This window comes from Ictalurus furcatus, chromosome 13 (genome assembly GCF_023375685.1).
Source record: "Ictalurus furcatus strain D&B chromosome 13, Billie_1.0, whole genome shotgun sequence".
Taxonomy (NCBI): Eukaryota; Metazoa; Chordata; class Actinopteri; order Siluriformes; family Ictaluridae; genus Ictalurus; species Ictalurus furcatus.
In genome coordinates, this window is record NC_071267.1 from 10,482,217 (window position 1) to 10,602,504 (window position 120,288).

Below are 120,288 nucleotides of genomic sequence, written 5' to 3' on the forward strand. Positions count from 1 at the left end.
AAGAAACTGGAGAACCCAGAGGAAACCCCCACGGAAACCGAACCCAGATCCTAACCCAAGGTTAGGATCACACCTGAAACCCTTGAGCTGTGAGGCAGCACCACCGCACCACCCAAAAGCAACATCAAGCTAACTGGTAGAAAGAGATTGATCAATGTGATGCTTTGTCCTTCGTCCTTTAATGGTTTTGGGAAACTCATTTTTTAGTATGTGTAAAAAATACATACATTCGTGTTGAATCAAATTCCTTTTGGAAAGCAGCTCCAGTTAGGAACAAAATGGTACAGCCTTGGTCTTGTTAGCAAGTATGCAATATATTTCATATAAAAAGAAAAGGCTCTAAATCAAGCTTTTCTTCATGATTCTGTCCATCACACAGCTTTAAATAGTCTTCCATTTCTTTCTAAAAAAAAAAAAAATTCAGCTCCTCTCCACTAGTTATTCCCAAGCTTACCAACATTTTAGTTGCACTCCTTCACCACTTATTATAGTGCCATTTATTTTATGCACCATGACTGCCATTCAAGTTTTTTTATAAAGCCACATTCAGACGGACAATTAATTTTTCATATTGCATGGGGCATGTTTGCGCTGCAGGGAGCATACACTGGGGGAGAAGTGTCAGTCCTTGTAGAGAAAGGTACTAAGGCTTGTGGCTCAGAATGAGAAAGAAGGTGGCTTTAATCATTTTCTGCGGGAAATGGCAGTTGCTAGGTTACAGGTCAGTGTTGAGAAATGGCTAATGTAAAAAGCCAGTGAGAGCACACTATGTGTAATTATGGCTGTGCTCCAGCATATTGGGATTCTAACTAGAATGCTTATATTATGTATAGATTCCCATGCCTATGTGTCCTAAAGTGTTGTTATTTGACACCAGGTATACTTTCATTTGAAGTCATAGCTAGGATGGAAATGGCCCATGATGTTGCAATTAAAGTTATATATTTCTACACAAATTCTATTTTTTGCACTATTCTGTTATTCCATTCGGTTGCATGCTGTACCAGAAGACCAGAATGTCTGAATTACATTGTGGAATTACTGTGTACTGTTTCTATCCATTTTTTTCCACCATGATTATGTCACCTGACTAAGTAACTGCTTACAAATTATAACTCACTGTGTCTTTTATGTCTCTGGTACAGCTCCTAATTCTATCAGATAGAATTATAAAAAATAATTCTATAAAATTTCTGTGACATTTAGAGGTTTTAGAGACACTTTCTATGAAGAATATAACATGTATAAACAAAAATATTTCATTTGTTAGAAATTTTTCATTTAGATTAAGTCTTTAAACATGGCCTTACAGTATGTTTGCACTGATTCTAACAATGATAACAAGGAAGGCTTGTTGACACGTCCCTCAGGTTAGTTTCCACCCTGTTACACCTGGTCCCTGGATACATCTCTGTTTTGTGCAATGGCATTATATCCTGAAACTGACATAATTATTTTTTAGTGAAACAGCCAAGTCTGGAAGTTGAGTGAGTTGTTCTACTTGCTACTGTCTTGTTACTGTCTTACTCGTCTAGCCCATGCACTTTGTAAGAGCTAACAGAATGTCCGCCCTCTTGTTCAGAGTGGACATAGTGAACCCAGAGTGGACATAGACTAGACTAGTATAAAAGTGAAATTGGTAATTAAATGTAACAATTTTTAATATGGGGATTTTACGACAATGAATTCTTGTTTGTCATTTAGGTCTTGTATTTCTCATAATGTTAATAGGTTAACTCCTATAGAACTTAGAATTTGTGACAAGTTTGCGTGCAATACTCTTTATCCCACATTAGGAATTATAAAATAAAATAATAGTTTACATTATATTTATCAGAAATATTTAAATATGTATTAGAAAAGTCCACATAATGTACTGTATGTTCAGTCATTTTGTTTGTATATGTCCAGAGTCAGGACAGCTAAGTAACTAAGTTTTCTTTGTAAGTAAAGTTTGTAGACTTTTTCTGGCACAAAAATAGTTGATGGCCGCTTAAAAATTGGTAAAACAAGATGTGAATTTTCAAGGGACATCATTTTTTTATTTTATTTTTTTGTCGGCTAAAAGCTTTGCTAAATAGAAGTACATTTACATTGCAGTAGACTGACAAATGTTCACAATTCTGTAAAGGCACTTATAAGTCCTGTATTCTAAATTAAAAATTCAAATGCAAAGAGGATGTACTTTAACTGAACAAGACATTGCTTTCAAAGACAGCGCTAGTGAAAGCTTTTCATTATTTTATAGAGGCTCTGTCTTAGCCAGCAGCCATTTGCACAGTGTCGAAGCTCAGATATGACTCAACCCTGTTTCAGAAGCACATCTTTACTCGGTCTGCTTTGCAATCTCGATTTCATTTAAGTGTCATATTTTTATCTGCATGCTGATGGGATAGAACGGGCCTGAAATGCAATGTTTGCCGTCACACCTGAATGTGTGGAGAGCAGTACTGCAAATGTCTGAGCCTTTGTTAGGTGTGATAACTGGATTTGCGTCCTTGGAGTTCAATGAATTTAAAGAAGGCTTTTTGGTATTTGCTATGCAAGTGGTAGGTGTTAATTCCAATGTTAAAAAAAGTGTGTTTCTTAGCAGATGGTACACTCCGTCTATTTTCTTAGATTTTCCTACTGGATATCTCAGTGGCTTGCAACACAGCACTAATGTAGAATACCACAATTTTTTCCTGAGCAATTTTTGCATTGTGGCAGAGTGCATTATCCTGCTGAAAGAGGCCACTGCTATCATGGAATACTGTTGCAATGAAAGGGTGTACTTGGTCTGCAACAGTGTTTAGGTAGGTGGTGTATGTCAAAGTAACAGTCACCATGAATTCCAGGACTCAAGGTTTCCCAGCAGAACATTGCCCAGAGCATCACACTTCCTCCACCAGCTTGCCTTCTTCCCATAATGCATCCAGGTGCATGAAAGTGATGCAAATGCATCGGCATATGATGTAAAAGAAAATTTGATTCATCAGATCAGGCCACCTTCTTCCATTGCTCCATGATCCAGTTCTGATGCTCACGTGCCCACTGTTGGTGCTTTCAGTGCTGGACAGGGGTCAGCATGGGCACTGGTCTGACCAGACTGCAGCTACGCAGTCCCATATGCAGCAAGCATGTGTGTTCTGACATCTTTCTATCATAGCTAGCATGAACTTTTTCAGCAGTTTGTGCTGCAGTAGTTTTTCTGTGGGATCAGACCAGATGGGGCAGCCTTCGATCCCCATGCACTTCAGTGAGCCTGTGCACCTGTGACCCTGTCGCCGATCGACCGCATGTCCTTCCTTGGAACACTTTTGGTAGGTACTAACCACTGCATATCGAGAACACCCCACAAGTCCTGCTGTTTTGGAGATACTCTGACCCAGGCGTCTAGCCATCACAATTTGGCCCTTGTCAAAGTTGCTGAGATTCTTGTGCTAGCCCATTTTTCCTGCTTCTAACACATCAACTTCGAGAGCTGACTGTACACCTGCTTAATATATTCCACCCCTTAACGAGATAACAATGTTATTCACTTCACTTCACACAACTTCTCAGTGGTTTTAATGATATGGCTGGTCTGGGTATGTAACCATCTGCTTTACTTCTTTACATTCCAGTTCACCACAGCAGTTTCAGAACTAGTTCTTGCCATATATCAAATGTCACAATGGTTCATAACATGCTGTACTCTATTGAGGATGAGAATCATTCAAACTCACCATAGAGTACACGGGTTGCAACGAAACAACATTCAGTCTGTAAACCAGTGAAGGCAGATGGTGAGTTCCATGTTGCTGTGTCACAAATATCCATGACAATCCCATCATTGCAGTCCAGGACATAGCCATAGTATGTGTCAAATTGTATTTAACACAAGAAAGTGACGAGTTCAAGTAATCACTAATCACTTCTTTTACCTAAAGACCTAACCTGACTTCAAAGACAAAACATTTGGTTAGTCACATGACAGCTGCCAGTTATTTCCACATAGCATCCACATGGGCATATTCTCTTCTGCAGATATTTTTCTGAGCTCTACACTTGAATGTGTTAACTGTTAGCGCTTGTCAAAGATGATCCAGTCCCAAACAATCTGGAATTTCATTATGTCCATCATTCAACTCCATCAGGGCCTGCTTCAGGAAGCCAGTTGTTTAGTGGTAGTGATTTTTTAACCAACATTGGATGATTTATATACTGTACGCTGCCTTCTTCAGAAGCCTGTGATCTTGTTCTGTGAGTGGGTGTGTTCTTTCACTTTGGCGTTGAACTGCTGTTCCATGTTGTTCTACTCCCTTACATTCTGGACCACCAGGGCAGTTTCCTGAACTAAATGATTTTTCCCATTTGCTTGCCAAGTACTAATAGCAAAGTCATCACTTTGTGAGTATGACCTCAAGTGGGCAGCTTGCCATCAAATACAATGACATTTTATAGGCTGCCCACATGTGTTCATATAAATCATATGCGCACAGAAATCATCCAACGCTGGCTAAAAAAATCACTACCAATAACCAACCGGCTTCCTGAAGCAATATTATATTATAATTGTTTATAAGAACAAATCTTGGCAATTATCACACAGATGACTGTAATAAAATTTTTTTCCCACTGATTATATTTCACAATCTTGTGTTTATGTCACAAAAACAGAACAGAAAGTAATTGTGTTTTCATCAGTTGAGGATGTGATGCAATGCAATGCAGTTGTAAGCACTTGATCTGTCCTGGAGTACACACTGCATTATTTATACGACAAATGCAATTATTGCATCAACTAACATGAAGTGAAAGAAGCCATGTTCTAGACGATTTGCCATGTTTTAGCCATTTTCTAGAAGTTTTCATTTCATTTCAAAATCATTTCATATGCTATTACCCTTTAATAAGGTTTGTACTATAAAGTTGAAAGCACACAATTGTATAGCAAATGTATAGCTGTAGCATTATAATTTTCCTTCACTGTAACTACAGTAATAAGGCTAGCTCAAACACTGTTCGAACATGACAACACCCCTGTGCGCAAAGAAAGGTCCATGAAGACATCCTTTCGCCAAGCTTGGAGTGGAAAAAATTGAGTCCTGCTCAGTGCCCGACCTCACTAATGCTCTTGTGGCTGAATGGACAAATCCTCTCGACTATATTCCAAACTCTAGTGGAAAGCCTTCCAACAAGAGTGGAGGTGATTACAACAGAAAAGCAGGGAATACATCTAGAATGGGATGTTCAAAAAGCACATATGGGTGTAATGGTCTGGTGTCCACAAACTTTTGTCCATATAGTGTAATTATAATTATTTGTATGACATTTGATATTCAGCTACAATTTCCTGATTATGACAGATCGAGTCAGTAATGAACTGATTTGCATTGATTAGCATTGTATAAAGATAACCAATTTGGGACTCGAGATTTATTTGTTTTAATATCACACTTCACTGTCTGGTAGTTGAAGATGTCAGTGTGGTGTGGTGAAGGAGGACTTAATGGTAGTTAACACACCAACATTTTGCAATGAGCCTTAGTATGAATACAATTTCTCCTACCCCTGGCAAAAATGATGGAATCACCACACCCCACATATAGAGGATGTTCACCCAGCTTTTTTACTTTGTAGCAAATAAACAAAGCACAGATATGACACAAAACAATTTTTGTTTAATAGCTGAACATTCTGGCTTCGTAAAACATACCTCAAACAAATGAAATGAAATTATTTAAATTAATGTCATATTTTTTCCCCCCCAAAATCAGGTAGAGCATAAACTTACGGAATCACTCAAGGTTGAGGAACAAATTATGGAAACACCTTGTAAATTGCATTTCTAAAACAAATACCACATGCAAATTAGTCTTAACCTTGGACTTTTGTTGGGGCCATGTTTCCTTTCAAATAGAGTTGTCAATTGAAACAATTGAGGATTCGAAACAATTGTAAAGTAAATAAGTAAATGAGTAAATAAAACTTCTTCAAGAAGGAAATCTGACATAAGATGTGACAGAAGATGTTGGTTGTTCTCATTCAGCTATGTATAAAATTTGGTGCAAGTATAAACAAAATGGGAAGGTTATAAAAGGAAAACATACAGGTAGACAAAGTAAGACGCCAAAGCATCAGGAGAGAAAACAAAAGCAATATGCCATAAAAATAGAAAATGCACAGCAAAGCAAATGAAAAAGGAGTCAATGTTTGTGACACAACTGGAAGAAATCGCCTGAATGAAATGGGATTTACGTACAGAAAAGCCAAATGAAAACCAGCACTAATACCTAAACAGAATAAATCAGTGGGCTAAAAAGAAGCAGTCATGGAGTGTGGATGATTGGATGAAAGTGATATTCAGTGATGCTGTTCTAATGAAACATGTAAAGATGACTGCCTGAAGAAAACAACTTGATTTCCCCACTCATCTATGATATGTGGTTGCATGTCAGGTAAAAGACCAGGTAAAGGAGACCTCAACAGTCAGTGCACAGGTGTATACTGACATTTTAACACTTTTTTCTCATTCCATCGATAGAGAATAGGTTTGGTCGTGATGGACTTTTTTCAGGATGATAATGCTTCTTGCCACAGAGTAAAAAGTGTGAAAGCTTTTCTTCAGGAAAGGCAGATCAACTCATTGACATGGCCAGCAAACAGTCCGGATCTCAATCCCATTGAAAATTAATGGTAGAAATTAAAGAAGAATTCCTGCAAAGCTGATCTGTCACCCGCTATTCGAGAACATTGGAATCAGCTTGATGGAGAATATTATTTATCATTAGTGAAGTAAATGCCTTAAAGGAAAAAAAGCCAGAGGAAGAGCAACAAAGTACTAATTGTGATTTTTTTTTTTTTGGAAAAAATATGCCATTAAATAAAATCATTTCATTTCATTTATTTGAGGTATGTTTTACACAGCTAGAATGTACAGTTATTAAACAAAAATTGTTTTGTGTCATATCTGTGATTTGTTTAATTGCTACAAAGTAAAAAAAAAAAAAAAAAAAGCCAGGTGAACATCCTTAAGTGTGGTGATTCTGTTTTGTTTTGTTTTTGACAGGGGTTGTACTAAATCCACCAAATGCTGCATGTTAAATGAAGAGTAGGCTGTAATATCGAGAAGGGGATGCCCGTATACAGTATGGACTCAAAGACACTTAAACATCCTCTCAGGAATCTTGTCAAAATACCTTGTTAACCATTAGCACTAGCAGCGAAGCTTACAAACATTTATAAATCAAGGCAAGTTACGTCATGATAGCTAGCTGGTTAACAAAATACATGTCTGTGAATATAAATGCGTAAATGGTCATGACTTCTATATGGACTCTAAGGCTACACTCATAGCACCACAATGAAGTGATACAGATCTGATTTTCTTTCAGGACTGTATGGACACAAAAATCTGATCTTTTCAATCAGACCTGGGCCACTTTAGTAATGCGGCCCCAGATTGGATACATAGCCGATTTGTGGACGTGCAACATGAATGAGAATGGTACGTTTGGAATTTGTGTGGGTTTTCTCCAATGAGCATATACATACAACAGTCACTGTTATCATCTAGTGTTAGCAACATCTAATGGAGTAGAGAAACAACAGTGGGGAAAGTGAAGATTTTCCTGGTGTTTGAGGAATCGAATTCAAGCAAAATTGAAATATCGAAACCGAGTAGTGCACTGAAACAACTGCCCAAGGAACTGTTATGCACATTGGGGTAGTTTATGGGGGAAAGTGCATTCTTATTACAGGCAGATAAGAGTTACTTGCAGTTACAAATGTGAACTGTCAAGACAGACAGCTTTGATCAGAGCAATAAATAAATAAATAAATAAATAAAAATCAGAATTGTGAAAAAAGCTTGTAATGTGAACGTAGCCAAAGACATGCCCACATTTCCATTTCCATCACTGAGAGATACGTCTTCTGTTTTCTGCTACCTACTATATCTACACTGTTAATAATATTTGGAAATAGATGCACATTATGAAGCACACAATAGATTTACTCCAGGTGAGTATTTTGTTTAGAAAAATAAGGATGGTTTATTTGAAGCAACTACAACAAGCATATTATATTCTTCTTGTGAGTCACTCACTGGAGCACAGTCTACAGCCAGATATCAAGAGTGGTCATGTAGTTTCACCCAGTTCTCATTCTACAAACACGATTGCAATGACACGTACAATATTTGTATTCATTTAAAATGATCCGATACTGGGAGAGTGGGTCATATCTGTAATTGTTGAATTTCTAAAAGAAAACTATACAAATGCCAACCAGAACAGACTTCTCCAATTACTGAGGCTAAAACAGCTTATTTACAATCATCTACGCAAAGTAACTCGCCATTGTCAATCAAACGAATGAGCAAAACAAATCAGTCAAACAAAAAAAGCTAAACAAAACAACAACAACAAAAAAAAGAAAAAAATTGTTTTTAATCAAAAATCAAAAATTGCTTCTTCTTTTTTAAAAATTAATTGTGCTTTTTAACCCACAAAACCACTTCGTTGATGAAATGGAACAGTTTCATAGAGGCACCAATAGAAGTGCTAACATCAGTTTCATTTAAGAACTTCTAAAGCTATGACTAGGACTTTAAGTACAAACAGTATGTGTATTTATACATTTATAAAGTTATATAATTCCATTACACGTTCGCACCAACTAGCGCTTTCATTTACACCTTCTGTCGTTCTGGAAAAGTCTCTGCACATTCTTTTCTGCAAAGCCCTTATGAACTGCAGAACTGGAGGGATGGTTTCTAACAAGCTGCACAATCTTCTAGTCCATCCTTTATCAATGATCTACAAATACACAAAAAATAATGGGTATGCACACAGAAGGGTCTCTTGTCTGAGTACAGGGTATATGTGGAATAGAGTATAGTGTAGACGAGGACTGGTTGTCAGACCTTTCTGTGTGTGTGTGAGTTCCTGGTGGATGGCTGAGGTCCGATTGAAATCATTCGAGTTAAACAGTCACTTCGGTCTTACTACCTGTACGGTAGTGGTGATGATGCTGCTGCTGAGCCGCCTGCGGGACATAGTGCAGCTGTTCCACGGTCTGCGTGCGGCGTGAGGCAAACGCCTGTCTCTTGGAGGTGGTTTGGCTCTTGGTCAGCGTGTTGTGCACTGCAGCAGTGCCGCTGTTGTTCGAGGCACTGGGATGCGAGTGTATTTTGGTCATCTTGTAGTGGTCCAAGAGCGGCGTGGTGGGCATAAACACGTCCGTGTGTGATATGGCTCTGGACATGGACTTGTCACCGTGAAAGCTGCCACGTTTGGGTGGCATCGTCTTATCGGGAGAGAGCAGCGGGTCCTGCGAGCGTAGCCTGTCCTGCGAGTAGAGGCGCTCTTGCGAGTGCATGCGTTCGTGAGAGTGTAGACGCTCGTGCGAGTGGACACGCTCCTGCGAGTAGCGGCGGTCCTGCGAATGCAGCCGGTCCTGGGAGATGAGGCGCTCGTGTGAGCGGAGGCGTTCAGCTGATAGCAGCTGCTCGTCGGATAGGATGCGCTCACCGTATGGGGACGTGGGGTAAGCAGATACGGCATAGTCCTGAGCATAGCCACGCTCTGGGGACAGCACGCGGTCTTGAGACATGGCTCTCTGGACACGGTGAGGACGTTGGCGTGACGACTGCTGCTGCTGTTGTTGTTGCTGTTGAGCCTGTTGGCTACTCTGAGAATCCTGGCTCACCTTGATCATGTGTAGTGGCAGGGTGCCGCGTGCTGCCAGATCAGGAAGGTGCCTCTTACGGCTATAGTACTCGTCCACATCCTTGTCAGCTGTGGAAGAGCAGAGGCAGACTCAATCAAAACTCATCATACTTCCACCAACCATGTGTTTTATCAATATCATATGTAAAACTGTCGTAATTATAAACGCAAAAAAACCCCATAACAACTGCATAGTAGCCATGCAGTTTATAACTAGGTATATGCTAGAGGCTGTCTAGGAACAATCTTCATTCTGACCCATTTTTTTACCAGCATCATGAGTCCTTCTCAACAAAAGCAACCTAATAAATCTTATACCAGATAAGAGTGAAAGATGGCAGATATAAGTACTGTAAACTCCTGACTGAGAACTATGCTCTCAAATGCGTTATCTCTCTGTTTTTTAGCCAACATTATCTTTACTGTTTTTTAAACTTCATGCCAGGCAGTTTATGTACCTTGCTGACTAGGTTAAGTTTGCTTAAGTAGTGATCAGACCATGCACATTTAAATTAATGGTCTGAATATAAAGCCATATTAAAGGGAATAAAGTTTAACATCTAAGTGGCTTAAGTGATTAAGCAGGATAGCTTGCTTGAAAAGAAACAAATAAACAAATAAAACACTGTACTTACATTGGGTCTTCACAACACCTTCATAAGCTTTGCACAAAGCACAAAACAAGGAAATATTAGTGATTTAAGACTGTTGTATCTAACATGTTATTACTTTGTCCACAATAACTCATGAATTCATGAAGCTTTGAGATCTTCTGTTAAGTATGTAGTCATGTGGAACAAATAAGCATGCCCCATGGAAATGGTTTATTTACACACACACACACACACACACACACACACACACACACACACACACACACACATATATATTTGGACAACCAAACATTTTAAACAGTGCCTAAAGTTGATACACTCTATCAAATGACACATACAGTTGACATTTTGTAGTAATTTTCACAATTTAAATGAACAAAAAACAGATCAGTCACATGGAAAAAGTAAGCACACCCCTACATTTATGACACCTTCAAATCCATAAAATTAGAATCAGGTGTTCAAGATTGGGTTCCAGTGATTAGAATCTGCTTAGGGAGTGCAGGTGGAACCTGATTTATTTTTACCCCTCTCAGATCTAGTGTCTGGTGTTCTCTTTGCTATTGAGGTGTGTGGTGTCATCATGCCAAGATCTAAAGAGGTCTTTAGGCCTTCAGAAAAAAAGGCTGTGGATGCCTAGGAGTCTGGCAAAGGAATTTTAAAAAATGTCCAAATTATTTGAAATCCATCATTACACTGAAGGGAAAATCATCTACAAATGGCGCAGATTTCAAACGACTGCCAATTTGTCCAGGACTGGCCGTCCCAGCAAATTCAGCCCAAGAGCAGACCGTCTGATCCAAAAAGAAGACTCCAAGAGCCCCAAAATTTCATCACAGGATCTGCTAGTAAGTCTTGCAACTGTTGGTGTCAAAATGTGTGCTTCTACAATTAGAAAGAGAATGCACAAATTTGACCTGCATGGGAGGCGTGTCAGGAAAAAGCCTTTACAAGATTACAGTTTGTCAATGAGCATATAGGCAAAGACCAAGCCTTTTGGAATAATGTGCTCTGGACAGACGAATCAAAGAGAGAGTTGTTTGGCCACAGTAACAGCAGACATGTTTGCTGCAGACAAAGGACAGCTTTTCTGAAGCAGCACCTCATACCAACTGTGAAACACGTTGGTGAAAATGTTATGGTTTGGGGTTGCTTCACTGCCTCATGGTCTGGAAAACTTACATTCATTGATTCAACTCTGAATTCTGCATCATATCAAAGAGTGTTGAAGATAATGTGAGGCCATCTGTCCAAAAGTTGAAGTTGAACCGAACGTGGACCTTTCAACAGGATAATGATCCTAAGCACACTAGCAGATCCACCAAGGAATGGCTCAAAAATAAGAAATGGAGTGTTATGGAATGGCCTAGTGAAAGCCCGGATTTGAACCCCATTGAAATGTTGTGGGGGGATTTGAAACAGCCTGTACATGCAAGAAAACCCTGAAACATCTTGCAACTGAAAGAATATTGCATAGAAGGGTGGTCAAAAATTCCAGCAAGCCTGGTGGACAATTATGCAAAACACCTACAAGAAGTTATTTCTGCTAAAGAGGGCAATACTACCTTCTGAGGCCAAAGGTGTACTTAATTTTTTCCACAGAAGAATATCACATGTATTGATATTTCTGTTGAATAAATGATTGAAAAAACTAATTTTCCTTGTGGTTTTGTTCAAGTTTATCAACTTTATTAACAGGCGCTGTTTCAAAGATGATCAAATGTTTGCTTGTCCAACTATCTCAAAAAAAGCCAACAATTTCCATGGGGTGTACTTATATTTTCACACGACTGTAGACCTGTTACCTTGCTCTGTTTACTTCATATAGATTCCTCAGCTGACCTGATGATGGTCCATTTGGATTCAAAACTATTATGAAGCACCATCCTAATACAAATTTTCCTGTGGTCAAACTAAATTGGGCTTTTATAAGACTGTTACAAGACACTAGGTACACGTTCACTCAGTTACAATGTGATAAATATGCTGTTAACAAAAACACCAATATCTTTCAAGATAAGGATTACACAAGTATAGTTACAGTCATAAATAATCAACCCATAATGCTAACTGAAGATTCTCTCTTTTGTGAAAAGGTCAACGTAATATACACTGTATAATGTGACCTCAAGTTTTTACTTAAGACTTTCATAGACGTTCCATCATTGCCAAAATTTATGCAATGCATATGAATGTTATGAAGACCCAATGTAGGTACTCTTCAAGTAAAAACTAAACCAACTAAACACAAAACACAAAGAACAAAATGAGAAAATGGTATTTTTACATTTCTTTTCAATTCTAGCACTTCCTAAATCTAAGAATTTAATACTTAACACTCCCAGCTGAAACATAATATGCTTATACTATGATTACTGCATGTATTTCTGTATCTTGCTAATTTGTTTTTTTTTTTTGTTCCACCCCTTAGAGTAATATCAAAAATACCAGAATGTTAAATACAGATTGTTACATACATGTTACGTTATAGTTAGACATCAATATACAGTGAGTAATTTTCTTCACAACAGTACGATGGTCCTGATAGGATTCTTGTAATAGAGATAAAGCAAACCAAAACAGATTTCACTGGTTATCTAAACTGGAGCTCACACACAAGTGCACTGAGTGACTGCTGTATCTGTAACTGAATGATTAGGAAAGCAAATTAATTCAATTATGGCCTGCTCCAAGATGAAGAATGAAGCTGATGACCTTGAGATCTGTTACCCTCGAAGGATCGCTCTAGCTGAGACGCTGATAGTGCTTAACTTTGGGGAGGAATGAAGCTGTATTCAAGGAAATTAAAACCTCAAATCAAGGAAATGTCATTTCTGTAGTAAACCCAAGTTAGAGATTTCCAGATTTAAGGCTACTGCATTCAGAATGCAGTTCCCTGAGGTGGTGGTAGATTTTGAGACAATACGTAAGAAACTTACTGCATGGGAACTCGATCAAGCTTACTGCAAATTAAAAAGTAGGTTTCTCCATGTGTTAAACTGAGTACAACTTGGATATGTTGAACAAACTTAATAGATTATCAGTTCATCACCCAGACACCACAACTGTATGCAATTCCCTATATACTAAAGGGTATAAAAATAATAATAATAATTATAAATTCTCACTGCAAGGATATTATACTACCCGTACACAAAAACTCACAAGTCTACTAATCAGATGATGGAGATGCTATACATTTGAGACACAGGGGTGAGAATATGAGAATGTATTTATACAGCTGGCAGATACTGTATTTGTATGTAATCTCTGTGAATTCCAATTTTACCTGAATGGCCTTTGGCAAATTTCCAGACATTTTTCCATATTTCATAATTAATTATTATACATAACTCATTCTCCCATGCCGTTCTTAGCCTTCAAGGCATAATAAAGCAAGCTGACATACTTCTCTACAGCTACAAGGTTGTCAGTTATTGTAAGACAATGGAGGTTTTTGAAATTTAACACTATAAAAAATGTCTAAAAGCAATATCACCAAATTAAATTTTTCATATATAAACTAATTTAAACTCAAGGAGGAAACGAGAGTGACTTATTTATTACAAAGAGCTGAATGTAGAATGTTCAGCATTTGTGACTGTATGTATGTAGTTAATAAAGGTGGAAAGAAAGATCTACCAATTTCCTGTAGTTCACTTGAATTGAAGTCCAAAAGAGCCTGGGCTAATCCATATTAAATTACACATGCCATTTGAAATATTTACTCTTTACTTAGGGAACATTATGAAAGGAGATCTTATTACACGGAATAAATCTACTATCAGTCAGATCAATAGAATGGAGCAGCGAGGTCATGGGGAAGTCCTCTGCAGCGATTGAAGCAAACTGCAATATGTTAATCGCTTGCTTTGGTATTGAATGCCATGCCATAAAGAGGGCTTCTGAATGGGGGGGGGGTTAAATAAAGCTTGGGTGATCTGACAAGCACAATGGTTCAATCATGGATGTATTCTTCCAGGTGGTAAATCCTGCTCCTGGAGAATTATCCTCCAGCAAACTTTAGCTCCTGACAACTTCAATAAGCTGGATCAGACTTGCTAAATGCGATTGATCTCAAGGAGCAGGTTTGTGCACACTTGATATAGAATACAAATACAAAAGACCATTAAGTGCTTGCAGTGCAATGTGGAAAATGCAGGGTTGGGGTCAATTCCAGCTATTCAGAGCAATAAATTCAATTTACGCAGCAAAATTAAGTAATAGTTAATAATGAAATGAATCTGCACATTCAAAATACAAGATGAATTTCAGGTCGTCAACCGAACTGGCTAAGGCTGAAGCGAAAAACGGAATTGAAACGAAATTGATCCCAGCCTTGATAAAAACAACAAGCTCAGTAGAGTGTAGAATGAGAAAGTGGCTCTAACTCAGTCTTTTGAGCGAGGAGTACTTGTTGAGGTCAGCCTTCATGGCGGTTTCATAGGATGGAGGCAGGTGCGAGAGGCTCTGGAAGGAGCGGGAGAAGGACAGATCGTATGGCTCCGTCTGCGATGTGAGGATGCTGTTCATGCGCGTGCTCTCTGGAGGACGACAAGACAGTAGACCAAAAGATGTGTCAAAACAAAGTAACAACTATAAACAATTCTATCTATTTTCTGCTCGGGGGAGTTCGACGCTGCAGCAGAAGGACTGCAGGGAAATCAGTGGATGAACTGGAGCCTATGACTTAGAGGCTAATGAGCCATGGTGAGACAGTGATTTAGTCAAGCCCTTGTAAATAGTGTCGCGTTTCCAGCCTGCTAGTCAGCAGAGAACCCTTGTTTCCTTAGTGATATGATGTCAGTAAAAGCCAGGGAGGAGGAAGGAGGTTGTCACTGCAGCTCCTTCATCTCCCTGGGCTTTGTGGCCGTCACGCCAGCCTGGGCATGGTTTGGACATACAGGGATCGTGCTCTGATTAAAAGTATGGCAGAGACTAGTGCCACAGAATGGGCTCCGAGACAAACATGATGCGTCAGGGAGCCGGAGGGTGCTGCAGGAGGGGAGGATAGTGTTTACGCAACACCATGTGCTCTATTTTACACTGTTCAGCACATGCTGTGATCTTTGCTTTGCCTAGGTATGGCATGGCAAGACAGTTTAATCTTTTTATTTTTTAAGAGATTAGGAGGAAAAGGCTTTGGTAGGTGGCTTTGTAAGTCTCAGGACGTTTTCACACCTGGCTCATTTGGAGCGTTTCTTTTGGAACCTGGTGAGATTCCTCTCACGGTTCGGTCAGTCTAGACGTATATGAACACGGCAATCGTGCTCGGATCCGCACCAAAACAATCGGTCTGAGACCACCCGAACGAGGTGGTCTCGGCCCGATTGCAAATGAACTCTGGAGCAGTTCGCTTGTGGTGAGAAAGCAATCCGACCCAACGGACCGACAAACCGACCTGTATAGCAATGCATGATGGGAAATGTGTTACGTAAAAAGCGTGTTTTGCTAATGGCAATCTGAGAAACCGTGGAAAATGGAGAACTGGATAATGTTTGCAGTAAAAGCTTAAATGAAATATGAGATTAAATGAATCTACTGATGCTGTTATTTGAGCATATTGCAATGAAGGCATTCATATGATGTTCTTTTAGATATGCGGTCAGCTTTGCACGACATTAATGCAAATACTTGAAAACTAAAGCCTAAAGGAAGCTTGGGTTATATATTTGTGACAGTCATATGCCAAGTCCAAGAAGCAACAAGCATGTGATGGTCAATAAGGACTTACACTTTCCATTTTGAGTTAGTGGTGGTGTGTTTTGGTTTTGCTGTTGCGCTTCTGGTTTGGATCTCATGTATTTGGTATATAAAGTATAGTACGTAATCAGTGGCAAATTGCTGCGGTGTAAGAGGAATAAAACGCTTCACTGCGTAATTTTATTAGAAAATACTCATTGGCATTGGGACCGCAGTTCACCACCCTGTGCTGTTGTTGATTAGTTTCCTGTAACAGCTTGCTCCAACAGGTTTTATACCTTACATATCATAAAAGCTGATTTAATATAGGAGGAGGAAAAGGAGAATGGTGGTGGCGTTGGCAAGTTTTTTTTTTTTTTTTTTTTTAAAGTGTATCAACTGATACTGTGATCTGGGACATGTAAGAATGGTTATGCTTTAGCCAAAACACAAACAAATGCTATAATACAGTCTGTTCCTCTTTTCAGTATTAAACACAGTTATGAACATTGCATTTTTGCTTCTTAATTAAATCATAACATCTCAAAGTATACGGCAATAGTAATAAAAGTGTCTGGGAGGCTGCACTGCAGTGTTATTGAGAGGAAAGTTCCATTGCCATAAACAGAATTAACCTCTCTGAGAAAAAGCAATAACAGGCTTTGTCTTATAACAACCAATCTGCTGAAATAAATAAATAAATAAATAAATAAATCTTTGGAGCTTGTTAGGGAGTGCTATCCATCTTCTCACCCCACCCGCTTCCTCCCGGTCGAATTAAAGCGGCTCACCAAAAGGCGGTGATTTAATCCTTTCACTAACAAGATGAGCAGTTGCTGCTTGCTACTTTGAGCATTTTCTAGCCTCCGCATTTCGAGGACACCAGTCGAGAGCTCTTTATCCGAGGCGCACGTAGCACACATTCGGAGCTTTCCCTTCATCTTTTGATCAGTGTGTGTTCATTAAGCAAAAAAAAAAAAAACATTGATGAAGTATGAATACTCCGTGTCAGCTTGTTTTTATAGTTGTCGCCCCTGCTTGGCTTGTTCGTCTGCTCGAATTGATTCTTCAAGCGCACGTCATGTGTAGCGTGTGCACTGCGGCAGGCGTAAGTGAATTGGCTCGCGCTGAAATGGCCATGTTGGCTGCCTTCGACTTCATTTTGTGGAAAGGAATGAGATTATGAAGGCAAACGCTAAGTAAAAGGCATTGCAGGAGAAAGAGTGAAGGAGTGGCAGATGTAATCATTGTCTCGAACTTCAAATGTAGCTCATATTAATACTTTTTTTCCGAATTCTAACCTTATTTATATTTATGGCATGTATTACCGCTCTCACTACCAGCCCTCTGAACCTGATTGATATTTTTAGTGTTGTAAGGCACTCAGTTGTGGCTGTTTATCAAATTAGGTACATGGCTTCTCAGTTATGGAACACTTCTTTGCATTGTAGTCATTATTTTTAACAATGCACCACTAAATTCATAATAAATAAGACTCTATGCTTTTAGCACAAGATGTGTACGGGATAAAGCGTGAGGGGGTATTTTCTAATAACAGCATGTCGTAAAGTGTTTTATTCCTCTCATACCATGGCAATTGTTATTTATTAAAGAATGACATCATACTTTTTGTCATTTTATAGTTACATTTAATGTTATGGAATGTTACAGCCACGCATCTGCCTCTCTTTTTCTCTAAGTTTTCTTTCCCGGTTTTCCAGTTTAGTCTTGCCAATTCCAACTGCCAGTCATGCTGGGCAGAAGAAAGGGTTATCTGCCCTCTTCCACATACATGTGCTTACAGATGCCTGTGATTGGCTACTGTTGTTCTGATTAATAAAGTGGGGACAGTTCTGCCATTTCTCCCAACCAGAGAGCATGGCTAATTTTGCTCTCTTGACTTGGATAGGTGTTTTGAATTAAACTCGCAATCTGTCAACAATACGGTGAACACTTTTCTGTTGCGCCTCTTGGGAGACTCTCCTGTAGTTAATACCTTGACTTTTGCATGGCGGAAAACTTGCTGGCTGTTACAAAGTGCTGACGTTGAAGACACCTTCCATGAATGCTAAATAAACATCTCAAAGCATCACCATATCAATGATTATTCATTATACAGTCGAGGTCATATGTTTACATATCCTTGAACAGGATGTTCGGTGTAAATTGTTATTATTTTGTTTAAAGAGCTTATTTTTTTATTTAGTACTGCCCTTCAGAAGCGAAATAAGATATTTACATGTTTCCAAGAAGACGGAATAATAACAATTTACACCGATCATCCTGTTCAAAAGTTTACACACCCCTGGCTCTTCATGTATCGTGTTACCTTCTTGAGCATCAGTGAATGTTTGCACCTTTTGTAATAGTTGTGTACGAGTCCCTCAGTTGTCCTCAGTGTGAAATGGATGTTAAAATAATATAGGCACTGCAAAGGGGTAAAATATGCACAAGATGCTGAAAAAGCAAAGAATGTGCAGGATCTGGAGGATTTTTCTGAAGAACAGTGGGCAGTTTAACTGCTCAGGACAACACACAGGATTAAGAACCAAGCAGATGTAAATTTTGAACTGGTTCATTTGTGTACATTTATTTGTGTATTTCTGTTAAGTTATTATTGTGTCTTGTTGACTATATGTGAACATCTATTCTGTGAAATAGCTTATTCAGGGCAGTACTAAATAAACAAACAACATGTAATTTTTATGATCCCTCTAATTTTCCCCTGATTATTACTATTAGATTACATGGAATGTCCGCCACACAAATCCCTGCGCATTAGCTGCTGGATTGATCGTGCCAAACTGGCAGAAAGACCAAGCTGAGCTTTCGAAATTTTGAGCACCACTCATTCTGAACAGAGTGGACTGTGTCCACCAGAGAACAATAACTCAATGTGAACTGCATCCTCTTACTGGTGACAGTGTGGAAGATGTACAGTGGCACTAGCCAGTTCACAGAACCATCAGGCTTGGAGGCAGGTGGTGGTTAAATAGCACACATCTCCAGAAAAAAAAAAATGTCAGCGAAAGAAATAACAGTGTTTGTTTTTGTAGTACATGTGGTTGTTATCATGATAGACAGATAAACTTTATTTATCCCAAAAGAATGTGATGAGAAGTGAGGAGAAGAGTGATCCTTACCATTTTTAGGTGTTCGAGTAGGACTACTGAGACCCACATGGTTGTAGTTGTGTTGATGCGTGCCTGCAGAAGAAGCAATGACATGTCTGATTTGTTGGTTAAAAAAAAAAAAGGGAACCAAATCATGATACAAAACAAGCTCTTATCTAGAACATGGATGCCCAGATAAGAGAAATGGCCCATTAGGGGAAGACACAATCCTAATCATAATGAGCAAAATGGTCCAGCACACACAAATTACATGGACTAAAGAGCAACAACACGGCAATGGTGATGAAAATGTGAGTGCACTTTAAAATATTTAGAGCAATAACAGAGATTTATGTTCGACATGACAGAAGAGAGATGTCATGCAGAAACTGCTTCATGCACATCAAGTACTCATCTGCAGTACCACAAGCTGTATGGGTAAGAATGATACATTAGAAACATCATACATATTTATTACTCATATGTGTGCCATAATTAAAGCTAGCACATCTGCTCGCTTTTATGTTTGTACCTTTGGGGAACCTTTATTTTCTAGCTGTCACAATGTGTGTATGTGTGTGTCTTGGTGTGGTGTGTGTTTGTGTACACTGCAGAGAGCAGTATTTTGGAAGTGTTCAGGCTATGGTACCGCAGTGTGTGACTTTTGTGGAGGTTGGGGAGGGAGCGTGGTACGTTTAGTTCACTGTGATGTGAGCTGTGACGAATGGTAGCTATCCTGTGTTGCCAAGAGCGGACCAGTGAAATGCCTGTGATAAATGACTGCACTGTGGTATGGACCCCACACACCAATAATGGGGGTGTGTGGTGTTCTGCCTGTTTGAAATGAATTGCTGCACCATTCAGAAGTCAAAACAAGTTGGTTTATCCAAGAATTCTGGGTTAATTCTTTAACAGTTGTGAGAAATGTGGATATTTTTTACTGAACAAAAAGTATTGTTAATGCTATACAAGGATATATAATGTATAAAATACATTGGGAAGTGTTGGGAAGTAGCAAGCTACAAGTATTGACACTATTTTAAGTAGCTGAGCTATTTTCAAAATAATGTAGCTTTTCCAGTAACAAGCCACTTTTTCAACAAGTAGAGTGTAGCGTTTTACCTTCTCACACATTATTCATTTTTGAATCAAAGAAATCTCAATGTGTAAACTATTTTATAATACAGATTGTCCCAAAAGTCTCAATACAGTACACAGGAGAAACAGATATATATATATATATATATATATATATATATATATATATATATATATATACATAGATAGATAGATCGATAGATCGATACATCATTTATTTGTCCTCAAAGAGGAAATTTGTTTCCACCGTGGGTGCGTAGAAAAACAAACACAACAACACCATACATATAATACATATGATACATATATGTCCATTGTCCATAATACAAATGGATACTTTTGAGCTAAATGTCTTCCAAAGTTTTTCATACTTGGTTTATATATTATATATATTTTTTACAGAGGGCCTTTAAGAATGCCTTTGACAAAAGTATTGAAATCATTCTCGTGGCTGGATCGGGATGCTGCCGCAAGGTTGCAATGGACTTGAAAAGGAAACATGGCGAGCACATCACACACACACAATGCTGTCACCAAACTTATTAACCAATTCAAAAAGTCTGGAAGTGTTGCGGACCGACCGAGAAGTGGACGTCCACCAACATCCACCAACGAAGACACAACCGACATGGGGCTGGCAAACATACTCCCCTGTATGTATGGAGACTTCTGGGACACCCTGAATTTCTAATTTGTGTAGAATGCAGAAGGTGTTTGCCTCTTGTACTCTGGGAATAACAGCATCGTGCATCCAACTAGTGATTAAAACAAGACGATTGAACTCTACAATATCCATGGCCATATTTATCAAATGTATGGAAGATTCATACATACAGCAGATACACATTTGTTTGTAAACTATGCAAACTATACGGAAATGAAAAATCGACTTTTCACAAATTTAACCCCCAATTTAAAGTCCCATAAATCAGTCCATACAGGATTTCACTCAGTTGTTTAATAGCTAGCAACAGCCAATATGACATAACAAGCAATGATGGCAAGCATTTGCATTGTGGCAAACGGCCAAACACAGCTATTTAATTCAGTGTTATACAGATTACTATATACCCATTAATGTTAACTGGCCAGCTTAGTATTTCCAGAAACAAACTGAACTAAGAATGTGTATTAACTGTATCTCTTGCTTCGTTGATAAGTGTTGTTTTACAGATAAGAAATGTTAATGTATCTCACTAAGAGTGGTTTACAAAGATAAAAGTTAAATCCATGTTATAGCACTGTCTGCACAAAGCATGTACATTTTATCTGCAATTAAATTAGCTGCACAAATAAATATGTCACAGTTGTTTTTCCTCGGTTTGACAAAATAGATTCAGGGTGAAAAATGGAGCTAGCTACTTTTTTTTGTAATGTAGCTAGCTCCTTTATGTAAAGAGCAGTTCAGCTGTAGCTTAACTACTATAAATCATGAGTAGCTTGTAGATTGACAAAGTACAGTAGCTTCTTCAACACTGATGAGCTGAGTTAATAAATATATACCTTGCTAAGAGCGTGAGAAGCCTTATTCCTGAACAAATACACCATGGAAATACCTCAGCAGTGAGTCTGCTTCTACAACATCTGCTAAATGAAATCTGTTCAAGTTCAAGTGAAAAAGTTAAAGACGATTTAAGAGGCCAGTGCACTATCAAATTAAGTCACATATCGGACCAAGTGTGTGTGTGTGCTGCAGCACAGACAGACATAAACTAGATTCGTTGTAAGGCCTAATTAATACCAAGCACGGTCCAGTTGAGTGATCTCGCTTTAATCTGGGGACCAATTAGCCACTTTTCAGAGGGTAAAAGCGGAGCGCTAAAACCTAGCTACAGCCCAAGGTCCGTTACAGTGACCTGTCACTCTGTCATACTCTCGGCTCAAAAAAACAAAAATTCCAGGCAACAGGAGACAGTCGGCGAAGAGGGCAGAAAGTTATTAATAATAACTTAAACCACTCCAGAACCACTCCACTGCCATCTACAATTCTTTTCTTTTCCTGCACCTGGCAAGCTTGAGAATGTGAAAATTAATTGGAGGCACAGGGGCACACTGTTGTCTTTTGTTATGGAGATGCTTCCCATTTTGCCTTTAAGGCTATTCGGGTAAGTAGGCGGGCGGTAAAGTTTCAGCTTGTTTCATTCAGGCTCCTTGGAGAAAGGAGAAGTAAACTTTAGGTGTCATTAGGGCAGAAAGATTCACCCGTGCTGAATCCGGGAAAGTTTTGACCCACCGCCTTGAGTGCAAAGATTCCGAGAGATGTTGAATGCAGGATGGTTGAGTCGCAGAAGCCGTGCTGAACCCGCAGCATTATCGCTCCCTTGTTTCGCCACAAGGTCTACTTTGTTGTGAATCATGTACAGCCTACGTTGTTGATGGGTTTGGCCTTTCAAAACAAAAACAGTATAGGGAGCAGCAATCACTGATCCCAGCGCCTACGGGCGAATGAATCTTCACATCGCACGCATTCCTGCTTCACACCTAATACATCCTGACAACAACACTCCTGCCAGTCCGCATAATAATATCCAGATGGTACACCAGTGATTCAGTATTCTGACATTTCTGTTGCATATTCACATGAGGAAAATCTCTATCGGTATCACAAAGAGTGACAAATGTTGTATATGTAGGCTGTTTTACTGCGAAAATAGTGGTGTACAGGACTCTTTCACAAAGCAAATTTATGTTCATGTTATGAAAGTTCCTTGCTTTATACTTCTTTTATCCTTTCTGTCACCATTTCTGTCCAAGGATTTGTTTACAACAAATGCTGAGAGGCTTTTCGTCCAATATTGTTGCATAGACCTAAATTGAATCTAATTAAAATAAACAATACCCTCAAAAACATATATGAAGACATGTCTAGAATTTGCATTAGCAATGGCCTGAAAACTCATCAACAAAGACTCCTTTTATATGAAACCTTAGTAGTTGAAACAAAAACCTGAACTGAACCCTGTGATTCTTTTCTTGTCTGAATATTAAGCCTAAAAGGGATGACCTGGTTCAAAGAAGAAGAAAAAAATCCACAGAATTTAAGAGGAAGTAAATAAACAAGGTCATAAAAGAACATTTGCATGAACAGCTGTGTAGCCTCCAGTGTTGCAAAGTGCCCCCCTCTTTTCTCCCCAGATCACCCTCAGGCCAGGCCAGTGTTGTTTAGAAGCAACTGCAACACACAAATTGCCTCCTTAATAACCACAACATGCCAACCATCTGAAATTAGGAATTGTTCCTTTCCTACACTGTGTCTGATTAAAGATGACATTTTTTTTTCTTTCACTGAATGTAAAGATTAAGGTGCTCTGCATGGTTTAAAAAGACCATGAATAAAATAGCTGGTTGACCTTTAATGAAACATGAGTTTTAAAAAGTGGCTGGTGCTCAGGATATTGAGGTTTGGTGGTATGGATATCAGTGTGCCATGAGCAGGAGAGACCAGACCTAGAAGTCTTCATACATCCTTTTACAAACTTAACCTTTTTCATTTTTTTTCTCCCTTTCCACCATGCAAACAAAAAGCCTTTTAATTACCAACGCCGTGTGATATCCAGGGCAGGGCCAGGTGAGCTGCGGGCTCTGGCCACAGTGGGCATGTTGACAGGGCAAATGCAGTGGGCTTGCCCTTCTCCTGCTGCTCTGATGGACGGAAGAGCCAGGCAAACCGATGGGAGTTGGCATTTAGCGTCTGACAAAGAGAATTAACATTTACTTGCAAAATGTTAAATGCCATAATGGTCCGGCATGCAGATTTGGAGTAAAACTCAATGGTTTTCCAGGGATCATCAGGAATCAGAAAAAAGGAGGGTTCCTGAGTGGTGCAACCAAAAAAAAGTTCACCCTATCATCAGGAGGTTGGGAGTTTGAATACTGATGATGAGACAGCGATCCGTGGCTCAGGATCCAAGGAAGCATAATTAGCTCTGCTGTCTGGGTGGGAGGAGGGCATTAATCTGGATGGACAGTTCTGGGCTCATGTATATGGAAGAGGGGACAAAGGATGGCCTACACACATATATATATATATATATATATATACAGAACCCTCTAGAATTTTTGTTTTTAGCAGGGTTCAGATCCAGAGATTGTCATGGCAAAATATTGTTCTTGTGTTTCTTTAACCATATCTGTATTGATTTGAATTGCAATAATGCCACAGGAATTCCATCCATCCATCCATTTTCCATACCGCTTGTCCTATGCAGGGTCATGGGGGAGCCTGGAGCCTATCCCAGGGGACTCGGAGCACAAGACGGGGGACACCCTGGACGGGGTGCCAACCCATTGCAGGGCAGAATCACACACCCATTCACACACTATGGACAATTTGGAGATGTCAATCAGCCTATAACGAATGTTTTTGGACTTGATGAGGAAACCAGAATACCCGGAGGAAACCCCTGAAGCATGGGGAAAACAAGCAAGCTCCGCACACACAGGGCGGAGGCAGGATTCAAACCTCCAACCCTGGAGGTGCGAGGCAAACATGCTAACCACTAAGCCACCGTGCCCTCCCCTTTCCCCCCCCCAGCAAAATTGTCTGTGATCTCTGGCTGGGAGGGGCATAGTCTCGCTCCCCTGTGCATCACATTAATTCTAGATCATCGTGGGCTCCTGTAAGCTCCAGTAAATATGTAAATTACTCTGCCGAGTGATGCAATATGAGCAGCAGTTAAAAAAGATAGAGCTGGTTATCTTCACGTGTCTTGAATAAAGCAGGTGTTATGCTGGTTGATAGCTGTAGCATGTAGCTGTAGCTGGCTGGTGGGTGGGAGTTGGCAGATGACCAGAATCACAAATTGTTACAAACTGTCAAGGCTTTACAGCTTTTTTTTTTGGTTTTCAGATAGAGTAATAAACTGAAAATACTTCTGGTGTTTCTTGGGAAAGACAAAACTAGACTAAAATTTTGATTTATGAATGTTAACGCTTTCCTCCGAGGGTTCAGCTGTTCCGCTTACTTCTCATTCTATGTCACATAACATGAGAAGTAATTTGGTGGTTGGCTTCAAGTGTCTCATAAGCTGATTTGTGATAGGGAAGAGCTATGTAGGGGGTGGGAATTGGCAAAACTTCAGTCAAAAAGGGATTAAAAAAAAAAACAGAGTTAAGGCATTCCTCCAGTATCATGAAGGGCTAGGTTGTTGATGAAGCAGGTGAAAAATTAGCAATAATAAGCCACTGAAACATTTCCTAGCCATTTGCAATTGTATTCACTAATACTCTGGCAATCATGGTATACCTGAGGCAAGAGGCAGTAGATGTGAAAAAGCTTGATGTGTAAATAATAGCCTGGTCTTTCTTGTGAAGTGCTTGGTCCCACACTGACAAATGCATGCTGACAGCCTTTTCAAGTGACTATATAACCCATCTCCAGAGGTCACAGTGAGCAACACTTCCCTGCCTCATTTAGCAATATCACAGACCTGCAGTTATATGAAGAAGACTGACCCCATACAAACGCATGGGTGGACTTCCTGACTGGGAAGGCACATTATAGAGGAAAAGCTCACGGCACACCGTGTTTTCTTGTTTTTATTTCATTTCACTCAGGCTAAATGTGTTACATAACACCAGTAATGACATTATGAAACTTCAACATTTACATCAATCGAAAGATTTCTTTTCTTGTTGTAAATCACTGTTACACATACCAGGTTTCCTGTGGATCCCAGAGTCGCGGTCTTCTCTCGACGTCGAGTAGCGTTGAGTTGTTAACAAGGATAAGCACAGATTTATCTGATGTCTTCTTTTATTAACAAGAAGTAACATCATCAATAAAACTGTCTTTATCCTTGCACAGGTGTTTGCACTTCCTCGTTCTGAGGTGGCCAAAGCTTGTGTAAGAGACTTCAGGGAGACAGAAAACAGTCCAAAGGAACAGAGACACTATGGGGGAGTGAGTCAAGCAGAAGGGAGTGCTGGGCTTTTAATGAAAGAAATAAAGAGAATGAAAACAGGACAAATCTAATCGAGCGTCGGCACAGATCTACAAGGTGAGGGGTGAGAGTACACGGACGTACACAACCACCACAAACACAGACAGAGGCTAGCGTCAGGGGTCAAAGGGGAAAACACACTCAACCACACAGAATTGCCTTCCTACCATGGTGACTCTGAGACCGCATCGGCCACTGCCTTTCTCCTAGAAAACACAACCAAGCAGAGCGAGGCGGTGAGTGGGTGACCATCCAGCATACTGAGCACAAACACACACTGTAGAGAGAGCATTACATAACATCCAGCGTCTCCAAAAGAGGGCACTCCATTTGTTACATTTTCTGAGTGATCCTAGTTAAAATTCATCGGTAAATAAAACAATGTCAGCAAACAATGGCTTAATTAATTGAAAAGCATCAAATAAATCATGCAGTTAAATAGGAAGCAATGAAGACATGTCGAAGAAATATACCAAATTCTAATTAATGTTAATATTAATGTATCCAAAACAAAAAAATGCTGCCTACTAGGCTGGATTCTGAACAGGGGTTTAAGGCTACAGTGGGCACAGGCTCACCCAAACTGCACGGTTGAAGATTGGAAAAAGACCAGGTGATGTTTTTCCAATCTTCAGCTGAGCCTGCATCCACTGTAGCCTTAGATTCGAGGTCGTGGTTATGGCTAAAACGAATGGAACCTGACGTGGATTTCTGCTGTTGTGGCCCATCAACCTCAAGGTTCACCACGTTATGCAACATGTTAAGATGCTTTTCTGCTTATCATAGTTGTAAAGAGCGGTTATTTGAGTTACCATAGCCATCATGTCAGCTCAGACCAGTCTGACCATTCTCCTCCTCTCTCATCAACAAGGCGTTTCTGCCCGGAGAACTGTCGCTCACTGACTGTTTTTCATTTTTCGCACCATTTTGTGTAAACTCTAAACACTGTTGTGTGTTCAAAATCCAAGTAGATCAGCAGTTTCTGATTTGCCATCAGCAAGTCATTGAGATAATATTCTCCTCCATTCTGATCTGCATGATTTTATGCATTGCACTGCTGCCACATGATGGACTGATCTGATAAACACATGAATTCGCAAGTGTTCAAAGCTGACGGCGAGTGTATGTATATGTTGCTAATCTACGTATCCCACAGTCCTGTGCATCAGCCGGCCTGTAAAAAAATGGCTTGGAAAACAACAGCAAGAGAGGGAGCAGTTGTGGACAGAGAAGTAATTTGTAATTATTCTTGATGTAAGATTTCATTTCTAGTGAGAAATGGTTGGTATAGTCACAGAATATTAATTTTATTTTCCCTAATACTGGTTTTCATCACAGATATTTAGTTAAGTCAAGTAATGTGGCAACATAATCTGCCTTGGAAGCTTGTCTCAAAATATTTCCTCAAAAGGTACTTTATAAGACTGACTTATGACGTCATAGACACACATAATAAACACAATAAAATCCAGAATATCTGTCAATTTTACAAGTCCAAAAACTGTAACTGAATAACTGTAGTGCTTGGTCTATTAAAGGAATACTCCATTGTTCCAATACTTCAAGATAGAAAACACATTTACACAAAACGCGCTTATAGTGGAACTCTAAGAGGGGCATGTAATAAACATTTATGCAAAATATGTTTTTGTAGAGCACTTTCATGAATGTTTCAATCAAAGCTAGTCTAAATTAGGCTCTAAATCTGTGAGATTTTTTTTTTCTTCTTCCTGGGAGGAATGCATGATTATGCATTACAAACATAGACATACAGTCAAGGAAGTGCCTCAGTTTTGGCAAGATTGCTCATCAATACAACAAAACTTTAAATAAAAACAGAAATAACTTTTATTGTATTGCTCCAGTCCTTATATAAAAGTTTTCTCATTGTAAAACCTTTATTGTGTTAGAGTGTAATGACAGAATTCTGCAACTGCCCTTTGACTTCCATTAAAAGTGAGTTTTGAGGAAACAGTTTCAGTTCTTTTCTCAGTAAAAGGAAAATTATTCAAAAATACCTGTCTGTGGAAATAGCCCATGCAATACAGATGCAGCAGACAACGTCATTGGAAAAAATAGTGGAATGTTGCTTTAAATGAAAGCTCCAATTTGAAGGTCCGGGTTGGGTAAGCTATGGTTTCCATTTCTGCACTTTTTTTTTGTACATTTTACAAAGGGACATATATAATTATTACATTATATACTATAATAAGATATAATGTAATATTCAAAGCCGATCATTTGTCAGTCAGGATATTTAACAACCTGTAGCATATGGTAAAAATGTCATCATGCTCCCAAATGATTAATGGGATCCCATTAATCTCTTTCCAAAGGGTTTTTATTGTCTTCTTAAATAATGGGTGAGGAAAGGACAAGATAATAGCTAACTTCACTTTTCACTAGGAGACTCTTCAAACCTGAAGATTTCACAAGTAGCACCATGAACTTGCCCATATCTGATTTCACCAGGAAAACCCTAATTAACCCATAAGCCTGCCTCATTTTTCACATATCACTTTATTATAGTACCTCTGATTTTATATGAGGAGTAGGAGGCTGTTGAGTGGGAAAGTGCCAAATGACTACATCTCTCTAAAGATGGTTCATGGTCTTCAAATGTCAGTCCATGCCTGGCTGAAATCTGTACTCTCTCCTAATTAAAGTGCAAGACAGTTTAAAGAGACAGAAAGAGAAGGAATGACAAGAAGCGCCTACGTGGATGTTCTTCACCAAGTCGTGAAAGACATCAGGAGAGAAGATGAAATGTTGTGAAGATGCAACACTAACGTGATATTACTGCAGGCTAGCCAAAGCCCATCACTTTGATCCCTTACTATTAATTAAACATTTGCAGTGCATAGCCATCACTGCCTGAGAAACGGGGGCAACGATTTCTGCACAGGAGCCGGCTAATCAGAGTCACAATAGCATCCCAGAACAACAATCTAGCTGTATGACAGCGGCAGCATTACACCCAAGCAAAAGTCAGCTGAGCTTCTGCGCTACCGTTCAAACATGTCAGCTAATGTCAACTTCAAATCCGACTTTCCTCTAGGTTAAAAATGGACACTGCTCATAGCAGGGGATCCAATCTAGATGATTCATTGGCTGATTTGGATGCTATGATGTCACCAGGCTCCAGGCATCCCCAGAGAGCACTCCAGCCCTGATCTCAATCAATCCTAGCAAAGATTTTCATTTAGATTGCAGTCCAGAGTGAATGGTCTTATAAGGGCTCAGCTTCTGTGTCGTTCATACCAGCAATCCATGCTGAGGTGGTGCATTTTCATGAGATCACTAACATGGAGTTAAGCCAGAAAGGTATTATTGCTGGGTATAATCTGGAGGATTAAAGCAAAGAAATGGAGGGTGAGAAAACATTAGATTCACACTGGGAATCTATTAAAGCAGCTGTATCCTGTTCAGGTCCTGGAGTTTCGAGCTTTTATCGCTCAGAATGAACTCATTTGCTAATTGGCATGTCCTTCATGAAATTATTTGAGTCTGTCAGAGTAATCTGACACTATGCGCACTAATAGCATTGCCTTCCAAGGACACAACAATATTAGATTTGGATCACCATTCTGAGATCCAGCACTCGACTGTGAATCCGGTACTCTGTAAGGGTGTTACTATACACAAAATTCAACTTTGATTCAATACAATAAGGTGGTGTCTGGATATGATACATTTTCAATACAGCCAAAAAAAGCTAAGCCTGAATATGTGCCTCAGGTTTCCTTTTTAAATAGGTTAAAACGTTCAACGTTATAAAAGCACAATACTAATAATGACATAATTATCACACAATGTTTACGTGATCCATTCAAACTCATAGCAGTATATTCTAAACAAACGCTGTACATTAAAATGTAAGAAAATTAAACATAGCTAATTAAATATTAGCTCTCTGGACAAACTTTCACAGGTGTACAGGGTTGCCAGGTCTCATCAAACTTTCCACTCCAACTATATCTCAAAACCTGCATGAAAGTAGCTTAAAGGTATTGGATTTTTTTCTTTCTTTTTTTCTCAGTTTTGCACCTTTTTCCGCAACTCAGTCCTCAACCTCACCCCATAATTCCAAACTAGATCAATTGGGCAACACTGCTAGTGACTCTCAAGGACTGTGTCTGAAGTCACATAGCTCTCTGTAGCTTAAACATTATATTTGAATCCTGCGTTCTCCACTGTACTGAGTGGTTTCATATCTGCAGCTATGAACTTCCCAATCCCCACAAGGATTTTCTTTAACCCAGACTGAAGCAGACAGAGCGATAGAGAGCGAGAGACTCTTGATATTTCCACCTACATCATCTATGCAATGGTATTAGTGGTGACTAGTATGCTAGTACTCTTATGTGCTTGTATGCTAGTGTATTAGCTCATAAACAACAGCATGTTCAGGAGAAGCATGCTTTTTTTTTTTTTAAAACCCCCTCAAGCTTCTTCTGGTTCGACATAAAGATTAAGCTACTTTGTCAGAGGAAGTGGTGTGGCCTTGATTAAGTTTTAATGTTTATTACACCTCAAGCAATACAAGTCGTTTTTTTTTTACAACGAATAGCCTACTGTAAATGTATTATTCGATATGCTGATGTATCAAATTGAGAACCCATTATCAAACGATATGATACAATACAATACACTGTACTGTTACACCCCTAGTACGCTTTTCCTTTTCTCCAAGGTCAGGTTGAGTAAAACTGCGCCGAATCCTCATACAATCGTGTTTGATTGTGCTTTGCATGTATTTTGAGGACGGCGGGAAATGAGAAACCAGCTGAAAGCAGCATTTGCTTTCTGAGTTGGACTGAAGTTCAATGACAACTCTTATCTTACATCTGAAACAGCTACATCTCCATTTAAGCTACAAAGCCCCTTCAATCCATTTCTCTGATGGTTGGTGTAAGCATTCAGAGTCTATGACCGCTGCCTACTGTCTCAGAAGAAAAGGCCTGTCTGTTTTTTTTTCTAAGCTTCTTTTGTCTCTGCCATCAGAGTTTTAAGCATCTAAAATCAACATTTGCTGAGATAAGCACATGGGCGCAGTAATAACTCACATTAATTAAACATCCTGAGCAGTGGCAGGATCGATGGGAGCCCTTTTGTTCTGAAGTACTGAGACTCACTGTCATTAGCATATTAACAAATCAAATCAAGGAGCAATGCCAGACTGAGGCAGGTAGTGTCTGGAAAGAGAGAGAGAGTGAGAGAGAGAGAGAGAGAACTGAAGTATGTAGGACTGGCGTGACGTCCCACTGAGAGCGATAGGCTGCTAAGTGCCTGCTCCATCATCATGTCAGCATAATAAGTAACATGTGAGGATGCGTTTAAATGTCACCCTCCCCACACTCAGGTAACTAAGTAATATGCAGTAAAGTGAGAGTTGTGTGAACAAAAGCTCATTCCTGACTGCAGAGGAAGCCAAAGGTCTGATAGACTTTGGAAACTGAAATGCAACAGTGACTCACTGTGATTAGACAGAAGCACAGCTTGAGTCCTCTTCAATCTGTTTACTTGCTCTTTCACTCAAGCAACTTAACCGAATGTGTGTCTGTTTCAAAAAATCATTTAGGATCCATTAGACAGATCTGCCTAGTGGATATAAAAATATATCACTTGTGATAAATATGCAAGTGCAAATGCAAATGCAAAAAAAAAAAAAAAACCATGAACAGCAGTAATGCTGGTACACTGAACCTTTAGGTTTACTGTTTTAAATCCAGACACCACATGTAAAATATGTTCCATTATTAACTAAATACAATATATAAAAAGACAACATGCTACCTAAACTTACCATTAACTTTGTTGTATTTTGTGGATAGAATTTCAACAGGTGGATTTTTTTCATTCTCTCCAAATAGCAGAGAAAGCTTTTCCCCAAAACATTGTCATTTAGACCATTTATAGTCAATTAGATTAAAGTATCTTACAGAACCAGACAGTTTTTTTCTGGAGATTTTGACTATTGCACTTGCTTTTTATTTTTATTTTTGCAGCAAAACCCAGCAGCCTTCATTATGATTTTCAGACCACTCAAAAGTGGTCTCTTATGTAATATTCTGCTTTCTTTACTGACATACAAATGTTTTTCTTGAACATTTCATTTTGTGCTGGAAAACTAAAATGTTGGGAAATTTATAATGTTTTTGTACTGACTTGATAATGTAGAAGTCATAAAACAAAAATCTACAAAATCTATAAAGATTTCACACGCTAGATCGTAAGACTTAAAGCCAGAGTTTGACTTTGGCAGCTTTACTAATATCTTTAGTCTTGATTTATAAGGTCAATTGATTCAACTGTATTTGCAGAGCATTTTTAGCTAGAGTGATTGTCACAAACCAGATTTACAGAAATCTGTATAGCGATTATATATATATATATATATGTATATATATATATATATATATATATATATATATATATATATATATATATATATATATATATACAGCTTGTGTAACAGTGTAAATTTACTGTCCCCTCAAAATAACTCAACACTGTACTTTACAAACTGTACACTCACTACTTTACATTGTAGCAAAGTGTCATTTCTTCAGTGGTTTCACATGAAAAGTTATAATCAAATATTTACAAAAATGTGAGGGGTGTATTCACTTTTGTGAGATACTGTATATATATATATACATCCCTAATGAGAAACCAGAGGTGACAGTGAGATGTCATGAGGAAGAAACCTTGAGAGAAACCAGATCCAAAATCTGGCCCACCTTCATCTGGCTGTCACCCGATAGTGGATTACAAATCATTACTTTTGCATGACTGTATACTATAAAGTCAAATAGTACTAAGTTTGTAGAGAGAAAAAAAATATATATTATGAGCGTATTTGCAATGACAGAAGTTTTGTGACGTATTTATAAGTAAATAATTGACAAATAATTCAAATCCTACCAAATCATAATATGAAGATCCAAAGACTTGGTGTGATAACCCAATAAAACTAAAATTAATTCTCAGTGTAATAGCACTGGATGACATATTTAATGTTCTATTGCCATGTTTTTGTATTTTAAAAAATATAGTTTAATATAAACCATTCCTGATTACTTTCAACGGGTTACTGTATATTTCATTCTAATGTCAGTCTGAGTTTTTTTTTTTTTTGTGATTGTTGTGGCCAAAAATGCTTGATTTTCCTGCGGACTTTTAACAAAATTGTGAAAAATTGTGATGCGAAAATTGTGTGGAGTTTTTTGTGCTTTTTTTGCGGAAAACTACTTGAATTGGCGAAATTGCAATTGCATGAAATTGTTTTGCACGGTCGTTCACAGTGATGTTTGTTAGTAAATGAGACCTTTTAGCTGTACTGATGTTTGACGCATGTGAATAGAAGAAGTTTTTGGCTGAAAGCACGTTGTGATGGCGTCCCATGACACGTCTTGGCCCACATCTGAGGTCATCCAGAAACACTGCAAGCTCCTCCGAATATTGCAGAGCCTGCTTGATTTTGCGTTAGTTTCTGTTATCACAAAATCGTGAAATCCTGGAGGGACTATAATGTGAGTAGGAAAAGAAATACAGGTGTTTTATGTATTACACCTGGTCTTAAATCATTACACTCCAGACTTCTTGAGATTACGGTGAGTATCCACATTTCGGTGTGATTTGTAGGTGAAATTTTCACCTTACATTTGCGAACAGAAGCAAAATGACGAGACTGCAGAAATGCAAAGCACACCGTGTGAGAGCAAAGCACAAGTGCAAAGCAGAAATAGAGATTCTTAATGTGAGATGCCAGATTTTATTTCCACGCTGCACATAGGGCTCCAGGATCAAAGTGGAGAAGTCATTTTAATTCGGAGACTCATACCTCATCGCCAGTCGACAAGCTCATTACTGAGAGCTGCTGCAGTTAGGTGGCAGGAGAAAACGATGGAGGGTTTGATAAAAGACAATCTTACACATGCTTTTGGAATCATTGATTTGTGCCATTGTTCCACTTGTCTCCCAGCACCATGAGCTACGAGAGAGATTTATGGTCCCAAAGCCTTTATGATTAACTCTCTTTCAGAAAAAAAAGAGGTGAACACAAAACATGAAAAGGCTGAGAATATCACCATAAAGTATTGTCAACTGTAGCACTTAGAGCTCAGTTGGTTAAAAGACTGTTGATATTGTCCGATTTTTCACTCTTTATCACACCAAAAAGCTGAAACCCAAAAAGATCAGAGACGCTTATGTGTTATGTAACACAATTTTCACTCTAGAGTGGTAACAGTAGATTTCACTGTTGCTATTTCCAGTGCCCTTCCTCTACCCTTTAATTAGATAAAGAAGGAACTGCAGGTCTTGTAAATGTTGTTCATCGTTATATGATGCCATAATGGTGGGGCGACACAGAATCGTGTCACTAAACAGAGGATCGGTCTAACATGGCTTGTCAATGCTTATACACAAAACCATCTGGTACGCTCAACACAACAAGGATAAGCATGCTAAGTCATGTTCGCAGAGAAAAGAGCCCATTAATATGGAAGAAGTTGTTTCCACAAAGGGTGCATGGTGGATTAGTGGTTAGCATATTTGCCTCACACCTCCAGGGTTGGGGGTTCGATTCCCACCGGGGCTCTGTGTGTGTGGAGTTTGCATGTTTTCCCTGTGCTGTGGGGGTTTCCTCCCCCAGTCCAAAGGTAGGCTGATTTTGGATTTGCATGTCCAAAGTGTCTGTAGTGTGTGATTGTGCCCTGTGATGGATTGGCACCCTGTCCAGGGTGTACCCCACCTTGTGCCCGATGCTCCCTGGGATAGGCTCCAGGTTCCCTGTGACCCTGAAGGAAGGATAAGCAGCATAGAAGATGGATGGATGTTTCCACGAAAAAAGGGGAGGGGGCAATCAAATCTTGACATCTACACTGATAGGTGCAATTTTTCAATCTTCCCTTGCCTTCTCTTAAATGAAACGATATCTTAAACATCATGCTTAAAATTATAAACCCAGACCACATGTTTCTTATTGCACAATAAGAGGCACTGGCAAACATTTGAAAAATTTCACATAACATGAATTTTAGACTCAAATCTCTCTTACTGCATTGCGACTCAATAGCAAACTGAAAATGAGTATATCTTTTTTTTTTTTAAAGAAAGAAAGAAAGCACAGAGCATATAAACGTTCTTTCAATTCCTCTCCTGTGTGGTACGTTTGACTAAAGGCAGATAGTCGGGGAAAGTCGTAAAATGTCATGAGACGTTTGCCTTTGCAGATGAATTGCACAGAATAAAAGCCCAGATTACTAACCTAAGAGAAATGGAAAATAATAAAGTTAAAAAAAAAAAAAAATCATTTAGTTAATGACAGCAAAGGAAAATGAAGAGTGCAGAGCCACTGGAATAACTCAGCTATGGATAATTTAAAAACTGCATGAGCTCATGAATGGAATTACTGCTTCATCAAACAAGCAAATGAATTAAATTCCCCAACAAATGTTGGCCCGTTAGGAGACATGTGCAAGTCAGCTAGCAGGTAAGAGCTAGTATAGAAGTGCTCGAATAGGATAGTATACAAGTGCTCACATAGGCTAGTATAGAAGTGCTCGAATAGGATAGTATGCAAGTACTCAAGTAGGCTAGTATACAAGTGCTCAAGCAGTCTAGTATACAAGTGCTCAAGTAGGCTAGTATACAAGTGCTCAAGCAGTCTAGTATACAAGTGCTCAAGTAGGCTAGTATACAAGTGCTCAAGCAGGCTAGTATACAAGTGCTCAAGCAGGTTAGTATACAAGTGCTTGAATATGATAGTATACAAGTGCTCAAACAGGCTAGGCTAGGAAGCAAGTATGATAAGTATGATAGGTTAGTATGCAAGTAAGCAAGTATATGCAACTGCATAAGCAGGCTTGTGGGTAAGGTAGTATGTGACTAGGCTAGTATGCAAGTAGGTTAGTATGCCAGTGCATGGCTATGCACTGATGATCCCGTAAGGCAAATGATTCAGTAAGAAAGTAGGCTAGTAGACAAGTAAATTATGTAGTAGGCAAGAACTCAAATATGTACGCAGGCTAAGTATGTACATATGCTGGTATGAAAGTACACAAAATTGAAAAATGTGCAAGCAGGCAAGTGTGCAATAGACAAATAGGCACGTAGGCAAAAGGCTAGTATGCAAGTGCACAATAGGTTGGTGTAGCAATCATATACTGTTTAGATAAGTAGTTAGAAATTATTTCTATTTAAAAAATGCATTGGTGACTTGTGCTGTGTGCTGTCTGTCTATTAAGCCTTAACCAAAAGCTTTTTTTGTTCAAGCCACATTAAGACGTAAGCAAAGTCAGTCAAAACCAGTACAATCATTGTAGGTTTCAAATGGATTATCAAGAAATAAGATTGGATTTACTGTCATAATAGTAGCCAGATTACTGTTCACTTAATCAAATGCAGTTTACTAGGTAACTATTATCAAATGGCATTCACTGAAATGTTTAATGTAACATGAGAAAACTGAAGAATCTCATCATCTGTGCGCTTGGTATTGATTCATTTTACGATTGCAATATGATGCTATTATCTTTTCATCCCTGGTAATAGAGAGGAACCATGTCAATCAATACCTGCAATGCAAACGTCTACAAGAGCACCAAGGCAACCAACGACACAAATGACTGACCACAATTACAACTAGGCCAGTGCTGGCATAGCAAATGGCCAATTAGTGTTGTTGGATAGATGGGAAACAGCTTTTATCTTCACTAATGACACTGCAACGTTCATAGTTAAAAGGAATTCAGTAGTCCACGTCTACGCAAAAGCAAAAGAATGACATGAAGCCTGCAATAGCAAGGTGTCATCTGGTAGCAACCCTGCGAGCTGCTAATCATCTTAACCCTTACTTCTACTCATTACAGGTCCAACCATACAAAATTACTCATGTTGGTCAGAAGACATTGCAACTCACTATGAGAATCGAGAGGCAAAATAAATATGGCTATTTATTTTAAAACTAGATAACAATGGGAACATTGTTAGAGACTCAAATGGGAACATTCTTTAAAAATCATGAATTCTTAAGAAATTGTGACGTAAAAATAAAGACGCATGAGGGACAAGTATGTGGGAGGTTTAGCAAGCTGCAGACGAAAGCTGAAAATTCGCAGTATTTGGTCTGGGATGCTCTTTACAAATTGAACATTCACTAATACCTCAAAGATGGCTCATATCCATAGCCATAGTAAAGGCAGGGGGGAAAAACACAAACACACAAAGCTGATGCTTGCTGTTAGTTTTGTCTCTGTTTTCTGAACTGACTTGTGTTTTTCTAGTAACAAAATCATGACATAACTGAATGAATCCTGCTTTGTATACAAGAGAAGAGAGATTTAGCTTTGTTTATTTTATTCAGCCGAGCCTTTTAGTTTCTGGCCCAATCCAATATGGTGGCCACGTCAATCTATTGGTGTGTCTCAATGAGCTCCCTAGCTCTCTAGGTCGTGAATCAGTATATAGTGTACAAGGGTTCGGGCACTGGTGAAGACCCTGGCTCACTACACATTGGGACACTGATGACTCAATTTCTGCCAAAATGATTTTTTAAAATCATAAAAACGTAAGTCATTAGACTCACGCAAACCGTATAGAGAACGTGAAATAAAGTTAAAAATCACTAACGTAATAATCATTTGAGAGCTACAACAACGATAACAAGCTATTTTGTACACGAAGTTTGAGTTCGTCTGACATTTTTTTCAAGCTGAGAGGCTTCGGAAAAATGTAGTCATTTCCAGTAAGGGAGCATAGTGAGTATCGATGCTCCCTGGGATTTTTTTTATGGAGCGAACATTCCAGTACACTGGAAGGATTTCGCGATTGAGACAGCTCTTAAAAATGGCTGCCTTCTTGATCAGTGCCATGTCTACTGAACTACTGTAGGTAGCTGATTGAGACACAAGCTATATCGCAGTAGCTAGCAACATTGGCTAATCCTAACATAATAATGATTTGCTACATCTATGCTTCCACCAGCCTGTCTCATTCCAAGGTGGTCTAAAGCCATATTTATTTTAGTACTCCAATTGTTGCTAATATATCATTAATAAATTCATGCGTTTGCATGGATTTCCTGCAAGTTCTTCAGTTACCAACAACACGTCTCAAAATCAACCGTGACAGGATAAAGTAGTTACTGAATGAACGTGAATGAATGAATGAATGAATAACTTTTGGCTAATATTGCAAATTTTAATATGCATCAAGTGTCTATTCAGCACAGTTGTGTTGCCAGGGCCATATGATAATAATGAGTCTTTATTAGTCACAGCACAGTGAAATTCTTTTCTTCACATACTCCAGCATGCCAGGAAGTAGGGGTCAGACAGGATACAGCACCCCGGAGCAGAGAGGGTTAAGGGCCCAACAGTGGCAGCTTGGCAGTGCTGGGGCTTGAACCCCTGACCTTCCAATCAGTAACCCAGGGCCTTAACTGCCAAGCCGCCACTGCCCCATGTCTCCCTGCAGTTCTTGCTTGGTTTCCCACTGAGGCTAAGCAGCGTTAAGCCTGGCCAGTATATTGATGGGAGACCTCCGGGGGAAAGCTAAGGTTGCTGCTGGAAGTGGTGTTAGTGAGGCCAGCAGGGGGTGCTAACCTTGTGGTCTGTGTGGTGCCTGATGCCCCAGTATAGTGACGGGGACACTATACTGTAAAACAGCATTGCCTTTTGGACGAGACCTTAAACCAGAGTTCTGACTCCCTGTGGTCATTAAAAATCCCTTGGCGAAATTAATGGGCTCTTGGTGAAATTCCCTTCTCTATCATGGGCCCTAATAATCCCCATCTCTGAATTGTCTACATCACTCTCTCCTCTCCACTGATAGCTGGTGTGTGGTGGGCACCTGGTGCACTGTGGCTGCTGTCGCATCATCCAGGTGGATGCTACAAACTAGTGGTGGTTGAGGAGAACCCCCCCATACTATGTAAAGCACTTTGAGTCTCTAGAAGAAGCGCTATATAAATGTAACTGTAACAACTAACAACTCACTCATGAAGAACAATTCACGCAAAGGCACAGACATTCTAAATCAGTTAAAATATAAGAAACATTTAGTAATCGGCCAACATCAGGAAGAACAAAAGTAGAAATTGGTGAAATGATGCACTGAGAATGTCAACAACATTAACATTAGTACCATAGTTATTAACGTGTACCATCATGCTAACATGTATGAAAGATTTCACATGGTAAAAAGCATTGATTCCCATAGACAATACACATTTTCTTGTACTGAGAAAGTCACTTATAATGGGAGTCTAAGGGCAGTTGTAAAACTATTACATTTTTGTCATTCAGGTGACTTGAGTTTTCACTGAGACTTTGTGTTATCTATGTATCATCACATGCAAACTTTTGTGATCTCTGTGTGTTGATTATGTTTGTAATACATAACCACAAATTCTTCCCTCTGAAAAAGTAGTGTCTTAAAGGACAAATTAAACAGATTTCAAATTTGACATTTGACTAAACAACATATGAGGACTTTCTATAAAAAAACAAACAAACATATTACTCATAAACATTTATTGCCCTTCCTCTGGTGTTTTTAGACTTCCGTTATGAATGAGTTTCAAGTAAACATGTTTTCCATTCTCAGCACAAGGAAGTGTGTTGAATATTCTGGCACATGGTAATTATCCATACCCTACAGACACTGTAGATAGATGTTAGGGTGAAAAGCCTGGAGTATTACTTTGCAATGTGTTCAATATGACAAATAACGAATATATTTATAGTTATAAATAATGTCACATATGGTACAAGACTAAAGATAGACTTGTTAATTGGAGTTAGATATAAAGCTTTCTTATGTTTATTGATTTCAAAGTTTGTTTAATTTGAATGCTTCACTGTTCTGAAGTGGAGGAGGTTGATGTTTTGTTTGCAGAGGAACTGGCATTGTGAATGAAAATGCTCAGCCGTTTAAGATGCTGATTTAAATGCATGCCAGTTATTCACTGCTGTGGTCGTCCAAGCATGAAGTGCATGAGCAATGCATAACTGTTTAATATTTAATAGAAGAACAAAACCTGTCATTATTTCTCTTCGGAAGCTGTAGGCATCAATGCATGTTGCATTAGACCCTGGTTTGTAGAGAAACTCCTTTATGCTTGAAAGTATTGACTGATGAACCCGGACTGAAAATAATGTGATGATCATTTCCTATAACCCTGTAATTCTGATGCCAGGGCTATATGGGCAACTGAGTACTTTTTTGGTCAGATGATTTTTGTCCTGGACAATATTCAGTGGACAATCCTTCAGTCTTCAGAAGATACATATATACACTGATATATCTCTATACACTGGAGAGAGAGAGAGAGAGAGAGAGAGAGAGAGAGAGAGAGCGAGAGAGAGAGAGTTAATTTTGTGTGCTGAGGGTTAAAAAATATTTGAAGAGATTCAGAGACACCTTGATTCATTAAGATTTAATGACTGGTAACGTTTCAAATGGAATTTAATTTCAGTCCCATTTTTTTTTTTAGATTTGTTCATCTGGTGGAGACAAGCATTTACACTGAATGAATGTGAGTCACTAAGAGCAAAGTGAGATTTATGGAGATCATTCCATCAAAAGACGGCTTTGTTCATTCATACAGTGCTTCTCGTTTCTTTAATTGCACCTCCTCGTTTCGTTTCCTAGCTTCCCTTCCTCGCTTCTTCGCACCTCCCACCCAGGAAGCGAAGAAAGGAGACAAGGACAGGAGCAATCAAGAACAAACATATTCCGCAAATGAGGCGTCCTTGTTCACTGAAGCTTCACTTGTTATTTGTACCCATTGTTTATTTAGCCTAATCAAGATGATTCATTTTGTATCTGTGGTTCTTGTTATTGAATCATGTATTTGAATGAGGTTTTTTGTTTTAAAAGATTTTCATTTATAGGCTTGCATAGGTTTATGTCAAACACTAGAATGAAAAAAAAAAGACTTCCATGGAAGATCTAGAATCGTGCTTTCTCCTTGTTCCTTGATTCCTCCGAGTGAATTTTAAGTACTGCTACGGCCGTAAAGATGGTGACTTCAATTGATTTCCTGGTCATGCCCTGAAAGATGTATGATTGAGGAACAAAGGCATCAATTAGAGTTTTGGGATGCACCCGTATTCACTCTTAATCATTCTGAAATGTGTGAAGGAGTCAAACATAACACTATGCACACCTACAAATCCATGAAATATATCTGCATCGTAGCCAGTCTTTTGGTAAACAACGCATCATTCGTGGCATATCTTTGCACTCGATTTTTTAAAATGTGCCATGTAATCAATCAAAATAAAAGCTAGACGCTGACGGCTGGGGCTTTGTGGAGATGATGCATTTCTTATGTGCTTGCCTTTCAGGCTGTTTTCAAAGGGTCTGGTCATCGCTTACACAGCTTTAGACTGGGTCTGTGAGCAACACTGATAAGAAATGGGAATACAGTCGAGCATGCCATAATCAATATCAAACAGCAGAATACAAATTAGAAATCTCTATTTATATCAAAGCCTCCAAGTACACAGTAAAATCCCCAGCGTTGACTGAACACCTACAGAGTGTAACTAAAACCTAAACCCATGTGAATTTACACAGACACACACAACAGGCACAGAAAATAAGCTATACAAATCCATTAAACAACTTTTAGAAAGCCAGTAAAAATGTTATCAAGAGAGGAAATATGAATATGTTCATCATCACAAGATCCTGGTGGTAAAGCACCAGCCTTTGCTGCTTTACTATGATCTGATATTTATGATCTTTCACATATCATCAATTAAAAAATCATCAAAAATCCATTAAAACTTTAAGTACTCTGACTTAAAGCGCACCTATTATGGTTTTGAAACGTGCCTAATTTTGTTTTAGAGGTCTCATACAATAGATTTATATGCATCCAAGGTCAAAAACACTTTTATGTGCTCATAATTTAAATGCAATGATCCGTTCTAAAGGATTAGTTCTAAACTCCTCCTCTCAGAGAGCATACTCTGCTGTGACTGGTCAGATGTCCCAGTCTGTTGTGATTGGTCTACCGCTATCAGCATGTGTCAAAAAGGAAACGCCTACTACCATAACGAGTTTCAGCGCCGTCTGTTTGCGAGCATCAGATGAAGACCAGAGGCTTGTTTTTTTTTTTTTTTTTTTTTACAAACCTACATAGGTTAGTACAGGAAGTAAGTCTGGAATTACTAACGACTCGTTTCAGCTGTTCAGAATCGCTTCCTTCTTTTGAGCGTCAATAACTCCGTTTGTCGTGTGCTTTGATTTTTGAAACTTTGCAGACTTTTTACATTTCCAAACAGCTCTATAACACACTACAACTGCCAGATATTTTTTTGATGAACCTGTGTGTTGTTTGCAATTGTTTGATATCCATGAGAGCAGAGTATTTTTGCAAAAATTTTTAAACAAAAGATCAAAAAGTTAAACAATAAGAGACAATAAGACAATTTAGACACACCCTTCTTTGTTCATATTTACCAAGGGTGCCAATATTAGTGGATATTGTACATATTATATACAATCATATTAGCATAAAACTTTGTGTTAGACTTAGACTTCTACATTATCGAGTCAGTCTAAAATGAATTGTTAAAGAGAAATGTTTGTATGTACGTAAAGAAAGAGCATATTATGTAAGAGACACTTTTCAGAGAAAAACACAATGGAGGCTGCTGGGTTTTGCTGCAAAAAATAAGAATCGAGTGTGACAGTCAAAGTCTCCAGAAGAACCGTGTCTGGTTCAAGATGCTCAGTAAAATTACAGCTCATTTCCTTATAAAACTGCAACAATTGTACCTAAGACTTTTTTTTTTCTTTAAAGCAAAGGGTCGTCACACCAAATACTGACTTTGTTTAATTTATTACTGCTTACTGCTCTTTGTAGTACTTTTTTAAATGTAAAATGACGTAGTTAAATGGCAGCATTTCTAAGTTTCTGCCTAAGACTTTTGCACAATACCACTGAAGTTAATAGGACAGAAAAATCCTTAGACTGTTCCATGGTGGAAAAATGAAAGGAACAGCTTTACCCCTGATTGTTACAAAGTGCTCACATTTGAGACTCTTCCCAAAGATATAGAAAGCTTTGCCATGAGAATGATTAGACATTTTTCTGTGTTAAATATCAACACATTTTTTATCAGTTTGTTATTAGGCTAAGATTAAGTGGAGCATCTGCCATACAAGTCCCTGTGTAAGTAGTTACTATAGAAACGCTAACATAGTAGAATGAGCACATTAATATAAATTTGTGATTTGTCTTGCAGCTAGAACTACTGTCAGAGCTGCTGTTGTAGAAAATGAATCAAGTCCTTCTGACCAATAAGATTTGAGAATTCAAAAGCACTGTGGTATAAAAAAAAAAAAAAAAACTAAAACAAATTATCTTACCCTGACGCTTCATATCTGCTTTTTTACAGTAAAAAAAAGAGAAAAGTAAAGAAACACAACAGTATGCACATCAATATTCTGATATTAATTGGAATTAGACATTATTCTGATTCCTCTAATTCCGATTCCCACCCCTGGAATATGCCTGTTTTAATCGGAAATGTGTTGTATGTAAACACCTTATTCAGAAAATCCACTGAAAGGAGATATATGCACATACTCAGTCTGCGAGGAATTGTGGGTGCTAACAGATGCTTAGCTGTAGGCTAGGTATTTAGGAATGGCAACTTGTACGCAAGTTGTTTGCGTATTCGGAATACATCGTAATTCGGAAACATCGTATTCGGAATATGGCTACAACCCGAATGTAGACTTTAAACAGAATTTGATGTGCATGTAAACGTCTTCAATTACACACTAAAAAGTACTCCGGAATCTTATAGTAATGTATTATTAAAATGATAGTAAATATAGTTCAAGAAACAAGCACTCAAGTTGGAAATATAAGTTGCAGTTGGAGTTTACAGCAAACTGACAAATCTCTGCTTATACCACAAATATAGCTGAAGTAAGGAGAGCTATACACATCTGATGTGATAATAACCACTAAATCATATATTCTCTCATATCACAGCTCTCACATACCTACAGCAACATACTGCAGCAACAAGCAATTTTAAAAATCTTCGCAGACATTGACAAGAAAGCTGACGCTCAATTTGTCAGTCACTGATTGATTATTCTAGCTGAGAGGTGGGATAAAAGGGAGCCTGGACTTCACAGATGCTGTGCTTTTTAAATGAGATATGAGGCTAGTGGGGCTAAGCGAGGTGCACTAGTTTAGCATCGTGCCAACTGCAGATTTAAATGATCACACACTCGCTTCAAATCATAGAAGGATGTTAACCAGGCTTACATTCCTCATTTTCACAACTACAAACCTATTAGTTACAATTGATTTACGAAATAATTCATAATATGCTTTAATATTTGATATATATTTGCTAACGTAGGGGTTACATCATCTTGAATGTACTCGCTTATGGCACTCTACAACATGCTGTTATCTGTAGAAAGCACACTGCACAGTCAACAACAGTAGCAACAGCCATCTTGAAGCTGAATTTCTTTCTTCCTCGCAACGTAGTTTGCTGTAACTCTATGTAAAAGTAACGTCGGATGATAGTTTCAGTTTGGCTAACGTTGATAACGACATAAACAAAATTAAACAGAACATTTGGAAATTTGGAAATGAGAGACAAATTTTTCTCAGCTTTTGTGTGGAAAACAAGGTCACTGTGGTACACATGCATATATCCCTTTCCATTTTCCATCCCTTTCCCTTTGCAATATATCCAGGCCTGGGGAGTAACGGAATACATGTAACGGGAATACTATCAGGATTAAATTTTTCTTTCATTTAAAACCAAAGAAATTAATCTTTTGACGTAACACAATATAGACAGCTGCTTGATAATAGTTCTGGTTCTCTCTTGCTGGTCATGACTCACATGAGCAACCTCCTGGTGCATGCGCAAATAAATTTTGAGTAAAAGTTAATTTGCTAGAAATGAACACAAATTGTTCTCTGAAATGCTTTTGTGATGTAATGTTACCCGAATCAGGGACATGGTTCGTTTATTTATTTATTTATTTATGTTTGTTTGTTTGAAACAAATCCAAACACTGACCATTCTAAAATAAGCTCTACATAGTCCAAAAAGAATCAGATTGCATTACTTTCATATTGTGATACTTGGATTACATCACTGATGACATTTTTTATGAAGTCATTTCTAACTGTAACGGAATACATTTTGAAAGTAACCCTCCCAACCCTGAATATATCTTACAATAAGAGCAGTTCATATTTTTGATCACTATGTGCAAAAAAAGTGGAACCTAATGGAGCATTTTGCGTGATCTAGAAAGGCGAGCATCTCGGTGGAATACTGTATATCTGTCAAATAGCAATATTTTTAAATTATTGGTCAGTCAAATGAGGTATTTAGGATTTCAACAGAATTTTAAATATATGGAATATAATGGCATTGTCAATGAGGACTTGACAAAGATGAACTTTTGTTGATATAAGTGCCCCTGTGGAAGAGTCGCCACCCTTATTTGTTAGCTACCTTATCCAGGTAGCTCCAGTGCACAACTAAAGAAGCAAATTCGTGCCACTGAACACATCTTGGCTGAAAGTCTACATTTGGTATGAGGGGGAAATTATACAGATTTCATTTTGGCAACAATCTTTAGCATAAGGAAGCAGTTTTTATATTTGTAGGGTGAAGTGCAGCACGATGTTTAATTGAACCTGCATTTCTGTACACTTTCTAATGCGCAATATAGCTTAAAGCAGTTCAGTCCCATCACAATCTTTTCCAAGGTCTCCCTCACCTCATATCTGATGCATGACTGCCTTCGTGACTTCCTAAAGTTTAATTAATTGTTTTCACGCTTGCCCAGACTGCTGAATCTCTTACAGGAATCGAGCAACACTGCAGATAGGATTTCTATTGCATAGCTGACAAAGCAGTCGGCATGCACCAGCAAGATCTTACACTCCGAGTGACTCGTCAGAAGGTTAATACCGTTCTCATTGCATCCGAACGTAACTGCACTTGTCGCATTCTGTCTAAAGCAGGTAACTCTGATGGGCGTGGTTAGTGCTCTCGGAGCGTGAGCGATTCAAACCTGACATGAGAAACACGATGCAGTCGAACATTATGCAGATTTACCACTTTATGCTCCATGTCCTGATGATGAATAGAATGAAGTTAAATTACGCTGCACAGCTCTGTGTCATTACACACCCTTTAACTCGGTGGATGCAAATTATACAGCGGCTTCGGTACACCTTCTATCATAGGATAAATGGAAATGAGTTGACGATACTGGTGCATTGGAATAACAGCTTGCTGCACGCAAGGACGATTCAGCTGTGGGCTCCGACAGCAATGGGGGTTTGTTGCTGGTTACAAAGTTGTTTAAACAAGCTAGACGGGGTATTAATAGAGCAGGGACGGCCGACAATGCTCTCACAGGAAATAAATCAATATGGTGCCTTTGAGATGCGGCACATTGGAGAGGCACTCAAAAAGCCCTGCTCGCATGGTACCAGGTTGCGACAATGCAGACATGCAGAGTGCCTCAAAAGCTCAAAACGCAAAGTCATTCCTTTGCTGTGAGTATGACAGCAAGAGATAATAAAAAAAATGGTCTCTTTCTGCTGACAAGAACAGACTATCTATTACGATTGCTACAAGAAAAAAATAAATCACAATACAAGCTCACGGTTGTGAATCAGTGGTCTGAATACATCCATGCTGGTCATTGTGCAAAGGCTGGAACCGAGTTTAAGCAGCAGATGTGGAACAGAGAGTGAAAGTGTCAGTGTGGCAGAGACAATCTTTCTTCCCTGTGCCTCGGCTGATCTCGGCCTCCAGGGTCATTGCTTTTAAGAGAAAAGCTGAGTGTGTCTTCCCATCGGCAGGACAAGTTTTTGCAACAGCCTCCATTTTGCAGATGAAAAAAGTTCAGTTCAAAAGATCAGAACACAAGTAAGAGAAAACCTTACTTTTACTATATTCATGTCTTCCCGGAGGCCTTATTTCACACAAGGGGTGTGCACTTAGCAATGGAAAGTCTGAACAATGCTGAGAATCATATTCCTCACTGACACAAACAAAAAAAAAAAACAAAACCACAGACTCTTATTCACAGTCGTCCACATTCCCCTTCGGACTTGATACAATAACAAATTGCTACCTTTGAGATGTGCGTTTAAGCCTCAACACAAAGCTTTTTCAGCTCTACACGGTGACCAGTGGGGTTTCTCTCTCAGAGTCTCTCTCTCTCCTCTTTCTTCCATTACCCGTCCATAGAGATCTTCCCAACACAGCGTGTCATCTCAGATATGCCTTCTGACAGCTTTTATGTTAACATCTACCTACCTCTTACTGTCAACATGAAAAGTCTGGGTTTCTTAAGAAAAGTGCACTTGTCACTCTATGCACCCCACCAAGAGAATACAATTATGACTAAAACTTATGTCTTATTACTGTTTTCTAATCTTTTCAACGTTCATATATATTCCAGAAATCCATTAAACACACCCCGTTGCTTTGAATATGTCTGCAATTATCCATCTTTATCCATAAGATAAAAGCAACATTTGGAAAACCCATACATTCGAGTGATTTGCCCATCTGCATCTCCAGCTTATCATACAAAATAACATGATAGCAATATGAAGTGAGATTACATCAGAAGCATTGCTGTCTCTTCCTCTTCTTGTTCACTTTTGTCAATCTGTGGGCTGTTTTGTTTGTCAAATCAATAGCGCAAACATTAAAACTGCCTATTAATTTCCTTTATTTTATTAACACACAAACATATCCTTCCATTATCGTGCATAAAAGTAACAGGCTCCCAGCAGGAGTCAGATCAGCAGTCTCGCTCTATCCACAGCCCCCTCCTCGGCGTACACACTAATTGGATCTCGGAGCATTTATTACCAGTGAAAAAGGCTGTCAATTATGTAACAAGTGCATCAAATCAATGTGACACAGGAAGAAAAACACCTGTAGCCTCCAAGGGCATTTGGCAAGTTAGTCAGAGCTGCGAGGGCTGCATGAGGCCTATTAGTCTGGAGATGCATCTAATGGGATATGTTGTATCATGTCTGTACCGCATATCAAATTTCTAATTTGTCACAGTTAAAAAATTTTATTTATATATTTTAAAGATTTTTTTTTTTACCCAAGGGTGCATATGTCCTTCCTGGATATTTTAAAGATTTGGTGTAATTCCAAAAAAACTGTAATGAGGCAATTACTCAGAGCCTGCTTCAGTCTTGTGTAACAGAAACTAAGTGCCCCAGAAATACTGTTCCCCATCACCAAATTTCCTGCTTTTCACAGAAAGTTTATGCAATCGCAGAACAAACAAAACAAACCATACAGTGTGTCATACATAAGCCCTATTCGAATTGGATAAGTTTATCAGAGGGACATTGGGAATACATTTTTCACACTTCTCCTCAGTGATAAAACTCTCGCATCATGGTGAGCAATAAAAAATTAGCACAGGAAGAACGAGTTTCTAGCAGGTTGTGTTTTCCACAAACCCGGATGTTTGCACCATATGATCACGTTAACATTCACATCATAGCATCCAAGCAGTTGAAGAGTCACTGGAGTAGAGAAAAGCCGCTGGCTTCCAGCAACAATTGTAAATACAATAAACAAATGAAAATACAATGAAACAATAATCACAAAGTATACGAGAAGCAACCATTGTTCTTTTTATGGCTTGCGAAGTGTTTATTGTCTGAAGTAGGATCAGTGATACATGCTATGAGACTAAATATTAAGTAGCGGCAGTCTTTTTTTTTTTTTTCCCAGGCAGCATCTGCGTAGAAATTCACGAACATGTGTATCCAGATAGGACTAAAATAATCTGCTGAGTTTGGTAAGAAAAAACAAAAACAAAAAAAGAGTAGGTAATTCAGTCTGTAATTTTCACAGAGGAGGCCTTGAGAAAAACACCGGCATGACCGATCCGACCAGGATTCAAGTCACAAATTAACGCCTGTAAAATAGGAAATTACCCCAGGACCACATGAACATTTAATCCCATCCAGATAGGGCTATAGTGAGTCTTATCATTCGAGCATTTACTCCTTTAATGGTCATAGCTTGGGAACGGTAAACTGATTAGTGCCTGCATGCACAGTGAAGCCATATGTAGCACTGCTCTGCTGAAGCGAAGACGGAAAGCATTACAGACACGATTGCGTGCAGCCCTGGTATTCAGGAGGCGTGCTACTAAGTCAGGTTCGCATTAAAAGCTATTGGAATACAAAGTGTCCTGGAAAATTAAAATAAACACTAAATGCAAAAGCAGAGATGCTCTCTTTAGCTCCCAGTTCACTATCACCTTTTAATCTTTGCAGAATGGATTTGCATTTACTTGACGCTGTTGTGTGGATGGCTGGTATACTTCTTATATTTTTTAAAGAAGTAAAAATAGGAATAATTTTTTGCCATCCACATCGTCGTATTTGCAGTTAAATGGCTTGAGGCATTTGCAATGGCTCGATGCAACTTGCAGATTTTTTGTGTGCTTTTTTGCGGAAAACTACTTGAATTGGCGAAATTGCAATCGCACATAATAGTTGTGCACGGTCTTTCACAGTGATGTTTGATGGTAAATGAGACTTTTTAGCTGCACTCATGTTCGATGTATATGAAGACCGCTTTGGCTGAATGCCTGTTGTGATGACTTGTCTTGGCCTAAATCTGCGGTAATTTGTGGTATAAAAAAAAAAAACCAACTAATTATCGCAAAATCCTAGAGGGACTGGGTTGAGAGAAAAAAAAACCCACTCGTATTAAGTAAAGGCTGGGCTTCCTAGCTCAAACTGCAGATTCACACCTGCTATTATGACTGTTGTGTTTACACTTGGTGAACCCCCCCCCTAGATTTACAGTCCATTGGGGAGAGTAATGGAGCTGTCACACCCATCACAGTCATCAGCAGTGAATGAGAAGATGCACATGAAACAGGTGGATTACTTTCTAGATAATTAATTAATCTTTTTTTTTTTCTCCAAAATGCCTTTGGAGTAGATACTGGAATTAAATAGAATAAGTCCATTCAAAGTACAAATTAATGTCTGAACTGTACATTTTCTTTGCCTTGTTTTGAATGAAAGAGCTAGTTAACATTAAGCACAACTTTTCTGTTGACCATGCTTACAACTAGAAAGAGACAGGGCATGAATATGGACTTGAAACACAACATTAAGCCGCAGGAACTGTGCTGAATATCTGACTTTCATTGAGTGTGTGTAGCTGTTTTATGCTTATATCTATACAATCGGTCCATGTTATATGGTTCAATCTTAATGGTTTCACAGTAGTAATGGTGGTTCAACACTACCGTTCAATACCTTGACCAGCCGTCACTGAGCTTTTACATTCTAATTTGATACCTGCACAATCTCTCTTGTACAAAAACATCAGCTGACTCTGAGAAGGTTTTGCCTGAAATGACATGTCTAGTTTCCATTCTAGACAGAATGGCAAATTTCACACAAGGCAAAGCAATTGTTCCATTTGTGCACCCATACAATAGTGCCTGACAGTGAAATAGGGGAGAAGAGAAGAGACTGAGGGATAACAGTGATCTGCCTTCTGTCTTCTTTCCTGCCGCTTCCATATGAATAATAGATCACAAATGAAAACTAGAGATTGGCTCACATGTGGTGAACATCACATAAGGTCAAGGAAATACCCTTGGGAATTCGGATGATTCAGATATGCCTTCTTCAATTTCTCAGGTCCATGGTTATTATTCCATGGTTATTCTTTCATGATCAGGCCACACTGGGTTCATTAAATCATGGCTTTGTTACACAGAATACCATCAGGAAGAGGAATTCACTTCAATCCAATTTAATAAAAATGGATCTATTACAGTAATACTGGCCTGAGCGCCATTAAAAAGCACACACAAATGAAAGAAATGTAGCTTATAACAAAAAGCAAATTCCAGGCTTCCTGCATCGTTTTCATATTCAGATGCATTTATCAAGGAGTCAAAAAGAATGTTTGTAAAGAGTTCACAAGTTCATTTCCCTTCCCAGTCTAAGCTGTTCTGGCTTTATTCAGCACCCGCTTTCTCTTCGCTACACCTAGCCTTAACTGTTAATTAAACTGCTAATTACAGAAATCACACTGAAAGTGAGAGGTGAGTACCTGAGACTTCTCAAGCTCCACTATAATCGTAGGTACAGTGCTACAAACCTCAGGGGGGCAACAGTGGGAGCGAAGTCACACTAATTTCAAAGGAAATACGCAAAACATTCAATAAACAAATTAGGCATATTGTGTCAGAATTTTAGTAATAAATACATATAATTATGAAATGTATAAAAGACAAACCAGTTGAGGTGGGAAAATCATGAGAAAATAATTTTCCCTCTGAGGTGGTTCAGAGCACTGCTGCTCATTATTTGTATAAAGTCTTTTATCTACTCGCATATTGAATAATAATCCGACGAGAAAACTCATTCATGTGAATGTTACACATTTATGTAACACTATAGAATGTGTCTTTTTATGTATGCATTTTTTTTTGGCTGAATAATTACATTAAATTTATCTATGCCAATTAAGCCAACTGTGCATGTGAATAGTACCTCATAGAAAAGTGGCAATAATGAAAATAATAAAAGTCTTCATGAGGGTTCCAATGGTGCGCTTACTCAGTTACAAGCATACATGATCTTCAGAGATGTCATAATGACAATAAATAACATAGTGTACATGAGGGAAATTAGCATGAAAAGCTCTTTATGTTTCAACTGCTGCATAACATTTACCCATGTACGCACTTACTCTAATGGACTCTGATAAAACGTTGCCTCCCCATTTGGGAGAAAATGCCCTGATTAATGGCGCACATTAACCAGTGCAGACATGTTAAGGTTCTCAAATTTTTTTGTCCTCAAATACACTTCACTCTTTTTCAGAAAAAAAAAAAAAAAACTTTTTCAAGTGTGTAGTTGTGAACTTTGGATGTTGGGTTCAAAACTGAAAGAAAAAAAAAATAGTCTCAAAATTACTCACACATTAATAGTATACAAACTCAATTTCAATGTTAAACAGAGCATAAAATCACTGTTGCTATTCTTCCACAGGCACGTCCGTGCTTGTGGACTGCAAACCACTTTATATCCACAAGAATACAAGAAACCCAACATCATAAAGAAGGCGAGAAAAATCCAGTCAAGCAAATCAAAGTAAGAACATGAACCTGGAGTGAAAAGCGTGTCTGCCCATTTCCTTTAAGACTCGTTATTGGCTTCGAACAATTTGCACTCATCATACTGTAAGTGGGCAGTGAGGTCATTTTTACTTGCTGTCTCGACCAGAAATGAGCAGGAAATCCTTCCACATGTAATAAAAGGAGCTGGAATGAATGGAAGTCAATTTTCAGCCATGTGAGACTCTAGTGTCTCCTCTTTGTCCACTCGTATTGGCCTATACCGAGCTTATTATTGGGATTTTTCCCCCCCTTTTTCCACACCCGTTCTACAACATATTACCACTAGCTTTTGGGGATTTCAAGGCTCAGCAAGCAGTTCAGCAAATTGCACCTCTAAAGTGGTCTTATGGTCAAACTCGGTGGACAGCAGGAAAAAAAAAACCTAGAACTGATCAAGTCCAAGTCACAATACAGAGAAATGCACTGTAACTCGGAAGAACCTGTTTTTATCTGTGACACTACAGAGCACTACAAAACTGATGTAAATATTAGTAGTGCAAATGCAGACTATTTAGCAGCTCTTTCTTAATGACTATATGCATTAGCATATACTGTATATCATCTAGCATGAGCTTTCAGGGAGGCTGTGCCCTGTAAGAGCTGAAAACAATAGCAGTGTGGCAACGTTATGTACAGTAGATATTGGAAGTGACTTCACTAGCATTTTCTTCCAAGGTTTGAAGACAGGGCTCTCAGCACACGGGGGGTATTGAGTGAGACAGCTGGACCAGAGGAGCCAGAGGACGACTGAGCTGACATTTAGAGATTTGTCTGTTTATGGGCACAGCAGGAGGCATTTCCTGTTAGCTGTCAGCATAATGAATTTTCTGGTAAGGATTCTGACGGCCTAGCCAAGTCACCTGCCCACAGATGATAATCACCAGCTCCAGTCTCGTTGCCAACCAAGACACACACACACACACACACACACACACACACACACACACACACACCGGCCACTTTATTAGGAACAACCGTATACCTGCTTATTCATGCTGTTATCTAATCAGTTATATCAATCATGTGGCAGCAGCAGAATGCATAAAATCATGAAAATACAGGTCAAGAGCTTCAGTTAATGTTCACATCAAACATCAGAATGGGGAATAAGTGTGATCTCTGTGATTTTAACCGTGGCATGGTTGTTGCTGCCAGATGCGCTGGTTTGAGTATTTCAGAAACTGCTGATCTCCTGGGATTTTCACATACAACAGTCTCTAGACATTACACAGACTGGTGCAAAAAAAACAACAACAAAAAAAAAACATAGAGTGAGCGACATTTCTGTTTGTGGAAACACCTTGTTGATAAGAAAGGTGAGAGGAAATTGGACAGATTGGTCTGAGCTGCCAGGAAGGATAAAGTAACTCAACTCAAATAATCACTCTTTACAACCATGGTGAGCAAAAAAGCATCTCAGCATGCACAAAACATTGAACCTTGGCTACAACAGCAGAAGACTTCATTGGGTTCCACTCCTGTAACCCAACAACAGGAATCTGAGGCTATCATCGGCACAGGCTCACGGTCAGAAAAATCACTTTTTTTTCCCAGTCTTCAACTGTCTAGTTTGGGTGAGTCTGTGCCCATGATAGCCTCAGATTCCTGCTCTTGACAGACAAGAGTGGAAACTGATATGATCTGCTGTTTTAGCTCATCCATCTCAAGGTTTGATGTATTGTGTGTTACGAGATGTCTTTCAGCTCACCACGGTTGTAAAAAGTGCTTATTTGAGTTGCTGTAGACTTCCTGGCAGCTCAAACCAGTCTGATCATTCTCCTCTGATCTCTCTCATCAACAAGGTGTTTCAGCCTATAGACCCTCCACTTACAGGATGTTTTTTTTGTTCTTTCACATCCTTTCTATGTAAACTCTAGAGACTTGTGAGTGAAATTCCCAGGAGATAAGCAGTTTCTGAAACTGTGCACTGTGTTGCTGCCACATGATTGGCTGATTGGATAACTGCATGAATGAGCAGGTGTTCCTAATAAAGTGGATGGTGAGTGCATGTCTGTGTGGAGGAATATGTGAGTGATGAAGATAAAACCAGTCATAGTTTTATCAAATCAGACTGAACGAATAAGGAACAAGAGAACTATTAAACTCTTGTGAATCCTGTGTGCGCACTTCACTTGTACACTTTGAAGAGTAAATTATGAAATCCACTCCAACAAACCAACATCCTAGCCAATAGCAAACAGCCATCTATTTTCAAGTGCGGACAGGTAATCCACTCATCTACTCCTCTTGAATAAAAATAAGCTTATTGAATGGTAACAGATCCCACTGGGATACCAATAAGTCACACACCATTATGGCTGTGAAATTGAATGGCGTCACATATTTCCATAAGATAAACTCCAATCCTGCGTCAACCCACTTTCTACCCTCCTATGTGGGTTGATGGCTGTGTTCCTATGTGTTAATGGCTTCCCAGTCATGCATAAATCACCTAAATTCATTAAACACCTCAAGCTACCACTTATGCTCAGTGCCACTCATGTCTTTCAAGGCAATGCATGAAATCAAATACTGTCCACTGTTATTAAAAACAAATAAAAACGTACAACTATTCAAGTCCCAGTAGGCTGTGTGCATGTCAGTCCAGAAGTGAAGCATTTTCTAAAGCATCTACTCAATGTCTCAGTGTATAAGCTTTCATTGTACCCACTAATAAATAAATAGCAGGTATCTATTATAATGATACGGGTCATCAATAGATATCTTTGATATTTAAGCAAATGTGCATGCTTTTTTCAAGCAAAGGCTGTAGTAGACTTGTTTCTACAGAGAAAATGTCAAAGATCAAATACTCCAAACTTTTTTAAAGGCATATAAACAGCAATTCTCAGCTCTTCTCACACAACCCACTTTATCTACCTCAGCTGAGGTTCCTTTTCATTACCAGAGCAGATATTTCACAAGATTTTGTTTTCTCGAACCGTGGAGGAAAGCGACAGCGATGGCGGTGCATGTGGACATTTATGGATGGCTAAAATGTGGCGCTTCACTACTTTCGCGAAAGTGGAATTAGGAAGCGCTGGAGCAAGTTTCCTCTAAAAGCATACTGAACAGATGGCTGCTCCTCATTAAATTCTAGCAGTGTGTGCACAGCTTAGGGGAATTCTGTTCAGGATGGTGAGTGATTCTCCAGGCCTAGTATCCCCTGGACCACTTCTTCAGGCCAGCACAAGACAAAGGAGATCCCATAAGAACGTGCTGCTGCAGCCTCATCCCTCGCCTTGCCGCATGAGCTGATGGAAGCGTTTGATTGCGTGAGCTGACGGATGGGCTCGGAGTCTATTGAAAGTGTGACTGAATAAGCAACTGAATGTTGATAAGAGTATCTTGAAAAGAATGAACAGCTTTCTTCAGGGAGCTATTCTATATTCACAAAGCCGAAGCAAAGGTCAGGGTCTGACAAATCACATCCTTTTCCTCCTGCCCCTGAATGACGCATCAGAACAGTATATCTGAACAGCTAGTGAATATATTAGATTTAAGGGCATTACTTTTCTACATGCTGGTTTAATGAATAATAATTAGTACCTCACTGTGTTTGTGGTAAAATTTCAAGCAGAGTGCTTCTTTGGTGACACACCAGGTAATTCCTTTGAGATTCAAACATATCAGTAATTTTCAAAAGCTTCGTTTGAAGATTTCTTCTTGTAAAACGCCTAGCTGAATGTTTCAATCGAAAAGTTTGGGATTGAAAGCGTTCAGAGTTGGATAAATTCTTTTAAAAAAAAAGAAAAAAAAAGAGCGCAGCGCTATAGGTCAAACAGAAGGAGAAGAAAACTTCTTTGAACATATGTGAAGCATGCAGCTAACATGATGCCCTTGTTCTGACATTCCCACCTTTCTTCCTGGGAGCAACAAACAACAAAGTCTCAAGCTCTAATTAGGCCCCAAAACAAACTGCTAATTATTTAATACCAAGCTTCACCGAAAAACTCCCTTGTGCACATAGTACAAGCTTTAATTTATATGCTTGACTGCCCTTTCGCTTAAGAAATAATCTCTTAGTTGCCTGTTTCCCTTGATTCTTACATCAGAAGGATCTTCAGTGTGTAAAAGTCAAAACACACACAAAAAAAGTCTGTAATCGATAGGTTTTGTTTGCTTTGATCTCAACTGGTTTCCACTTAAAGATTGGAAGGAGCAATGTGTCAGACAGCCTGGAGGCAGGATGACAAGATGTTTTCTAATGTCCATGAGAGGAAAAGACAGAGAGAGGGAGGGGGGGATGTCAAGAAAGAAAACGAGTCCAATTTAACAAGCTAGATGCCATTGCACCAAAAGTCTACTTTCATTAACAATAGCAGTGGAATCCAAACTCACTTGACTATTTGGGACTCTCTCTAGGGTCTAATTCTGATGTACAAAACATTGTTGCGATTTTGCTCTAACACTGAATATTGCAAAGCAAACAAGCATTCTGAGAGATAACATAACAGAAGAAAAAAAAAAAGGAATGCTCGCTCTGATGTTCAAGGGCTTCAGCTCCGTCTAAATGATTTTGTATTATGCACCGAGACAAAGCTGACCTTTATGGGATGGACCAAAAAAGAACGCGAAAAAATACATTTTGAAAGCTGCACAGCCAGTAGCACTACTTTAATAGGAGAGCGGTGATTGTGCTCATGTCTTAAAAACATACAGTCTGGAAATGCACCAGTACCGTCACTACTCATATTTCATCAAGCATCTCTAAAAATAACTAGCACTTCTGTCGTGGAGGCACATGGGTGAATAGGTCTCTGCAAAAAGGGCACTTAAATATACGGAAAGCAAAAACAAACCACCTGGATAGAGTGGTGGGGGGAATGAGTCACACCAAACAAAAAGAAATGGATTTCAGCTCATTGCTTTGTAGTAGCAAAAAATGCAGGCAGATAAATGGCACCTAATGGAGACTGGCTGTGATGCAGCTCACGCCTTCCTTTCTTCCCTGGCTCACATGGATGCATGATCTATGATGCTTTATTTCTAGGGTAGCTCTTGATTTATGTAGGCAATGGACACTACTCAGAGAAGCCTCACTAGAATGCGTTATGGCAAAGGAACGTATATAAATCACATATACATCAATGACATGTTTGTCATTCTATGCAATTAAAGCCGATCTAGGTTTATTAATGCCACGCTATAGGTTTGCTTACATATCAGAGACATGGTCTGTTCGCCAATTATTCACTGTCCAATAGAGGAAAAAATACACCACTATAATAATGCAGAAGGTCTACTGTACACAGACTAAAATAAAAGCATTCTCCAGTATTCTAATATGCGTGTGATCTGGAAATGAGCAAGCCTTATGTCAGGAGACATGACTAGACACTAGAGTTATCCCTTAATGAGAAAGCCTCAGTGTGTGTATATACCAAAATCACAGAAAATAATGAAGATCGCAACCTAGCTTCAGGCTCTATTCCACAGTATAATTGCCCACTGGGGTTAAATTTTCAAGATCTGGGTTAGATAATGAAATGGAATTAGCGTGTTATCTTACCTGCTATTTAAACCAGAAGGTAATACAATTATGTAAAGCATTTGTTGGTTTTTAAAAAATAAGCAAGTTATGTGTTTGTCATAAACATTTGCATAGTGTTAAGGAAAAAGCACTTGATCTGCACGCATCATTCAGTTATGCTGATTATAAGAGTTAGGCTTTATCACACTAATAGCACTTCTCTGATGATGAACTTGAGTGCACTACACTCCAGTAAGCATTTAAAAAAAAAAGCCCAAATATCCTTCATAATATATTTCAGTGAGTCTAATGTGGTTGGAGACTGCCCATTTGTACAAGAAAGAACAGCATTACCTTTCGCATGGCCCCTCCCTAGAGTCACAAAGCCAGACGAGATGAAGTTGTGAAGGTCGTGTCCTCCACCACGGCCGCTCTCCTTCGAATAGTGTCCACCTGAAATGATCGAGTTGACCGTGAGGCCCAAGCAACAAGAGCATGAGAACTGTATACACTTGCAGTTGATTCTCCTTTCAGGGTAAACAGAAGCTGAATGCCATAAACAGTAAAATTCCCTTGGCACCCAGAGTTATGACTTTCCATAATTCAGACATGAAGTCACCTTGCTTGTGCAGGTGGGGTGACTATCAGAATCCTGCATGCATCACGAGGTGGTATTTCTGCTCTTGACATTGTAATTACCAGTGCAATGCCAAGTATAATACTGTATCTGATATCCTGATGATAACCTTGGATGCCATTTGGAAGCTTAAATCCGAAGGCAATTACATGACACAGTGGCTGGCGAAATAAGAACGGGAAACTTCCATGAAAATATTCAATTACGCCATGAGAGTGAGGACACAATAGATATTAGACTATTATTAATTCCCTGGTCTACTCAGAATTATAAAAATCATATTAGTGTTGTTCAGAGATAGACGGGATGTGTGAAATGGAGCAAGGCAGAACGGTCAAATGAAAAGTGGACTGGTTTTGTAATGGGGTTGTTTAAAGAAGCTCTATTCAGTAGCTTCACTGTTCTAGCTATCAAGAACAGTTTTGATCACCAGTAACAGTTGGACAAACCCAGCAAAACAAATGCAGCGAAACTGCCTTGTGCTTGGTACAGGCGAGCACTGACACATCATACGAATCAAATAATTGAGTGTGTGACAGGGCGGTTCAAACTGAACAAAGCCACCGAATCAACCAGACACTGGGACTTCAGTGCATCACCGCGGTAGCTGACAGAAGCAGCTGAGTGATCCAGCTAAGCCTTCATTATGAAGATCCACTATGCAACTCTCTGACTAAATATAACCAACTGTTCTACTAATCTCCCTGGGGTATTGTGAAATCAAGTTCAGCCTTCAGTCATGTCACAGGAACTTTTAAATGACAACACCTTCAAGGTACTGTCAGTGCAAGTATGTGTTTGATGCAACACTTTGCCTCAGGTGTGTCCTGGAGCAGAAGCGGACTGATACAGCCGACGTTAATGTCCTCATATTCGGATGTGTGTGAGAGATTTCAGACCCTCTTGGGAAAACCTCACTTATTGCTAAGAGATCATGGCCCGTGCAATGTTTATTTTAATTGCTGCATAGATGCCACGATGTCAAGCGAGACAGAGAGAGAGAAAGAGAGAGAGAGAGAGAGAGAGAGAGAGAGTGAGAGTGACAGAGAGAGAAAGAGGGCGAGAGAGACAGAGAGAGAGAGAGACAGAGAGAGAGAGCGACAGAGAGAGGGCGAGAGAGAGAGAAAGAGCGAGCGAGAGAGAGAGAGAGAGAGAGAAATGCATATAATTATGAAAGTCCTTTGTGGTTGCCACATGTTGAATGAATTAAATCATTGTTTAACGTAAGTAATGTGAATTTCATGGATCTTTTATAGCATATAAGAAAAGAGACACATACATGGAGAGACAATAAAACTGATGTTTTGACCTACGGCAATACAATAGATTGTTTTTAGTAGTTTTAAGAGGTTATATTAATGCTCCATTCTGCTTTGTCAGTTATTTTTTAAAAATCTATTAATTAGTGCATATAAATTAGTCAAATTAACCCTGTAGCAAGGACAAACTTTCAATCACAATTCTAAAAGATTATGAAAGACATACATCTAAAGTACTGCAATAATGCAAATAATCCATCCGTCCATCCATTTTCTGTACCGCTTATTCTACATAGGGTCGTGGGGGAACCTGGAGCCTATCCCAGGGGACTTGTGGCACAAGGCAGGGGACACCCTGGACGGGGTGCCATCCCATCACAGAATGCAAATAATCATATAAAGGAAAAAAAATCAGTTTGCATTCTTAAAAATCAGGAGGACTGAGACTGCGTTGTAGTTTATGCCAATTTTGCATCAGGGCATGTCATTTCACATGTTCTGTTTAAACTGACACTGGCCTCACCCTGTCAGTGCACAGGACTGCAATTTCTATATAAATTACCCACACTCCCCTGGAGTCTTTCAGTAAATCTAATGTCAGACAGAGTCTCTAGTGCAAGTGCTCTCAGTGAGTCTCGGTCATAGCTGACCTCCGGTGCCACGATGACAATACAAGGTCAACATGGATGACCAAGCTCAGCATAACACACAACGCATTCAGTCATTCGCACCACTGACTGGGGATCGGAGTACACAAACAGCTGTGACTGAGCGTCATGGATAGTGTGGGATGGTGTAATGTGAGCCTGTAGAGATTTCATAGTCTCCACCCAAGATTTACTTCAACCCGCTATATTATATGACTAAATACTAAAACAGGGATCACAGCATATTTCAACTCTATTGGAGAAGCCTCTTAAAATGCTCGATAAAATACTTCTGAGAATGTAGAGGACACATAGTCAGCACTTGCTTATACAGTAAGCCAGCCATTAATACATTTATATTCTAATTATCATGATCAATTAGGTAGAATATCTGCTTATCAAAAAAATATCACAATCTGACAAACAGCTAAAACAACAGAACAGATCAATAACCCTTCCCAAATATTCACATTCGGTGGACGTATGCAGTGTTGAACATATGACAGCATACAGTTTGAATCCATACCAAAATGATGGCTGGCTCATAATTGCACAATTGTTTATGCATGTGCCTGAATTTGGCATGGGAAAAATCAGTTGATGAGTGAGGGTTAACATGCCAGATTAATCTGTAGTGCATAAGTGAAGCACAAGCACAAGTTAGCTCATTTTCAGCTGTTCTGGCTTCAGTATGAATTATCCAGTGTTTGAGTGACACACGTCTGGCACCTTGACAACAGTGAAGCCCATAAAATCCAGCGATGAGCTCTCTGATATACGCTTAACACAGCAGTCTAACACAATGTGGCTGTGACTGAGACAGACAAGCCTTGACTGAAATCGCATCCATTTAAATAAATACAAAGCTGCTTTGAATATAGCTTGGTATCTTAGTTTGGCTTTTTAATACATTTCATTTTATTTATTGCTATATTCTCATGAGATCACCCTGTCATCATACAAGAACATTTCCTTTATATAAAGATTTTCCCAATTCATTTGGAAGCAGAAAGTGAAATGAAAGCGAAATGCAAAAGTATTAGTAATCGAGAGTGTTGTCCAGAATCTCACCATGATTGGATTTGGATGTGTGAACAGGGGTGTAGTGGTTTTTGGAGCCTGTCCGCTGTGGAGTGTCGTCTTTGGATGAGCTGTTCATTGCCGCAAAGTTTTCACAGTCATATTGGGATATGGGAATGGGTCCTTGCTGCCTCAAAATATCTGCAAGGGCTCTGCAGGAAGCGATCACACAGATACAGTGTAAACATGATTGATTTGCAATTTCTCTGCTTGTGCAGTTTAACACTCCGGCAAAGAAAATGACCTGCGACTACAACTGAATGTGATGTAGTTAAGCAAACTGGTGTGGCTGCATAGGTTTCATCACTTTATCATTTAATATAGTGTTGCAGCATACATGTATAGGTAATGTTTGCCATTCAGAATAATTCCAGATTATGGATGTTGTGTTATTTACGTTTATTTTAATACAGAGAAACCCAGTCTCTTTGCCATTTGCTCCCCTCTGCTCTATTAGCATAATGGAAATGTCAACACCACACTTTCCAATTACATTCTTATTCTGCATGATTATTTGTTTGCTCTGAAGATTTGAATATTTACACAAGAAGCCACATTGTACATCCACCACAACTATAAGAACCTCTTCACCTCTATTACCAACTTATCTTTTTTTTTTTTTTTTAATGTGCACTGATTTTTGTATTTTTTTTTTTTTTTCATGCAAGTGTGATCGTTTAAATCAGCCAGTGTTTTAATATGATAAAGATTTGGAGATCTTCTGTTAAGATACATTTCAAAACAATATGGTGCAATAAAATGTGATGGAGGACTGTGCAAAAAGCTACATTTTAATTAAAAATATGTGTTAGAATGCTTTTAGGAGTCAGAGACTAACAGGCACAGAGGCGACACTTGTGAATCTTTAAACCGATAAACCTCAGCAATATTGATCAGTGCTGAGCAGCAAAATGAAAAGTTGAGAAATATTCAATAATAAATGTGGCATATCCATTTATCTACCACACTGGCTTTATTGAGTTCACTGGTGGACGCAGTTTCATATTTTCATCACTAGTGCCTTGCCTTGCCTTGCCACTAACCCTGCCGCTGTGTCACACAGCCGTGATTGCATGACAATGGGAAGATTATGATGCTGTGGAAAAATACCCAATCAGATTTTTGCCCTCATTTGCTTATTACTTAGACATGAAATTGTCCATGTCCTCTGAAGAATAATGTAACAATGAAATGAGAGCTAGAGATCATCTTGCCCATCATAAACGAACAGTGAGGCTTTATGATGTGCCCAGTCAGGAGGAGGCCGTTATAAAATCAGCTTTTATTGAACACTTCAAATGGAAAGTAAAATTGAAGTACAGTGAATGAGCTATAAAGCCTCTCTTTTGATGTTTGGCTAGAACTGATGACCACAGAGCATCATAATGACGAACATTCAGCTCTGCTTGGGAATCTGGTCACGACCAGCTCATACCACATCTAATATTGCATGCAGGCAGCGATGCGAAAAAGCGGCACATCTACAGAAGAGGAAGACTGCAGAGGTTATTATTTACTCAGAAACCTCCTATCTCCAAAACCAGAAGTTTTCAGGAGAAATAGTTGATCTGGTGAGTGCTTAGTGATGATAAAGCGTTGTGTTCAAAACCATATGCACTGGCTTTCGAGACTTCCATCATTTGTCATTACGTAGAAAATTGGCGATGGCCTAAAAATTCTGCCTTACAGTAAGTGACTATAAGTTTATGTAGAGCTTCGTATAGAATTTCATACTTCCGTGTACCACTTTGAACTATTTTCAGTAGGCATCTAAATAGGCAGTTATATCAACTCTGGTGGCATGTGCAAATCACAAATGTGAGAAAAGCATCTCTCTATGTATGTGATGTTTTTTTTATTTTTACATATTCTGCATGTATGTAGGTACTGATTGATTTCATGTAAGTAAATAACTCTGGCCATGAAGTATCTGTTGTTACACTTTTCACAATGTTTAAACCCAAACACCAAACAGTATCACAGAATGCTTTGGCACTTGTAGTGACTTAGTGTGGGAGTACGATTTTATTTACATAATATTTAGTGGTACGGGTCCAGAATAAATGTTGATGCTACCTCAAATCATTTTAACACACTTAATAAGCAAATTCAACCTCCAACAAATATAGCTGTGAAAATGTGATGTGAAAATAGCACGCCACTTTAATTAGTGTAGGTCTATTAATTTTTTGTGCTTACTATTTTGTAAAGTAGTGTGCTGTTTTGGGGCGTGTCCTTAGTCCCTACTCTCACCTGTGTATGTTCATTTCCTGAGGCGGCCTCGTAGCCTTGTCGTAGGCGACCTTAGCCGAGAGGCCGAGCGCGATGACGAAGGCTATGACGCCACACGTGATGTACACTGCTGTGTTGGTCTGGTCGGCGCTCGGGTCGTACGGCTCGCTGGTCGGGGCAGGTGACGGTGCAGCGGTTTTCACCCAGTCGGGCTTGTTGTAGTTCTTGCACGAGCGCTGGTCCAGCCGGTTGCCCCGGAACTGGCAGCAGAAGCGCAAGTAGCAGGAACCGCAGCAGTAGCGGTGATCCGTGTTGTTGCACTCGAATTCACGGTCGAACTGGCCGCTTACGTCGTAGTAGCCCAGGCACGTGTCGTGGTTCTGAACCGCAGAGGAAACGGGCGCGGGTGCGGGCGCGGGGGAGAGCGCGGTGCCGTTCAGCTCCTTGGGCTTGGCGGTCCGCCGCGGTGCCACTTTCGTGCGCTTTGCTGTCGACGTGCACAGCACACTCAACGGGTCCAGATAAATCAAAAGGAGCAGGATGGCCCAAGGAGCAGGATGGCCCATGGCTCGTACTAGCCTCCTTTTTTTTTTTTTTTTTTTTTTTTTTTATTTCACCTTTTTCCCCCCCCTGTCGATGATTTGTTTACTTGTGTCCTACACGATCCTAAAGTTCCAGATTCCTCCGTTTCTCTGCATCTCTGCTAAGAGTCTCCTAAGAACATTACAGGCTACGTGCACAGTGCCATTAGTGTAAGTGGAATCGCGTGCTGTTCATGGACAGACAGAAGACGTGCCAGTCACAGAGATGAACACACATCGCCCGTCCAGGGTTTCCCGTCAGCGCCCTGAGCGCGAGCTCTGAGCCAGCGAGCTTTACCTCCTGCTTTTCATCTTGCTCTGGCAAGAAGCACACACGCACTTCACTGTTATTTGACCGTCAGTTAAACCAGACAAGGCATTAAATGTTGATGAGGGGGTTGGATCAAGCAGGAGAAGTACTTTTAAAGGAGTGCTTTAACTAATTGATGTAGTATGCGCACTGCTCTGCCGTTCCATTACGCACAAGCGTGCATGGCCAGGCTAGTGTTTTAACTATAAATACATTCCAGAACAACACATTTCACTACTAATAATAAGTATAAAATATGTAACATTTTAAACACACACACACACACACACACACACACACACACACTTTGTACACAGAATCACTTCTGGATTCTTGACTATTCATATGACAGAGGACAAACTGTTCTAAAGCGCACGTGCGTTAAGGGTCACTGGCTCCGTTCCAAACCGCATTTAATCTTACTTAACTGTAGATGAGATTTCTAGTCCTGTTTGTGGTAGGTTCATGCCCGGTTTAAACACTATGTTGTACAGCAGGATGCGGGTTGGGATGTAGCCAGTGAGTGTTTCAGCTTAAATAAAGAAATGAACTGAAACCATTGCTGTCCTAACATGAAGCGTGAGCGGGACTTACCTGCGCGTGGCGCGGTGCTTGCTGGGTGCGCGGCCGCTGGCGGAGCGCTGAGTGAGCGGGGTGTCAGCAGCCTCGCGCCCTTCTGCCTTGCATCATTAAGAGCGCTGCTGACGTCACGGCTCCGCGCGCTGTTGCTGCCGCTGCTCTCGCGCACACATGTCAGTCTGAGCGCAAACCACGCCGCCAATCCTTTACAGTTTCTGCGCGTTGAGTTACTTTTCATTTGCGCCATGAAAATATTCACAGACGCGTGATAACATTAGTTAATCCATTGTTTAAACAAATGCAGCGTTAGTCTTTTCTTCCCTTCCTCACCCCCACTCACTCCTTCTGCCTCTCTGTCTTTCTCCCTGTCACCCCCACCTCTCTCTCTCTCTCTCTCTCTCTCTCTTGCTCATAATTCTAACTCTCTTTCTCATCTTTCACATGCTCTTTTCCTGTCTCTTTCTCATCTTTCTGTCTTTCCTTCTGTCTGGCTCTCTCTCTCTCTCTCTCTCTCTCTCTCTCTCTCTCTCTTATCTTTCCATCTCTCATTCTTCTTGTCTCCGTCTTTTTCATCTTTCCCTATCTCCTTTCCTGTCTTGCTCTCTTTATCGCTCTCGTCATCGTTCCCGCTCTCTCTCCCTCGTGTCTTTCTTTTTTTCATTTTCCCCTCTCTGCCCCACCTTTCTTACTTATCTTCCTGTCTGTCATTTCCCCATCTCTCTCTCACTCTCTCTCCCATCTTTCCCACTCTCTCTTTGTCTCTCATTCTTATCTTTCCCACTCACTATCTCATTTTTCATTCCCTTTCTCTCCCCATTCTTTTTTATCTTTCTCTCTGTAATTTTCTCTCCAATGTCTCTCTTACTTTCTCATCTTCCTGCTCTCATTTTCTACTGTTTTCTTTCTATCTATCTCAGCTCTTTGTTTCTTCTCGTTTTATCTCCACCCATTTCATTGATTTTCCGTGCCTGCAGACGTTTGGCAGGTAGAGATGCTGAGCTGTCGGAGGCAGTCAGTCTTACTGCGCTGATGGAAAGGCTTTGGCTGACAGGATGTCTGAGTTTGAAGCTCGTGAAGTTAGCACACCACACGCTCCAGCCATGCCTGCTCCATCTGCAGCTGATGCTCCGAGCCTATATAGTTCATCACAGTACACAAAGCTCCACAGGCTACAGATCACTCTTACTAACACACATATTGCACACACCATAAGACATAAAATGTTCGTTTTTTTATGGTTTAACTGCTACCTTTAATCTTAAGAGATGATGAGGCATGCTGCTGTATTAGCCTACAGAGACACAGGCACAGATGTTGCGAAAATGAAAAATTAATTAAAAGGGGAAGACCTACTGTACCTTGACATGAGAGATTTCCATCCTATTGGCAAAGGCTGATGAGTGTTATTTTTCAGTCTCACTTCTATGTGTCAAACACAGATTTATTTTATGACCACCTCTGTCCTTTACTTCATCAAATTCTATTCATTTTGCTCTACTTATTTCTGTATATTGTCAGATAAACAGAGTACTGTGCAGGTACCTACAGTACTTAAAAGTACTCAGAAGGTACAAAAGTCAGTGACAAGAGTTTGTTCCCTGAAAGGTACACGGTGGTACCTCCCCCCCAGAGTGTGTTATGAAAGTGTTGCTGCTAAATAACACTTCCACTGGTTCACTCTGAGCTATAACTGAAATCCATTTCTGCTTGTTATGCCTATGTTATAATTTAACATTAGTCTCTAACATAGGAGTGTTTTAATGCTTCGCTGAGGTTAAGGATTCACTGCGCAGCAAGCAATACGGCAGTTAGCAGTTAATGTTAAGGTTCAAAAGTATAAGTGTGCGCGTAAAAAAGATGAAATGCCAAAATCAGGTGCTATTATATAATGAGCAAAGAGTAAATAATTTTAAATATTTGTGCATGTAGGCTTTGAGCATCTCTGAATGAACAGCCTACACAATTCTCTGATTATAAAGCCTGGAAGCAGTTGCTAAGCTACCATTTTTTTTTTTATGACATCCATACTTACTGTAATGAAAAATTTAAATACTCCTTGTGAAGTTTTCCTTCGGACTTATACTCGGACAGAGGAGATACATAATTTCGAAGACTAATGCAGTCACAATAGAAATATGCATACAGGGGGGAAAAACAGCAGATTATACAGAGTGCATATATTTTATGAAATGCTGTAACTTCTACCACTCGGAGGAAGCCACCCACGTTTTCTCGGTGCATTTGTTTCATTTTCATTCACTAGGAGGAACACTGTGAGGAACCCCATTTTGTATTCGAAGCAGCCGTGCTTTTGTGAGAGAAAACGGAGGGGTGCGGTTTTGCAGTGTCCTTAAAGCAAGTCAAGAGTTGTGCCTTGTGCTGGAGAACAGAGGCGGTGTCCAGAGAAAGATTAAAGCCTGCAGTGTTCTGGTAAAGAGTCTGCATCCCACCTACAATTTGAGCCTTTATATCGCTATACTGCTGTTATAAACTGAATGCCTTTCCCAGCACTCATTTCAATTTCAAATGAAGGATACTGCACTACTGCACATATAAAGCAGGCAACACCTTGAGAGTAATTCAAATGTTAATACCTCCATCCCAAAAATCAGTTTACATTGTTTACAGACATCAAGAAATACTGAATTTGTGTCTGCGCTTTTATTTCCCTGGGTCACAGCATGAGTGCTTACCTGATTAGAGGCATCAGAGAACATCGGACAACATAAAGCAAACAGCACGATAACCTGTCTCTACAAACGTGCAGAAGAACACGTAGCAGTCTAGAAAACGGTTCGAAGCGTGTGGCCGCATCACAAATGTTAATCCTCACCATCTAATCAGACCTCTAATGACTTTGCTCCTTTCTTTTAAACCCAAATATGAATTCCATTAGCAGTTAGCATTGTATTTGCCGTAATTACAGTGTTAAGGAGCTGATTGTGTATTTAATTGATGAACTCAACCGTACCACAAGTAAAAGCGATGGTATTATCACTTCATTATTCTGATGAAGTGTTGTACCACATTATTATTATTTCAGTCTTCAGTTACAAGTCATTCTCATGGGGAGAATACATGCGTTTGTAAACCAGTTTAAACTGGCTTGTTCTTACACTCAATATATGCAATTACACAATATAAACTAGCAGGATACTACACTCAATATATGGAATTACACAGTAAACACTAGCAGTGTAGGACACTCAGTATGTGGAGTTACACAATAAACAGTAACAGTGTAGGACACTCAGTATGTGGAGTTACACAATAAACACTAGCAGTGTACGACACTCAATATGTGGAGTTACACAATAAACAGTAACAGTGTAGGACACTCAATATATGGAGTTACACAATAAACAGTAACAGTGTAGGACACTCAATATATGGAGTTACACAATAAACAGTAACAGTGTAGGACACTCAGTATGTGGAGTTACACAATAAACACTAGCAGTGTACGACACTCAATATGTGGAGTTACACAATAAACACTAGCAGTGTAGGACACTCAATATGTGGAGTTACACAATAAACACTAGCAGTGTACGACACTCAATATGTGGAGTTACACAATAAACAGTAACAGTGTACGACACTCAATATGTGGAGTTACACAATAAACAGTAACAGTGTACGACACTCAATATGTGGAGTTACACAATAAACAGTAACAGTGTACGACACTTAATATGTGGAGTTACACAATAAACAGTAACAGTGTACGACACTCAATATGTGGAGTTACACAATAAACAGTAACAGTGTACGACACTTAATATGTGGAGTTAGAATTCAATTTCAATTCAATTTTATTTGTATAGCGCTTTTAACAATGGACATTGTCTCAAAGCAGCTTTACAGGAACATATAAACACAGCATACAGATTTTAAATGTGTGAATGTATCCCTAATGAGCAAGCCAGTGGCAACGATGGTGAGGGGAAAAACTCCCTAAGATGATATGAGGAAGAAACCTTGAGAGGAACCAGACTCAAAAGGGAACCCATCATCATCTGGGTAACAATGGATAGTGTGAAAGTAAAAGAAAGTTCATTATGGTTATATAAAGGCTGTTTGTTGAACTAGTCCACTGTTCACTAAAGGAGACCTGAGTGCAAAATTGCATGTGGTAATTGCAGTCCTGAGGCCATAGTAGCAACCGTAGTCCCAACAACCACAGCGAGAATGTCCATGTGGAATTGAGGTCCAAAACCATTTCCATGGTACTTCAAGTGGTACCATCCTAAGCAATCTCCAGAATGTAGTCTCCAGTTGATGAGAGCTCCAACTAATTTTTATGATGGATCAGGCTGGTCCGGAGAGCAGAAAGGGTCAGGATCACTGGCATCTCCATAAAATCATGTGTGGCTTGACAGAAGGAGAGAGGGAGAGGGAGGTAAAGAGACGGAGAGATTGTTAGGTATGCTTACTGTCCCGTGATGGATAAGACTGTGTACTTTGTGTACAAGAAAGACTATTCATGATAAGCTTGAGTAAACAAATATGTTTTCAGCCTAGACTATACTATAGTTACACAATAAACAACAGCAGTGTACTACACTTAATATGTGGAGTTACACAATAAACACTAGCCATAAACTCCATATGTCATTGAATTTCATCACACTCTCTTTTAATTTTACAGTAGCAGAAGTATTTATACCCTGAACAGGTACACAGTGATCTCAGATCGTCTGAGGGGTTTATGAAACCCAAGCTTTTGCCATTTACAGCATGATCAAAAGCAACAAAGCTGTGAGGATTTTCTGCATGTCTCTCAACCTTTACTTTTTTCTTTTTTTTTCATCAAACACAGCACTTGGCAGCAACACTGCTTTTAAACACACTGTCCCCTAGTGTATCAGCATGTGTGTGGGGTCTCTGTGAAGAAAGTGCTGGGTCAAGAATTCTGAATATATCTCATATGCTGGAAGGAATAAAGGAACAATGCACAAGCTTTGAAGTGAAGACACAGGTTTGCAGTGTTGCACACAAGGACATAGACACCATGTGGACATTTTTATTGTGTGAATCCACATGTATTAATACAAGAATAAACTCATGGGTAGGCTGACCGAGTGAGTACTGGCTAATTCAGAGTCCATTAGCGAACCAGGTTGTCCAGACTTAATTTGACCAATAATCAGGCTTGGGGAGTAACGGAATACATGTAACGGCATGTTACGTAATCAGGATACAAAAAAAAACTGGTAACTGTAATCCGTTACAGTTATGCCAAAAAACAAAGTAATCAGATTACAGGTACATTTTGTTAAAAATGGGAATACCATCAGGATACTTTTGACATAAGACAATAGAGACAGCTAAAGGGAAAATTCTCCCTAATTCAAGTGGCTCGACATGATGTACTGCATCATGGGGAATGTCAAGGAGGAGCCCACCAATCAGGCTGGAACCATCAACCACTGTGCATCTCGTCCAGCCTGCCGAGTCGACGGAGAACGTCGTTCAGCTGCCTTGCTCGTCTGAGGATGCTGCTCAGACTGCCTGTTCAGCGGAAGAACTTGCTCTGCCTCCCGGTGCGGCCAAGACCTCCGCTTTTCTTCAGACCATGCGGAGAGCGTCGCTCTCCCTTCTAGCTTCATGGGGAATGTCGCTTTCTCCTCAGGCTCCGACTTGAGCGTCGTTCCTCCCGCTGGCTGTGCAGTACCCATCGCTCCGCATTCAAGCCATGCCGGGGATATCATGTCATCTCTCTGCGGTGCAGAAGAGACTGCCCCACACCTGAACCTCAGAGAGCACACCAGGTTCCTGTCCAATGGCGATGAGGTGACCTCCCAAGCAATGTTCAGTGCAACGAGAAGGCCTCTTAAACCATGGTCCTGTCTGAGGGAGACGAGACAGCCTCTCAAGCCATGTTCCTGTCCGAGGGCGATGAGACGGCCTCTCAAGCCATGTTGATGTCCAAGGGCGATGAGATGGCCTCTCAAGCCATGTTCATGTCCAAGGGCGACAAGACGGCCTCTCAAGCCATGTTCCTGTCCGAGGGCAACGTGACGGCATCTCAAGACATGTTTCTGTCGAAGGGCAACGTGATGGCATCTCAAGCCATGTTCCTGTTGAAGGACGATGAGACGGCCTCTCAAGCCATGTTCCCGTCTGAGGATGTCGCTCTTCCTTCCTGTTCCGCTGAGGATGTCGCTCTACCTTCCTGTAACACCAACGCTGACAATCCAGCTTCCCACGCCTGGGTGCTGCCTAGGGACCCTGGCGAACCTGCCCCAGTTTCACGCCTGCTCCTCGGCTCCTTGAGGAGCCTGCTGTCTATGCTATTGCTCTTCTCTTGACTTTATTTACATGTGTGACCTTGAAGCAATCCAAAAATAATCAGATTACATTACTTTCATATTGTGGTAGTTGGATTACGTTACTGATTAATTTTTTCTTAAGTCATTTGTAACTGTAACAAAATACATTTTTAATGAACCTTCCCAACCCTATGTCCTATAATCATTGGCAAAACACCTTTTTCCTCTTTTTATCTCACTCTGCATGTGGTCTTTATTTTTTATAAGAAATATGCACTTGTTTTTTTCAAGTGACATTATTATTATTAGGTTATCACTGGACTGTTGTTTATTCAATTTCACAACCAGTGCCTTGGATTAATGATGCGATCATATACTTTAATGTCTTTGATAACTTTGACTAGTTTTCAGCTGCATGTACTCTATTCAGGGCTAAAATTCTCCTTATCTTTGACATTTTAATATTTTGTGTAATGGGAAGTCTGTATTATATTATGTAGCACATTGTTCTGTAGAATCATGTGGCCAGTAAAATGAGTAAAATGAACACTAGGTTGTTGATGAGTTTCTAACAGATATTACTGTTTAAAATACAAATTCAAATACCTATTGCTGAAGAAACTGGTTAAACACATCTTTTCTGAACCTATCCAGCGTTTCTTTGTTTAGTGCTAATATATGAGTGGTGAGCTTAGAAGGGATGAATATCTGCTGGTGTTAATCAAAATTCACATTCCACCAGTGCATGAGTGAGCCAGCATCCATTACGTACTTTCCTCTGTCTCAGCAAGGAGAAAGTGTAGCCTGCGTGAATTAACCGTGATTTTGACATGCACAGCCTGTTATGTTTCCTTTGGCACTTCACAGGTTTGTGAGCACAAGATGTATTGTGAGATGAAAGCTCATCTGTGCGTACCGAATGCACAAATGGAGTGATCCACACCAAATGCTGCTGTGCATACACAGCGAATCATGATGCATAATCTATACACATCCATAACAGGCTAAGGCTCGAACATGTATGCAAATGGGACAGCATGGACACATCAGTGATCTCCTTAAGATCTCAGTCGCAGGTGTTGTCAAGGCAACTTAGCCGCAGCTGTGTGCATTTAGCTCTGTGAACTTGTGGAATAAATTAGCATTCAGATTAAGTGGTGGACTAAGAATTTCCTAAGACACTCTATCTTTGTAATATGTTCTAAGTATATTAAGTAAGGAAGGAATATAACCTGATGTTATAGGAAAATAATCAATAGGGTAGTGAGATGAGTGATCATTACCCCACTTTTATAATAACAGTATGTCTTAAATTGAGTTTTATTATTTTTCATTCATTAAATCTGTTTACAGTTACACTATATGACATCACACCCATATATAGTTCTTCCCCAAACAACTGCCACAAAGTTGGAAACACACAATTCTGTACGATGTCATTGTATGCTGTATCATTACAATTTCCCTTTTTCCGGAACTAAGGGGTCAAACCTGTTCCAGCATGGCAATGCCCCTGTGCACAAAGTGAGCTCCATGAAGACATGATTTGCCAAGGTTGGAGTGGAAGAACGCAAGTGTCCTGCACAGAGCCCTGAGCTCAACCCCACTGAACACATTTTGGATGAATTTGAACTCTGACTGAACCCCAGGCCTCCTCATCCAACATCAGTTCCTGATCTCATTAATGATCTTGTGGCTGAATCAGGAGCACAAATCCCCACAGCCACGCTCCAAAATCTAGTGGAAAGCCTTCCCAGAAGAGTGGAGGTTATTATAACAGCAAAGTGGAACTATATTTGGAATGGGATGTTCAACAAGCACATATAGGTGTGATGTTCAGGTGTTAGCGTACCTTTGGCCATAGAGTTGGGGTACTCAATCCTGGACTCGGACACATAACTCCAATTATGAACAAAGTCGGACTTGTCATGCACTCGGGAAAATTTGTACTGGAACTTGACATGGAGTCGGACATTTTGGACTCCGCGTCATGTGAAACATGAAACGAAAGATAAAAAAATAAATAACAACATAGAATTAAGGTAACAAGAAATTAATGAATGGCTCCCTGTCTGACCAGGGGGATTTCTGTGTGCACACGTTTTAAGTGTTTTTTAAGTGTTTTAACAATTAAAACGTGTGCACATCGCGCGAGTACAGAACTGAGTTGTCTTTAGCGGCTTATTACACTTGGACGGTCAAAAAATACACACACATCATGTCAAAATCCAGGTCTGGCCGAGTATTCATGCAAACACAGTCAGTTATGTCTTAAGTGAATATAAACAGTTGAGGGAAAAATCAGAGGTGTGCTAATACAGTATATTGGATCTGTGCATTAGGTGTTAAGGTGGCAGCAGTCTAATAAACCTGCTGCTGTCTGTATCATTAATGTTAATCAATAAAAAAAAAAGACAAAGAGAAAATCACTCACTCACTCATTTGACGTCAGCAAATTTAATAAGAATCACTGTATATGTCATATAGTGAAGTCTATTTTATTTTACATTTAATTGCTTTATTCAATTTCTGTAGTATTTCTTACTTGAATGCTACTGATAGACCTACCTGAGAAAACGTATCGTTATCGTGAAATAACATTGTAGTCATATTGCCCACCCCTAAACATTAGCATTTGGTGATTCTAGACTTGAATTGCAAGTAAAGTGTGAAATGTACTTCTTAATGTAGTAAATATCATAAACTCAGAAGTGAGTTTGTTGTCATTCATAGACAGATTAAAGCAGTAATAAAGCATAAAGCTTGTTATGACATGCTGCTAAATGTAACTCTACTCTGTACTCTCTCTCTCTCTCTCTCAGTCTATATAACTGTAGGGGAGAGGCATCAAATCACTGAAATGTCAACTTGAACTGACACAATATAGTGTGATACAATAACAAAACAATTTCATTTGTATTTTCATACACTTGTAATATAATAAAAGTTACATATACCTCTATAATCCCTTTTTTTCCTTTGAAACCATTTTTTGATAGGAAACTAGTTGAGGTGCTGATGACATGAAATAAAGATATTAAATGGCGATGGCAAGATGTAATAGTGGTAGTTTTTGTTACATTTATGTTGCCATTGGTTTGTGAAGGTTAAAATATTTATTTAACAGCTCAATGTTGAGTTCACAATTGCAATTTCAAATCTTTTTTCAATTTAATTACTTCCTGGACTCGGCCAGACTTAACTCGGACTCTGCCATTAAGGACTCGGACTTGAGATCATGGCCCCTTTTGGACTCGGACTCGACTGGTTTAGGATTTGGTCTCGACTCGAACTCGACAAAGGTGGACTCGACGCCAACACCACCATATAGTGTACATTTAATATTGTGGAACATATGCTAAGTTGATTTATTGTTTATTAACATTTATTAACTTTCCCATTAAAGCAGCTGTAAACAGTCATTCTTTTGCCAGCCTCTTTTTTTCTCTCATACCGCTTGTCATATTACAGAGATACTTTGCGATGTCAGAAAAGTGACAACTTTAGTTCTGACTGGTACAAAGCACTGAGACTGGAGATTCTTTCAAAAATGCTAAATAAATCTCCATCACAGAAAACATATATGGAAATCTATATAATTGTTTTTAAAATCAGTTTATATGGAGCGTCCACCATTAAATTCTGTATGAATTAGCTATTGCCATAGAAGTGATAACATATTACAACAAACAAACAAACACATGAATATAAACTGGAACTACATTCCCGGCTAATCTAGAAAATTAAAACACCTTCTGACAAATCTTCAGGAATTCAGCAGTACTGTGGTATAAAGTATATTATTGCAGTCTACTATCAATGTTCACAAGACTGCTTCATTTAAAAGACAGGAACACTGAGACTGATTTGAAGTCCCATGTAAGTCATTTATTTCATTTAAGTCACCAGTGTTACATTTCAATGTTTACATTTCGAGTCATCTTTCAAACAAACAAGATATTCATCACATCCACTATTTTAGCTGAGTTCCGGTTTATTTCAGTTGATGATAGTTGTTGGTGAATATTCAAACATACATTTTGTGACAGTCTAATCCAGACAGACAATCTGTTAAGGTACATAAGGAAGACAAAGAAGTGACAGGCAACTGCAATTCCAGAATTTCCATAGTTGCACGTACACACAAACACATTCTTCTTTTTTCTCTATCTCCTTTTTGGCTGAAATAAATTAATGCAGCGATAATGCATTAATTAGTGGCTGGAAATATATAGTCTGGGACAAAATCTTTTCATTATTTCCCTCGGTCCCTTATGTCTGATGTCAAAGCAAGCCTTGATTTGATAAATTTGATGCAGAAATGCAATGCTTGGCCTCTTGAAGAGAAGCCCGTTTTGCCATCACACACATCTGACACATCTGCATATGGCTGTTACCTTCCTGTCAGCTGTGTGATTGCTGCGTGTGGAAGTAAAAGAGTTATTGGAAATGGCTAGCAGCTTATGTGATCCACGCCTGAGCCCCACAGAGGAATACTTTTACAGCTGCTTCTGTTTTGCTTACTCCTGATGTTGTTTGTGGGATGAATGCATTAAGTGGGTCACAGCTGCCATGAGAAGTGCATTTTGGCTTCTCTGCAGGACTTTCCTGGGGCTGGGGAAAATTGAAAAGCCCTGTTTCAAATATATACTACTGTTCCTTCATCATGGCCCTATTTCTTGTCAAAAGCAGAAATGCATGAGATGGAATGTTAAATCATTCATTTACCAAATGAAACATGCTTTCGTTCCTTCTCATTCCCCAGCACCATGTTTTATTTTGTGTCTTTGCCTTATCTGTCGGAAATCTCATATATATATATATATATATATATATATATATATATATATATATATATATATATATATATATATATAAGTACTGTATCTCATAATTCTTTATTTGGCATTATTATTATTGTTATATCATGTTATTACATAAGTCAATGCTAAACATAGCTGTCATGAATTTGATTTCAATTTAATTTAATTTGTATTGCACTTTTAACAACAAAGCATTTGCAGAAATATATGTATTCCGTAAATAAAATTTAAATTTATAAATTTATCCCTAATGAGAAAGCCAGAGGCAGTGGTGCAAAGGAAAAATTCATGAGGAAGAAACCTTGAGAGGAGCCAGACTCAAAAGGAGCCCATCCTCATCTGGATGACACCGGATAGTGTAATTAGAAATAATTTCCCTTCTACATAATCGAAAAGTGCAATTGTGTAACCAGGAACCTATGATCTTATGAGCAACTTGATGAATATTATTTATGAATTGTGACAAGTCAATATAACTTGTGAATTATGTGTTAAATTTATCATTTGGATTTTAGATATTCATCTTGCTTGCCAATTAACACTTAACAGCATGGCTGCTTGCTTTCAATCAGCTCTTCTGCTCCGTGGTTGCAGATTTAACAGCCATTGAGCGTGGAGACTGACATTTTTTCATTTACTCCTCACAGCTTGAGCCACACAAACACAATACGCACGATACGTGACCAGTCTTTGACCTTCTGTGCATGCCGTCAAAACGTGTGCGCCACTTCCACCATGGACAACAGCCATTAACCTGACGTAAGTGAGCCACCATTTTAAGCAAAGATTTTTACAGACCACCTGGCAGATATTACAATATCCCATATTAATGCTGTCGGCTAGTGCATCTGAGCATAACCACTATTAAATACTGCAGTGGTGTGGTTTGAGGCCTGGGGATAAATTATCTCATCTTGGCTTTTAACATGACCTCAGAAATAGCGCTTCATCTGCCATGAAAACTCAGGGAAGAAGTCTGGAGAAGTTCTGAAAGGCCGTCAGCACCGGGTCGTGGCTGTAAAAAAAACTTCAAATCTGGAACAGACTCTCTGAGGAAAAAGTGAGAGCAGAACTGCACATCGCAGCACATGCAGATTAAGAACCTCAGAGACTTGTCATGTTCTTTCCTTTGTTCTGTCAATAGAGCGAATACCCACAGAACACACTAAAGAGTCAACAAAAGAGGTGCACATCAAAGACCACGCACACACCCCGATGTCTTTTTTATTTGTTGCTGTTGTGGGTATTGCTGTTTCAGCACTTTGTTCAGTAAGCACTTTATTACGTGGGCCCTGTAACATGTTGAATGTAAGCTGGGCAGTGTCTCTTGTATACATGTGTATGTATACACACTTTCCATCCACTTTATTAGGAACACCTGTACACCTGCAGATTCATGCATTTATCCAATCAGCCAGTCATGTGGCAGCAGCGCAGTGTATGAAATAATGCAGATACAGGTCAAGAGTTTCAGTTAATGTACACATCAAACATCAGAATGAAGAATAAGTGTGATCTCTGTGGCTTTAACCATGATGGCATGGTTGTTCGTACCAGATGGGCTGGTTTGAGCATTTCAGAAACTGCTGATCTCCCATGATAGCCTCAGATTCTTGTTCTTGGATGACAGAAGTGGAACCTGATGTGGTCTTCTGCTGTTGTAGCTCATTCACCTCAAGGTTTGATGTGTTGTGCATTCTGAGATGCTTTTCTGCTCACAACAATTGTAAAGAGTGTGTATTTGAGTTACTATGGACTTCCTGTCAGCTCAAATATATACAGTGCCCTCCACTAATATTGGCACCCTTGGTAAATATGACTAAGGAAGGCTGTGAAAAATACCCATTTCCACCATCAGGGCAATAATTAAGAAGTTCCAGTCAACTGGAAATGTTAGGAATCAACCTGGACTTGGACGTGTGTGCATATTGTCTCAACGCACTGTGTAGAGGAAGGTTTGAGTGGCCAAAAAATCTCCAAGGATTACAGCTGGAGAATTGCAGACGTTAGTTGTGTTTTGGGGTCCGAAAGTCTCCAAAACTACAATCCGAAGTCACCTACATCACCCCAATTTGTTTGGAAAGATTTCAAGAAAAAAGCCAAAAACTCGAGGGTCTTCAGTTTGCCAGACAGTACTGGAACTTCAAATGGGATCGGGTTCTATGGTCAGATGAAATAAAAATAGAGCTTTTTGGCAATAAACTCCAGAGGTGGTTTTGGCACACAGAGAGGTAGCCATATGGAAAAGTACCTCATCCCCACGGTTAAATATGGTGGTGGCTCTTTAATGTTTTGGGGCTGTTTTTCTGCTAGAGGACCTGGACATTTTGTTAGGATACATGGCATCATGAACTCTATCTAATATCAAATGAAAACCTGACTGCCTCTGCCAGAAAGCTTCAAATGGGCCGTGGTTGGATCCTCTAGCAGGACAATGATCCAAAACACACATCAAAATCAACACAGAAATGGTTTACTGACCACAAAATCAAGGTCCTGCCATGGCCATCCCAGTCCCCTGACTTGAACCCATAGAAAACCTGTGGAGTGAACTGAAGAGGAGAGTCCACCAGCGTGGACCTTGAAATGTGAAGGATCTGTATGGAGGAATGTTCTCAGATCCCTTGCCATGTATTCTCCAACCTCATCAAACATATAGGAGAAGACTCAGAGCTGTTATCTTGGCAAAGGGAGGTAGCACAAAGTATTGACTAAAAGGGTGCCAATAATTGTTGCACACCTATATTTAACAAAGTTTTTTTTTTTTTTTTTGATAAACCTGTGTTGTGTTTGCAATTGTTTGATATCCATGAGAGCAGAGTATGTTTTATGATTTTTTTTTTTAAACAAAAGATAAAAAGATTAAACAATAAAGACAAATTTTCACAGCCTTCTTTGCTCATATTTACCAAGTGTGCCAATATTAGTGCAGGGAACTGTATATACACACATACAATGGATCTCAAAAGTTGAGGACAGTTTTAGAGAAAGTATTAGAATTAAAAAATTTCTCAAATAAAAGTGAAATATGCAACATCTTCACTAGTCAAAATTCAAGATGTAGCACAATTTCTAGGTCACTATTTACATTTAAGCAAATTTGTCATATCGTCCATTTAGCTCCTTTGTACGAAAGGTCAGATTTTCAGTGAGTCTCATCCCTTCCACTGAAGCTTTTGTGAAACAGATGACACACCGATGGATTTGATCTAACATGGATCATCAGGTTTTACACAAACTGTGTGTAACTGTGGAGTCTGTGTCAGTCCGAGAGTGTAGAAGAGAGAGTGATGTAGCCAATTCAGAGTTAGGGATTATTAGGGGGCCATGATAGACAAGGACCAATGGGGGAATTTCAGCAGGACACCGGAGGTATACCCCTACTCTCTTACGATAAGTGTCCTGGGATTTTTAATTACCACAGAGAGTCAGGACCTCAGTGTAACGTCTCATCCAAAAGACTGTGCTGTTTTTACAGTATAGTGTCCCCATCACTATACTGGGGTATTAGGCTCCCCACAGACCACAGGGTGAGCGCCACCTGCTGGCCTCACTAATACCACTTCCAGCATCAACCTTAGCTTTTCCCAGAAGGTCTCCCATCCAGGTACTGGCCAGATTCAACCCTGCTTAGCTGCAGTGGGAAACCAGGCGAGAACTGCACGGACATCTGGCTCTGGCATTTAAAAATTCAAATAAAAAAAACATTTTTAAATGTTTTTTACTAACCCAGAAATTCAGTCATAAAATGCACATCTAAGATAAAATGTGTATTTAAAAAAAGACAAGGTGAACAGTATTGTATGTATGCACAATATATATGTATACTGTTATATTGTGAATTTCAAACATCTAACCAAGGTATAACCACTTAAGTAGTGCAAGAAATTACATTATTTTACTGGAACAATCTACAACCCCAATTCCGAAAAAGTTGGGACAGTATTGAAAATGCAAAAAACAAACAAACAATAAGAGTAATTTGAAAATTCAGTTCACCTACCTTGCCATCAGGAGCAACTTGGGGTTCAGTGTCTTGCCCAAGGATACTTCAGCATGTGGGGTCATGTGGGCCGGGAATCGAACCGCCAACCCTACGATTAATGGATATCCCACTCTACCACCTGCACCACAGCCGCCCCTGACTTAATGTTAAACCAGCATTTAAACATATTAACCATATGATTATCTTGTGATAATATATGGAATATTTTAATCAAAGTATAATCCAATCAAAGTATAATCTTATCATCAATGTATAAGATATAAGAGAGTATACTCTCTTATATCTCTTGTATTGTGTACTGTCCCCTATTATCTCTCACATTCAAGCGCAATATCGAACACTATCAGAACAACTTTCGTATTTATTAAACAAGATTGCGACCACATATTAGCAATGAAGGGATTGCGACTTCAGAATCTTTTATTCAGGTATATAAAATAAACAACATTTTTACATGTCATGGAAGTGCCTAGAGTATAATCTACTTAACAATCCATTCATATATAACACAAACATACCAGTTCAAGATATAGCCTATATGTACAATGAAATCCTACGTGGTTTAGGGACGATATCTGCGCATGCGCGTGCTTAGCTTCGTATGTTTGGTTTCGTATATGCAGTTTCGTATGCAAGAGATTTCGTATTCCCGTAAATTAGAGAATACACTATCAAAAAATGAAATAAAAATAAATCTTAGTGAACAATGAACAATCACATCTAGATATATTTCTTTGAAATTACACAGCAGTAACTTCATTAATCAGTTTTTTTCGCATAATTTCAGAGTAATATAGCGTTTCAAGAATGTTAACATTGTTCAAGCTTCTTTTCTACATATATTTGACGTCAATGATTTTTTTCGTCGCAATCAAGCCTCTTTTCCACTACGTGTAGCTTTCATTTCAACAGCGGGGGTTCGCTTGACTTCATCGAAAGCGCTTTGTGTTTGCTGGGTTTGCTGACGCATCTGTTGGCAGATTGGCGAGCCTCGGCCCATACTTGCTCTTGAAGGACTAGGCGGTTTTTGGAGGCTCCTTATATACTATGATTAGACGATTGCCTCACCTGTTTCACATCACCTTCTTATTTCAACTTGTCACATCACTATTTGTCCTAAATTGTCCCTGTCCCAACTTTTCTGGAATGTGTTGCATGCATCAATTTCAAAATAAACATTTACCTTCAAAAAGCTATGCAGGTGATTAGCTAAAACATGAAATACCTTGTCTTTATACGTTTGTTGTTTAAATACAAGTCAAAGTACATTTACAAATCACTCCTCTTTGTTTTTATTAGCATTTTCCATACTGTTCGGAATTGGGGTTGTAAGTATAATGTGATAGGGAAAAGCCAAAAATCCTTATCACTCTAATTAGGTACTTGTAGCATACCACATAATAATAATTCGAGCACTGTCTATGAGTCTTTTATCTATTGGTTTCCTTTAATAATAATGCACTCATTTGGAGTCCAGTTAGGATCTGAGAGCAACCAGTTAATAAGTTCCACAAAGGTTTAGGTTTCTTTATTTAAATGCAATTCCGTATCAGTTTTTTGGCAGTCTTTAGTATACTCAAATAAGCACTCTTTACAACTTTGTTGAACTGAAAAGCATCTCAGAATGCACAACATATCGAACCTTGAGGTGGATGGGCTACAACAGCAGAAGACCTCATCAGATCCCACTCCTGTCAGCCAAGAACAGGAATCAGAGGCTATCAATGACACAGACTCATCCAAACTGGAGAGTTGAAGACTGGTAAAACCATGTGATTTTTTTCTAAGCTTCAACTGTCCAATTTGGGTGCGCCTGGAGACAGGAGTGGAACCCAATGTGGTCTTTTGCTGTTGTAGCCAGGTCTGTGGGCAGAAATGCCTTGTCTTCATCAGAGTAGAATGACCAGACAGGTTCAGGCTGACAGGAATTCTACAGTAACTTGATTAGTCTCTATTTACAACTGTGGTAAGCAGAAAAACATCATAGAATCAAACCTTGAGGTGGATGAGCTACAACAGCAGAAGACCACACTGGGTTCCACTCTTGTCAGCCAAGAACAGGAATCTGAGACTACAGTGGGCACAGACCAACCAAATCTGAACAGTTGAAGATTGGAAATACACCGGGCAATATTTTTCCAATCTTCAACCGTCTGATTTACTCCAGTTCAATCTTTTTCCCCATTCTAATATTTGATGTGAACATGAAGCTCTTGACCTGTATGGTTTTACGCATTGCTCCTGGATGTTACATGTGCAGGTGTAAAGGTTCCTAGTAAAGTGGTCCGTGTTTACATCAGTGTCATCAGTTATGCAAGAGTACACACTCCATTACAAACAGCCTGGGAAAATTACCCTGAATGAAACAGATCTAATTGAATTGCAGATGTCAGGGATGAGGGTGAATTTCAAAAGCCTGGCATGATCATATACACAGATACAGGGAGAATGTCTGTGTAAGGTAATCATAGGAAAGTAAACAAAGAAGAAGAAGCTAAAGCCATCAGTTCTCATCAGAGGACAACAGTTTGAGCACCATTATTTCACTTCAATATTGTACCCTTTTTTTTTTTTTTTTTACTTCAAAGTATTTCTTGGGTGTGAAAGTAATTTAACTTTATGCTGTCTTCTTTAAAAGTTTGTCCTCTGATGTGAGTAATTAGAAAGGAACGCTCTACGACTGTCCTATTATTCAAGATTGCGAGTGGACCAAGCAGATCACTAAATGATCCAAAGACAAATCCAGGCACATCCACACTGTCACTTCCAATCACAGGTGTAATGGTTAAAGTAACCGCACCTTTAACAGGCCTCTCTGAACTCTTAATTCACATTAGCTGATTGCTACACCTTTGTTAATTAAGAGCTCAGTCTGATATCATGCCTTTCTCATCCTGCTTTTCATTCTACAACTGGATTTGTTAATGGATTTGTTCTGATCCAGGAACTACAGTAAACAATGAGGCCAAATACCTCAGGCATACAAGGGTCTATGTACTGTAGCTGTTCACTGAGGCAGGTTGTTTGCTATAAGCAGGATAAGTGTAATGGATATTTTTAGTTATTGGGAAATACAGAAACATATGATTTTTAGGGAGGAGTGTGAGCTATAGTACCATCTCCTAGGTGCTGTACAAATCCAACAGCTCCGACACTATTAATCAAAACAGATGGCTCAAAAAATACATTAAAGAAGAATTTGGCATCCTTTGCTTGCATCTTAGTTTCTGGTCATGGTGTTTCACAGTTAATATTATGTGAAAATAGGCGTATCAGTCAAAAGGCAATTTATTAGCCAACAAAGTCGGCCAAATCCCACCATCTGCTTCTGTTGGAGCTAATCCTGAAATTGAAAGCTATTCTTTACTGTCTTGGCGGAAAAAAAGGGGTCGGTGATTTTTCTTTATTGACAGCTTTCTCAAAAGGAAAAGAATAATTATTAATTATTAAAGTAATATATAGATTTCGGATTTGAAGGATGTATTGACCTTTGATGGTGTTAAAGAAAATGTTTAGTGATATAGCAATATTTATGTAGACATGTATCAAAAACACCTTCACATTCTTGGATCCTACTGATGGTCAGTATGTGTGGATGTGTGTGTGGGGAGTTTAAATAAGACATCAAGGGAAAAAGACTAAAATCACATTTAAAAAAAAAAATTGCAATGTCTAGCGTGTTTATTTCATTTTGTTATATATTAATATATTATATATTAATTAATATTAATATATTATATATTAATTAATATTAATATATTATATATTAATTAATATTAATATATTAATCCTTATAAACATACAGTACATGACATTTTATTTCCAAACCATCCACCCCTGTGTTCACTTAAATAGATGGCACTGACACAGGGAATATTTCCTCTCTCTGTCACAGTATGTTGGTGATTTTCCACACACAGAATAATGGCTAGTTCTCTCTCCACTACATACTAATGAAGCCGGGTGTTTGCTAAAGCATGCTAACACTTTATAGAGGTTTCAGATATTCTTTTATTCATGAACCATGAGGGGGAATGCTGTTGAATTTTAGATTTATCTGAAAGTACCAGACTACCACTACAATACTGCTTGATGCTTTCACAGCTATATACTCTATATTTTATTATACATAATAGTAGGACTAAGAAAGCATAATAATATTGCATGACTACTGACCATATGAGACCGTATGCAATCAGACTTTTTTGTGTTACTCCCAGGATTTTTATTCTGATAATCATGTTAACGTATGTTTTGGCAAATTGGTATAAACAGCAAAATTCCTCAGGTTAAATGAACACGTGTTCATTTGTGTACAGATAAATTTATATAAAGATTTATGTTGTTGATAAGTCATCACTGAGGAAGTTGCTGTGTATGCTGTCTTTGTCTCTTTCCCTCCCACCAAACCTCAGCTGAGACCATAAACTATTCGTTAATATTCACAGCCATCATCAATATTGCGTATAATTCAACAACCCTAAATCCTGAAATATATAGCTGCTGTTCCTCAACTATGAGTAAAATGCAGCATCTGAGAATGAAGAGATGTAAAATATTCAACTGAGTGTGGCAGGAAGTTTCAGAGTGTTGCGTTTATACCAGGGCCGTTAGCACCATAGACACTTAGGGGGATTTACACCCCCCCTCCCCCAATAATCAGATATGACCAAATTGTCCCCCCCCCCGGTATTTTATATTTTTGATGCTGCTCTGCTGAACTCAATTATGCACCACTACTTATGTTGTTAGGATGACAAAAAGGGGGGGGGGGATAGAAGTAGGCTGGTCTATCTCGGAAGTCAAGCAACGCTCGCTCGTCAATGTCAAAATGTTTGAAATGGCCAATCAAATCAAAGAGGGTGTAAACTGTGCAATGCTTCAGTTTTAACGGTGAAATATAGTACTATCCATGGATGCAAACATTTACGTGATTCATGTAATGTGGTGCGTTATTGTCAATGTGACGAGACAAGAAACATTAACAGAGCCATGTTCAATATATTAGGCAGAAGATGAAGAATGAATGTGTGCATGTTGCGAATGAATGTAATGAACGTGGTTAACCGGCTTTACTGGTAGCCTTTCAGTAAATTCACTTATCTAAGAAAATTATTCCTATATCTCAAAGAGTTATCATCCTCAGACTTAAACTAGAACATGGCGAAACGTGTGGTTTTGACTCAAGTGTGTTTTAAGGTTGTGGTTAGGAAAAAGTCATTTATTAAAATAAAAATATATTATTTGCAAATCTAGATCTTTAACTATTTTCTTTAATCCTTTAATTCTCCTTTCTGGACAATAAACCCCCATGTGTCTGCAACCACTGTATTTTATACGAGTCTGTATGACCTTGTCAGGTCTGTGCTGAAAAAGTTAAAGGGATGGTTCATCTAAAAATGAAAATTCTGTTATTATTTACTTCCCATTGTGTCATTCCAAACCCAAATACTGTTGTCATAACATAAAAGAAGATCCACCCCCGCCCCCAACTCTTTTCCACTCTACTACAGCTCTATTCCAGAAGATAGTGATCATGAGCTTTAAAAGGTGCACTATAAAAGCGCTATAAAAACTATACTCTAAGTGGCCATATGAGAGCTTTGTGTCGTATGGACTGCTTTTCTGTATAGCGGTGTAAACATTCTTCAAAATTCTCCTTTTGTGTTACACTGAAAACAGCATACAGGTTTGGAACAACTTGAAGGTAAGTAGATAATTTTGTGTAAGTAATTTTGCCTGGTTTGCTGACACAGTCATGATGTTTTACAGCGACATTATGACAATAATGAAAAGACAATCAAATGATATAATTTTTTTCTTTGGGGCAGCAGATAAAAAGGTTAAGCCGACAGGAACAGGAAAAAGGTTAGCAGTATATACACAGTGGAAGTAATTCATATTTGGTCTACTCTACTGTTCGGAACATACAATATTATTCACTATATCTGTGCATAATAAGATGAAAGGCCTGCCTGGGGGGAAAGAGTGAGTAAAACTGAAATAAAATAAACCATCTAATCTAACTTTTATTGTATTGTAATACACACTGACCTTACTATATTTATTTTGGTCCTAAATATAAAGGTCTTGCATTGTATATATAAATAATGTATTTATAAATATTTGGGCCTTTATTACATAGAGAACTAAAAAGGACCATTATATTTGTGACCCCAGCCCCACCAAATGGTTTGGTCCCCCCAATGTTCAGGACGTGGATACAGCCTTGGTTTATACTACAGTGTATCAGCAGTAATTGTAAAACTCACTTACTTGAAGCTTACGCCAACAAATTAGCCAGCTAATAGCATGCCCGCTGAAATGGACAAAATATGCAGATCATGCCATGTAATCGTTTTCTTTGAAATCAGTGCTCTGTAACCTGTTGCAGTTTCAAAACTGAGCGAGGAATTCTATATGCTGAATTATTTTTTAATAATAATTATTGTATATAATGAAAGATGTCGCTATATCAGCTGTTTGCACTCTTGGGAAAACAGTTAGAGGATCAACGAACATCAACTTTTCAATGGAAATGGACAATATCTGACCAGACTTTTGGGTGTTGCACCAGTGTGTGTGGTGCTGGTACAAGTGTATATAATGCTGCAGGTTATTTTTGCACTGCTCTCATCCCAGCATTGCCAATGTGCTATTTAAAAAAAACAGCAGTCTTGCTCTACTTGATACACTCGTAGCATTAACACATACTCTTGTGTCATTGCCACTTCTGTACCAATGCACAAAGAATATCTGTTCTGCAGTGGTCCTATGGGGTTCCTATCCAGCGGTGTGCATGGCAACAAATGGCCAACAGTCAGTACTTATATACCTTCAAAGTGACCTATATGGGTGGTTCGCTAACTCTCTCTCTCTCTCTCTCTCTCTCTCTCTCTCTCTCTCTCTCTATCATTAAGTTATGTGATTTCATGACAAAAAGGTATTTCCAGCTGCAGTGCTGCATTATTTAAACTATACTGCAAGCTTTTTAAATCAGGCACCCTTTAATGGACAGTTATGCTAGGTGAAATTCAGAAAAAGCAATATCTTCTATATTGTTCTGGTAAACAAATGAGTCCACTTAATAAGTCTATAGAAGGAATATTCAGTTTCTGTAACTAATTTATACCCTCCGCACAGTCACTGCAGTATTATGCCATTTGATGTTGCTCTTTTTGAAAATGCAATACCATGACATAAAGGTAAATCCATGACCTATCCTTTAATCATAGTAAGAAGCAAAGCATGAATTTTTCATACACTTACAGCAATAGTTGGGAGCTTCGCTGCTCTGAGCCAAACTGTAATTCAAGATAGAAGTTCCCTTTGTCCTCTGCGGTATACAGTGCCCTCCACTAATATTGGCACCCTTGGTAAATATGAGCACGGAAGGCTGTGAAAAACTGTCTTTATTGTTTACCATTTTGATATTTGGTTAAAAAAAAATTCACAAAAATACTCTGCTGTCATGGATATCAAACAACTGTAAACACAACACAGGTTTATCAAAAAAAAAAAATCTTTGTAAAGTATAAATGTGCAACAATTATTGGCACCGCTATGAATTCATATGAGAAAAATTAAGTATATTCCCACTGATGTTTTACTTTTTTTTTTTTTTTTTACCTGGGTGATTAGGAACAGGAAATTGTTCAACCATAACTTCTTGTTTCACAGGGGTATAAATATGAGGTAACACATAGGCCAAATTCCCTTAGACGTTCATAACAATGGGTAAGACCAAGGAATATAACTGTGATGTGCGGCAAAAGGTTGTTGAACTTCACAAAATGGGAAGTGGCTATAAGAAAATAGCAAAAGCATTGAAAATGCCCATTTCCACCATCAGGGCAATAATTAAGAAGTTTTAGTCAACTGAAAATGTTATGAATCAGCCTGGAATTGGACGTGTGTCTATATTGTCTCAACACACTGTGAACAGGATGGTTCAACTGGCCAAAAAATCTCAAAGGATCACCGCTGGAGAATTGCAGAAGTTAGTTGCGTCTTGGGGTCAGAAAGTCTCCAAAACTACAATCTGAAGTCACCTACATCACCACAAGTTGTTTGGAAGATTTACAAGAATAAAGCCTCTACTCTCATCCAAAAACAAACTCAAGCGTCTTTAGTTTGCCAGACTCTACTGGAACTTCAAATGGGATCAGGTTCTATTATATTAAATGAAAACCTGACTGCCTCTGCCAGAAAGCTTAAAATGGGCCATGGTTGGATCTTCCAGCAGGACAATGATCCAAAACATACATCAAAATCAACACAAAAATGGTTTACTGACCATAAAATCAAGGTCCTGCCATGGCCATCCCAGTCCCCTGATGAAACCCATAGAAAACCTGTGTGGTGAACTGAAGAGGAGAGTCCACCAGCATGGACCTCAAAATGTGAAGGATCTGGAGAGATTCTGTATGGAGGAATGGTCTCAGATCCCTTCCCATGTATTCTCCAACCTTATCAGACATTATCGGAGAAGACTCAGAGCTGTTAAGTTGGCCAAGGGAGGTAGCACAAAGTATTGACTAAAAGGGTGCCAATAATTGTTGCACATCGATATTTAACAATTGTTTGATATCCATGAGAGCAGTGTATTTTTGCGATTTTTTTTTTTTTTAAACAAAAGATTAAAAGGTTAAACAATAAAGACAATTTCACAGCCTTCTTGCTCATATTTACTAAGAGTGCCAATATTAAAGACCAGTGGTGGAGGATATACTCAAACATGGTACTTAAGTAAAAGTACAAATAACCAGAGAAAAATGTACTCTAGTAAAAAGTAGAAGTACCACATTAACCACCTTACTTAAGAAAAAAGTAAGTAAGTACTTGCTTTTAAATATACTTAAAGTATTAAAAGTAAAAGTACTTGCCTAATGGGTTGCCCATTATAACTATCTATATTTTAATTAAAGCATAGTATGGACTGTGCCATTTTAATAAAGAATGCTAAAGATGATGCTCCTGGTAATGCTTGCAAACAATCTCTTTTGATTACTGGAAAGGTTGTTGAACTTGTGTTTACCCTCTGTGGCACAGTTCACACTCGGACTTACAGTTCAGTAGATAACAAGTAATCCCCCAGGTTTGACCTGCAGAGTTAAATGCTATTAAGCAAAAACAAAAAAGAAGACTGGTTATAACTTTAAAAGATTACTTTAAATGTAAAACAGTCATCTAATGCAAATCATTGTGTTGTGTTGACTGCAGTATAGAAAACAAATCAAACACACTACTAAACATCCCAGGAATAGACACTGGATTTGCATGCCAGGCAGGAACAAAGGTAAATCTTAGAATGAGAAAATGAGAATGAATGAATCTGTAATGAGAATTTAACCACAGCTAAACACTTCCTTTCCTACTTTTACAGGTAAAAACATTCTACCTCAATATGTTTCTTCAAATTTGAGTGCGAATTCTTGAAAGCCAGCAACTCATGTTTTCGAGGGAGACAAAGAATGCACCGAAATCTCCACGAGACGTTCTTAGAACCCGTTATCTCAAATAACTCTTTTTAAATAGGGCCATGGGTGGCACGTATCAGATGGCTGAGAGATTGCCTCTTCTGAATTCATTTTTTCAAGTGTCAGGCTACTGCTGCTGCAAAAGGCACACTCTGCTCTCGTTGAAGTAGGGATCCTACCTGATTGGTTTCAACTTTAGTGGACCAGCAATGCGCTCTCTATTCTTATATGTATACATATTGGCCCAAAAAAAGTGATCATAATATGTAACGGAATGCATTGTAGAAATGTAGTGGAGTGGAAAGTATAGATATTTGCTGCAAAATGCACTGTGAAAAAAAAGTTAAAGTATCCACTATTAATTCTTCTTAAGTAAAGTACAGATACTTGAAAAATGTACTTAAGTGCAGTAATGAAGTGTTTGTACTTTGTTACATTCCACCACTGGGAAAGACATTTAATATGTTAAATGAACAGGAGACAAATCAACAAAACATAAATCATGCTCTTTTGTGTTGAACACAAAAAATGCTCATCCATATTCAGGAGGCAGTACTTGATAATGGTAGTCATACAGGGCACAGATCATTAGTATGTGATATTGGTGCATTTTCCTGGGAACTGTGAATAGTTTGAGTCTGATCCTCAGAGAGAAAATATTTTCATCACTGGAAAATTCATTAAGGACAGACCAGAGATTATCAGTGCAATATGTAATGCTGTACACTTCAGGAAAGTTCAGTAGCATATTATGTGGGATGTGTTTAGTCTGTGTGACATTAGTTCAGAACACTTTGTTTTGCAGTTTATTAGTCATCTGCATAGATCACAACCTAAAGATGAAGTCAGTGTAGCAACATAGGGTACTTGGCTATAATATGATATATATTCATATTTTCAAAACTTCTCACTGGCTGCCACACTTGCCACTAGAAGAACAGCATCTAATACATAGTGAGAATTTTACAGCAAATATCCTGCTTCTAACTCTGTCATATTCTTCACTTTTTCACAATATGAAAACATTTCCTGTTAACAATATCATTTGCAAGCTCCCAAGTGATGCAAAAGAAAAGCATCCACCTTTGGGAGATGCCAGTCTTTGGCCAAATTGGCCATGATCTCTCTCGTCAATCACAGAGATATTAGCCAATAGTGGGAGTCTGTGAGCTCTTGAAGAGGGCAGATAGAGCTTTCCTATGATGAGGGTGTTATGCTGGCCTATGATGCAGCATAAGTGGCAGTTCGAAACGATGAGGTTGGCTGGCTTGACGTGTTTCGGAGGAAGTACGTGTTAACCTTCATCCTCCCTGTTTAATAGCTGTTGTGTGATATCATAGAGCTGACTGGGTGACAAAATTATGGAGAAAAATGTGTGGGGGGAAACAGTATCATTTGTGTCATGAAGTAGAACCAACATGAGAAGAAATCATAGTCAGAATCAGACAAAAACCAACTGAGAGTAGGGTAATCAAGCTCAAACCCAAAGGGCAGAGGCAAAAGTAAAACATGGAATGGCAAACAGGGAAAACTGCTCAAAAATGTACTCAGGAAAATTGACAACGCTTCCAAAAATTAGAGGAGAGTGAGCTGGTATTAATAAAGTTACAGATGCATTCAGTAAACAGGTGAGTGGGAGAGATATAATGTCCGGATTGGTCATGGTGGTGTTTTGGTGGGACAATTTGTGCCTAGAAGTTTCTAACAGATGAATATTGTAAGCAAACTTAATTTATTTTTATTTTTTCCAACACTCCAAAATTGTGTACATTTTTTTTTCCAGTACTACAAAATTGTGTAAAAAGTTTTTACTTTAAAAACTGAAATGATGTCTGAAACTGAAATAATGTGTTGCATATTATTTATAGGCCAAACAAAGTGCCAAACAATTCCTACACATATGTAGAGGAAGCCATCAAACAGGTGGTATTTGGATGACCAAATGAATCACAGGATAGAACTTCCATTATTTCAGAAACTGATCCCCACCCACTCCAATCATTTGATTGACAAACCACCAACTACTAGGCTATGCTGACAACTGCAGAAAATACAGTACCACTTCTCCCTTGGGCTTAGACGTCAGTTATCATGAATCACTTCTGAACACTGCTGTCCATAAAGACGAGCAGAAGGGCAGCTCTGTACAAGGGATGTAATGTAGGAGGGCTAGTCAGCTGTCAAGCTTTCAAATGGGGTTAGAATAATACAGTTCAGTATTGTTCTAACCCCATGTTCAGGGTAATATAGCACCGGTTTCAAGTTATTACAACAAGTTTCTAAGTTTCGTGTTCTAAATGGCAGCCAAGTTAAGTGGAAGGTCTGCACGCTTGTGCTACCGGAGAGAAAGTTTCCACTCATAGCTGAGAATTAAGGCTCAACGAGGCAGATGGGGCTTTCAAAAATGAGTTTGATTCCAGCAAGCATAGGGGAACCCTGGAGATTCAGGGAAAATTTAATGCACGCACCATTTGGTCCTTTAATTTCAGCCTCCTGACTGAAGGTACAGTGCTCTATGGCTGAGTGCTTCCTTTCCTCATTACAAAGGCTGCTAGGCGCACTCTAGAGATTCTCTCCCATCAGGTTTACTAGATATGACTTATTAAAAAACCATACAAGCTCTTCATAAACAAAGCCTTTTTTTTTTTTTTTTAGGTTTGAGGACACTCCATAAAATAGCAAAGAGTATTGCTATTTTAAAGAAAATCCGATTTTAAAAAAGCATTTCATCATTATCGTAGTGATTTGTAAAACATATGACTACACATATATGAAAATATAGATGCAGGAGTTTAATAACAGAATATCTGCAATCTGTAAGCATTATCATGTCCTTGTGCTAAATTGTTTAAATGAGCTGATTTCAGCTCATATATTAAAATAAATTTTAAAAAAGCCTCAGTAAGAATATATAATTATTTCTGGGGCAGCCTCTAATTGTCTCTTCTTGTAACCATTTAATAAGACTTTATTTATCATTTATGATTGCATTCAGTGTTTAGAGACCTAGCCTGTGCTATAGTAGAATGAATAATGCTAGCAGAAATTGCTCCAGCATGATGGCCTACACATGAATTCTGTGATATTTATGACCAATTTAGAGGCTATAACTCAAATAATAAAATATAAATGCCATACAGTAAAGGCTGGTGCAATATGGGCTTTTTCTTTTTTTTTTCTTTCATTTTTCATTTCATATTTCATGGAGGAATACTCCACAACTAAAACTGCCAGAGGCCCAGGCCTGCTTAATCATATCTCAAGAACGAGTGGAGGGATTTAGCTTGTATTCTATATTTTGGAAATCTCCAGTTAGAGGACATATTACTGGTAAAAGCTTCAAAGTGAAGGAGAAAGAAGAAGAAAAATGGAAGGTGCGTCTTGCAAAACATCAGCATTAAAAAGCCTGAAGCTATTTTCAGGCTGATCAGTGCTTTTTTGCAGGTGAACCTAGGGGCTGGTTTTCAGTGAAAGAATTATCTTTGTAAAGTAGCTAAAACGCACCGTTAGGAAGAGAGCTATCTGGGTTTGATCAGATTGTTATGAAAAAGCTTTTCAAAGGGGCAGGAGCAGGTACAGTATGTAGGATGCTTGATTACCAGAAACATTTCTCACTGATGCTCAGTGCATTCATGCTCAGAGACAGTCCATCACAATTTTTTGAGAAAAAACATAGAACATTTACACAGAGTGGTGCGAATAACAAAAAAACATCAAGCGATTGATGAGAAAGGTCAGAGGATAATGACTGGTTTGAGCTGACAGGACAGGTATGATAACACAAATAAATACTCTTTAGAACTGTAGTGAGCAGAAAATTATCTCAGAATGTACAACATGCCTAACCTTAAGGTAAGCAGAAGACCACATTGGGTTCTACTCCTATCACTCAAAAACAGGAATATGAGACAGTCATGGGCACTGGCTCAACGAAATTGGACAGTTGAAGAAAAATATTGACAGGTCTTTTTTTTTAATGAATTTGTAATGCATTTTAATGCTGCCACATGATTGGCTGATTGGACAATTGAATGAATAAGCAGGGGTACAGGTGTTCCTCTTAAAGTGGCCAGTGAGTCTATTTATATGCCAGGCCATTATGTGAATACTTGAGAATTGACCTGGGATTATCTTGCATTGTGGCTCTGGTCACGTGATCTTCACTGATGAAACTGCAGTGTCAAATAGTTCTTATCTAGACACTGTGCCAAACTGGGGCCAATTTCAGAAGGCTCCAAGGCTAAGTACTACATTTAGCAAGCTGCCGATTATACTCATGACAGTCAGATTTTTCCAGCTAACAATGTCAATAATCAATAAGCAGTCAAGCTTATTTCTAAAGCAGTGAAGCAAATTGATTTAAGCTGCTTAGCAGTGATTTCTAATTGTTCAAAATCACTGAATAAAATATCAGTTCCCTAAACACAGGCACCAGCCATATACTTAGCTCCTCCTGAATGTAGGCATTCATTAATGCCACGTTGACATAATAATCATTCTGCATAAATGTCAAGCTACAGGTTGATTTAAATTGCATGATCTGCATAAGCAATATTTTTGCCCCTCACCTGACAGTAGTAGCTGCTGTATTATAATTAGGATGTCTTAAAAGACTGAATAAATTAAGTTCTATTTAGGATAAAACTTAATTTGTTGTACTTTGAATTATTGCAGGTTCCAATCTGAACTAAAGTGAACTGATCGTAAATTTTGTCAGAGGATCAAACTGTGAATGGTTAGAGGAAAATATGTCATGTCAGAAAATATGTCATGTCAGAGCGTATAAGTAATACAACACAGATTATCAATGTACTTTCTATCTCCCATCTCTTCTACATGTTGTGAAATATCAAAATGTTCAGCTGGGTCAAAATTGTTTTTGTGTCTAAGCTTTTTATTCCGAACAAATCTAAAGAAATGTAGTCACCAGTAACAGATGAATGAAATCAATTGATTGAAGCTGCTTCGGTTGCCAAGCAGTCGCAGTGATATCTCGTAAGGGAAATAGGTGTAGCAGAAGGAAGAGGAAAACAACCAATTACACTTTGATTCACAGAACTGGATATTGCAATCACTGCCAGGTAATTGGAAAAGACGTCAAATTTAATTTGGTAACAGGTTTTATTTAGTTCCCAAGTACTAATGATGCATTATCTCTTAGATTTAATTCGCCTTTATGTATGGTGGTCTGGGAAAACCCCTCACATGGTTAGATAATGACTTTTCATACTATATACAGTATAGTTCATTCCTGAACTAAACATATGTTTATCTTTTGCATGTGTATCAACAGCAACTAAACTTATAGCATGTCTGGTTACCTGCAAAAGTGAGAAAACTAGTCTAAAAGCAGTTGCTATTTACTGAAATCAGTAGTATTTAATATGTAATAACTAAGATTATAATTATAAATTATATAATTATATAAATAATTATATAAATTATAAATATGACCATGAAAACTATCTATCTTTATAGCAGCATTCATAGCATAGTATACGGACTGACTGGCTTTTCAGCCATCACACCATCCAGCAGTTATTCCATGTTTGTTTGTTTGTTTTTAAAAAGTAAACAGCATATCACTGGAAAATTACATGTTCGAATTCAGACTATGCTAGAGCCATCTGTGGCCAGAAGCCAAGTGAGCAAAATTGGTCAAGCTCTCTAGGCAGGAATGATACACTCTCTCCCTTGTCAATCAGAGTGACACTAGCCAATTGTGGGGTCATGTATGAGGAAGAGGGCAGATAGCACTTTCCTTCAAGTGTGTTACGCTACCCTGTGAAGTATCATGAACAGCAGCTCAAAAAGCTAAAAAAGTTGGCTGGTGTCCAAGGAAGAACATGTTAGTTGTGTAGATTATTAGAAGTCATTATATTTACGTATAATATAAATGATTTTATGAGCCCTTACGAACTCTGAAGTCACCTCTATAGGATCTCAATTGGAATGATCTCAATTTATATTAATATTATTCTGAGATTATATCAGGTTACAGGCCTGTAGCCAGCCTAGTGGAAGGGGAGTCCTTTTTTTTTTTTCAAAAAGTGGACCTTTTTGCAGTTTTTTCCTCATTTCCCCTCATTTAAGTGACTTTTTATGCACCAATTTGTGCTGCATTAGCTTGTCTGCTGGTATCTTCATGAGCACGCTTTTTGATGCACCGAAAATATTTCCTACAATGTTTTCAAAATGCTTACCAAGATCCTGTACCACCTTTTTCAGTCCAACCACACACACACACACACACACACACACACACACGCACACACGCACACATGCACACATGCACACATACACACGGGGACGGGGGGGACTACCCGAACCCCCCCTGTCTACGGGCATGGGTTATCACAAGTAAACAGTCCACCCACCTGTACATTTGTAACCTAATCTACTCAAGAAAAACAAACAACTATAGTGACACTTTAGTCAAAAATAATTATCTTAATGAGTCAGAAGTTTAAAACGAGAAAAGAGTGATCCCTTTGATCATCCAGCATCATCCACATAAGTCTCTGTCTCATCACCTGAGGTAAAAATCACTTGTGACAATTAAACACAAGCCTCATTGTTCTCTTTACACTCAACTAACTCTCTGATTAATTCAGTGAGTTCCTTTCTCCTGGGTAAATTTCCCATATTTTCATTAAGTCAGTCAAAATGTAAAACTTTGTCCACAGTTATCTGTATGTGTGTAAGCTTATTTCTCTCTTTTGAAGACAATGTGATGCGTACCATGGAAAATTTCACAGCTGGTATCTGATTGCAAACTGAATTGAGTTAGCTTATATCTGTTTTTGCTGTGGCATGGAGTTAGCTGACATTCACTGTGAGGAAATACATTTAGCTAGCAAGATTTTGCATATATTTAGACTGACTCATTGTTAAACTCTCTCCATGATCCCAACAAGAACAACCAAGGCAATGTTAAAAAGTCAGTAAAACATTTCACGTCGTTATGATGAATTATGGTTTCTTAATGTTGTGGTGTCAAAGTGTGCTATAGGCAGTAACATTCGATTTTAGCCAAAACTCAATTCTCTACCTTTTTGTTGTTGTTGTTGTTGTTGTTGTTGTTGTTTCCTAGAATTCAGCCACAGTGAACTTCAATGGGTTTCCCAGTCCCCTATATCCTCGTCATTCCCACCCTCTTCCACCGCCTGGTTTCCTGTCCATTACTGCAGCATGTTCACAGGTCCGACGTAACATTAAATGATATTTCAAGTTCGACACCAACTTGAAAGTGGAGAAAATAAACTGACATTTAGTGATTTACAGTGGTGCTCAAAAGTTTGTGAACCCTTTAGAATTTTCTACATATCTGCATAAATATGACCTAAAACATCATCAGTCCTAAATGTAGACTAAGAGAACCCAATTAAACGAATGAGCCAAAAATAAAATACATGGTCATTTATTTATTGAGGAAAATGATCCAATATTACATATCTGTGAGTGACAAAAGTATGTGAACCTCTAGGATTAGCAGTTTAATTGAAGGTGAAATTAGAGTCAGGTGTTTTCAATCAATGGGATGACAATCAGGTGTGAGTGAGTGCCCTGGTTTATTTAAAGAACAGGTTGCAGTTATTACTGCACAAGGGGGTCACACCAGATAATAATAATGATAATGAGTCTTTATTGGTCATAGCACAGTGATATTCTTTTCTTTGCATACCCCAAAATGCCAGGAAGTTGGGGTCAGAGCACAGGGTCAGCCATGATACAGCGTTAAGGGCCCAACAATGATAGCTTGGCAGCGCTGGGGCTTGAACCCCTGACCTTCTGATCAGTAACCCAAAGCCTCACAGATATGTAATATTGGATCATTTTCCTCAATAAATAAATGACCAAGTATAATATTTTTGGCTCATTTATTTAATTGGGTTCTCTTAGTCTATGTTTAGGACTGATGATGTTTTAGGTCATATTTATGCAGATATGTAGAAAATTCTAAAGGGTTCACAAACTTTCAAGCACCACTGTAAACTTGCAGCAAATATTTTGCTTAGAACACTGGGTCTTATGGTACATTATGCCTTTTTAAACAACATAAGATGAATATAACACAATAGTAGTCCCTATCTTCCCTACATTCTACTCTATTACACTGATTTAAAAAAAAAAAAAACCCTTTATTAGCTAGCATAATTATCTAAATTACAATGCAGTAGTGAAATTTACAAGAACAGCCAACATCCTTCCAATGTTGCAGTATGTTCTGCTTCCATGTCCTCTAGAAAGTCAAAAATGAACACATCAGGGGCAGGGATGAATTTTGTAAGCAATGGGCCAACAAGCTTCAGAAACAGAAATGACACCTTCCTTGTTTTTTGTAGCAAGTTGTTCTGCCCCATCGCTTTTGTTTACTTCTGTTAGAAATGACAAAAAAAAAGTCATCTGCCTTTATTCCCCACATGTGTGATGCATGAGCACATGTGACTGATAACATGAGCCTACTATGATTAGGCCTACTAATTGGTCAACATGTAAATGAGCTGCTTGTATTTCTACAGAAATGCTGACGCATAAAAGTTGATCTTTCATTAAAACCATTTTATTATCAATGGTTTATTTAATTTTCTTTTCATTTTATTAAAAGAAAAAAAAAACCTCCATACTCTTCTATCTAGTGTTGACTGTATGTTCTTAACTTTATATAAAGCTACCCACTGTCAGATCTGGGATCTGGATTACTGTAAAACTGCTTTGTGAAAACTTTTGAAATTAATTGTGTACAGGAACCCAATAATATTTTGAACCCTGATGCATTCATATAGTATTCAGTAGCAATAATAAAAGGACTTTGGTGAAATCTCCCATTTGTGTCAACACTGCATAAACAGAGCATCCAAAGGAGAGTTTTCCCAGCATAACAGACCTGTGATGTATGAGTAGCAGACACTAAGTGCTGGGATGGATGTGCATAAATTAGAATGGCATGTGATGTAGAATAACAGGGGTTAAGGGTGAAGATGAGAGTGATGCCCCTGCCGTATTAATTATAGCGCCTCTGCCCTCACTAAATCCCCATTAGCTGCCTCAGGAAGGAGGGAGAATTGCAAAAGAAAGCAGTCTTTATGATCTTTTTAAATATATGGTCTTTGATGAGATCTTTTTATTTCCTGCTGTGTGCGTCCATCTGTGTGTATGTATGCAAGTGGGTGTAATTTCTTGCTGACATCTCTCTCACATCTCTTATGATGCTTAAATGTGTTAGTCTTTAGTAAATGATGGTCTGTTAACGGAAGAACAACCTTCATCTGGGGGCGTTTTTTACCAGATCTGATATACAGATCTCCGTTTTTACCAAAGCTTTGCTGAAGTAGGGCATACTGTGTAAAAATGGCTTTTGTTAAAAGGGACAGTGATTCAGAGCTGCGACTGAAGAATGCAACAATACTTTGAATGCATGATTCAATTAATATTCATTCAGTGTTAAATGCCTTTTATGAGCAATGTTTGTTTCTTTCCTGAGCCTGAAAATGAAAAGCAAATGTAGTCAGTGAGAAGAACAGTCATGTTAACAAGAACAGTCACTCAATGTTTTCTTGGCAAACAGAAGAAGGATAAAGTAATAGTTTTTTGTATTTGAAATATATCTGCGCATAAAAGTCTATTTTCCATTTTAAGAATAGTAATGCTATGCGGGGGGAAAAATCTAAAGGGTCTAACACAGGTGTAAGGAGAGATAGTGGCCGCAGAGTCTGTTCATAGAGTAGCAATTGTATTTAATCCAAAGCCAGCACAACTTTCTGAAGTTTATTAAACTAAAACCTGAGCCCAATGAGAAATTTGAGACACCCTGGAAGCAATCCTACTTTCAAGAGCACAATAAAGTACAAGGACACTTTTTAAGTATGTTTTGTATGTAATCCTTCTCTCTCTTTTTTAAATTAAATTCAGCGTCGACACAAAGGCAGATGCACCACATATCACAGCCAGTAGTCTGGAGATAGACCTGGGATTTAAGAATCATGGCATTATCTTTGAATAGATATCTATCTACTTGCCCTTGTTAAATGGTTGAACCGTGTAATCTATTTTCATTTGGTCCTCTTTTTTTCCCCCCGGTGTTTCTACCCGGTTCCTGGCAACACTTCCTGTGTGCGCCTCTGTAGAAAGCAGTGTGATGGAATTCTAAGCATTCGGAAACACTCCTGTGAGGATACTTTATTGCAGGTATCATGTTTTAAGGCAGGCTTGAAATCAGTGTTTACACCCCATGGCCATGCTGAGTGACTGCGGTTAAGAGGGTTAGATATTTGTTCATATTAGATTTACGTATGACTGTGTTGTGAAAGCTCCTTCTTGCTACTAGTCACCCTTCTTTTTCTATTTGTGTTGTTGTACAGTGCTGCTTGAAAGTTTGTGAACCCTTTAGAATTTTCTATATATCTGCATAAATATGACCTAAAACATCATCAGATTTTCACACAAGTCCTAAACGTACATAAAGAGAACCCAATTAAACAAATAAGATCAAAATATTATACTTGGTCATTTATTTATTGAGGAAAATGATCCAATATTACATATCTGATCATTTTCCTCAATAAATAAATGACCGTGTATAAAATTTTTGTCTCATTTGTTCAATTTGGTTCTCTTTATCATTTTTTAGGACATATGTGAAAATCTAATGATGTTTAGGTCACATTTATGCAGATATATAGAAAATTCTAAAGGGTTCACAAACTTTCGAGCAATAATGTATGTAAAGCTTAACATCATACTCAATTAAAAAATTCCAGCACAACTCAGTTCAAAAACTGAATCTAGCCAAAATATATTTTACAGCAGAAACAGTTCTGTACATCATAGATTTCTGCACTTACACTTTCCCTTTGTTTGCCTATGTTTGTGGAAATTGATTAGATTGAATTCCCATTATTTGCTATAAAACAAGATATTGGAGGCCACCAAATATCTTTAAACTAGCCCAAAACTGCTAGCCACAGATTTCTTTTTTGGGGTTTTTTCACCCACAAACTTGTTCTCAAAAAAGACGTATCTGGTGTAAAAACTGTGACCCTGATCATACCTATGCTCTTGGGCATATATTACGCTATTCGTTACGTGAAGCACTCGGAGCACAGTTACTGTTGTGTCTAGATTTTCCAGTACCACTTGCACAATCTCCACTTGTTGGATCACCTCTGCCTTGGTGTTCTGCTACCTCATGTTTTACAAATTAGTCGCTGGTGAAGATTTTTAAGGTACAACAAAGTTTCTCAGAAGTATATTAGAAAACTGTCAAAAACTGTTCAGCATATATAATATGATAAATGAAGACTGGAACATGGAAGGTAAGGAGTGCCAAATGAAAACAAATTGCATCCAGGAATTGACAGTCAAGCTAGCATGCTTAATTACAAATTAGTAAATATCAGCAGTTTATAAAGTAGGTAATAATTGGCTTGGGTGTCAAGAGTATGCACAGGATGGATGCCGTGTATCTGAAATCAGGAGCACCATCTCACAATCTTGCATCAGCAGCATGTCAAATAGTATGAGTAGCACCTCGGGATCCTACAACACCAGTCTTTTGGATCGCAGATGTCAATATATTTGGCAAAATGATTGTTAATTCTGTTTGGAGCAAACTGGCACACTGGGTTTGACATGTACATGACAACCAGGGTGCAAGCTGTAACTCCAGTGAACCTTGTTATATTTGCATGATATTATAAATACTGAATTCACTAAGATAGTAAGAAATGTTTATAGCAATATTTGGTTATTACAGTGGAATTGTATTCATAGAAAATGTAGTGTTGATAACAACGCTAACATGGTCACATTTCCAGGATCTAGTAAGAATGAAGTGGAGCTTGTTTACTGGGACAACCAGCCTGCATGACATTACAATAGTCCAAAGTAGAAATTGTAATGATACGAAACTTTTTCCTCTGTGTTATGTGCAAATGCTACATTATTTAGCTTAGCAATAGTTTTTAGTTAAAGAAAGTATATTCTAGTAATGCTGCTTACGTATATGTGCCTGAGAAGACTCAGTGGAATCAATAGTGATGTCAGGGTTTTCCACTTCTGTTCTTGGAGCAACTGAAAAGCTATCAAGTTTTAGCTATTTTTATTGCATTTAGTAGGAGAACATTGCTTGATTGCTAACCTTTTATGTACTTTATACAATATCCACATCAACACCTTGAACATTCGTCATGTTCTTCAAACCATTCCTGAACAATTTTTGCAGTGTAGCAGGGCACATTATCCTGCTGAAAGAGGCCACTGCCATTAGGGAATACCGTTGCCATGAAGGGGTTTACTTAGTCTGCAACAGTGTTTAGGTAGGTGGTGGGTGTCAAAGTAACATCCACATGAATGCCAGGACTCAAGGTTTCCCAGCAGAATATCGCCCAGAGTATCAATCTACTTCCACTGGCTTGCCTTCTTCCCATAGTGCATCCTGTTGCCATGTCATCCCCAGGTAAGTGACGCACATGCACCCGGCCGTCCACATGACGTAAACGTGATTCATCAGACCAGGCCGTTTTCTTCCATTGCTCCATGGTCCAGTTCTGATGCTCACATGCCAATTGTAGGCACTTTCGGTAGTGGATAGGGGTCCAAATAGGCACTCTGACTGTTCTGCAGCTATGAAGTCCATACACAGCAAGCTGCGATGCATTGTGTGTTCTGACACTTTTCTATCATAAGCAGTATTAACTTTTCAGCAATTTGTGCTACAGTATCTCTTCTGTGGGATCGGACCAGATGGGATAATATTATTCACTTCATCTGTCAGTGGTTTTAATGTTATGGCTGATAGGTGTATAATAAACTTTTTTTTAAAAAAACATTCGTGTTCTATTAATTCTCCTGATTATGTGTAAATTTACACATAAGAAGACGAACTATTGTAAACCTCGACTTCATCTCAAATTATATCATTCACTGGGACTAAGAGCACCATCAAAAAATTATGTGAAACCCAGTTGTTTATATTAGTGGCATTAATTAAAGAATATGAAAAATAAAGAAAGTGAGCCAACCCAAACCCATAAATTAAGACAGCTGAAACTGGGCATTAAATTTTAACAAAAGAAATGCAGCTGTATAAATGTAGGACAGGCTGGTCTGTCTGCACGTAGCCATAAGCCATAAACAAATGCCTCAGGGGAAAATTAAGGTCATGCTTATGAGGGAAAGGATGTCGAAAGTCCGGTATTTCTTCAGAGGATGAAAGCTGGCTTATAAATTGGTTTCATTTACCATGGCATCTTCTTTTAATGCCGTACTGAGACATTTAAAATTATTTTAAATTAGCAGTTGTGTGACATGCTGGATGTCCATGATCACCTGGGTACAATGTAGATCTTTTTTTCTCCTTCATTTTCACGTCACGTGATTTACTTGTCATCTTACTTAAGTCAGCTTTTCTGTAATTTGTCTCTTGATTTTTTTAGGTGCTGCTAAATATTTTTATTGGCATAGAAGTGAGTTGAAACAGCTTGCACATCTATCTTTCTGTCTTTTCTCTCATTGTTAATTTCATGTCCCCAGCCCTCTGTTCACTTGACCTTTTATTTTTAAAATGTTGCTATTTGACAGATATAAGCCAATGTCCTATTTATTTTATTAATCTTTCTATCTGTTTTTTTGCATCATCAACCCACACATTATTATTATTTGTTGCTCACACCTCTATTGTTAACTGTGCAATAATCCATATACCCATTCATGTACATAAACAAGGTGTTACTCATCTGTATATATTCAAATTTGTATTCATCTGTACATACATTGAGGTGTCCATAATGTACATATTACCATTATTATTATTTTTTTACTACTCTAATTCTTATTTTTCTATTCCTATTGTGTGTATATATATATATATATATATATATATATATATATATATATATATATATATATATATATATATATATATATATATTTCTAGATACTTTATTTCAATTCTATTCCTATTTAATGTGTATTCTTTCCTATCAGTTTTTTTGTGTAACTGAGCTGCTGTAACGAGGGAATTTTCCCAGTGTGGGATCAATAAATGTTATCTTATCTTATCTTATCTTATATGCAGTCAAGGGGCAGAGAGCTATTCAACTCCATACTGTAAAAGGGAGAACTGCAACAAGCGCTAATAAAGGCCCATTGGGGCAGGAATGCAGACCCATGCTCATTCTATGAACATTTTCAGTGGAAGAGGAAGAGTGGACATGAAAGTTAATGACAGGGTTGCAATTTCATGCTTTGTACACTGAACTGGGAATGTTTTTAAATTACATAGCATATAATCTGAATTAAATCTTTTTTTTTTTTTTTTTGCACATATAAGCAATGTGTAAGTGCAGACAGTGTGTATGCTTGTATATGATGTACAGGACCATTTCTTTTGTAATGTATATTACAAAGATTGGGAGAGGGAGAGGAGAATTATAGAGTGGATAAGGATGTCTGTGCATCAGGAATGCACTATGGTGACCTTGTTTCCCACACAAAGGCTGAGAAAAAGAAGGAAATTATGTGTTTTTTCAATGTCTGGATTTTTTTGGACTAGTTTCAGAGTCTTTTGTCTGGTTTTTAAAAAGGGATGTTGGGCTGGAAATTTTGCTAAAACTTAGCAGCCTAAGTTAATGCTATTAGCTGTTGATATTCAACTTCTGTAGAGAACACAAGTGTACATTTAGAACCATTCAAAAGGCCTTGTGTGGAGTTACTGTAAAAATTCACTAGATAGTAGCCTATGCTGTGTTGTTGTTAATGCTGTCCTGCCCCACCAAAATCTACTGGTCACGAGTCACTGCTGATACTGATGGGTTGCCATTACTGAGCAATAACACACCTTCAGATTCTCAATTTACCTTGCACAACATAATTTTCAGCCCAAAATGTAAATGAGAACAAACATTAGATATGGTTGGTTGTACTCTGGGCTTTTATTGTGGCCCAGATCCCAAAAACCTTGAAAGTGACTGCTTACAATTCAATCACTTTTGACAAACAATACACTTGCTATTGCCAAAACTGGCCTTATGCACCTATAGTCAACTATATCTGAGGGTTTTTTTTTTTTGTTTGTTTGTTTTTGCTAACTAGGGAATCCTGCTGTAGTAATATTAATTCTATTTCTGAAATATCAAGTTGAAATTGTTACCACATACACACACTATGGGCACTATATATAAACCAATAATGATCTTATTTCAAATAAAAATACAAATTGTTCTAAAGTAATTAGACACAGGACATAATTCAATCTTTTTAAATGTTCAAAATATTTAAAACCATTGGGTCTGATACGTATAATCCACAAGCAAATTAAATGAAGTGAAGTTATTTTGTTGGGGGGGGGAGGGGGGGTGTAGCGGTTCAACCAAACTAATCCTGGTAAAATATGTCAAATAGGTCAGCATGCCTTCATCATGGCATACTTTTCTCTAAGTCGGAAAAGTCACCTGAACACAGAGCATCATGGAAGCTCTTTGTTTGTGCATGTCTCCTCCACAGTAAGTGAGATGTGAGGAGAGGACATATTGAGAGCCTGAATAGAGCTGTTTGGCTGGCCAGGCCCTGTGCTGCTGGACACGACACGGCTGCCATAGTAACTGACAGTGGCAGGGATGTGAGCACTGGCGCATTTCCACTGCTGGCTTGTCAGGGGGCGCACTACAGCAGGGGGCTGATCACTTTCTGATCCAACAGCTCCTGGAGATGCAAGATTAATGGGGGAACAACACACTGTAGGAAAAAAAAGAAAGTTTAAGGGGAAGTGATTGCAAGCCAAGCTTGTAATGATGACAGAGGCTGCAATTTAAACCACAGGCTAGCTCCTGGTGCACTCAGAGTTTATAATGTAATCAAAAATAATAATAATAATAATAATAATAATAATAATAATAATAATAATGTATAAGGTTTAAATATGCTATTATTACACATCAGGAAATACTTGTAGAAAAGGAAACGTACACATCATACATGCAAAGCTATCACTTCCATCCTTGATGTTCTGTACCACTTATCCTACACAGGGTCGCAGAGGAGCCTGGAGCCTATCCCGGTGAACTCTGGGCACAAAGCGGGGGACACCCTGGACAGGGTGCCAACCCATCACAGGGCACAATCATACACATTCACATTCTATGGACAATTTAGAGATGCCAGTCAGCCTGCACTACAACGTATGTCTTGGGTCTGCTGGAGGAAACCGGAGTACCCGGAGGAAACCCCAAAGCATGGGGAGAACATGGAAACTTCACGCACACAGGACGGAGATGGGAATTGAACCCCCAACCCTGGATGTGTGAGGCAAATGTGCTAATCACTGTCTTATTTGTTTATTAATATAGATGAGATTGTGTGTGTGTGTATCTCTACAGCATTCAACTTTCTTTAAATTTTTAACCAGATTGAACAAAAATTGAAATTATGTTGTCTGAGCTGCTTCCTGCAAGTGAATCTTTTTTAAGCCACTAGTAAAGTGTCTAATAATTCAGTTTTATATTAAGATTTCTTTAGTTAACATGAAAAAAGTACTTAAGCTTTAATAAACGATAAGTAATATTTATAATCATGGATTGGAGAAACATTAGTCCATACAGGTGTATACAGTTCATATTTACACAAATGTTAATTAATCATTAGTTCAATTACCTATTACTTTTCATGTATTTATTCAGTCATTCATTTTCAGTAAGATCTATCCTTGTGAGGTTTGCGGTGGTTTTCAGAACACTGTTCGTCACACTAGACGTGACACCAGTCCAACCGCAGGGCACCATGTACACAGATAGATATATAGATAGACAGACAGACAGACATGCAGATAGATAGATTTTCTTGATCCTGCGAGGGAAATTGTTATGGTACAGCAGCATAAAGAATAGCAATAAAATTAAAAGCAGAATTGCAGAGGGAGAAATACATACAATCAAACCTCATTGCAATGTTAAGTCCACATAACAGAATGTTTAAGGAGGTGAAAATCAGAGAAACTGGAGGAAACCCATGTGAACACAGGAAGAAAATGCAAAAGTCCAGTAACCTGAGCTCTGGATCTAACTGGGAATCCTGGATCTGTGTGGAGATAACGCTACATGCTCTAGCCACTTTATTACTTTCTTAACCTTACCATTATTAATGATTTATTCGTGTTAAAGTGTATTATTTGTTAATGTTACCTAATGCAGTAAATTATGTTAGTTAAGGGACGGAAAGCCTTAATAATTCGAATAATCCTAAATTGAAAGTAGTTCGGTTAAATGGATATAACATACACATTATTTACCATGCAAACAACATTGCAACGAGGATTTCCAAACAATCCTACAGTGATAAGTAGCATGATAAACAGGTTTGCTTCGATCACCTAGAAAGAAGGTTTATCTAAGAATTTATCCATTTTTGATGTCAGTGCTGTAGCCCAGTTATAAGTCTCTGCTTAAAAAAACACAACAAAAAAACAAAAACAAAAAAACAACAGGAATCTGGTTAAAGTTTGACTCTTGGCAAGTAGGCATATAGTGAGAGAAAATAAATACAATAGAGTCAGGTTGATGGAAAGGAAATTATAGAAAAGAGTTTGATATTCACAGAAGCTAAAAATGAATCACAAAGCTAAGTCAAAATAAAACGCCCAAAGCTCAGACAGCTCACCGCTGTTCCACATTATGGTGATGACGGTAATGACAATAATTACAGCCATTCTCTAAGCTGTAATAAAGGGTGGATGAGAGAATAATTGTAACACCATGTAAATGTGTAAATGGGTAAAAGAGTGTGAATCTTCTACATCGCTGATGCATTTTTAGATAAAAAATGGTGCATGGGTATAATAAATTCTTACTTAATAGTCCAGTTATTACTTGATCCATTTATAGAAATAGTGAGCCAGAAGCTCTACTAATTTTGATTTAGATAGAAAAGAGACAAGTCACACAAGAGAGAGGTAAACAGCCACACATGTAATTCTAAAGGGTTTGTTTTTTGTTTTTTGTTTTTCATTATGCATATTTCCAGTTCTTACTCAGGGCATGGAAAACAAATAAGAAGCAAAGCATTGTGGGTATTTGCATTGGTTTTAGCTGTCGGTTATACAGATGCATGAGGAGCAGTTTCTTAACCTTGTGTATAGAAATCCATCCCACTCAGAATACACAATGCATTTGCATTCCCCTTATCATAAATTTATTTGCTGATTTGTATTAATGCCATATTATAAAATATTTAGTGATCTTTTTTTTCTCTCTCTCAGGGGTCAAATTGAAGGTCATTTCCAAATCCCTGCTATTATCTATACTGGAATAAATTATTTTAGTTAGACATGCATTGTGCTGCACTGATCTTGACCTTTCTGAGTAAGTGAAAAAAACTTTGGAAAAATGACAAATGATCTAGTAGCGCAGTGGTGAACCCCTCTCCAAACCTAAATGTCCCATTCTTAAAATTTCCTCGCTCTCTTTCTCCCCCACACATACTTGAAATTGTTTTTGCCATTATAAAGCCACTATATACATTTAGTTTTCCAGGTCCTTTAGCTTTGTGAATAGATTTTGCATTTATGTACAAATGTCCTGTCCATTACAAATATGACTCTTTTTTTTTTTTTTTTTTTTTTTTGACTGTGAGACTATCAGAGCCTCTGTGTTTCTTCTCTACACCATCCTGAATCAAACTGTTTTGCTCACTGTATTTCTTGAAATATTCCCCAAAAAATACGACTATGAATTTACATTTTACTGTCTCTCTCTCTCTTGAATTTGCCACAGAGACATTATTACAAAAATGCAAAACACTCGTCCTCCCTAGTCTCCAAAGAGTTTTCGTCTCTTAACTTCATTTCACTAAATGAAGATTTGTTGATTAGGAATAGAAGAAGATTGCTGTAGAAATATGGCCTTGGCTAATGCTCAGACTGGGGTTTTGCCAGTCATAATAAGGAACCGATAAAGACTCTTCTAGCTCTTAGATCCCTTCTGCACCTGAGACCTACTTGGCCAATAAACAGTGCAGACTCTCTAAATCTCAAAGCTTGGGAATGGAGTAATGCTATTACTTATCAGAAATATGTCTCTGTACCTTCCCACCAGACAGTGATGTGTAATAGCATGCAAATGAAATAACTTTACTGTAGAAAAATAAACGTTCTGAGCACGGGGGGGCATTACCCAATTCAAGTCTCTATTTAATGGTTCTGAAAGTATTTTTAGGAAAATTATGCCATTTATCCATCAGATATGAGGGGTGCTGCCATGCTAGTGGGAGCCCAGTGACATGGCACTGATTTAAAAAAAAAAAAAAAAAAAAAAGAAGAATGCTAAGGCGAAGGATGTTGTTGGATTTGGATGATACTGATTTCTTTCATATATCCATTCATTCATCATCAGTAACCACTTTTTCCTGGTTAGAGTTTCAGTGGATCAGCAGCCCATCCCAGGCCAGGGGTGTAACCTGGATTGGCATCTGGAGCTTTTTAGCCTTGAAGATTTTTTCTTTAGCCCTGAATTATTCTCCACTTGGAGCAGTTTTTCACTACATAACTGAACATCAGTTAAAGAAGACAGCAGTGTTGTAATTTTGTATCTTTAATGAACAGAGTGTTGTATTTTATCTCCAATGAATAGTTTCAAGACCAATCAGACAGGGTTTCCAGGAAAATACGTGGAAATACTCATGTCTTATTGGATCTCAATTCTGCCAAACGCTAGGTCACACAGTCAGTTAGTGTGAAGGAAAAATGGATATACAGTATGCCGATTTATTTATTATTTTTTTTTACCAGTAAAGAGGTTGAAACTGTAACACTAACATCCTCACATGCTAAGAAGGAAAACAAGGTGTGTAAATGTCTATATGAGTTCCAGTTTATGTGAACATGATATGAGCAGTGCATAAGGACAGCTAACGTACTTTGCATAGCATTGTAGCAGCTAAACCCATACAATGATAGCTTAGTTGTGCCTCTCCTTGCCTATTGACACCAGACCAGCGTACTCTCATGTTAGTTTTATATTTTATTGGTCCGGTAGTCCTGCAAACCGTGATAAAAACCAGAGGCAAGTTTTATGATAAATCCAATTTTTTGTCCAATTTAAAAAAAAAAAATTAAAACCTGCAAGAAAAAGAATACATGGAAACCGTCTATTTAGAAGTGAGTTGGTTTTTTTTTTTTGTTTTTTTGTTTTGTTTTTAATTGATGGAGAAGAATCTGGGATCATGATTAACAGTTCAGATAATGCCCCTGTCCCTGGAACACCAGGAGTGAGATGGGAATAATCAACCTGAAGATCATTGAGATAACTGAGGATAAAAAAATAAAAAAAACATGAAGATGGCTTTGGACTGCAATTCAGTCTGTTGTCACCCGGATGAGGATGGTTCCCTTTTGAGTCTGGTTCCTCTCAAAGTTTCTTCCTCATATCATCTCAGGGAGTTTTTCCTTGCCACTGTCGCCTCCGGCTTGCTCATTAGGGATAAATTCCTAAATGTAAAATTTATATCCTGAATTTATATATTTCTGTAATTGAATTGAATAATCCCTGAATGGGACACCAGTCAATCACACCATGCACACACATTCAATTAAATTCAATTCAATTTTATTTGTTTAGCCCTTTTTACAATGGACATTGTCTCAAAGCAGCTTTACAGAAACATATAAACAGAGGATACAGATATTAAATGTGTGAATTTATCCCTAATGAGCACGCCGGTGGTGACGGTGGCGAGGAAAAACTCCCTAAGATGATATGAGGAAGAAACCTTGAGAGGAACCAGACTCAGAAGGGAACCCATCATCATCTGTTAGTGTGAAAGTAAAAGAAAGTTCATTATGGTTTTAACATGAAGTCTGTTTGTTGAACTAGTCCACTGTTCAGAGGAGACCTGAGTGCAAAACTGCATGGTGTAATTGCAGTCCTGGGGCCTTAGAAGCAACCGTAGTCCCAGCAACCACAGTGAGTGTGTCCATCTGGAATTGGAATAGATGAGAGCTCCATCCAGAGGTAGGGCATCTGAATGAATCAGGCAGGTCCGGAGAGCAGAAAGAATCAGGGTCTCTAGTATCTCCATAAAATCACGTGTGGCTCGGCAGAAGGAGAGAGGGAGAGATTGTTTAGTAAGACTGTGCTTTGCACCTTTTGATCTAAGTAGGCGTGGCAGATCATAGAAATCCAAAAGTTTGCTTAGATATATTCACATACTCATTTACACCAATCCACCTCTCTGCATTTTTTTGGCTGGTGAAAGGAAACGGGAGAACCCAGAGGAAACCCACATGGACAAAGAACATGTGAAACTCCACATAGACAGTAAATTGGGCTAAGGATTGAACTGGGGAGCTCAGCTAGGAGATGGAACTGCTACCCACTGCAAAAATCTTGCAGCCCATAGGCAGACTTAGTGTGTTTGGGTATTGATCCTTAATATGTACGTTAACTTTGTTTGAAATGTGTTATCCCCAAAAAACTAGTAACTAATGTTACATGCATAACACTAACAAATTGCTATATATCTGTAATATGTGAATTTATGTAAAAACCTGTGAATATTTCTCTGTATTCTTTCTAAAAGGTTACATTACAAGATATCCAATTGTTTCAATGAGCAGGCAATGTGACACTTTGCAAGTAAATATGAGTTCAAATGTCACATCCATAATGCTGAAATTGTCCTGATGTGTTCCTCCTCTTGGACCGCTGGTCCCTTTGATTTCGGGAGGAATGGAAAGCTCGGAAGAAAGGCAATGAATCAAAACGCCTGCACGGTGAATACAGATAGCAGAGCAAGGCCTGAGGAATAATAGACTTGATTGAATTAGCCATCCATTTTGCACCATGCTCATAAATCTGGGACGCCTTGATCTCTCTGGCATCCAAAAAAAAGGGGGCCGGGCTTTAAAAGAGAGCGAGCCTCACAGCTATAGCAATCACACAGCATCTGTGCCCAGAGACAGGCTAGTGTCACTGAGTTAATGCAAGACCTTATGGATTTAATCTAGCTGCATAATCCCAGGGACTTTACCTGCCTTGATTTGAGGACGTCTGGGTCAGTAAGGCACTCGGCAAGAAATGATTTGGCATTACAATATCTTAGAGAGATTCAGAATAATGAATTACATGTTCAAGAGTTGTTTGTCACAAAAATACATGAGCATTTCCTCTGAAAAAATGGTACAGAGAAAAGATCACATTGGACAGTGAGAGTATACATCATGATGATGATAATAATAATAATAATAATAATAATAATAATAATAATAATAAACTTGCAACCTGAACAAAAGGGATGTAGGAGATCAACACGGGGATGTAATGATTAACTTCTGGTGGATAAATTGGTCCTAGAGGACATGAAAAGAGGAAAGCTCAAGCTCAGCATGGTGTGGATTGACTACAAGAAGGCTTTTGATATAGTTGGATCATGATAGTCTCAATGATCACTGAACATATTTAGAGCCAGCCCAACCATGACATGGTTCCTTGGGAAGTATCTCATATGGGAAATATGAGAAGACAAATTGAAAACTGGTCAGGGATAGCTCCAAGTACCAGCCAGTTTTGGCAAAAAAACTTTTGGCATCTGCTAGAAAGTTGAAGTTGAAGAGGACTTTCACCTGTCAGCATGACAATGATCCGAAGCACACATCCAACTCAACAAAAGAATGGCTTCAGTAAAAAAAATAATAATAATAATAAAATAAAATAAAATAAAATAAAAAGATTAATGTTTTGGAATAGGCTAGTCAGAGCCCAGACCAGAGCCCAGCCCGGACCTGACCTTTGTTTTAGCAAAGAAGAGTGAGAAGATATTCCCAAATCAATATGTGCCAAGCTGATAGACTCTTATCCAAACAGACTGAGTGCTGTAATAAAATCAAAGGGTGCTTCAACTAAGTATTAGCTCAGCAGTGTGCAGATTTCTGCAATTTTTAAAAAATCTTTTTTCTCTGAAATGCGCCACTTTTTTTTTTTTTTTAACATCACAAAACCCTACTATTTTAACAGGGGTGTGCATACTTTTTATATCTATTGTAGGCAGAGCCACAAGAGGGGAGTGGCAATACATATCAAAAATTCAACAAGTTTCGAATGTCTCAAGGCAATCAGTGATAAACAAGAGAGATACATTATTGCTAAGGGAAGACTAGAACATGAAGAAGTAACATTGATTAATGTGTATGCCCCACTAGATAGTGATAAACAATTTTTTAAGTCCCTATTTACAATCATTGCCACAGAATCAGAAAGCATTGTAATTTGCAGGAGAGAGTTCACTGTGATCATAACCTAGATACACCAATCCTCAACAGGCATAAAACCTACATAATCAAATTCATACAGGCATTATTAAAGGACCAGGGAATGATTGATGTTTGGAGGGAACTTCACCCATTGGAAAAAGGCTATACACATTATTCGGCTCCACATAATACCCATTCAAGAACTGATTTTATGTTTATGAATGGCTGCGAACTACACAGGGCGGCAACGTGCAAAATTGGTGCGACTGATATATCAGATCATAACGCAATCCATTTAGTTGTACATTTGGGTCGTAGACAGAAAAACACCACCTAGAGACTCAATGTAGGCATTTTAAATGACAAAACAATAACTGAGCAGATTAAAATGGAGATATAGGAGGAGATATAAAGGAGATATAAAGAAAAAGAAATGGAAGAAATTAAACCTAATATTTTATGGGATGCTCTGAAAGCTGTTATACGGGGGAAATGAGTAGCTCTTACCACTCAATAATAGAAACTTAAACAGGCTACTTATCTTAATCTGACTAAGAAACTTGAAACACACTATCGAAATACTTAGCAAACAGATTTTACAGCAAATATAGACAATTAAAGGAGAAGTAGATATCATTTTAAGAGGAGAGATGGAGAGGAAATTAATAATTTAAAACATATGACTCAGGTCCAAAGCTACCAAGCCACTATCAAAATAAATATGAATTATTATAAAACTCTATATACATAGCCAGCCTTAGGTAAGTAAGACACTTCCTCAGCTCCCTTGACCTACCATCTATCAGAGAAACACAAAACAAGAATCTTATAGTCACTATTACACTTCAGAAGGTGTTCAAATCCATTTACATTTATCCAGAGCAACTTATAATTATCTCATTTTCAAAAACTGAGCACTTGAGTGTTAAGAGCCTTGCTCAAAGGCTCTGACGCAGCTTTCTTGGCATTGTTGGGATTTGAACTCACAAGCTTCCTTGCAGATGGCCACTGCCTTATCCACTGAGCTACCACTGCCCACTGACATATCTACATTGAAGGCTAGCAAGTCTCCAGATGGTGATGGTTTTCTAGTGGAATGGTATAGGAACTTTAAAAAAGAATTAACTCCTCTACTTATTTCGTCTTTTAACTGGACTCTTAAGGAAGCACAGTTATCCCCCTCGTGGAACAATGCATTAATATCCCTAATTCCCAAAGATGGCAAAGACAGAGAATGTTGTAGTAATTACCATCCTATATCACTACTCAGTGTAGATTATAAGATATATACATACAATATTGCAAAGAGGTATAGGAGTTTCATGATAGAATTCATTGATGAAGATCAACCAGGTTTCATCACAGGTCGTCAAACACAGGATGATATTAGGAGAAGCTTACATGTTATAATTACAATACAAAGGAAAACGTACAAGCTCTATTTTGATTGGTCTGGATGCAGGGAAGGATATTGCGAATAGGGATTTTTTATATTTAGTGTTAGAGAGATTTGTTTTTTAACAAAGCTTTAATTAATCTATCAAAATCCAATAGCTAGATTGGATGACAGAAAATGACAGAAAGGACCATCTTTGATAGAGGAGCACATCAAGGTTGTAGTTAGCACAAGCAATACAACAGAGTCGACACCTGAGAGCAGTTACTATCAAAGGGTGAACACATGTCATTATCTTATTTGCAGATTATGTTATAATCTATCTGGAGAATCCTAACATGTTCCCCAGTCTTGATGAAACTGTTAGATACATATGGCAGACATTCAGCATACAAGATAAATGTTAATAAAACACAGATATTGGCCTTTAATTCCCCTCCCCCCAAGACATCAGGAAGACATTCCAAGTAAAATGGGATGCAAAAACTTTCAAATATCTGGGTGTTACTTTAACGAAGCAATTAGATCAACTTTACGATACAAACTATAACTGTATCCATTCACAGATTAAAAGAGATGTTGAGAACTGGTCTTCTTTATCATTAAACTTTAGCTAAAAAAATGAAGTAATTAAAATTAATTTGGTCCCTAGACTTCACTTCCTATTAAAATACCTCAAGAAAGGTTCCTTCTGTGGGACAAGATGATTTCCCAATTCATATGGAGTGGTGGGAAGTCAAGAATGAAGTACTCTACACTACAGCTGACCCAACATAAGGGTGGGATTTCACTGCCAAACCGGAAAGATTACTTCTGGGCAGCTCAACTAGGGCCACTAATTAAATGGTGCGGTGAAAATTGTAGTGCAAGGTGGAAAGACATTGAAAAGGCAGTAGAACGAGTTCCAATCCAATCCCTTACTGGTAATATTCAACTTTGAACGAAATTACAGGATTTAATAGACCCACTAATCTCCCATACATTAGCTATCTGTTTTGACTTCATTAAACAACAAAAATTTGAATGGGAAGTGAAACATCTAAGCTGGTTTGCTCATGATGAGAGATTTAAACCTGGCCAAAATTTCAGAAAATGAGGGAGAAAGGGCATCACAGCAATATGTACAATTATTAAGAACGAAAATGTGATGAGTTGTCAGGAATTCCGAGATAATTCTGGATTAGGGAATATCTTTTCAGATACTTTCAGATACAGAAGTACAAGCTTTCCAAATCTCTAAACCTCTAATTGCAATGGTGGATAATATTATATTGAAGACATATAATAGGATCAAATATAGGGTGACATCTCCTTGACAATTTGAGGGACCACAAAACTTCCTCCATTCTGTACTAAAGCTAAATGGGAGAGGGAGCAAAATATCAATATTACAGAAGAAGAGTCTGGAAAAATGTTTTAATGTTTTAAAATTGTTTTACACAATGCTTGCCCATTAACTCAAGGATATGGAAATGAAAATTGGACTCACTATTTTATAACTAAAATAAAGAGTAAACAATTCGATATTAATATGTGTTAATTAAATTAACACGATATTAATATATTGTGTTGCCTTCTTGAGCATCAGTGAATGTTTGCACCTCTTGTAATAGTTGTGTACGAGTCTCTCAGTTGTCCTAAGAGTGAAAAGATGGATCTTAAAATCATAGCCACTGTTGGAAAGGGGTCAAATATGCAGAAGGTGCTGGAAAACCAAAGAATGTGCAGGACCTGGAGGATTTGTCTGAAGAACAGTGGGCAGTTTAACTGCTCAGGACAAACAAGGAACTCGTGAACAACTATCACAAAACATAAAAACATTCACTGTATGTAAACTTTTGAAATGGTTCATTTGTGTATATTCTGTTATTATTGTGTTTTGTGGACTATATGTAAACAGCTTTTATGTGAAATAACTTATTCAAGGCAGTACTACATAAAAAAACAAAATGCAATGTTTATGATCCCTCTTATTTTATTGTTATTATTAACATTTTGCATATTCTGCAAAGCATATGTAAAGTTATGACCTCAACTGTACATATTGTGGGGGGAAAATGACTTACCAGCTATGGTTGAAGGAAAAAGTATTTTTTTAAGTATGAAAAATGAAACAGACACACAAATACAAGGATTCATTCTTTTTTGTAACAGACCATTGTAAACATGGGCAATCTTGTACTTTTTTTTGTTGGTTTGTTTGTTTGATTGTTTGTTTTGTTGTGTTTTGTCTTGTTACACAAAATCCTATTAAACATCAAAGTGGAAAAAAGAAAAGTCCTTACTACTGGATAATAAAAACCTAAGGAGTCTGGTGGACTCCTGGTATAAAACTACTGGGAAAAGCTGAGAAAACAAAAGTAATAATAATAATAATAATAATAATAATAATAATAATAATAATGAGGCAATTGCTTAATATATAGAGTACATTTGATCATTCAAGTAAAATGTGTTGCTAGATTCAAGGCTTTCTTATATCACATTTATTTTGTAGTTTATTTTATATCATTTTGCTGTCAAAACATATGAACAAGGAAACAGTTGCTCACTGGAAAGTCTGTCCTCTCATGTCAGTTAAATTAGGCTCTTAGCACAGAGACAGCTTTATCAAAAACTTGTTTTAATGGTGAGGAATCTATACAAGAGCTTTAAATAAGACATGAAACAATACTTCTACATTGCTATATGAATGTGATTCATAGCACAGGAAAGCAACACATCAGAAGCAAAACAAAGACTAAAGTCTAAAGCAATGCAAAAATAATCGATCTTTGTAGGACTGATTGTTTAGAGACTACAGAAAGAGTATTGCGTCATCAGAACACAAATAACTTTCTGCCTCATTGCTCTGTCAGGGGATCATCATGCACATTCATGAAGTGTGGGAATGAGAGGTTAGTGAATCATAAAGTGATAAGTGTGTGTGTGTGTGTGTGTGTGTGTGTGTGTGTGTGTGTTGGGGGAAACCATAAAGTGCCTTTGGTGCCCTCATCAGAATCACTCAATCATCATGAACATAATGCAAAATAATAAAATTCTGAGGTTTTATTATAAATGGCCAAACATTTACACATATATAAAACAATGATAAGTCTCTTGAAATGTGTTTTTCTCATTTTATACCCTTCTGTTTAATTGGATGTATGAGTGTAAAAAGTGGTTAAATGACACAAAATTCAAATACTTTTTAAATGTTCTTATGTAAAAGTTATTTGATAAAACAAGTCATTTTGATCATTTATATTCGATTTTCATAATAATGTTAAACAATGAATCCCTTTGCTAACTGAAGGTACACCATGTGTTCATTAAATGCTAACTTTAGACAGAAATATCCGCCATGTCATTGTCCACCCTGTCACCAAGCCTTCCATGACAGAGTGAACAATGGTACATGACAGGGAGGAGGACATGTGCGTAGTTTTTGCCAGATTCTTATAATGTTTTCACATATTACAACAATTATTACACACATATTATAACCATAGATGCTATACATAGTAGTAATTGTTTTGGTATTTTATACTTTGCAACAGCCAATCAGATTCAAGCCCCTGATCTGATCTGATCTGATCTGATCTTTTTCACAAGTGGTTTAAAATAAAGTGTATAAATGTTGTTGGGTTTTTTTTTTTTTAATCTCACTGTAGGTACCTGCCATAGCTGCCATAAAAGGCACTATGAGAATCCATCAAGCCATCAGTTTGACACCCGGACAGATGAAGCACAGAGATATTTCATGTCTGTGTAAAAGGGACGACTGTGTTTTGAACTGCTCCTGCTTTAAGCTTCAGGAGGTGAAGTTCAAGTTCAAGTGGCTTTATTGTCATTTCAACCATATACAGCTGGTACAGTACACAGCGAAACAAAACAGCGGTCCTCCAGGACCACAGTGCTGTATAGAACAACACACTAACCACCTGAGACGGCACAGAACTAAATAAGATCTACTTTAGCTGATGTTCCGCCCTGTCATTTTGTTGTCCACCCTGTCATCTTCATCTTTTATGAATATAAACAAATTATTTGAAGACGTTAGCGAAACCTGTGTGATTTCTTTATTAACAAATGAGGGCCAATTAGTATTGTTTGGAAGTCTGAACAGATATCTTTGTTGTTAGTTTTTATTTAGAAAAGAAAGTGCAACTATCACATATTTTATAAGGAATTTTTTTTTTTGCAGTAATTTCATTTTTATCAAAAGACTTTTCCCATTAACTATAATGTATTTCATTGCATATAATCCCTATACAATGAAAATGTGTTTACTCTACTTTGGATTTGTCCATGACAGTCTGGACATGTTTTGTGGTATTCTCGTACATTGTTTGCTTGCAGTTAATTTATAAAAAGTGCTGGAGCTTGACCAACAGGCATTTCTAACAGCCTTAGGTCTCCTTAATAAAACAACTATGAAGTTGGAAAATCTCTGCTTTTTTTATTTTGGAAATTGTGACATCTCAAAGGCACTTTATGGTCATTTTGAGCTGCGTGTGTGCATACAACATGACTCTCATTTCTTTAACAATGCACTCTGTAGCTTTTAGCTTTGATGAAGCCTTCAGGCCTCAGTATGGTGCATTGATTTATCAGTATTCCTGTCTCACTATGGCCTTTCCTGAAGGCCATGATGGGCTTGCCTCGAAAACTAAGGTACAAGCCAGTGGAATTTTAAGAACCATGACCAGCATACAAAACTTTTCATAGACCTGTCTGCCTTCATAACACTGCATATGGTCTTACTCTCAGTGAAATGTTCAATAATATAAAAGACATAACTTTATTAATTGCGCCTGGAGGTGGAGAAGGTTTATTCGTAATACATATTTGTTCCACTGAGCTGTTATTTTTAAGTTTTCCTAGAAAAAAGCTTCAGTTATGTACTGATGTGAGAACGGATGTCGAACATGTCTTCAGATTTGTTGCATATTTGTTAAAACTTTCAATTACACACATGTGTGTGTGTGTTTGTGTGTGTGTGTGTGTGTGTGTGTATGGTGTGGTGTGTTAGTTTTCAAGGTGTGTCCTTGTTCAAGCTCACGCACAGCTTAATTTTTTATCGATGCACAATATGTAACCCACAGTTGATGGGCCGTGCAAAAGCGTGACGGCTGTAAATGTTAACTTACAAAACCTACAGGAATATTAGTACACGAGACTGATGCCAGTTTGCATATTAATGCACAAGGAAAACATTCCTCTTCTTCAAGTCAGAGGACGTGTAGCACGCATGCCGTAAAGCACAGTGTATTTTAATTAGTCGGCAGGAAGAGTACGTCCAAACCTCACAAGGGGTTTGCAGCAAACGCTTTGATGCCATGCCTTGTCATCTCTGTTTAAATCAACTTTACACTGCAGACAGCTGATTACTGTAACAGTTATATAACTTGCCAAAATATGAGCATTTTGAACAAGAACTCTTAACGTGACCTCTGACATGCACTTCCTTCTCACTTCCTGGTTTTCGTGGACTCAATGCTTTTGAACCCTTGCTTTGTTTTATGGATTATTCTCTGCATTTTCCTTTGGCCTTGTTTAATGTATTTATTATGTTTTGACCATTGTTGTGTTTTTAGTATTGGATGACAATTTCACCCTGTTTGCCAAGATTTGTGTTAAAGCTTCTTTACACATGGATTCTCACTCTGCATTTGCGTCTAATATGTTGCAGAATTTTGATGCCTGTATTTGCAAATTCTGATCATGTGTCCTAGCTTTTGAGTGATGAAAGTGTTTGCTTTATCATCGGGAGATTGTGAGTTATAATCCCAACAATGCCACAACCATCTGTGGCCAGGAGTCAAGGGAATAAAATTGGCCATGATTTCTGGGTGGGAGGAATAGCATACTCTTTCTCATTTATGCCATTTTGGCAGACACCCTTATCCAGAGC

General features: G+C 38.4%; 1 protein-coding gene across 3 annotated transcripts; it reads right to left on the minus strand.

Annotated features, from left to right (window-relative positions):
* Positions 1 to 8,912: 8,912 nt before the first annotated feature.
* LOC128616815 (protein shisa-6) lies at positions 8,913 to 64,464 on the minus strand. 3 transcript variants are annotated; one of them, XM_053639628.1, is made up of 7 exons: positions 63,729 to 64,464; positions 61,467 to 61,627; positions 58,207 to 58,305; positions 26,312 to 26,350; positions 19,135 to 19,197; positions 14,701 to 14,853; positions 8,913 to 9,764 (listed from the first exon to the last, which is right to left on the minus strand). In XM_053639628.1, exons 1-7 carry the CDS (start codon positions 64,271 to 64,273, stop codon positions 8,950 to 8,952), a joined length of 1,875 nt encoding a protein of 624 aa, XP_053495603.1. In that variant the 5' UTR covers positions 64,274 to 64,464; the 3' UTR covers positions 8,913 to 8,949. The 3 variants fall into 3 exon arrangements, with proteins under 3 accessions (XP_053495603.1, XP_053495604.1, XP_053495606.1); XM_053639629.1 differs by lacking the exon at positions 26,312 to 26,350; XM_053639631.1 differs by lacking the exons at positions 14,701 to 14,853; positions 26,312 to 26,350.
* Between the last annotated feature and the right edge of the window lie 55,824 nt (positions 64,465 to 120,288).

Coding starts and splice junctions, on each gene's coding strand:
- LOC128616815 (XM_053639628.1), bottom strand. CDS start 64,273: ATGGGCCATCCTGCTCCTTGGGCCATCCTGCTCCTTTTGATTTATCTG. Junction 61,628..63,728: donor CAGGAAATGAACATACACAG/GTGAGAGTAGGG, acceptor CGCTTCCTGCAG/AGCCCTTGCAGATATTTTGA. Junction 26,351..58,206: donor AGGGAGGGGCCATGCGAAAG/GTAATGCTGTTC, acceptor TGTGTTTTCTAG/GAGAAAGGCAGTGGCCGATG.